At 41.3% G+C, this 126,655-nt stretch overlaps 8 protein-coding genes and 1 long non-coding RNA gene across 11 annotated transcripts; 7 read left to right on the top strand and 2 right to left on the bottom strand.

Annotated features, from left to right (window-relative positions):
• Nucleotides 1-806: 806 nt before the first annotated feature.
• Nucleotides 807-10,373, top strand: LOC122985557 (netrin-4-like). The gene is made up of 10 exons (XM_044356306.1): nucleotides 807-1,179; nucleotides 1,379-1,938; nucleotides 5,359-5,631; nucleotides 6,568-6,694; nucleotides 6,928-7,116; nucleotides 7,938-8,145; nucleotides 8,292-8,404; nucleotides 8,538-8,606; nucleotides 9,450-9,623; nucleotides 10,053-10,373. The coding sequence occupies exons 1-10, from the start codon at nucleotides 1,119-1,121 to the stop codon at nucleotides 10,193-10,195; spliced, it is 1,917 nt and encodes a 638-aa protein (XP_044212241.1). The 5' UTR covers nucleotides 807-1,118; the 3' UTR covers nucleotides 10,196-10,373.
• Nucleotides 10,374-10,760: 387 nt separating this feature from the next.
• Nucleotides 10,761-19,755, bottom strand: LOC122985558 (methionine aminopeptidase 2-like). Its single transcript, XM_044356308.1, has 11 exons — nucleotides 19,489-19,755; nucleotides 18,604-18,717; nucleotides 18,342-18,404; nucleotides 17,528-17,630; nucleotides 17,070-17,231; nucleotides 16,627-16,808; nucleotides 16,062-16,156; nucleotides 14,283-14,379; nucleotides 14,088-14,191; nucleotides 12,823-12,938; nucleotides 10,761-12,612 (listed from the first exon to the last, which is right to left on the bottom strand). Exons 1-11 carry the CDS (start codon nucleotides 19,661-19,663, stop codon nucleotides 12,360-12,362), a joined length of 1,464 nt encoding a protein of 487 aa, XP_044212243.1. The 5' UTR covers nucleotides 19,664-19,755; the 3' UTR covers nucleotides 10,761-12,359.
• A 518-nt stretch (nucleotides 19,756-20,273) lies between these two features.
• On the top strand, nucleotides 20,274-29,737 carry LOC122985556 (uncharacterized protein C3orf20-like). The gene is made up of 18 exons (XM_044356305.1): nucleotides 20,274-20,482; nucleotides 20,562-20,656; nucleotides 20,746-21,224; nucleotides 22,495-22,551; nucleotides 22,640-22,739; nucleotides 23,628-23,834; nucleotides 23,963-24,112; nucleotides 24,223-24,343; nucleotides 24,941-25,066; nucleotides 25,145-25,264; nucleotides 25,511-25,682; nucleotides 25,969-26,188; nucleotides 27,050-27,130; nucleotides 27,245-27,605; nucleotides 27,970-28,086; nucleotides 28,629-28,771; nucleotides 28,979-29,095; nucleotides 29,240-29,737. The coding sequence occupies exons 1-18, from the start codon at nucleotides 20,423-20,425 to the stop codon at nucleotides 29,343-29,345; spliced, it is 2,832 nt and encodes a 943-aa protein (XP_044212240.1). The 5' UTR covers nucleotides 20,274-20,422; the 3' UTR covers nucleotides 29,346-29,737.
• A 457-nt stretch (nucleotides 29,738-30,194) lies between these two features.
• Nucleotides 30,195-45,618, top strand: LOC122985555 (FYVE, RhoGEF and PH domain-containing protein 6-like). Its single transcript, XM_044356304.1, has 21 exons — nucleotides 30,195-30,528; nucleotides 31,579-33,610; nucleotides 35,785-35,926; nucleotides 36,227-36,294; nucleotides 36,807-36,837; nucleotides 39,539-39,690; nucleotides 40,299-40,455; nucleotides 40,598-40,685; nucleotides 41,243-41,293; nucleotides 41,393-41,451; nucleotides 41,538-41,609; nucleotides 42,387-42,455; nucleotides 42,847-42,930; nucleotides 43,031-43,110; nucleotides 43,246-43,348; nucleotides 43,477-43,623; nucleotides 43,847-43,952; nucleotides 44,133-44,227; nucleotides 44,311-44,439; nucleotides 44,538-44,677; nucleotides 44,767-45,618. Exons 1-21 carry the CDS (start codon nucleotides 30,519-30,521, stop codon nucleotides 44,801-44,803), a joined length of 3,852 nt encoding a protein of 1,283 aa, XP_044212239.1. The 5' UTR covers nucleotides 30,195-30,518; the 3' UTR covers nucleotides 44,804-45,618.
• A 1,475-nt stretch (nucleotides 45,619-47,093) lies between these two features.
• nr2c1 (nuclear receptor subfamily 2, group C, member 1) lies at nucleotides 47,094-54,263 on the top strand. 2 transcript variants are annotated; one of them, XM_044357298.1, is made up of 14 exons: nucleotides 47,094-47,460; nucleotides 48,949-49,083; nucleotides 49,580-49,813; nucleotides 49,972-50,050; nucleotides 50,149-50,328; nucleotides 50,446-50,596; nucleotides 50,986-51,082; nucleotides 51,391-51,578; nucleotides 51,942-52,095; nucleotides 52,227-52,348; nucleotides 52,489-52,631; nucleotides 52,899-53,036; nucleotides 53,186-53,291; nucleotides 53,385-54,263. In XM_044357298.1, the coding sequence occupies exons 2-14, from the start codon at nucleotides 49,012-49,014 to the stop codon at nucleotides 53,554-53,556; spliced, it is 1,836 nt and encodes a 611-aa protein (XP_044213233.1). In that variant the 5' UTR covers nucleotides 47,094-47,460; nucleotides 48,949-49,011; the 3' UTR covers nucleotides 53,557-54,263. The 2 variants fall into 2 exon arrangements, with proteins under 2 accessions (XP_044213233.1, XP_044213231.1); XM_044357296.1 differs by having other exon boundaries at nucleotides 47,094-47,648.
• Nucleotides 54,264-58,297: 4,034 nt separating this feature from the next.
• Nucleotides 58,298-72,313, top strand: LOC122986192 (transmembrane and coiled-coil domain protein 3-like). Its single transcript, XM_044357323.1, has 4 exons — nucleotides 58,298-58,625; nucleotides 68,064-69,037; nucleotides 69,298-69,433; nucleotides 69,922-72,313. Exons 1-4 carry the CDS (start codon nucleotides 58,560-58,562, stop codon nucleotides 70,225-70,227), a joined length of 1,482 nt encoding a protein of 493 aa, XP_044213258.1. The 5' UTR covers nucleotides 58,298-58,559; the 3' UTR covers nucleotides 70,228-72,313.
• Nucleotides 72,314-78,967: 6,654 nt separating this feature from the next.
• Nucleotides 78,968-100,510, top strand: LOC122985850 (coiled-coil domain-containing protein 136). Its single transcript, XM_044356819.1, has 10 exons — nucleotides 78,968-79,125; nucleotides 79,418-79,481; nucleotides 86,800-87,117; nucleotides 90,265-90,339; nucleotides 91,582-91,884; nucleotides 92,728-92,845; nucleotides 94,053-94,329; nucleotides 94,467-94,598; nucleotides 96,247-96,359; nucleotides 98,118-100,510. Exons 2-10 carry the CDS (start codon nucleotides 79,430-79,432, stop codon nucleotides 98,128-98,130), a joined length of 1,401 nt encoding a protein of 466 aa, XP_044212754.1. The 5' UTR covers nucleotides 78,968-79,125; nucleotides 79,418-79,429; the 3' UTR covers nucleotides 98,131-100,510.
• LOC122985851 lies at nucleotides 91,964-92,721 on the bottom strand. Its single transcript, XR_006404200.1, has 3 exons — nucleotides 92,623-92,721; nucleotides 92,440-92,526; nucleotides 91,964-92,280 (listed from the first exon to the last, which is right to left on the bottom strand). It is a non-coding gene; the product is annotated as an uncharacterized LOC122985851 (long non-coding RNA).
• Nucleotides 100,511-102,796: 2,286 nt separating the features above from the next.
• On the top strand, nucleotides 102,797-125,886 carry LOC122985459 (filamin-C-like). 2 transcript variants are annotated; one of them, XM_044356134.1, is made up of 47 exons: nucleotides 102,797-103,616; nucleotides 105,970-106,218; nucleotides 107,774-107,871; nucleotides 109,074-109,224; nucleotides 109,498-109,616; nucleotides 109,745-109,822; nucleotides 109,947-110,109; nucleotides 110,288-110,488; nucleotides 110,653-110,769; nucleotides 111,392-111,529; nucleotides 111,703-111,829; nucleotides 111,934-112,070; nucleotides 112,169-112,362; nucleotides 112,473-112,586; nucleotides 112,696-112,839; nucleotides 113,015-113,138; nucleotides 113,438-113,598; nucleotides 113,714-113,804; nucleotides 113,947-114,116; nucleotides 114,226-114,343; nucleotides 114,488-114,750; nucleotides 114,853-115,450; nucleotides 115,819-115,992; nucleotides 116,800-116,962; nucleotides 117,042-117,370; nucleotides 117,465-117,588; nucleotides 117,776-117,932; nucleotides 118,019-118,208; nucleotides 118,327-118,350; nucleotides 118,469-118,710; nucleotides 118,813-118,912; nucleotides 119,030-119,170; nucleotides 119,390-119,518; nucleotides 119,631-119,804; nucleotides 119,897-120,061; nucleotides 120,212-120,415; nucleotides 120,513-120,665; nucleotides 120,749-120,871; nucleotides 121,001-121,249; nucleotides 121,401-121,670; nucleotides 121,791-121,928; nucleotides 122,074-122,189; nucleotides 123,012-123,144; nucleotides 123,247-123,423; nucleotides 123,537-123,755; nucleotides 124,257-124,481; nucleotides 125,162-125,886. In XM_044356134.1, the coding sequence occupies exons 1-47, from the start codon at nucleotides 103,241-103,243 to the stop codon at nucleotides 125,347-125,349; spliced, it is 8,238 nt and encodes a 2,745-aa protein (XP_044212069.1). In that variant the 5' UTR covers nucleotides 102,797-103,240; the 3' UTR covers nucleotides 125,350-125,886. The 2 variants fall into 2 exon arrangements, with proteins under 2 accessions (XP_044212069.1, XP_044212070.1); XM_044356135.1 differs by lacking the exon at nucleotides 110,653-110,769 and having other exon boundaries at nucleotides 102,798-103,616.
• The last annotated feature ends 769 nt before the right edge of the window (nucleotides 125,887-126,655 follow it).

The raw sequence follows: 126,655 nt of genomic DNA, 5'->3' as shown, positions 1-126,655 counted from the left end.
TCATCTTCACTCATCAACCTGTCCTGTCTCTTGCTCTCTACTCCATTTTCTCACTCTGTCCACATGTTAAAGCTTTTACACGGTATCAAATGAGTACATTAAATCTTGTTAGCCACTGGCACAACAGCTGTGGTATCATATAGCCATTTTCTTTTCTTGAAATGTCTCTTTTGACTAAATGAGGTGATGTCACTGTTGAGGTAAAGCGGGGGGGGGGGGGGGGGGGGGGGGGGGCATGCAACTGGATGATTAGTGGGGTCAAGGGTTGTGCGATCCCTCAGGTCCAGGGCTGTTGTCTGTCTGACGAGGCAGGTAAAGCATGGTTAATGAGTGGCAGTTAGAAATAAGTGGTGATATGTGGCAGGAATGCAACCCAATGACACACTTGTCGGTCAGCGCTCGAGTGTCCGGGTGGTTTGTGGAAGTGATCTAAAAGTCTTATTTATTGTGTTAGACCATCAACAGTGCTATTTTCATTATCTGTGCTCATTTAGGAATGTGGAGTAAGAGGTTAAAGCTGCTCCAAGGTCAAATATCTATCTATTGGTTAACAAAATTGGTCCTATGTTTCCATTCATGATGAGAAAATATGAGAAACATGGAATCATTATTGTAATCATCTTAATCATCCTTTTCTGATAACATCCCTCCATAAACGCATGTCAAAATGTCCAGAAATGGTCTTGATATTATTGCTTATTTGGAAAAGTCTGATTTTAGGAATTGGAGTGGGAGGGGTCTGGGAAAAGACCAGAAGAGGGCGGTGCTAACCTCTTCATATTCCCAAATGTCAATGAACCCTCCACAACAAAGTTGAACCCTGAAGTGCATGGGATGGAATAATTTGAGGATAATGAGCGCATTCAGAGCTTCCATTTTATACAAATTAAGTCCAACGAGGCATTTCTACACCATGACAGACAGAAATCAGCTTAAATTCAATACTGTTGTGTTTCTTAATTTCTGCTTCGTAACAGTTTGTAAAGTAGTTTATTTTTAATCGGAAAAGGGACACGCTGGATTATTAACAATCATCCTTGGATCAAGCTGTTGAAGGCGCGTTCTTGTATTTAAAGAATTTACGACAGATGACTTAACTTTGAAGTAACAACCTCAGGATGAGACTCTGGACTTTACTTGTCATTATCCCGGTGTGCGCATCCTCTCCTCTTTTGACCGGTGAGTTTGAAACGGTGACTGAGACTTTTACGCACGCGTTTTGAAGATGTGAATACATTTTTTAAAAGCTTGCACTGGATATAGAGCTATTGGGAAACACGTATCTATCCTGCATTTATATGTAAATATTTTACATCTGTATGTCTTCTCTCACCTCTTAACATATTATACTATAATAAACGCACCCTTTTCCCACCAGAAACGTCTAAACCCAAAGGTCCAGCTGTGGATAACCGCTGCTCCGGACGAGCCTGCAACCCTCGCATGGGTAACCTGGCACAGGGCAGAGTGCTCACCACCCAGTCGGTCTGCGGTTCCAACGTCTCCGAGCCCTACTGCTCCTATAAGCAGACTTCAGCCCCCCGCAGCAGGGAGTCCTGCTCGGCAGCAAAATGCAGCAAGTGCAACGCTGCCATCCCCAGCCAGGCGCACCCTCCTTCTGCTATGAGCGACTCCTCTTTCCGCTACCCCGAGACGTGGTGGCAGTCTGCGGAGGGGGTGAAGGAGGAGACGCTCCAGCTGGACCTGGAATCTGAGTTCCTCTTCACCCATCTCATCCTGGTGTTCCGCTCCCCCCGGCCCGCTGCCATGGTGTTGGAGCGCTCTCAGGACCACGGACACACATGGAAGACCCTCAGGTATTTTGCCAGGGACTGTGAGGAGGCGTTTGGCCTGGCAGAGGGGTCACCACCAGCCGGGGAGAGTGGGGCAGCTTGCTCTTCCAAGTATTCCGGAGCTTTTCCTTGTACAAGAGGAGAGGTGAGTGTTTTGTGCAGCAGATCTGTGAGTGTGAAAATATGTTTGCTTGACAACTCTTCAGGCAAATTTAACCATTAATGAGCCTGCAGGATATTGTCCTATCTATACTGTGCACCACTGACATTCCCAGTACTACATTTTCAGCAAAAAGGTCTATCTTTTTTTTTTTTACATATTTTAACTCCCTCAACCCCCCAAAAATACCACAAAAGTTCCAATAACATTTCAAGCACAATTTTGACCACTTGCTCTGTAATCCTGACAGCTATGTGAAGCTTTGTGAGCTTAAAAATAATTGTTAAAAGAATAAACACCTTCTAACATTGGAAAATTGACTGCAAAAAGTTGTGCAAACAGAAAATCTATAGACACTGCACCTGATATGAACCTTTTAAAGGTGCACTCCATCACTTTCCACACATCAAAATTGGTTTACTCATCACACAGTCATACTCAGCCTGTGAAATACAGCGACAACAGTATTTTCATGTATTTCCAGCCTTGTTTTAAAAATTTGTCTCTCACAAGTGCTGCCACTCTATGAAAGTGAAATACAAAATCACTGGATTACTCCTTTAAACGCATCAGCAAAAAGGAATGAGGAGGATGCTGTAGCCAAGAGAAAGCTTTGAAGGACAGAGGCATATTTTCAATATTGGAGTGTTATTTTATTTCAGAGATCTGAGAGTGACCACATCAAAACATCCTGCCAGACATCCCCCAGCACTTCACAGCAATAACACACGCCATCTGCTTCTCTCTTGTTGTCTATTTATTGGCACGAGTATGCTGTCACTAAGCTGATATCACAGAAACCACTGAACAAACAGTTGACCAAGCTTTGTAAACTGATCTGTTCTGATGGGCTGTGGCAGACCTTTTTTGTTAGGCCAACCTTCTAAGCCACAAACTGCTTTGACACATACATATGGGTAGAATATCAATGTTCACTTTTCCCTCTGATAATCAGCTATGGTTTATTCATGAGCGGATCATTCATTCACACATATGGAGATAGAGAGAGAGAGAGAGACTCTCACTGGCCAGTTAAGGTTTGTTTTTCCTCCAAAGTGCCTCAGCCCACATTGGGAGGTTCTGGTTGAATGTTTGGATGAATATATGGCTTTGACTGATCTCATAATTGCAGTGTATCTGCAACAAGTATGTGTCTTCAGTGTGTCGGCTCTCTTGTGTAAGCCCCTCACTCTTCATAATCAGTGTCTCTGTTGCACAACAGTCAAAGAAGTCCCCTAAATGTGTGAAATTGTAGGAGGTTTCAATGATAATGTTACAGACATTATATACTTGTTTAAACCTTGCGCTTTCTGTAATGAGCTAAAGTATGTATATATTCACCACAGCTGAACTTTTTCTTATTGTAAAAGAGAATCATTATATGTGTCAATTATACAGTAAATCTTCTTGTTGTTGACATCTGTACGATACTTACTAAACACATGGTGTCACAGTACATGACGCATTAATATGACAGTAACAATTCTCACTTATGTAGACTAAAACAGACAACATAAGACATACTAAGCGTGGATTGTAGACCATAAAGTTAAAATGTAAGGTAAAAACCTTTTTTTGCTTCACGAAAAGTTAAATGTTCTTTTGGCTCTTAAATAAATATCGATTAATGTGGCAGTATAGTTGTTCACAAATCCATAAATAAAACACTTTACATTATGGCCTACAATTTACAGCCTAATTACTTTCAATTTGCAGTGTAATTTTTTGTACCAGTACAGTACGTACTAAAGTTGGGGAATAAGGGGGTCAAAATCTAGGAACTTACAAAGAATTTATACTGTAGGTATTTTTTGAATAATGGGTTCCTTTCCTAGAGAACTTATATGATTGTTCCCTTTTGCCTACATGTATGTATCGGTACATACTTTACTGGTACACCATAAAAAATTACACTGCAAATAGGGAAAAATTAGGCTGTATGTTGTGGCCTGTAATCTAAAGCGTTATAGGTGTAAAAAATATCAAAAATTTGCTCCAAGCAGAAACTGCAGGAGCTACTTAAGATATGCTGATGCATGTTACTCCTCTTGATGGTATTCCTTGGTAGCAGGGTGGTCAGAACATTCCCATTGTTGGGAACTCTTCTACATCTTCAGCAGGAATCTTAGGGTCACAAGCGTTTCCCCCCTTTAGCCTGTGTGCCTTGCCTGAGTGGGGCAGCGAAGACTAAATTAACTTTCACCTGCAGAAGGGTTCCAACTGCAAGCTGTCATCAACCACAACCATCTTGAGCTGGTCTCAGCTGCCTTGGCTATCTCCCCAGTGGCTTTCTTTAGTTGTTGGGTTCCAAACCGATCTTCTGTAAGAAATAGCGCACTGATGTTGCTGGGAAACTGCAGTAGACAAATTCAACGGGGAATAAGACTGCGTACCATCCTTTGACAAGAGCCTCATTGATCAAATCCTCGTACTTTCTTCAGTTGGTGAGAGACAGCTAGCCTGTCGGTGTGAGGTTACTGCCATCTCTTCTGGAAAGACAAGTCTCTTCATCAGGTCCATTTGCTTCTCCCAGTCAGAAGCCTAATGCAAAATAGAAAGCGGGTTTTTGACAGTTGTTCTTGCCCTAGGAGCCTTATCTCCTTCCCTTTGGAAATTGACAACTGTGTTTGATGGCTTTGACCCTCTGCAGGTCCGTCCTTTTGGCAATTTCTATAAGTACCTTGTTATGCATCCACCATGTGATTTAGGGTGCAAAGCGTTTAAGAAAAGGTTTACCCTTATATTTGCAACATTATAATGTTTTAAACCATTTATTAAATGTTATTGTACTGCTTATAAATGCTGAATAGGGGCCCTTAAAGTAAAGTGTTACCAGCAGTAAGACACAGAACTGCTGTAAGATTTTGATTGAAAATAAAGATAAAATGGTTTGGAATAATGTTTTGTCAAGTTTTTTTTGGTATCTAGAATTTATTAACTTCCTGCTTTCAATGGTATTTCTATAAAAATCCTTTCACATGCTTACTGTGTGTCCAACACTTTTTATTTCTGATGTTATGATAAAGAGTAATGAGAATTTTTTTTAACACCTGTGTACAGTTTCATAGACGGACAGTGAGATTTTGTCTGAAAGATCAACATTCAACTAAACTGCACAGTTGAAGAAAGTGAGAGCAAGAACCATTTGTCCACGTTTACATTGGAATGGTTCTAATTTTCCCAGAATAGCAGCTATTTGAAGAGCATGAAAGTCGAAACACATTGATGCCTGTCTTTTATTTGGCAGGCCAAGAAAAAAGAGAAACTGACATAATTTGTGTTTTCGTCATGCTGTCAGTGTCTCTAAAGATCACTTTTTTTTTCACCTATTACAGAAACTCTCAAGTGAAACTACACAGGTTTTGAGAGATTTTCTTATATGTTTCCTCTCCTTCAATCTTAAAGGTGATCTATCGAGCTTTATCGCCCTGGCACTCTGTGGATCCCTATGGACTGGCTGCTCAGGACCAGCTCATGATCACCAACTTGAGAGTCCGTCTTCTGCAGCGCCAGCCGTGTCCCTGCCAGGCCAAACATCCAGGTGCTGATGTTCTGCCCACAGACCATTATGCCATCTATGATTTTATTGTCAAAGGCAGTTGTCTTTGCAATGGACATGCTGACCACTGTGTACCAGCCAAGGGCTACAATCCCAGCCAGCAGAGGACCAGTAACATGGTGAGTGATTTGTATTTCGTGAGTGTACAGCTTGCAGATGCACGAAGGAAAACTGCTTGAACAATTTGTACTGTTCTAAAAATTTGTTTTGTCACACTAGATCAATACCTTCTGTTTGTCTCCAGTCTTTTCATGTGCATGTGTTGAGATTGAGAGCAGAGGGTTTGGGTTTGTGTTCCCACCACTCCCTTGTTACTCAGCTGTTTGCTGGTATGTGCTGCTGAAACTGAGGGCTGCAGTGAAGACTGGATATTAGGCCACAGCTTTACCTACCATTACAAGGATTTAAGGATGTGGAAACCTTAATTATGGTATTCAGCCTAATGCTTTAACAACCCATAGTCTCTGTCATGTTATTCTCTTTACTGTAAATGGAGAATAGAAGCACTGGTTTTATTCCAACATGGCCTCAGGGTGGTGTAGACGTGTTACACATGCTATAATACTGTAAGCTGCACAGTGTGTAACCACTGTAATTGTGCATATAGATGTTAGTATGTTGCAATACGTGGAGCACAGTTACATACACATCACATATAGTAGGTGCAAGGCTCCTGGAAATCAGCTTTGATGAAAAACGTCTGCATACTGACTTCAAACCACAAAATTATTTAAATAGACAAATTATTTGATCCCAGTTTTATCTTTGTCAAGTAACATTGGTTACCACAGTCATATATGTACCACTAGGCTTATGGGCTCTATGATGACAGGTGTTGTAACCATCCAACCCACCCACGGTGATGTATATCTCAAAACAATTCAAGTCAGTACAGCACAGTACAATATATAGTATGTTGCAGTGCTCGCTAACACTTTCTCACTTTTCTCTAAGCAGTGTTCCTGAAAAAATCAGTCAACAATTAAAAGATGCTTACAGATGCAATAAAATACCAAATAAAGGCCCTTTGTCTTCCTGTTTTATTTGCCTGGCAGGTCCATGGCAAGTGTGTTTGCAGACACAACACAGCTGGTGACCACTGCGAGCGCTGTGCACCACTCTACAACGACCAACCCTGGCAGGCTGCCAATGGCATCATAGGGACACCGCATGAGTGCCAGAGTGAGTGATGGGGCAGGAGAGTCAAATGCAGAGTAGGACACACAGCATGTAGCCCCTTCTCTAAAATGAATTTAGTGTCATAAATCACATGTAACCCTTGAGATGCTGATATGTGATGAATAACAGAACAGTTCCTTTTTTTGTGTGTCAGCTACTAAAAGCTATCATCAGAGCTTTGAATATTCAGATGAGCTGAGGAATACATTTCAACATTTCTTACATTGTCCAAACAGAGTGCAAGTGTAACGGTCATGCCAAGAGCTGTCACTTCAATCGTGGATTGTGGCTCGCATCAGGACGGCGGAGTGGAGGTGTGTGTGACGACTGCCGCCACAACACAGAGGGCCGTTACTGCCAGAACTGTAAGAAGGGCTTCTTCAGAGATCCCACTCGTCCAAAAACTGCACCCGACTCCTGCAAACGTAAGGCCCTAGATACTGTATTTCCTTTAGAGTGTAGCTTTTACCGTAAACCATAACACTGTCTGGATGAGAGCCAACTGAGAAGTCCAATTAATTCAATTCAATTCAAACTGTAGTTTGGATTCACAAGCATATAACAAGAGAAAAAAAGAGCTGCAGCCTTTGATATTTGAAGGGCAGTAATGCAGACTTTAGTTTGCTTTTGACCCTCCCTATTATGTAAATCAGATTGATCTCTTTGATAAGGGTATTTCCTCTGCACCTCTCTTAGTCACTTTTCTCCCTGTGATGAGATACTTAGATGACTCCTTAGCAGGAATGACGAAGACCTTACTGTGTTGGAATGTGACTGTAATTGCAAACAATGGAGGAATTTCCCATGGTCCATGCGAGCACATTTTTCCCATTCTTGCCCTTTCCCCCCACCAGGCACACTGCAGCATTTTTAAGAACAAACATGCCGTTTTTGGAAACAGATGAAACAAATCTGTAACAAAAATCAATCTGTCATCACAAGGGACCATCCGGCAGTGAGTCTGACAGCGTAGAAAGGGAGTGATTTACTGTTTGTTGTTGCTGCAGCTGCTAAAAACATGTTGAGTACATACTCCTGGCTTGTTTAACTTTCATGCTGCCATGGAAGTTCACTGTGTACACTCCAAATATATTTGTTTGTGCCTCTACAAGTGTATTTGTCCTTTGCGCACATGAATGCTCATAATGTATACTGAGTGCTTGTAGGTCTGTGCCAGGAAAGAAGACGTATCTTTTGACCTACAGACATGTTAACGCTCTTGTTGTGTCACTCCTCTCCTCCGCAGCCTGTTCTTGCCACCCTGTAGGCTCCGTTCTCTCAAGTGGTAGCTCTCTCTGTAACCCTAGCAGTGGGGAGTGCACTTGTAAGCCTGGTGTAGGAGGCCCCCGCTGTGACGGCTGCATGATGGGATACTGGGGACTTGGTGAATACGGCTGCCGTCCATGTGACTGTACAGGGGACTGTGACCCTTACACTGGTGACTGCATTTCTGGGTGAGAGCCAAGATTTATTACTATATCCATATGTAACTGTACCAGTGATCACCACAGTGATGTATGGTGTAAAGGTAGAGTGCATTCTGGATTGTTAACACTGAGTGGAGCCCTGCCTCTGACTGGTTTTTACCTCTGCGGCACAGCTCAGATGTGGAGGTCTTCTATACAGCCACTGGCCACATGGGACACAGCAGCAATAATAGTGAGACGGCACTCTTTAGGGCAGAGGAGCTTTTCTCTGCACTGCACCACTCTGGTGAGTCACAAGTCATATCACACTTTAATTCACAGCACACTCATCAACCCACATAGATAAAGTGTAGCTGTTTTAATCCAGAAATGTATACATCATGATTGTGTGATTTTTATAAATCTCATTATTTTCCCAGAGAAATGTGAATGTGTGGAAGGGACCCTTGGCAGCCCTAAACTCTTTTGTGCTGCAGAGTATGACTATGGTAAGTGCTATTTCTCATAGGGAATTAAATAGCAGTTAAAAGACAAATAGAAAAGAACAAACAGAAAGATAAAAATGGTCACATTGATAAAGCAGAGAGTGTCTTTCAAAGTCCACAATGTGAGTCTATTACACAGGCTTTCTGTTAAAAATCTAAAGTCTCAGGCCAAATCAGACAGAAAGTTTATATGTGACACAGCTTTTGTTAGATCACGGAACAGTGTCTGGAACCCCCTCCTCCCACAGTTTCCTGCAAGGATGTGTGTGACATTTTTATAACTTTATGAAGCTGACAATCCGACTAGCACACCCACTTCACACAGCGATTGGCCGTCTGTGCGGAGGTACAAATATAGGAAGGATTTAAACTTCTTTCTCAAGCTCTCTATTTTCATTCTTCACACAACTGCATCCATCAGAGAGCGCCTGAAAGTGTACACCATTATTCCAATCTCGCATCTCCCTCGGCCTTCAAATGTGGCTGTTCGTAATAGCTATAAAGACTTTTGCCCTCAGATGTGGTATGAACATACGAACTTGCTCATTTCAAACATAACCAAGCCTTAACCCAGATGACATCATTGGGTTTATTTTCTCAAACTTCAGAAAGCTCCCCTTCAGAACCACAGAAGGCATTATAAAATTGTTTCACAGGCTTGGTAGTCATCCTCATGATTAAACTGATTTTAACTTGTAAAATTGGTTCCTATTTAACCTTAAAAATGCGTTTAAAAAGGGTCTGTGGTGCAAAATATCAAAAGTCTGAGAAGTGGAAAATCAGCACTGTATTTTGTAGTTGAATTGTAACTGATTTGTTTAATCACTGTTTGTTTTGCTCTCTCAGTGCTGGTAGTGAGGGTGATGTCAGCTCATGATAAAGGCTCCCATGCAGAGGTGGAGGTCAAGGTCAAGAAGGTCTTGCACCAGAACCCTCAGATGAAGATCCATAGAGGAAGTGTCACCCTTTACCCCGAGTCCTGGACCATCAAAGGCTGTACCTGTCCCATCCTCAACCCAGGTCAGCTGCTGCCAGCTCCAATGAGAAACTTTATTGCTCACAATGCAGAAGCTTATAATTAGTCAACTCTTGAGTGGACAATCTGCCAGCTTTGTGCTGAATAGAAGATCTTTGTCGCTGCTCATGGAGGTTTTGAGTGGGCGCCAACATCCTAGCATCACTCATTTAGATTGGACTTTTACAGTATAAAGATTATAACCGCTGCTCTTTTATGAGACCATTTCACTTCTAACATTTCACAATAATAATTTCTGGCAACATTCATCCAAACCAGTCATAGCAGCACAGTAAGAGAGTTATATAATAGTGTCTTTTTACATAAGGTGCTTCCCACAGTGATTTTTCTCCTGTTCTGTGCATTTTAGTAAAATTCCCTGTAGAGTTTAAATGCAGTAAAGCTTATACTTTGCTCTCTCTTCTCCTCTCCAGGATCTGAATATATAGTGGCTGGACATGAGGACTGGAAGACTGGCCGACTAATGGTGAACACCAAAAGCCTTGTTAAACCATGGAAGTCGAGCCTGGGACGCAAAATCCTCCACATCCTCAGGAAAGAATGTGGCCACTGGTAGGGCAACGAACTGCAGAAGACAGAGGGATGGAAAGATGGATGATCATCTGTGACATACAGATGATTTGTTGGATGAACAGAGGGGACACTGAATTAGGGATTGCTCGGACACTAAAGTGAATGCAAAACCAGTGCCTACTACACGGATTTCACTGTTTCTTCTGTTTCCACAGTGGAGTCCTCGGCCCCAAAAACTACAAGGCTGTCGTTGTTGTTAACTTGTGGTAGAAATAAGCAGATACTGTAAGCAGATACCCTGCTAGACTACAGTCATTTAAGGATCAAAGAGAGCAAAGCATGCCATAAAGACTTTCATCCAGACAAAGACAAAGTTGATGATTCATTCCTGTGTTACGATACGCCTCACATCATAATTCTTTCCCGGTTATTTATAAGACAATAAGGTATGCAGGTAAATACTCCATAATACTTTATTCCCTGGCCAAAGTTGCTGTCAGTTGATGAGCCAAAACACAGACATGTCCTACTGTATCTATTTCATTGTAAGCTGTTTACTTTGAAGTCTTACAAAGACACAGCCCGAATCATCCTTTTTGTCTCACAGATATTGGTGATAAATCATGAATGAGTCAACATCAGAATGTGTCTGAATGTGCGTGTGTGTGCATATGCTTGATGTCCTTGGCAAGGGAGTCTGGGACTGTGCAGGTCAGAACAAGTAACTCCTCGATGAGGGGAGAGGATGAAAAAAACATTAAAGGAGGCGGCTTAATCTGAACAGCTCTGCTCTGCTCCTGCACACTCGCCCGCCTGCTGTCTGACAAGAGCAGAATTCACTCTGCTCCACCCTCTTTGGTCTGCAGTACACGCAACTGGCTAAAACAGTCGAGATTGAGTTTGCTCTTACAGCTGGTTCAGTTACATGAGTGGATCTTTGTCAGGTTCCTTAAGTCAGACTTGATTCTGTGAGGATTTTCTGCTGTCCCGGTAAGACCTTCTGCAGCTCCATATGAGGATGCACTTGATAAGGCCTCTCCGACCCTGTGGGAGCCAGTGTGTGTGTGTGTATGTGTGTGAGAGAAAGCAAGCACACACACTCCTAACACATGTCTCTTTTTGGCCTGTGACTCCTGCTGCCCTAAAATAAATATGTATTAAAAGCCTGGGTATTCATTGACATCACAGTATAGTCCACAGGCTGTTTTTGAGCCAGGTCCAGTTAAGAATAGGCCTGGTCTGCTGTCTCCAAGGAAAAGGATAAACTCTGCGAGGAGACATGATGCATTCCTCAGCCATGACATCACCGCCCATGTCCTTGTCACAAAGACTTTACCAAAATAAGAAAAAATGGGCTGGATTTTTTCTCATGAAGGACAAAATGGTGATTTAAGGTACATTAATGTACTCTGCCATCAATGTGATATTTGTAATGCTATTTCTGTGTACGATATGTTTTTCTTTTTTTGCATCTAAGCTGTATAAACCAAGCGTCAGTGTGCTTATTCTTCATGTTTCTGGGAAAAGTCTTATTTCATTCCATGGTCACATTATGCTGAAACACAAGGCTATGAATAGCCTGTCTCACTGTCTTCACTAGTAGAGCTGGCTGATGGATGTTTGACCCATGTTTTAGTGTCGCCCTCCTTTGGTGAAAACAGAGAAATACACTTTTACATTAGAGTATGCTGAACTGTTAGACCTGTATAAATATGGACACAGCCATCAATGCGAGATTTATAACAATTTATTTATTATAAAACTGCCTAAAATCAAAATAGAGCAAAGAAATATAGAAATATAAATATTTCATAGCAGTTGTTTTTCCTCACAAGGTCTTAACAAGGCAACAAAGCATAGCATTTTTAGGCGAGGTGTTCGCCAAAACCTTTTTTGCATATTCTTTTGCATATATTTCCTTTGCATATTTTCTAAAAGCAGCACATCAAAATATAACTAAAATGACAACACTACATTTTTTAAAGATATGCCCTTTATCTATTGGCTTGACCCTTTGGAAAATAAATAACTAGTAAGCTACTGCCATGACACAAGTCTCTTGCTCTTGCTAAAACGATTACCTAAAGGTACTCAAGCAGTGGAAATTTAGGTTGGAGAAATATTGCATAATTGCTATCAGTCTTAAGAGGTTTGTTGTCTCTGAGCTGTCATGCTCCTGCTGGTTCGACTTGAGTTTTCACGCATGCTTAGTAGTCGTCTCCACGGCTCACTACTTCCTTGTAGGTGGGCCTGAGTAGGATGGTGTGCTCGTACTGGGCGGTGTAGCTGCCCTTGATGTCGCAGAGAGGTGGGTACGGGTCCATGATGCCAAGGTCACACAGATTCTTCAATGCCATCAGGTACTTGCTCTCACCCAAGCGGTCCAGCCAGCGGCGGCAGAATGCCAAGGTGCCAAAGTTTTCATTGATCACATTGAGCAGATGTTTAGCCCTTGGAAGTCTGCGGCATAGTAACAACATACAGTCAAAAGTGAGACAAATTTGACAAACTGAATATGAATCTATGGATGTAAACTAATATGCAGATGCTTTGGTTAGGATGACGGATTGGAAGACAGACAATAAGGAGCAGAACAACATATGAATAGATTTTTGGAATCAGTATTTTGTATTTTGAACACTGGGATAAGATGATAACAGAAGAGCAGACCTTATTGGCACGTGTCCAACATTGAAGTTTTTCATGTAATGTGAGCACTCCATGTCATCGTGCACTGCACCTCTTCCTGTGCTGCCAAATGTCTCAATGGCATAAGCTTCACCTTCCTGAGAAGCAGTGGAAGAAAAGACAGATTTCAATTTATTTGTTTGCTGGGAAAAAATTACCCTGAAAGTCTTTTATAGATTAGAAAAAGTCTAAATTTATCTCACTGTATCTATGCACATTTATGGAAATGTGAGAAGGGCTGAGTGGGTGTGATGTTACGGAAAAGGACAAAATCACTTCAGGGAAACAGACAGTAAATTTAACGAAAACCTCAAGATGTCAGCGGCTGACATATGCATAAGTGGTCTATTAAAGACAGTGGTGTCGTCTCTGGAGCTGTGCCTCGTGCAGGTTGATTGGCTGAGTTTCATTGGCATTTTGTGTCTCTATCAGTGCGTGACTGTTGTCGGAGTCCCTGTGGTATTAGCTGATAACACTGCGACACCCTCTCTCACTGCACCGATAATCAGTCAAAGTGCTAGCGGCCCCGTGGCACGCCCAGCTGCCACTCCACCCGTGCACTCTCTGATCACAAAGAGGGTAATGGCCCTGTTACACCAACACACTTCAGCTAAAAATACAACACGCAAAGCTGCCACATCAGCAGCAGATCCCCAACCCCTCCACACTCCCCATCTGAAGCCATCAGGTAAAAAGCTTGACGCAGCAACTTGCCAATTAAAATGCTCAGTTCTGTCCAAATCCAGTCATGTACTGCAGCTGTGCGGGTGTGAGGCAAGCATGGACCTCAGTGTGGTTTCAGGAAATGGAAGATAGTGCAAAACCATGTTCCTCCTTGGTGAAGCACCAGCCTGTTAATGAACTGTGGATGCCCACAATTCATTGCTCTTACAGTGAAACGAGGGGCTGGAGTTTTAACACGTGTTGCTACTCGATGCGGCTGGTAATTCCATTAAAGTTGTAATTAAAGTGCTGACGAGGGTGACTAAGAAGCTGTTAGAGCAGTGAATTGGAACACTTCTCCACACCCCGTCGTAACCCTAACCAGCCTCATGTTCTTCCAATTACACTTAAGAATTAAAAAGGGTTTATTTATACGCAAGGTCAAGCAGCTAAGAACGGTTTTTATTTCAGACGCTCCAGTAAAAAGAGCTGCAGTGTTGTCTTCTGCTCCAGAATCTAGTAATATTTGGTTCATTTGAAATAACAATTTGAATCAGGTAAGCTGTGTACACTGCTGTACAAACCTCCATCCTCGTGGCCTCTCCGCCTTTTACAATAGGAACTGTCTTTCCTGAGTGTATCCTGTATTGTCCAATAGAGTGGCCATTGAGATTCCTGATTGGCTTCACTATAAAGAGAACAGCACACGGAGCTTTAATAAAAAGGAGGCATTACAGAGCCTGCGCATGAAGAGGAGGTGATAAACTACCTCATATTACCTTGATATGTTTTCCCATCTATCTCCACTTCATAGGACTCCATGACCTCCTGAATGGTCTCGCCAACATCACACAGGCGCACATCAATTCCTGCAAACTGGGACAGAAGACGTGTTTGCATTCCTAGCACACAGACATCCTGGATAGTAAGAAATATTTGGCACTCCCGTTTTGTGCAGCAGTGAAGAAACACGTCACAGTAAGATGCACAAACTCCAGAGTAGTTACCGAGGTATGAACAAGGTATAAATCAGGAGACAACTGCTGATAAATAGTTCCTGAATAGCAATAAATCAATGCCTATATAATAGATGTTGACAGGTTATTTGACAGGTTGATAAGGTAAGATATTTAATGGTTAGTTCCTATACGTAAATCTGTATACCGACCACCTTAATGAATCATTCCTGAACTCAGAATCAGCTGCTAAGAGGCACAAAACCAATAAATAATCAAGTGCAATTTTAGTTTTTTCATTATTTATTGCATTTCCTGTATCTCCTCACAATATTTGTCATTATTGGTTTCACTTCATAGTTACTATGTACATATGCTGTACTATATATAGTACTATATTACTATTATATTTGTTTTTCATGCTCCATATTGTAAACAGTAGATGCTCATAATGTGTATTAGTATGTATATTATTTTTATTTTTTAAGGTCACTTATCAGTACTTGGGGATCCACTGATATGTAAAGCATATAAACTATCTATGCATCTGTCCCTGAACTTCCTTTTACTGATGAGACACTTCAATAAAGTATATCTTATCTTAATCATTACTTCCTTATTATGCACATATTGTTATGATATGATTTATTTATGGATTACAGACATAAAACTAAATTCATGGGATAACATGATCAATTTAAAACACTTAGACATTACACCCAAGATGTTATAAGACAAAAAACACAGAAAAAAATCACACATAAAATTAAAAAATACATTTAAATCCAAAAACACATCACTACAATTTAAATAAAAAATAATAAAAACATACAGTTCCAGTAAAACGAGAATGATAAAGTTTGTCCAAACTGACTGGTACTGTACATCAAAACACCTAAGTACAACAAGGACAACTTTAATGGCTGAAGTAAAAATGTCATTGCAAATTTCATTACATGTCTGTGACCCTATTCTATAAATAAATTTCATAAATAAGTCCTAACTTTACTTCTATAAGCCCGTTTCGTTTTCTAACAACTGGATGTGTGACAGAAGGCTGCTCCACAACATGGCAGCAGTGTAAAAAATGAGTTTGTGGCTCCATTTTTTACACAAGGCACTTAATATGAACACATACTGGCCCTGATATTATAGTTACACTGAGTTTGTACCATTGTTATATGTGAACGCAAGTATTGAGGAGCAGACCCATTGATAATATTGTACATACAATAAGATGCATGTGCAATATTAGTTACTATATGTGTGTCTCCTCATGTAAAGAAGTACATCGTGTTATCATTACTTTCATTTTCGTGTCACATAAAGTGAAGAAAAAAATATCATCCTACATAAGTGACAAGTAATACTAAGTTTTGTCTGGGAATCTTTCATCAGTTATTGAATGACACAAGCCAGAGAGAGCTCAAAAACTTTTTAGTCACCATAATATGATTTTAGAGGTTATAGATATAAATATAAATATCATTGTAAATGTGCTCTGAATATGATCATTCTCGTTCCTTGGTAGCTACTCTGGATTTGTGTATCTTAATTTAAAGTACTACCAAATACAAAACATTGGTAGAAGAGCAGTGTTACCTTGATGCCAGTGTTAGTTGCATCTCTCACAGCCTCCAGCAGCCTGTCATACTTTGGATTGAAAGTGACGGTGAAGGCACAGTCGATTATCCGACCTGGAAGACCAAACATCTTAGTTATTCATAACAGGTGTTACAAGGTGATGAAGAAAACTGTCTAAAGTCGGCCTCCATTGCCTTAAAAATGTATTTTATTCTACTCGATCAAGGAGAAAGACATTGGTGACACTTTATGCCTTGTCTTATGGAATTGAGACATCTAAATTTGTGCATTAATACAACAATCAAAAAGGCTACAAGACCCCTTCAAGAATAGAGCAAATGATTCAGTACTTTATCATGTAAATTTCAGCAAATCCCACCACATTAGATGATCATTTTTCAGCCCTATTCAGCATACATTCATTCCAAAAAAGAGGAAGTTTATCAATTTATGAGAACAGTTTATTTTCAGGCATTGAGAATTATAATCTAATAATCATTTTACTGTGTCATAATAAATGCCAAGTGAGAACCAGTACAACACAACTCCAAAAGTACTTAAAAAGTTATTAGTGAGGTCTCACCGTTGATGTGTGTTCCAAAGTCAATTTTGCAGACGTCGTCATAGCGCAGCACGGTGGGGTCTCCTGCGTTTGGGGTGTAGTGAGCAGCGCAGTGGTTGATGGAGCAGCCGGTGGGGAAGGCCAGGCCTGCTTTTAGCCCGTTTTCTTTGATGAGCCTCCTGGAGCAGTCTTCCAGCTTCTCACTGTCAGAAACAGAAAGCACAAAGGGACAATGGATGACAGGAACAATGAGGCTGTTGTCAGGGCAGACAAAGCATCCAGAAAACGGTGAAACCCCAAAGCGATTCTCCTGCTTTCCCTGATCATTTTGAAAGTTTCTTGGAGACTAGGACAAAGATGCGCTGAAACCATATTAATATAAGTCTCCAGACTGAGTATGAGAGGGCATGATTAAAGTCCCATAAAAAAGGGGCTCAAGGACAATCCATTAGTGTATGTCTCACCAAATGTCAATCATAGTCATCCCTGGTTTGATCCAGCTCCTGACGTAGGAGCGGACCTGCCGGTGCGCCTCAGCCGCCTGCCTGAAATCGCTCCACATCTCCTCGTTGGCCATGTCCAACGCCCGCTTCTCCTCGCTGGTGGTCCGCCACGCTGCGCTGCGCCTGGTGGGAGGTAGACCAGGTAGGCATACCACTGAGAGGAGGCACTCATTATTTTTTCATTATAAAAATATTTGCAGAGAAGGTATGTTATCCAGCCACGCTCTTGCAGAAACTCTGCACAAGTGCAGGCGGTGTTGATACATAAACTGAGGTGAAATCTGACACAATTAATCCATCTACTCCTGAAACATTAATATATAAATAAGTACAAAGCAGAGAGACCTAAATAAAAACTAGGCATGTCACACAGTGGAAGACTACTGCTGAGTGTGAGGGACGATGTGGAGGTCACACACCCGTCTTTTGATGGGGGATATTCACACTCCTCTCCCTTTGGAAAGTCTCCGTTGGGATACAGCTCACAAATAGGGACTGAGGGAGGGTCAGTCTGTCCCTTCACTATGGCCCAGATAGAGAGAAGGAGAAGCAGAGGAAAGCAGCAGGAGAGAGCAAAGAAAACACAAGTTATCCTTACCTACATGTTATGACATTGATACTTTATCTTAGCTATAGAATAATTGTACAGTCCCTGGTTTACAGACCAATTAAGCCACCTTTGAGTAAAAGAAAACATGTTGAATTATATTGCTAGAAAGATCTGTGTCAATATGAAAACACTATCAAATAGTGGGTTATATTGATATATATGTAGGATTTTTTAGTGTCACTTACTTTCAGGTCACTGACACCTCTGCTGCTGTAACACTGACATTAATCGGCTTTCACTGGATTTGTGTAGCATCTTTATGTAGAAAGTGCTGTCATTAATTTTGTCCCGTCTGCTCGACATGTAAAGTCACATTTTGTCCTACACCTCCCGTGTCAGCTCTGCACTGTGTGTAAATCTCTTGACACCAATTAACCAAGTCACATTGTTTTTGTGCACTTGTTGTATTTATCTAATGATTTCAACTCATTCTGGGGCAGTCAATTCAGGATGTAGACAACGAAAACATTTCGCTGTAACAAGGTTCTTACAGAGTTATTGAAACGCTGTGATGTGAACTGCAGTTTCAATTTAAATTCTGAATCGACCAAATGTAAATTTAATTTTAAGAGCCTTTGACAAAACAGCATCTGTAGAAAGCTACACTGAGAAAAACTGCTTACATCCTTTCTTCTTTTTCTTCTTCTTCTTCTTCTTTCCAGCTGAGTTCTCTCCCTCTTCCCCATCTGTTGAAAGCATCATTAGTTTCAATACAGTTTGTACAGTGAGAAATATTGACAGGGGCTTGGGCACAACTCCCATTGTGCTACTGAAAATCAGATATCACATTGCAGATATGACCAGCTGGATTTCACTGTGTGCACTGAAAGTTCAGCACAATCACCACTGCAGATGATGATGATGATGATGGTAGTGAGGAGTTACCTTCTTCTCCATCCTCCTCCCTCTCCTTGTCCTCCAGTGTTTGCTGCTCCAACTGTTTTGTCACATCACCAACACCTCCGGCATCTCCATCCCCCTCAGCCTCATTTGTCCCTGCTGCAAAGTCACACACCCTCGTGCATGCATGTGCAGGTGAACACGCACGTGTACACCAGTCAGTGGCGTGCATGCCCATGCATGGACACACAGAGACACACACACATACACACACAGAGTGAGTAAATTATTTGTGGTTCAGAGTCGTTTCAAGAAAGTGCATCCACTATGTTCTGAACTTGGCAGGGACTGTGCATAATTTCTTTCTATACCTTGGGAGTCAATATCCTCAAGGGCATATGTACCTTGCAGCATTATGACATTTAGCCCTTCAAAGACAGTGCTGTGTGGACCACTTGACTTAGGCAAGGTTCAACAACTGGGGCATTTTGGGATTTTATATTTTCACAACATGAGGCAGTAAGGCTGCAATTATCAGCATGGGTTTTTTGCATAAGAGTGGTTGTCATCTTATTGCACTAAAACTGTGGATACTTCTATTGCATAATTTCATGCAGCTTAGAGGGATTTATAGGATAGAACATATTTAATCTGGAGTAAAATCAAATTTTATTCCACGCATATTTTCAAATGTCAGCTTTCAATCAGTTTTGATGTTAGATTCTGATATTCAGAGAATGTCCCGTTTCCAGATGAGCGCCCTCAGCTCCAGCAGGAGCCGCTCAGAGTTGGGACAGCTGGACAGGAATACCCTCTGACAGGTTGGCAAGTCTCCTGTCCCGCATATTTGATGCTCTTGCTCCATATCGAGCGGCACTAGAAGAGACAATTTAGCGCAACGATTTCTAACTGCAAAGTGATGCCTCTTACCTGGTGCGGATGCCTTATTCCTCTTCTTCTTTCTTCTCCTTTTCTTTAATGATTCTGAGGTGTCTGCATCTTCTCTTTCCTCGTTCAAGTCGTCCCCATTGAGAAGTTGAGGCTCCACTTCATGCTGTAGCTGTAGCTCCGCCATGATCAGCGACTGAGAGATGAAGTGACGCATAAGCTGCTGGGAGCCTCCAGCGGTCAAAGCAGAAAAGTGTGCTGGGGGCAGCTGAGCCAATAATGAGCTATTAGACTATCTCTGTGCAACAACTTGACCCGAATAGAGGAAGACGATCCTCCCCTGTTCACAGCCTCCGAGCAGAAACAAAAACTTTCATTTATCATCGTTTTTTTTTTCTGTGGGGAAATTGCATATTGGGACAAACTGTAATAGGACAGCAACACTATCCCTGTGTATTCTGTATGGAGGTTAAATGCTTGCTTATGTGACCATCGTGTCCTGCTACTGTAGTAAATGTTGCACTGCATGCCAGAAGCATCACTTTCTCTGACCATTCAATCGCTGAATCAAATGTTACCTGGCTGTGCGCACCTGTGACTGCAGCTCCTCAGTAGCCACTTGAGTGTCACTTCTGTATGTCCACATTGGCAAACGTTAGACACCTTATCTGTAATTGTGAGTGATGTTTTGTTGTTTGTATTGTCACAGACAGGCTTTGAATTTGATGCCCGGAGTCGATCATTAATGGTGCGTAACGCGAGTATATGGAGCGGGCGTAGAACAGACAGTGTATCCAAGCAACAAGCCAGCACACTGAGTGGACAGAGGTACATTTACACTAGTGAAAGGTGGATGATTTTAAGGCACTTCAGTTGTGTTGTGTTGCTGCAAGGACGTATAGCCTGCTGTGTTTTTTTTTTTTTGAAAGAGGGGAACCTTTAACAAATTCCTGTGAATTTTTTTTGGGGGGAAACAATGACTTCATTTGGTGCGCCGACAGAATGCAGCACCGGTCCTTTGTATTTCTTTGACCAGGTGGGCTAATGATTCATTTTGCTGACTGTGGGTTAAAAGCACCTGCAATACATTAACCATTTAATTTACCTCTTCCCAGCCAACGAGACGAAACCGAATTAAAGGGACAAGGAGCAACATTTTGCATTTTAATGTTGCAAATGAGGGAGCGCAGTTGGAACAAACAGTACAAAGGTAATTCACCTGCAACACATTCTTTTACACTTTTGTCTCTGATCCATCTGTCAATTCATCTTTCTATTGTTTTTTTTTTTCTAATTTAGTAATCCAGAGAATGACAACAAAGAAGGTAAAAGTGATGAGCTCACACAGGGGCTGCCAGGTGAAACATGTGGGGATGGTAAACCTGATACCTCCTCTGCTGTCAGTGGTGCACTGAACATGAAGGACCACGATCCGATGGACGCATACAAGCGAGCAGCCCCTCAGTTATTAAATGAGTTGGCTCGCATACTTTCCCAACATAAGTGGACCGAGGAGGAGTGTCTTCCACACGGGATTGTAAATATTCTGAATTACTCCTGGCAGGATCTGACTGCAGGGGCGGTGCACTTGAAAAGTCCGGAAAGGACTGACAAACGACGAAAGTCCAGAGGATCCCTGAAGTTGGACGAAACTCCCCGTCAGGTGTCCGCCAATGACAAGAAGGAGACTGGAGAAAGAAACGCATTTGTTGGAGGACATGTTGGTCCCCCTGAGAGAAAAACACGCATGAAAAAGCGCAAATCAAACTACAATAGAGGTAAATGAATCCTTGGGTCACAGGTATGGAAGCCCATTTCTGCCAGGAAAACAAAAAAAAACAAGATGAAACATGCTAGAAATGAATCATTGGTAAATCAAACTTATGAGATACTAGAATGTGAGAATTAGTCTCTTTACATTTTTATTATGCATAACTTCATCATTTCTTTTCGTTTTTTCCTTATGGAAAATGGTCTCATAGCCTACATCTCAAAAAACATACATTATAAAGTGTATAAATTGCCACCAATGGTTTCATTAATGGTTAATAAATAATATATTAATTCTTTAAACATAAAAAAATAAGCCACTGATAAGGGCAAATTTCGCCAGGTTGTGAAAAATTGATTTTGGTTGGTGTATGTCCTCCTCTAGTATAATTTGTCTTCTAGCTCTTTTAATTAATCAGGAAGATCCCACTCAAGGACAGTTTGAGAGCTTATCTTCTGGAAAAGGGCTGCAGAGTATCAGAACTAAAGTCAATGAATTAAAAAGTTATCAACAACTGCAGGCTAGGTGATGAGAAAATGATATGAATGTGTAATTGCAGATTTGTAAGGCATAAATAAAAGGTCACATATCTGTCGCTTTACAAATAATCAGATCTGTAGGTATAAATGTTAGTAAGTCATCAATACTGGGTTTTTCTTCCACTGCAATAATCAGACAAGTTGTACATTTTAATAAACTGTTGGCTAGATAAAAGCACCAGATGATAAACATCAACCAAAGGGCTTTTTCACAACCTGGCAACATAAAAGTTGTTTGTACAAATAAATAGCTTATTTCTAATCAAGAAATTATTGATAAAGTATTTGCTAATAATTAATTAAGCCAATTGTTATTACACACACCTTTAATATTTTATACATTGTATACGTTATAATTATTATTACATTATGCTAGTGTTATAGATTCAAATGGAAAGTTAGTGGAAGATTAGTAGTGAGTATGACTGAATTTTACAGTCTACCATTTTAAATGAAAATGCGTCTCTGTATGACTCAGTTAAGGAAGAAAATGACAATGAAAAGTAATTTTTTGGGACCTTTTAAGACTTGAACTTGAGAACTTGAGAGCAGCTAGTGGAAGTGAGAGGATTGGTTTACGGGATAGGAAATGGTAGCTGGTAGCTGCATGGGCACAGATGTACTCAGCCTGTTAATCGGTCACAGAGCTATTGAGTTACATTATTAAGTTCCCTGATGTCACTGATAGTGAGTGATATGTTGACTAAAAGTTCCATATTTCTCCTCACTTCCTAACAGCTCACACTTCCACAACCATCAGTTTCTCCATCTCATCCAGCAGCTATAAAGATCCAGGTATGGCATGGAGCTAAAGCATTGTGTTAATGACAGCTATTCACTGCTGTGCCTCTGCTGTTTTTCACTGAATGTGATTTGTGTCCAGGTTGGATCATTCAGCCAAAGCAGCCCTCATGTGACGCACCTCAGAGGATGAATTTGTGTCAGTGGGTGGTCGAGCGACTGCAGGCTGCAAGAAATCCAGTGTACGTTGTCGACCTGTGCTGCTGCATTTATTATAACAGTGTGGCAAATGAGGGGTTACATTCCAAAATTTAATATAATCAGACAGTTGGTCCATAACTTTAGTCCAGATTGAAATATCCCAATAACTAATTGATGGATTGCCATGAAATTTAGGACAGACATTCATGGTCGCCAGAGCATCCTACTGACTTTGGTGATGCCCTGACCTTTTCTTTAGTTCCAACAGTAGGTCCAAGTTTTCACTAATCCAGTGACATATCTCTACATTTACTAGATGGATTGGCACAACATTTGTGTAATCATGTTTCCAGATGATGAATCCTAATGACTTTGATGATCCTCCAACGCAACCATGAGTTTGATTTTTGTGATTTTAAGTTAAATGTCTCAACAACTGTCAGATGAATTGCCTTGAAATTTGGTACAGATATTCATGTCCCCCTCAGGACAAATAGCCTCATCATCACATCAACTTTCTGACCAAATACCAAATACTGCAAGACCCATCAACCTTCACGGTAATTTGTTTTTAGCTAATTGGCAAATGTTATCATGCTAACACACTAAACTAAGATGATAAACATGGTAAACATCATACCTGCTAAACATCAGCATGTTATCAATGTCATCCTGTGCATGTTAGCATGCTGAAAGTATAGCCTCAGTCACTAATGTGGCTGTAAACTTGTTTTAAATTTAATGCCTAATTTAAGTTTATCTCTCAGTTTTGCGATGGCTCTCAGTCAGTACACAAGAAATCCTTACTGAATTTTACATTTGCAAGTCTCATTTTGCAATGTAACCTCTCAAAAATGCTAACTGATGCTAATTCAGTTGCATGGGAAATCAGTTATTTAAGCATAAAAAATTACTTAATCTTCACACAGAAAACTGGAAACAGCTGAACAGGACCTGAACAAACCACTCATACTCCGTCACTATGGTGACGCAAAGGCAAAATTGAAAGACAAGAGAATGAGGAGTAAACCTGCCACTCTAGTTAACGGGATGCCCCAGATACCAGAGCTGAAGCAGCAGGATCCAGCATGCAAGAAACTACACTACAGAATCAACGACGGTTCTTCATTCATATAGTATCCTTCTCTTATCATGTTTATTCATAACTTCTACTTATGGTTGTCCAAGAAGCAAATGTAGTGTGGGGCATATGGGAAATGTGTCATTCCAGCTGACTTTTTGACCCTTGAGCCTGCTCTCTCAGCTACCCATCTGGTTATATGGCAGTGTGCCAGAGCCACTCAGGTCTACCCTGCGGAGGCTTATACACCAATGTGTTCAGTGACAGTGAATGTCCCGTTATTCTGGCTACTATCACAGCGTTTGGGCACGGGGCTGTAACGCACCCTCTGAGGTGAATTCATAGCTGATATGTGAGATCTTCTGTATAAATTAAACATTCTGTCTCTAATCGTTTATGTATGACAGCTTTACAATATAATCCTTCCTTGTCTGTTCCTGCAGCTCCGCCATTACAGCATTGTGGGACCAGGATGGTGGATTCATTTGTGACCATTATGGGAGCATAACTAAGGAGTGGAGCTGGCAGGCAGACCGTGCACTGAGGGAGAAGATTGTTATACACGTGAGAGAGCAGCCACACTGCTTTAACATTCGAGAATACTACATTTTTAATATATACACAGCTGGAAATTATGTCCGCTTTCTTTGTGTTATAAATAAATTAAGTCAAAGTTAAGACACAAAAGAAATTCTCTTCACTTGTTTTCGTGCAACGACAGTGTGTCAGTGTCTAAACTGCTGTGCATCAGCTCAGCAACATGTTGCATAGAAAAGAGGCCAGAGGTAATCTCCAGACAAGAAAGATATTCAGTGACAAGCCTAGTCAGTAGGACTAAAGATCCGAGGTTCACCTGTCATGTGAGATGTTTGTAAGATGTACGTATCGAAAATGTCACATTTAGAGGAAACAAAGCAGGAGACGTTGGGTATGACGCATGACCTTCTGATGGATGAACACTAAAAGTCTCTGACAGGACCGAGAGGTTCAACTTTCATCACGGCTGCTGGCTTTGTTTTCGAGTGGGTTCACTACATGCAGATCAGATGGCCATGGATGAATTCAGCACAGCTTATGAGTGCTCACGATACTGAAAACTGTTTTTTCGAGATTGTTGCCATTTTATAGTAACATGTAAATTTGTTTTTCTGTCTCGTACAGCTGTCAGATCTGATCACTGTGCAGTTGCTCAGTGGCACTTCTGCCATGCTCAGCTTTAGGTGTGACAATGAAAGTGTTCAACTCCCTCTCTCCGCTCTGTCTAACATGAATCCATCAAAGGAAACGGTGAGAATAAGACTATCTAGTACATGACAAAAACAAGCTAAAAGATTTATGATAAACAATTCTACTCTGCTTTGGCAGACTTGTTTGCAGACAGATGGGAGGTTCACCTCTGATACTGCTCAAGACCTTCTGCAGGCAAGGAAGGTGAAATCCCCTGTTGTGGTCATAGAAAGCAGGAAGAACCTGACACTAACACCTGTAAGAGACTTTTTATGACAATATAATGTTTGAGTGCATTAAAGATAAGGACTTAAATGACACCAGACCAGTTATTGACAGTTCTTTTGATAATCAGGTGTTTTGATGTGAAACAGGAAAAACATCTGGAGCCTCTAAAAGTTCTGCAGATGCCTTCGTTGAATCACTTTTCATAGAGCAGCTTGATAAATGTCTTATGCTGTGCTATATCATATAAGCTACCATGCGTATAATGATGTGTGGCAGGTGTCTGTGTGCTCCTGGGAGGTCCTCCAGATGGACAGAGAGCTGGAGGGGCTGGAGGGGCCGTCAGCACAGTGGAGAAGAGGAGGGCATGCTGGCAGGGAGCTGAAGAGACTTCAGCAGAGGGCAAGAAACGTCCTGGATGACTGGTTGGACTATTATCGCGTGGCTATTGGTACGTACCAGCTCTGAGTTTGTGAATGCAGCCTTTTGAGCTTTACTGAAATATGTGATCAAACTGATATACTTCATGATGAAATTTGTAGTGCAAATAAAAATAACACTGAGCCAATCTGACCTGCTAAGGTTGTTTCAAGTAGTTGAATGAAGCAAAAAGTTACAGTATCACCTCATCTTGCAAACTCAACATTATTGAATAGTTCTATCAGGATCTTGTTCACGGTCACTCGTGTCACTCAGTGTCTGTGTGCATTTCTGATTGACCTTTTTTTCTCCTTCAGGTATCAAGTGTCCTAACACGAAGCGGATGCCAGATGCCCCACTGAGGACCAGGCTGAGGAGGGAGGTACAGTCAGCTGCTCTGCCCTCTCTGAACCCACCTGAGCGTGCAGATGCTGAGCCAGTCCAGCCAGAGGAGAGCAGGAATGAGTTACAGGAGCTGCACAGACACCTGTCAGCACCAGCAGAGATACCACTGGACTCCTCAGTCAAGCTGCCAAGGTGCACACTGATAAATACTGTAGGACCAGGATGTTTCAGGAAAGTCCAGTGTCATCATGTGAGACCTTTACAGTTAAAACACTGTTTAAAAAGACAAAAATATTTAACTGTTAGAGGAATAGTTTCACATTTTGGGAAATATGCTTGATTTCTTTCTTTCTAAGACTCTCTAGATGAATTGATACTGTATCTCATATCTGTCTGTCAGATATGAAACTGGAGCCAGTAGACGATTAGTGTAGCTTAAAGACTGGAAATATGGGGGGAAACAACCAGCCTGGCTCTGTCCAGTGGTTAAAAAAATCTGCCTACCAGCAACTCTAAAAGTTTTATGGGGCTTTGTGAAAGAAATAGTTCAGCACATAATCCTGCTGCTGGATTTGTTACCTTTGGATAGAGCCAAACTGTTTCCCCCTGCTAACCGTCTCCTGGCTCCAGGCTCATATTTATCAGACATGAGAGATATGACAGTGGTATCAATTTTCTAACTTTCGACAAGCAACCTAATAAGTACGTTTCCCAAAATGTTGAACTATTCCTTTAAAGTGGTACTTTGCCAGGGATTGGGGACTTTAAACTTGTAACAGAAGCATTATAAACTTTGGGCATGGAGTTTGAAAGACATGGGCATTTACCAGGCAGAAAGGGTTAAACAAAAGAGTGGCATTATGGGAATTGTAGGATCTAGTGTATTTGTGTATTTATCTACCCTTAAACAGAAACCAGTGATTTTGTCAAGAACAGGCAGTTTCTTGATCAGTTTCATGTGTTTGTGCTTTTTATTGAGTTCTGTACAGCTGTATGCTGTATTGTATAAACCCTAATTAGGGGTAATTTCACTGTTTACCTTTTTGTTGCCAGGACACCTAAAAAGCAAACAAAGGAAGAGTCCCGTGTCACACAGATTGGACCACTTCAAATTCATGGCAACATCAAACTGGAGTAAGATCCACTTGTATCACTGAGAGGCGCCATAACTCATTCAAATGTTGTTTACTGCAGTTCATAAAAGCCCTATTTACAGTGACAGCTTCATAATCCACCTCATCCTCCCAGGTCAGTGATTATTCCAAACAATCCAGAGTTGTCTGGACTATCCGTTGTCACCTGCTGTCCAGCTCAGTCGTCGTTCACCCCCTCCATCCCCCTCACAGTGTGCCCTCCTCTGCTGAGAGCTGCTATACTGGGGGAGGGGGGGCGGAGGCGGTGCTGCTGCAGCACTACAGTGATGCCAGTGGTGACAGACCTGGAGTACGATGCTTTTGTTATGGGCCAGCCTCCACACAGTCAACAGATCCTGGTGGTGTGTGTGACTCCACCACGCCAGCCTATCAACACACACTCAGCGCCTGACCAAGATGCACTGGAGCAACTTTACAGGAGGAGGAACAAGCACAGAACCATGCCCTGCACTCAGGTGTAAATGCTGTCTTACATACAGGCATAGTAGACAAAATAACAAAAACACAAATGCTAAAAGAAGAAATTTTCTGCTATTTTGTTCACACACTGTAACACATGTAATCATATGTATGGTTACCCAGTTTGTGTGTGCATCACTTGTTCTTTGTATCAATGCAGTTAAAAATAACATCCGGATTAATAATGAAGTGGACTAAATGTGCAGGAATTTTCTGGAAACTGATGCACATTTTGCAAGGACAACAAAGCTTTGCAAAGGCTACAAAACAAAGAGCCAGTGAAAGACACCCTACAGTCAGCAGGATATTGTTTGCATTTCTGGTAATTTCTGGTTTCTGTTTTTTTTTTTTCAAATCCAGTGCCAGATGGACTCATTTCGCCTGGTGAGATATGAGATGTCAACAGGGAAGAGCAGCTGTGGAGTCGAGAACCTCCTGCTGCAGCATCGGCACAATGCTGCTCCTGGGATGATCCTGGTCAGTAAACCCACTGCAGTTTTGGCCAAAGGCTGCATCCTCTGCCCGCTGCATGTTTTCATGGATCCCACTGGGTGGCAGCAGTGCTTGCCTGAAGCACGGGAGGTGATAGCAGTTGGGGGATGGGCTGAGGAGGACTATAGTAAGGTGCTGTCCTTTCCAAGAAACCCAGACATTTATTATAAAGGTACTGTAGGCTGACAGGCAGTGAGGGATGACACTTCTTAATTACAAAAGGGAGCTTTAATTTTAAGCGCTGCCCAAAGTCATGACAGCTGCTCCACTGATTTTTGCAGTAAGATGAAAATCCCTCCTGCAGTCCATAAATCAAACTAAAATTACTAGAATCACAGTGACATGAAACTGTGTTCGCACTTGAAGGCCCAAAGGTGTTACTCAGAGATCAGAGAGCAGCCATTACCGTTGACAGGATACTGTGTACACATACTGTAGGTTCCTCTGTTATGAAATCAATCAGTATGTGAATGTGGTTCCTCAATTTTCCACACATATAATATAAATTCTCCTTGTTAATGTGACAGATGTACATCAGAGGGAAGTTGCTGTTTGTTGGCTACATATTCAGTAGTCAGAGCTGCTCAGTCAGGGACCTTCAAAAGCAAATCTCCAGAACCAGGGGAGACTACAGATTAGGTCTGAGCCTCCCTTCAGACTACAAGTTCAGGTACTACTGCACCATAACCAGTGTGAATCTGATTTACAATAGTAACCACGTGAATTGTGTGAATTGATACAGAATAAAGTTTAAACTGTTGTCAAGGGTCATCGTGGAACTTGTAACTACAAATAAAGCACAGGTTAATTGTTTTACTAAAAAATATTTAATTAAGTTTAACCTTTTGACTCATATTTTTCTGTCCTTTACTTGCAGTGATACAGTGAATAAACCTTCAGCCACAGATTCACACAACTCACAGGATGCAACACTAACCGGAGGTGATGACACAACATTGACTGCTTCAGTGGAAATAGAAAAGGCCAATGATATGTAGGTGAATTAAATACCTGCAAATTTTTTGCTTTGGGTGAATATTGGAAGTGAAAAACACCTTTTACCATCTTTAACACCTTTGACTTCCTGTTTTTAAGATATCTGACTGAATTACCTGTGTGATGTCTTTTTTATGAACAGAAGAAACAATCAAGTGCCTGAGGTATCACACCAACGACAGAGGGACTTTTGTGTCAAACCGAAAAAGACACCTGTATTTCCTCATGTTCCTGTTATCATGCACTGAATATGTTGTCGTGACTGGATTTTATCTGCATCAGTCCACTTGTGTTCATTAAAAAAAAAAACCAAAGTCTCCAAAGTGCATCAAATGTGGGTTAATACTCAGGTTAATGTGCAATAAAATTGCAGACACCTTGTTTGCTTACACTGCAGGTTGGCACCAGTTATTAGTCCAATAACTGAGATGGAAAATGCTTTTTAACTTCTGGCAGTAGGAAGCACTCTGGGCATCAGGTCAAAAGATCCATCATCAAAGATAATCAGTGACTGCTGATGTTTTGGTGTTCTCTGGACAATGGACTCTTACATGAATAAGAGAAACCCTGGGAAATATCTGTATTAATTGCAATATTTTACAGTAAATATAAGCAGATTTAATAAAAACACTAAACTATCCAATATGTTGTCTTCTTTTTTATGTAATGTACTCACAGCCTTGCCTGTTGATCTGATTAATCTGTCTTCCTTCCTGTCAGCAAGGGTTGTTTCCTGTAAAAAAAAAACAAAAAAACGACTGACCTGGTGACAAAGTTACAGAATGATGAAAGCGCCACAGATGATGTATTTTGAGTTTTACTTCCTCACTGATACCTCAAATATAGCTTACAAAACATCAGCTGGCTCCCACTCATGTTTCTGGTTCTTAGTAATAAGCTGTTAATATTAGAAATGATGATGTATGTGGAAAGATAGTGTGTGGCACTATGGAAAATTCCTGTAAAATAATGAGCAGTCACAAAGTTTTAATGCAGTTAGTTGGAAATGTTGATAATTGGGCGCAGATTGTAGTTTACACAGTGATAACTTAACATCGTATCATAGTATTTAGGATCTTAAACATTAACTTGGTTAATGTAGCACTTATTTAAAAAATACATTTACCTAAGTTTTGTTTTGATTCTGCCTGTTTGTGGCTCTTGAGGACCCCTAGTGGATTGTTTGTGGAAACAAAAAAGGAAGCTAAGTGGTGTATATCGCAGGCAGCCAGTGCGGCTTCAGAGAGAGGATGAGCTGTATGCAGCAGGATCGCAAAGTTTTGCTCCAACAAAAGCGAAGAAAATGTCGATTTTGACAGATAACTTGTGTTGAGTCGTTGGCTTGCTGTGAATCTGGACATAAAGGATGTTTTTTTTCCGCTGCACCGGTTTATAAAGAGTTGACCAAACAGAGTGAAGCAATGAACTCAGGTAAGCGACTTGACACTCGTTACTAGCAGATTTTTCTTGTTGAGGTTTCACAGCTGACTGTGTTTTCACTACTGACCCAATATCATGAATGCGCCAGTATAGTAGCTTATTTGGGAATCCAGGTAGAAAATCTTAAGTCATTTAACTTGTGTCATTCATTTATAGCAGTGGTTCTCAAACTTTTTCACGTCAAGGACCTCTAAACTGACACAAATTATACCATGGACCCCCATCTGAAAAGATAATTGCTTTTAGATGTGTTATTACAGAAAGCGTAATGAAACCCATGACCGAAGTAGTCATACATTCTGTAATTGTGTTACTCACGGATGAAATTATAGGGAAAATAAATCACTCCCCTTCTTGCTGGGAACCCCTGGAGCCTCTTTAAGGACCCCTGTGGTCCTTGAGGGTAAGTCTCGGAGACTTGTTTATTATTAAACTGTCTTGGAGATTTGTTTACTGTTAAACTGCGGTCACACTTGCTGAAGAGGGAAGTTTGAGATTTGCCAGTGAAAAACAACAACAGTCCTTCCTATCAGCATGTCAGCAAGTTACTTTTTTGTGCACCACAGAAAAATTTAGGGCACTAGTTCAGCCAGATGTACCAGTTTGCGTGACTTTTTTTCCAGTCCCTGCACCCCCTCATCCATTTATCTCCCACTCTTTCATTTCCCATCCCTCCTCCTCTGACTGTTGACACGGCCCATTAGCCGGATTACTGTGCTGTTGTGTGGAGTGGAAAACAAAAGCCATGTGATATTTGAACCCCCCTGAGAGGTGGTTTAGTGCTTGATGGCAGTTTTACACTAAGCTGTCACTAGGTTAGGATCAGTGGTGCAGAGCAGATTTTAAGAGTTAAAGAGTGAACTCCCATCAAGGCAACATCTGTCATATGTCTGAAAATTCACTGACTATGTCATGTGGCTATTTGGAACATACTTTTTATGGTGTCAAATTAGTCTTAAAGCTGACTTTTTTTTTGCCTTTTTAGATCTTTTAGATCTGATCTGAACTTCTACTGCCTGTCTTTTGTTTCTCTCTCCCCAGGCATGCACAAGCCACCACTGGCCCCTAAACCAAAGTTAGTCCATCCCCAGAGGCCAGGGCTTTCTCCCTCAACCCCCAGAAGAGATGGCCTCTCGCACCCATCACCTGGCACACAGAGGAGGGTTAAACCAGTACTGGCTCCGAAACCCTGCCTTTCCAAACTTACAGCTGTGGAGTCCAAATCCCTCGCCTCAAAGAGCCTGCACCAAACATCTGTAACAGAAACCCCACGGACCATAGGTCTCCTTAACTCCCAAAATGGAATACAGCAAGAGAACAAAAAGCCAGACTGGGATTATATTATTCCTATTTGTCTGTGTAGCCAGGAGAACTGCCTGTGCATCAGGAACACATCAGCACACATAGACAAAACTGAGAAAGACTTGAAAACGTTGCAAAGGGGTAAAACTGCAGAGAACAGAAAGACTATCCCGACATCTCGAGGTACTCTGGAAAACAGCGGAGAGAAGGTGGACAATGCTAAGTGCCAAGTGACGAATACTGCCTCCACCAATACCCACCTCACGAACCATAAACCCCTCCAACAGACACTTACTTTAGAAAAAAATCTCAACACAGACATAGATACCTCCAGTCATGAGGTAACTGTCAGGCTGTCTCTTCCTCGCCGAACTTGGAGCGATGAGGCAAATGGTAACATAATACCTCTGAGTGCACCTGGGCGAGGACCAGAGGAAGATGCTCTTGGCTCAGAGCAGAAGTCTCGTGTGCTCCAACCCAAACCAGTCCCAGCAGCCTCTAGGAAGCCCGTCCCTGTCCCGATACCACGGAAACCCAGGAAGGCTGTGCTGACCCGTCAGGAAAAGGTGGAGGAGGAGAGGGAAGAGATTTCAAGCCAGGAAGGGAGGGAAATGAATGTCAAAGAGTTGAAGGTGTCAACAGAGGGGAAGGGCAGCTCATCCTCGTCTGTCAGTGTACCTGTTAGTGAAAACAGGCAGCCACTGTTTCTGTCTGCAAGGAAACCCTGCGCCCCGCCAGCCCCTCCGCCCAGGAAAAAGCTGTATCTGTCGGCACCTGAGAGGCCGCCAACCTCTGCTACTCAGACACTGCCAAAGGATGTGGAGGAAGAAGACCTGGGTTGGGACAGCAGCATCTATGAGATGGAGATATCGGTTGACAAGGAGGATGAAGAGGTGGAGAGGGAAGGAAGGGATGATCAGGAGGCAGTTTACAGCGACCTCACACATTGTCTGCCTTCTAGCCGTTCGCTCAGTCAGCCAGAGATCAGACTGCCATCTGTGGCAGCAGAGAATGGGATGGTCAAGGTAGCTCCGAAAAAGCCTCAGAGACACAGCAGCCCGATGGCTCGGCTGCAGAAGAAGGAATCTTCTGACGAGAAAGAAGAGGAGAGATTAGCAGATAATGAGAAAAGACAGGCTCTTCCTATACAGGATTGTGTTTTGAAGGAGAGGGTGAGGAGGGAGCTCCCTTCGCCTCCAGATGACAAACCAAGAAACTTAAAAGCTGGAGCCAGCAAACCTTCTCGTTCCAGCCTGGGCAAACCGAGAGCCAAGTCGTTCTCTGGTGCTGACCTGATTCACTCTGAAAGACAGAAGAAGAACTCTTTCCGGAAACTGCTGGACTTGAAGCTCTCGGTGAAGATGTTGCCCAAGCTGATAGTAAAAGGAGTCCAGACATCAGAGCGAAATGCGAATGAAACAGAGCAGTGTGTGGACAGTGATCAAGACAGACCTCCGAGCTTCCTCGAGCATTTCAGGACTGAACGTAAATTCTCCTGCCCGCTGATTGGAGTAGAGCAAAACGTGGACGGAGACGAGTTTTCCCCTGGAATCGAACAAGCTGTCGACTATGAGAACATCCCTCATTATGAGGAGATCCCAGACTATGTGAATGCGCATGTGGGGACGGCAGTGACATCGCCTCGGGCCTCACAGCCATCAGCCTGGGAGAGTTTAATGTATAATGATGAGGGCATTTATGAGGAGCAGGAGCCATATATGTCCCTGGAGAAAAACTCTGGACACCAACTAAGACATGGAGACTTTGACAGGTAGATTATGGTGGCTTCATTACTGTCTCTCTCTGACTCTCTTGTTTCTCTCAGTGCATCATATCATGATCTCACCTTTTAATATGTTGTTGGTGCTTGCAGTTGTTTCCTTAATAAGATCGGGAAAACACCAGAGTCTTCTTACAACTATTAATCTGTAAAGTACCTACCTAATTACAGAGAGTGACTGAATCGTTTGTGGAGAAGCATGCAACATTATGTCTTTTGTTGGAGATTCCTGTTAGGGGAGTTCAACTTGTATGCCGGCACGCTTGCCTTCACAGCCTCGCAGGTGTTGATGGATTGTGGGTTGACCTCATAATTTAGGCTGCACATGAGTTTTTTTTAAACAAATAATTTATACTTATTAACAGAGGCAGCTCTGCTTGACAACCTTTGGCCTACAAGGCAAGAGTGTGTGTATGGGTAATTAGTTCAAAAATGTCTTTGTCAAGAAATTTGGAGCCTTGTGTTTGTGTAATGGCGTGTGTCACCAGGACATCGTAGCTCAGCAGTTTATCTTATCTGAGGCTGAGAGGGCACTTAAACAGCAAGTGTTTAAATTTTTAAAGGGTCAGTTTACCCAAATCACAGACAAACATAATTTGTCACTTACCTTTAGTGCTATCTAGCAGTAAGTAGTTTTATTTACTCAGTATGCTGCTAAAAGCATTAAGATTTTTGTTTAAATTTGAGAAGCAGTGTGTCTATTCAGAAGCAATGTCCAGTTTACTCAGAATATTCCACTAAGCTCACTGTCAACTGTTTTAATAGGAACTACTTTTTTATCAAAGAATTAGTTGTTATGAAAACTGTTACCAGCGAGATATGTTAATTAACCGGTGCAAAACTGGTGTCTACCTGCCCAGGGACTGCAGATGGAAATTAGTGAGTAGCCGGTACAATACATCTCTTCTTTAATGGTCTGTGTACACGGTCCCTTACAAATAAATATAATAAATGAACCTAAGCAGGTTCATTGTTGCTGAATCGACACACTGCCATTGAATTTTGCTGTGCTCAAAACCTAGAAACAAAAAACCTAAGAAAAAAAGCATGACTAAATACAGTTGCCTGAAGGGTAGTGAGTCAGAATTACATTTTTTACATTTTTATTTTATTTTTTGATTTTAGTGAACAGACTCTTTATATGTTTGGCTAGGGCACCCAGTTTGTGCTTAATTAACTCAATTAAACTAGTTGTGTTTGTATATTCTTGGGACTAATATCCTTTTATGCAAACAATCCATATGGTGAGTTATGAATGAGCAGTGAGCAGAAGTCAGTTGGCATTGGGCAAAATAGGATTACAGTTTGTGTAACTGTACACTCTGCCTCGCCGGCTTAGTGTGTCAGTCCTCTTTATTTCACACTGTTCAACAGTCACATGTTAAAAACACGTTAAGCAGCTCACAAACAGAGACCAGTTACAGTCAATAGCAACAGCTCCTGTAAACATGCCACAGTGTGTAAGACCTACAGAGTCTGGCTCATTTGGTTTGTTGCTTAGCCTCGGCCTATTTCTTTTGCTGCAGTTTTGTTCAGGGAGGTGCCGTTCTTCCACATGTAGTAATCCCACAGGGAGTTGTGGCATTTTAGATATGTAGTCTCTCTTCGGTGCAGTTTCAATTTGGTCTTTCATATGTAATAATTTTAGAGCTGCAAGGTAAAATGTACAAAATGTGTGATGATTAATGGTTTGTGTAGTAGTTTGGAGTTTGTTAATGTTGGACACGGATGAATTTAATGACCCAAAGCAGGCAGCAGGACTAAAGCTAGTGTTATATGACAGTGTTGATGGTTATCATTAAATTTTTTTCCGGCTGTGTCAAGCTCCCCCTTTCCTGTGTGTTCTTGCTCATGACTCTCACTTTATCAGATCAGGAAATGTTAGAAGGCTGCTGGACAAAAATACACTCTTATTCACACTATATGCTGACGCCGGTGTTTTTATTCCAAACTCCATCTCTTCCCCCCCTTCTATAAGTTACATCCTCATTTTCTTGCACATTTTACACTAATCATATGCCGTGTGCATGTTTAAAGGTGTGTCATCATGTGCTGCATGAACAGCGTTTTTATTAAATGCCGTCAGCTGCTTCTGTGTGTGCAAAATACTTGTATGGTTTGTCCATGCTCCTCTGATCCTAACATCCTGCCCTTTTTAACAAAAGTTCTGTGGATGAGGAGGTGGCACCCCTGGATGATGGGCACTCGGATGATGACGTCATGGCTCATACCTCAGATGAGGAGGACGAGGACGATAGCAGCTCCATCTCAAGTAAAGGGGACCCTGAGCAACCAGAGGAGAGTGCGGTGAGGAGAGACACTGTTAAATTTATTACTTAAATCCCTCGATGTGTTCAGAAACATTTCCTGGAATCACATAACAGGGTTTGTTCTTTGTGAGGTCTGATGGTTTTGTTTTGGTTCATTGGGGAACAATTTCTCTTCTTCTTTTTGACACTTTGTTCCCTCATTTTTATTGATCGTCATTAAATTAATCATGAAATTCTACATGATTATATTATACACAGCATGCATCTGCTGTGAGCAGTTTTGTCATGAGCCCTGCTTAGGAAGATTGTAATTCTGTGTTTTTTGTACCTGCGGTAGACGCCGAGTGGACCGAAAAAGAGCAAGATACACCACATCGCCACAGAGATTATGAGCTCTGAGAGTGTGTAAGAGTCTTCGTTTTTTTCTTAAAGCATAGGTTCACAGAAATCTCACTTACATTTAGTGGTATCCATGCAGGTCTGTTTATTTCTGCCTCCACCCCAGTACGTTGGAGATGAATGGGATTTCTTTTGTGGCCTCACAGCATTTAAAATTTACATTAAAAAAATTCAACAGAGCTTCTTGTTCTAGAAAGGGTCCCCATTAATCTGGATAATAGTTTTTAGAGACTGTTTCTTTATGAAATGAAAACACACAGCAATGTGCATATGTGCGTTATCTAAAGGACAATGTTTTTGGGAAGACATTTAGCTGTTTTTTGGGTGGGGGGTTTCTTGAATGAAATTTTCAATGCTGTAAGCACACAAAATTCCACTTACCCTCATTGTACTTGGGTTAAAATGATCAGCATGGCTAAAGTAGAGAGAAAATGTTTTTTTGTATTTTGGGTGAAGTGACTCTTCACTTCCTTTGTTACTTTACTCATCCATCATTTAACCTTTCTTTGTTTTCTTAGGTTTGTTGATGTTCTGAAGTTGCTTCATGTCGTAAGTACCCCCACACATAACCGTTTTAGTGCTACATTTAGATCACACAAAAACAAGCTCCATGTTTGCTTTGAGAGATGCAAGTGTTATTCTCTATGTTTTATCTAGTGCTAGTCTACTGTGTTAGCCCACATTCTCCATATGTGTTTGATTATGCTAGCCACTGGGGCACACCCCATGCAGGATAAAACTATGTGTACACCCTACTCCTCTCAGTCTCACCCGCATGGCTTACATTCCTCACGGTTTTCCCCAGACTTTGAGTTGTAGCGATCTAACATTACACTTGTCTGGATGTTTATGGATGGATGGTGTTGTGTTTTGAGAAGTTTAATCTGCAATAGATTGAAGCTATCAAAATTAAATGATAATGTGGTTTCTCTGTACTTTGCACAAAACATGGTAAACAACATCAAAAAACAGTTTTTAAAAAAAAATCTATTGTCAGACCAGTATTGTTCTAACCAACTTTTAACCATTGCTGTCAATTTCAGTCACTATGATATAAAAAGTAAGGTATATTAATAGTTAAAGGAGCACAATCCCACCTGTTAGTTATTAACTTCTTAGCTCTCTCAGAACAAAAAAAAACAGTTTATGAAAAAGGACTATAAGTAATTTTATCTCAACTACAAACACTGTCACAGTGGTGGTTTATATTGGCATGAAGGGAAATTAAACATAATAATAACATGACTACAAGTCTACAATCACGCTAGCAGCTTTCTGAGGCTGTGCTTAGCTTAGCTTGCTAACATGGTCACAGTGACAATGCTAACATGCTGATGTTTAGCAGATATAATGTTTATCAGGTTCACCATCTTAGTTTAGCATGTGAGGATAGTAACATTGGCTAAATTAGCACAACACAAAGTACAATTGAGGCTGATGGGAATGTAGTTTTGCAAGTATTTTGTCATAGTCAAAAGTAGTATAAAGTATTGGACAAAGTTTTGACCTGTTGATGGCGCAAAATGTCATGGGATCACCAGAGTTTTTACAATTAACCCCGGGGCGGACAATTAATGTCTGTTCAAAATATCATGGCAATCCATTCAATAGTCGACCTCATGGTAGCACTAGAGGAGAAGTCAGTTATCCCCAAAATCAGTAGGATTCATCCTTAAGGAATCATCACAATTTTGTGTAAATTAATTTGGTAGATGTTGAGATATTTCATTGAATAAATGAATACTGACCTGCTGGTGACAATAGAGGAAAAGTCAAAAAGCCAACAGGATTCATCCTCTATCAACTATGACTCTAAAAATTTCATGGTAATTCATTCAATAGTTGTTTAGATATTTCAGTCTGAATCAAAGTGGTGGACAGATCGACAAAAATGTAATCACAGCTACAAACACAAACAAGCACAAAGAGGTACAGGGGTCACAAGTTGAAAGTAACCAACAGGGATGATTGGACATATAAAATATATACAAGATTAAAATTTACTGTAATGCAACCTATGTTTACAGTTAATTTACCTCAAAGTTAAAGTGCTTTACTTTAAATATTAAGTTAATTATTTAATGAACTGTTTTCTACCCCTGATTTTTTTCTTACTGCTGTTTTCATAAGAAGATGAGTACAGTCATATGAGCAGGAGGATTATGACGAAGATCATAAAATTAGTATATAGTAGGACTGAGTCATTAGCGATGACTCAGAGCACAGACAGGAAGTGTTCAGATCTCTGTAGACTGTAGATGAATCAAGTTCAGTAATGAGGAACAGTCATACTAAGTTCAAAAGAATGTAGAGGTGACTTGGTATTTGTCCATTCTCCATCTCCACCAGGCACTCAGCAAGCTTTCCACAAACTGATTAATGATAATACAACATGCCATTTTGTTGTGTGTTTTTATCAGAGTTAGTGGCTGAGCCCTTTTTTTTAGCATAAAGGTTATGTTTTGTCTATTGTCACTGTTAGGTAAAAACCCCATTGTCTCCAAAATGTCAACTTTTTGTCAAAAACAGAAGTTTAATAACAATGTTGATGTTAAGCTTGATGAAATGAGGAAAAGAGTTTAAAAAAAAAAAAAAAAAAAATTTCAATACACAAAACATGAAAATCAACCTATCTGAAGATTCACAGCTTCTTGTCAGCCCTGAGGCTAATTGTGTCCACTTAATTCTCATCAAAAGAAGATTCACTTAGTGCTGATTCTATCAGTCCTTTTCTCATCTCATGAAACTCCATATTTTTTCTAATTCCCTGCCAAATCCTTTCCCTGTGACCCACCCCCTCACTGTCAGCTGTCGTAGCAGGAGGAGATCAAACATGTTAACCACAGGAGCTCTCTACTGGGTACTCAGTCTGTAAGCAGTTTTATTTGCCTCGTGCCCCCATAAACCACCAAAAAAGCTCCACATCATCAGAAAAAGAAGCAGAAACATCACCCTCAGGCTCTGATTCATGGTTTACTGGAAATGACCAAAGGTTACACGTGACTTATGCGTAGGTCATGTGACAACATTGTTTCTCTTTTTTTTATCTTTTATACATCTGGTTTCTTGACGTAACCAATTTGTTATTTTAAGCTTTTTGGGACCATGTTACACAATATGCAAGATGCAAAGAAAACCAGTTCCGAAAATACTATATTTGGCACACGCCAGGTTTTTGCTGTCAGTCAGACTTGCTGTCTTCCTATATTTGACCATCTCTCTCCAATCTGTCTGACTATCTGGTGCGCAGGACTTCCGAGAGGCGGTATCCAAAGCATCTCGTCAGAGTGGGAAACCTGTGATTGAGGAGCGTCTGCTCAACCAGATCCTGTACTACCTCCCCCAGCTCTATGAACTCAATCAAGACCTGCTCCGAGAGCTGCAGTTCAGAGTGGCCAAATGGTAACAGCAAAATCAAGTGTTTTTACATTGATTACAGTCACTGACTTAAACAGCAGTGTATACAGCTGCACTACAAAAGGATGTGGACCCAGCTGTCTCCACACTATTGTATACTGTTAGTATGAGACCTTTTTTTCATGGTTTACTGACAATGATGTTTTAGAAAACAATGGGCTTCCAACTGTGTGGCAGCAGTTTTAACCTGACCAGCCCCCTTGTGCACAAAGTGAGGTCCATAATAAAATGATTTTCTGAGTTTTCTGAGACCTCAACCCCACTGGGATGAACTGGACCACCAACTATCCAGCCTTAAAAAATCACTAATGCACTTGTGGCTGAATGTATTCACATTCCTGCAGCCAGTTTCCAAAATCTTGTAGAATGCTGTTAAAACAGTATATTAATGCCTGTATTTTTCAAATTAGATGTTCAGGAATCACCTATGGGTGTTATGTTCTGGTGTCTACATAGTTTTGGCCCTCTAACATACTGACACCACAATCCTGAAAACATCTGGTTTACCAGAGGCATTACATGTAGTGTGCACACATCCTCAACGAGGTGACACAGTTTCTAGTTTATCCCATTTTACTTTCTTTTGTTGACAGGGATGAGAATGCACAGCTAGCAGACATATTCCTGAAGAAAGGGCCCTATCTGAAGATGTACTCTACATACATCCGTGAGTTTGACAAGAATGTGGCTCTTCTGGAAGAGCAGAGTAAGAAGAACCCGGCATTCGGCGCAGTGGTACGGGAGTTTGAGGTAATGAAGCTTGTCCAACCTGTTTTCTCTGTCTGAGGGGGTGTGTTTTTGGGTCAATGAGCATTCAATTGTTTACGCACGTGAAGAAGATGTGTATGTAAGTTTGTTTCTAAAAATGGTGTATGTAAATTCTTTGTCTTAGGCCAGTCCACGCTGCGCCAACTTGGCTCTGAAGCACTACCTACTAAAGCCTGTTCAAAGGATACCTCAGTATCAGCTGCTGCTCACAGGTACATCTGAAGAAGAGTCGAATTCACAACATTAAATTTAGTCACTAAGGGAAATCACCGTCATATTCAACAAAAAAACTCAAGAAGTTTTAGTTCCAAAAGCACCTTCTTAATATAGAAGTGGTGACCTAAACCCACAGAGTTTGACAAAGCTGTTATGTGTCATTACAGGCATCATGCTGCCCTCTGCTGTCCATAACAACAAAAATACATTGGAATTTCTGTCTTGCCTCCTCAATCCTCATATAATAAGATTTTTGAAGTGCAGCCCAAATCAGATTTGGTGATATAACATGAGCTCTAACATGAGTGAGCTTAGCGTTTCATGAATCTAATGGATCAGGGTCGGTCGCTCAGTGCCAAAATGTGAAGAATGTTCCTCACGTCACTCTTGTATAATTGTATTATGTAAGCACCTGCAGACCTTTTATCCTGGATTTTAATTCCAAGAATTTACTACCCAACACTGAGCACTTGTTACACAGTGCACTAGCAGTTTTCACTTTTTTGATTGGACTGTTGACCCTGATTCTGAAATGTCTGTAATTGTGTTTCAGACTATCTAAAAAACCTGTCTGAAGATGGTGATGATTACAAGGACACACAAGGTAAACAAAGAGTCATTTTACATCTGTATACTGTAATAGAAATATTATGTCACGCATGTATCATGTATGTGACACCTTTATATATGTTGTTCCACTTAGCTGCTCTTGGTATAGTGAAAGAAGTGGCCAATCATGCCAATGATATCATGAAACAAGGGGTAAGAGCCAATTAAGATTTAACAATCAGGCAAATTATTTTAACATGTTGATGTTGCTTCATACATGTCTACTTTTTTTCTATCAGGATAACTTCCAGAAGCTGATTCAGGTGCAGTGCAGTCTGAACGGCCACCATGAGATAGTCCAGCCTGGGAGGGTGAGGCCTTTTTAGATGTTGCTTGTTATTATATTGACTTTATATTAAAGCCACTATGTGAAGATTTTTTAAAATATTTTTGGATATTACCACAAGGCAGTGCCAAAGTAGGATATTTTCATAATCTATACATAATGGCCTTAATTTTACTGAGCATTGCTCTTTGAAATAGAGCTGCAATGATTAGTTGATTTATCTATTAGTCAATAGACTAAAAAAATAATCACCTACAACTATTTTGATAATCAAATAATTTTTTTAGTCATTTTGTTAAGAAAAAATGCTAAAATTTTCTGGTTCCAGCTTCTTAAATGTGAATATTTTCTTGTTTCTTTAGTCCTCTGTGATAGTAAACTGAATATCTTTGGGCTGTGGACAAAACATATTTTAGGTTCCATCTTGGCCTTTCGGAAACATTGATCGACATTTTTCACCATTTTCTGACATTTAATAGTCCAAACAAATACTCAATTGATCGAGAAAATAATTAACAGATTAACTGATAATGAAAGTCATTGTTAGTTGCAGCCCTACTTTGAAACATAAATTATTTCAACATGTACCTACATTACATTTTATCACATGCACTTTTCAAAATGTAATTTATTTACAGTTATTATCTTTAGCAGGTGTTATATGATGCTTTACTTTAACATTTTATTCTTTTACAATCAGCAAACAGCCATCACGCTCATAAAAATTGTAAAAGGCGAAAGTGAAATAACAAACTTGATTGATTAATGATTAAATTGTTCTTGTGACATTTTTGTGGTCCAGATCTTCCTGAAAGAGGGCATCCTGAAGAAGCTGTCCAGGAAGGTTATGCAGCCCAGAATGTTCTTCCTGGTAAAGTTACACTGTTAACACTTATTCCTCTTATTTCACATGTTTATAACATGATCATGGTGATACTGTAATGATACTGTGTCATCTGCCTCACTCAAAAGTAGCCACGTTCCCATCTGCAGTTAGTTGAAAATGCTTCTGTCAGGATTTTAACTGTAATAAGATGCCGGCCCCAAGAGAGGGTGAATCTGGCTTCTTTTCTTCCGATTGATCGAGCCTTTGTTGACATTACCCAAACTTTGGGATGGCTTGTATCAAAGTAATATGGAGATGAATCTATCCAAAAAATAGGTTAAAATATATGTATTTTTACCTTAATCGCTCACTGAGCTCTTCTCTGAGTTTATGAAAAATGAATGAAAAGTATTTATTTTTGTCATTTCGCCTATAGTTTAACGACACGTTGCTGTACACCACTCCTGTTCAGTCAGGCCAGTACAAGTTGAACAACATGCTGTCTCTGGCTGGGATGAAGGTGAGAAGTTGTGTTCTTTTGTTCCATCATTTCACATACATATTATCACAAGGTGGGTTATATACGCTGCCATCACTGCTAATAATGAAAATAATTACAGGTTAGCAAACCAAGCCAAGAGGCCTATCAGAATGAGCTGAACATTGAGAGTGTGGAGCGCTCCTTCATTCTCTCTGCAAGGTAAGGGTCACAGACAAAAGATATCTCTTGGTAATTTAAGAAAAATTAGTTATTTCATAATTAATTTCATAATAGTCACACTGTGTTTTGAATACTGTGTAGGAGTGTAGACAAACTTTGTTTCTCTTACTGCAGTTCGGCCACAGAGAGAGATGAATGGCTTGAGGCCATTTCCACAGCAATCAATGACTACACCAGGAAGAAGATCAGTTTTATATCTGGCAAGAGTCTAGAGGAGGTAAGATTGCAACCTCAAAAAGCACAGGTCATAATGTTTCCTGTTTCCTGCATTACACAAACAAGTCTATTTTATAGTGTATGTGTGTGAGCAATGAGAGTTAACACCTGTGTTTTTCTTATATTCAGGTAGAACTGGGGGAAAATGGTGATGGTGCTCCTTTGGGATCCAAAGCCCCTATATGGATCCCTGACCCACGGACCACCATGTGCATGATCTGCACCTGTGAGTTCACCCTGACATGGAGGCGACACCACTGCCGAGCATGTGGAAAGGTGAGGTGATGAAAAGTGGATTTGATTCTCTCCTTTTTTTAAAACAAATATAATTTCTGAAACATTGATCATCAAAAAATGAGTTGCAATTGAAGATGGCTTATTAAAAACAGACAAGCTATAAGAATAGCTGAGGTTAAAAACCCCCAACTATAACATTATATACAGCAAAGCAGATTTAACAGAAACAATTGATTTATTTTATGCTTTATCATCCAACCAGGTGGTGTGCCAGTCTTGTTCCTCAAACAAACACTGCCTTGAATACCTTAAGAACCAGTTGGCACGAGTGTGTGACCAGTGTTTCCTTGTTCTCCTGCAGCAGAAAAGTAAGTCTGTTGGAACTCTTCCTTCCATTGTGTGCAGTCTGATCCAAACATACCCTCGTCCTCACATTTTGATGTCGCCTAAGGCGGGAACATCCGTGTGGATTAGACATAGACGAGCCTTGTGTGATCTGAGTTTTGCGTGTATTAAACTATTGCATGTTACACATTTCTGTTCACCAGGTGAACAAGCCGTGTCAGCAGCTGTTTCCCCTGGCAGCAGAGCTACATTTGCTTTCTCCAGGAAGCATAAGAAGATACCTGCCGCCCTCAAAGAGGTGACTGATGCTTTTGTCCTGATCAGGATGCACTGTCGATGACAATGACTAGATATCTGATCAAACGGGTTTTGCTTCTTCAGGTGTCAGCAAACACAGACAACTCCTCCATGAGTGGGTATTTGCAGAGGTCAAAGGGCAATAAGAAGCAGGGGAAGAGGTTGTGGTTTGTGATCAAAGACAAGGTCCTGTACACCTACGCTGCAAGTGAGGTAAGGCCTCCAACTTGTATCACTATAAGCCTGATGTCATGTTATAATTAGGACATTTATCTTATCTAACATTTGTCTTTTATTTTGTCTTCATGCAGGATGTTGCAGCTTTAGAGAGCCAGCCCCTTTTAGGATTTATGTTGAAAGTAGATTCATCTCAGAAGTTACAGTTCAAGCTTTACCACAAAAACACACTTTACTACATTTTTAAAGCTGATGACATCCAAACCACCCAGAGGTACAGTATAAAGAGGCATGCCGCTTATTATTGCATGTGGTGACAGCAGTAATAATGCAAATAATTAATAATGTTTTCTTCTTTAACAGATGGATTGACTCATTCAAAGAATCTACGGTGCTTTAATATCTGTTGATGGTGTGTGAAGTTGTTCAACATGCAACTTTTTTGTTCTTGTCTGAAAATGTTGTACCTCAGTGCTCTCTGAATTCTGCAGAAAATGTCTGGAGACACCATTAAAATGAAACTGAAATATATTTTATTTTAGTAGTTACCTTTTACAGTGCTTTGAGAGCACTCCTGTGGAGGTGGGAATCTTTTCCACAGGGATTTATGCCACAATCACCTGTAGGTTTTTTAGACTTTCACACTTTGATTTCGTCACAACTTTGTAATTTATTTTTTTAGTAACTTTAGTAACTGTTTTTCTGTAGCACAGTTTTCATGATAAAGCCTGTTGTCTTTAGATTGGTAATGAATATTGTCATAAAACTTTGATTCACATTTACCAAATATTTTACTAAATTTTTTGAAGTCAAAACAAATAATTTTTAAATGTTTCTATTTTTTTTTTGAATAAGTACTTTATTTCACACTCAAATGTTCTGGTTTGTAAAGTTGGCTGTAAAACACACAATATGCACTTTTAATGTTTCTGTTATGAACTTTCACCTCAACATTATTAAGACTTTCTGTAACTTTATGTCATAGATAGCCCGAGAGTCTAAATGGTATATCTGGGGAATATTCACTGATATAACTGTACTGGACCATAACCTGTGTTGCACTTAAGTCACTCAAATGTCTGTAAATAGAGTAGATGATAGCTGTGCATACATCTGTAAATATAGATGATTGTAAATTAAATGTAATTAAAGCAAATTTTCATGAATCTCATTTTCTAAATTCTGTGTTGCTTTAATAAAGACTGTTTTAACATGCTTTTTCGTCATGATCAACTGTACAAAATAGAAACAAGATAATTCGGCTGCATATTGCTGTTCCACCATTTGTCAACAGTTTAGTTACCGAAAAAGGAAATAACTTCTAATTATGTTTGTGCCTCTGTAACTTAAAGCTTTTTTGTGTAGTTCATATTTTACTTAAGTAATTTTTTATTGAACCAGTCCTGAAATTTTTGCACCTTTATTTCCAATTTTATACCTTAAACTGAATACATTTAAATTAATATCTGTCTTCTGTAAAATATAGTGGTACCAGTACTAATTTCTGGATTAACCTGCTCAGGGGCCCCATAGCAAAAACAAACTGCTGGGCTCCTATTAACCCTGCGTCCTCCCTGCTCTCTGTGCAATATGTAGTTTTTCTATGCTGGAATACGACCTGGCCTCAGGTATGTTGTGTTGTAATTTGATTTAAAAATAAGTGTATGATTATGAATCATGTCAGCCCAAAACAGAAATATTGAGGTCTTGAGACAAGATCAGGTCCCTTATCATGTCAGTTGATATTGTACTTTAGTGGTGCATATTCACAAACTTTCTATTAAATTACCACAGACCAGTTGACACGGAGTACACATGGATCCGGCCTTGCCAGTAATTCTAATCGAGCTCAACACAAGTTCTGAACAGCACAATGCATCTCAGAAGTTTTCAAACTTTTTTGACCCCTTTAGAACAAAGCAACTAGAGCTGCAATGATTAGTTGTTATGTTGTTAATTCTTAAATTAATCGCCAACTATTTTGATAATCTATTAATTGTTTGGAATTTTATAAGAAATAATGTCCAAATTTTCTGATTCCAGCCTCTAAAATTGGAATGTTTTTTGGTGTCTTTTGTCCTCAATGACAGTAAACTCAGTATCTTTGGGTTGTGGACTGTCGGTCAGGACAACACAAGACATTTGAGTACGTCACATTGGGCTTTGAGAAACTGTGATCTACATGTTACACAATTTATAGACCAAACAACTAATTGATTAATCGACAAATTAATTGACAGATTAATCTGTAATGAACATAAGTTATTTGCAGCCCTAAAAGCAATGTGTGACCCCTTGTTAAAGGGCAACTAATGTCTTTGTGTGAACTTGAGTTTTAAGCAGTTCATTTTTTCCTTGAGATTTTTAGAGTCCTAAAATGTTTCCAGTATTTTACAAGAAAAAAATGAAATTGGATAAAAGTCAGAAAGAATACAGTTTTGTGTACTTTTTTCTTATTCCTTTATTCATGACCCCTCAGCTGTATCTTGACATATATTGCTGACAGTTCATATTTGGTGGTTATGGTTACAAAAATGGATATAAAGGGGTTTCACCTTTTCAAACTTGCATTAAAGTCGAAAGTATTTGCCAGGACGGATAGCTGGGTTGAATACACATTGCAGTTTTGCATCTGCCTTAGTGTAAAATACTTGGTGAAAACCAAAAGTCAAATTTTCACCGCAAAGTTGCGTTGACTGATGGTTACGTTGCAGCAGCTGGACTAGATGTGACAGTGGCCGGTGAATTCAGCTCATAATCGAAAATACACACAATTATATACTGCGTGATCTAAATGTGCCTACCACAGAAATATCATTAGTTCTGTCCCAAAAATCTGAATGAAGCCAAGTGAGACCATTATGACATTTTTGATATTTTCTCTTAACACAAGCCAAAGATGCTGAGCCACGGCTTCCTTACTGCGCATGTGCAAGAGTCGTTTACTGATGGAAAAAAAAGGTCACGAACTCTGACCCTCCTACTAACTGCAGCAAACAGTTAAAATATTAATTTATTGGAGTCAATTCATTACTTGACTTAACATCTTCTTGACAGGTAAGACATATTTACTGAAGTGGACGCATGGGAGCTTGGTGTAGGAGAGAGGACTGAGCAGTAAAGGCAGGAAGAGAGGGAGTGTTCAGTCTACAGCCGGGAAGCTGCCTTTAGCTACCAGCTAGCACACAGCTAACCTAGCTCGTTAGCACTGTCGTCCGGAGCTCAGCGTTTAAACATCACATTTGGCAAGTAACGTTATATGATGATGTTGGTATCACTGGTAGTTCACTAGCTACATACTTACGTGTAGTTATTAGTAGGGATTCGGCCGCCGCTATATTGTTAACCCGCATGCTACTTAGCTACCAAGCTTAGCCGCGCCAGCTAACCATGATAACGTTAGCTGGTGTTAGCTGCTATGCTAGCGGTGGCTAAATAAATCTCCATAAAATAAGAAACTACAACATCGATCCAAGTGTGAATGTAACAGTGGCATGATGTAGTGTTAGATTATCAGCTGTCTTGCTAAATTGTCGATCTAATCGGAGCTCCAGTTGAAGAAAAAATACAATTTTAGCCCATCTGTCAAACACCGAAGTCCCGCCGTTGACTCCGCGTTTCTGCATCATTGGGCCTTGAACCCTATAGCATGCTTTAACCCTTCAATGTTGACCTTTCACCCACAGGAAAAGAAATACCTTTATCTTCCGTATCGATTTTAAATAGCTGGCTGTCAAGAGCTTGTCTGTGTTGCAGCTGTAACCACGCTGCTCATTTGTTGTCATTTTACGGTGATATAAAGCTGTATTTTATAACAAGGCCATCAATAGTGCAGTTTCGAGCTAGCGCCGGCTAGCTCAGGCCACAAGCAAACATTAGTTAATGACACGCAATGTAATACATCAAATGCTTTATTTTCCCGGCGATTCAGTACAAGATAATATCAAGATAATTTCGACTAAGATGACTATTAATATTGTTTAGTAACATTGGTAGAGGTTTCGCCGGAATTATCATCTACCTAAAGGGAGGGTAAAGAGAAAGGATGAGTTGTAACGTAGCGTGTTTTTAAGTCTTATTCGCTTAGTTGTGGTACAGTATATTTGATTGAAAATAATCACTGTTGTACACACTTGTACACATTAGTATATCTAAACTAAATACTTAACACATTGACTGTTTGCACATATGCTTTTAATAGTTTCTCCTGTCCAGACACCATCAAAAACATGCTGTTGCCACTTTCTTTTGATTACAAGGAACAAGTGGAATGAGCACTGTAGTTTATTTGAGTGGATCCTACATCCCTTGGTTCTGTTCACTTGTGCAACTAATGTGTTTTAATCTGCAGCTGAAAAAGTTTGAGGAAATGAAAAAAAATTGAACTATACTTGTGTATTTAAAGATATGTATGTCTTTACTAGGAACTTATGGCGTTGGGATGAAAAGTATCGTGATATGGACTTTTATTGGATTTGATGTTCTCACTGACTGACCCCATATGTGGTTTAATACGATGTAAAGTAAAACATGCTTTCTTGACAGGTGTACATGCCTCATGGGGTACTGACGTGAAAAGCAGTGTAAGTAGATGTGTGCAGTATCGGTATGGATGGGCAGACTCAAAGGATTCAACTTGTGTCGGCAGACAGCAACATGGCTTTGGGACACAGAATCCAGGTAATATGACAACCCCCAAACAGTATTTATGATTTGTTAGTGTATAAGTAATTACCCATGCACAATTTGCAGATAATTGTTGCAAGATAAAAAATAGTTGACAGCATAACCCAGTGTTGTCTCTTATTTGTACAACGTCTCGTTAGGAAAAGTATCCCTATGGCATGTGCAGTTTTTGTATTTTTTTAGTCATGCTATCGGCATGGCTCTAGCGATGGCAGTTTTTGTTTGCTAGTGAAATATCTCTGCAACTATTGGTTAGATTGGCATGAAATGTGGTGCAGACATTCATGATGCCCAGATAATGAATCCTGGTGACTTTGGTGATTCCCTGGCTTTTTCTCCAGTGACACCATGAGGTTCATATTTATGGTTTTGAGTAAAATGTCTAGTAGACTCTTTGCCTTGTTATTATTTCATTTGCTTAATTTGTCTACTACTCTGTCTGCATTTACAGTCTGCACTCACTCATGTTTTGATCTTTTATTTCCTATAGATTGTGACTGATCAGCAGACTGGTCAGAAGATTCAGATCGTCACAGCACTTGAGCCATCTTCTCCTGGAAAGCAACAGTTTATTCTAGCAAATGCTGACTATTCTACTGGTGGGAAGGTGATTCTTGCCAAGCAAGAAGTCTCACCGAACAAGGTCATCCTCGCTACTCCAGACGGTTCTGGGGTTAACCAGCTGTTGTTTGCCTCCCCTGAACTGGCTGGGCAGCAGATTCAGGTATTGCCTGAGGATGTCAATGACTTTTTTCAGCCAGTTTTGATAAACAAGTAACTGAAAGGTCTTGTGACTGAAGCATGGACATGTTTAGTCAATCTTGACTTGTTCCAATGTTTGCCACCTGTTGAATGGTTCTATTGTCTCTGGTTATTTGTCAGTTTGTAACTGAAGGCTCAGACCCGTCTATTGTCAAGCCGGTTGTGGAGTACTGCGTTGTCTGTGGGGATAAGGCTTCAGGTTGGTATTCAGTTTAATTTGCTTTAACTTTATTATTTTTCAGTGACACTCATAAGCAAGCATTCTCCAACATGACCCTGTTTCAATTTCTCTCTCAGGGCGTCATTACGGAGCTGTCAGCTGTGAGGGCTGTAAGGGCTTCTTCAAACGCAGCATTAGGAAGAACCTGGTGTACACATGCAGGGGCTCAGGAGAGTGTGCCATCAACAAGCTTCACCGAAACCGCTGCCAGTACTGTCGACTGCAGCGCTGCATAGCTCTCGGCATGAAACAGGACTGTAAGAGATTGAAATAAACAGGATTGTAAAAGATTGAAATATACAGTATAAACAGTTGTGAATATGCTATTTAGAACTCGCATTGATAAGATCTGAACACTTTGTTTTGTCTTTTAGCTGTGCAGTGTGAGAGGAAGCCTGTTGAAGTGACCACCAGAGAGAAATCTGTCAACTGTGCAGCCTCCACTGAAAAGATCTACATCCGCAAGAACCTGTGTAGCCCTCTGGCTGCTACACCCACTTTTGTATCTGACAAGGAAACTGCCAGGTACAGCCACTGAACAAAACTCAATAAAATAATGAGTTTATAGATACACCTGTACAGTCTAATACAACCTTAATTCAGATCCTATTTGTGTGAACTTAATAATTGTTCACCTCTCTGACACAACGTCAACATATGAACATTACTGTATAAGGTGAAGAAAGATGGGATTTTTTTGCAGAATTGGTTTGACCTGAATTAGATTTGACACGTGTAACTAATTAACTGGTAAGAGTCTGACTAATTCATAACTTTTATTACCTCACATTAAACATGATGCTCAATTGTTCTGTACACTACACATCTGTACATCTAGTGATCTTTATCATATTGCATGGTTCCATATTAGATAATACAATGTGATATGTGAGATGTTAAATCTCTAACTACAGGTCTACAAGTTTGCTTGAGTCAAGCATGTTGCTCAACATCCAACAACCCTTCTCCAAGCTGGAAAACACCATCTTGATCCCAACATCTCCTGATAAGGTAACACTGATTACTGACTGTTACATTATAGAACATTTAACAAAAATCTGATATGTAATTCTAACCTTTAAATATAAAAGAAACTGAGATAATTCGGATTTACATCATACATCATACGTCAGATTGATAACTCATTATTAACAAAGCAATAATTGCTTGTTAATGAATAATGCAAGTGTCCTAAGATCTGTGTTTTGTGGACCAGTTTTCAGTGATAAACACTAATTTTTGTTAAATGGGTCAGGGCAGCAGAAATAAATTCAAGCATTGTGTTTATGAAGCATGCTTGTAAATTGTCCCCTTTTCAGGAGGATGACCCATCTCAAGGTGACCTTGGTACGCTGGCAAATGTAGTGACGTCCCTCGCTCACCTCAACAAGGCCAGGGAGGCAAGTGACAGCGGCAATGATCTGATGGGAGTTGAAACGCTTAGCAACGGTGACGGCTCGATGACAGACATCCAAGGAGATGAGCAAACCCCAAGTGATATCACTCGGTGAGGGAGATGTCATGAGGAATCATCAAGTTTTTGAAACTGACCAGTAGCTGCTTGTGAATAAGATGATAAATGTACTGGAGATCTGCAGGAGCATCAGGAAAGAACCCAGGGGCTGTTTTTCCTGTTTGTCACAAAGCTTTAATAGAATTTCCTGTAGGGCCATGTGGTTTCTGACTATGCACTTAGGGGCTTAATCAAATTGGCCTTGGTCAATCAAAAGTACCATCTTGGACTATGTCAGGGGTGCACTGCAGTGCTTTGAGTTGTATCTATATTTCTATGTGAGCTACACCATATTAAATGTAAATGTGTATATTCATTAATATAAGCATTATGTGTTCACATTTTGTGTATTGTTAGAGCGTTTGACACTCTGGCCAAAGTCCTGCACTCTGGTGACGGCTCAGCAGGAGAGTCCTTGGAGGCCACAATGCAGCTGATGTCAGGGGACCAGTCGGGTCCCGTGGTGGAGTTGGAGGGACCTCTACTCTCTGACAGCCATATTCCCTTCAAGGTAAATGAACAGCTGCTGACCTTGACCCTCAGGATGAAATCCAACCGAGACCAAAAATCCCTGCTCATGTTTTACTGAATTACACATATTTCCAATTGACACTGTGGTCATGTTTTCTCCATGTCCTACAGCTTATGATGCCTTTGCCTGTGCCAGAGTACCTCAATGTCAACTACATCTGTGAGTCAGCTTCCCGGTTACTTTTTCTCTCTATGCACTGGGCACGCTCCATACCTGCCTTTCAAGCCTTAGGGTAAGCCTTTCTGATAAGATTTTTCATTGATTCATAAATACACTTTTTCCCATATTGCAGCGTTGGACCGTGTCATACACATCAATTAGAAAATGTCAGTTCTCTGCAGTAAATAAAACTAACTTCATTTTATTTTGCAGTGGTCAAGACAATGACATTAACTTGATGAAAGCCTGCTGGAATGAGCTGTTTGCCTTGGGTCTGGCACAGTGTTCCAACGTCATGAATGTTGGTACCATCTTAAGTGCCATTATCAACCATCTGCAGACCAGCTTACAGGAAGGTAGGAGGGCTCTTCTGTTGGCTGCCTGCAAGGTTTAACACTTGAATTCGACAAGTGAAGCCCAAACAAGGTTTTTCAGTGTCATGCTTCTCCACTAAGCAGTTAAACAATTCAGCCATGCAGACCTGGAGTATATACCAATAAGTCAAGATTTGTAACTTGTCTTTCTAATTTATGTGGCACAATTTTTCTTGAATTTTCTAAAAAACTATGTTGTTGTCTGGCCCCTTATGTCTTCTATAAACTTGTTGTTTTTGTGTCCTACAGACAAGTTATCCCCAGAACGAGTAAAACTCGTAATGGAGCACATCTGGAGGATGCAGGAGTTCTGCAACAGCATGACCAAACTGTCCCCGGACGCTTATGAATATGCCTTCCTCAAAGCCATCGTTCTCTTTAGCCCTGGTATGTGAGCAACAGTTGGAGAATTACAAAATAAAAATGACATTTTCAATTTCTTCTCTTCTTGTTAGGACAGAACCCTTATTGTTTTTGAAATCCTGCACAAAAGCATAGACTCATATCTGTCTGGTTGCATGTTGTTTTTGCATCAGATCACCCCGGCATTGATAATACCCCACAAATAGAGAGGTTCCAGGAGAAGGCGTACATGGAGCTGCAGGACTATGTAACTAGGACCTACCCAGAAGACTCCTATCGGTTAGTAGGCTTTACTAGAGTATTTTAAGATATACATATAAAGACATATAAATATGATAATTTTATGTCTCCTTTCCCTCTCATTGCTCTCAGGTTATCCAAGCTGTTGCTGCGTCTTCCTGCCCTCAGGCTGATAAGTGCAGCTGTCACTGAGGAGCTGTTCTTCGCTGGGCTCATTGGCAACGTGCAGATTGACAGCATCATACCGTACATCCTCAAAATGGAGTCGACTGATTATAACAGCCAGGCGGTCTCTGGGGTCTGACACACCGTGCCATTTGTAATAAAAAACATTGGACTGTGAACACTCAACAGCCAATCAGAGCACTCCTTAGACTGGTCACTGAGGTGTCATAACATACTGTATTTATGACACAGCATCCTATGTGAATTCTCTTTTCACTATGACTTTGCTCCTTCTCCTGACTCCTCAGTAACCAGTCAGCAGAGTGTGGCTCACAAAGACAACGAGTAAAATCAACTCCAGTGGCAAGTGAGTCTGCCAATATCTGCCCATTCAGGAATTAACCCTTGAAACCTGCATAGTAGATTGTGCTTTTTATTGTACATAGTATTTTATGCTTCATCGCCTCCAAGCCTTTCCCTTTTTCTGCAGATCTTGTACTTGAAGGAATCAGGATGGTTTCTTTTTCACTGCTTTCCTACACATGGTCATGCTTTTTTTATTTTCTAAAAATTATGAGGAAAAAAAAACTTGTCATAATGTGAATTGATTTGTGAAATGCTGTTATTGCTAAAGGTTATAACCTTTATTTTGTATTTGTTTGCCAATCCAAAGGATAGGGCCAGCATCACTTGTCTGAAGTAACTGTGTATATAGATTTGTATATAGAATGCACCAAGAAGGCTATAATGGGCAGCACTTGCTTGGTAATGAACTGATCCCATCTTTTGGACAAAGATGGAAAATGGAAAATGGTTAAGCCATTTGAAAATAAAAACTTCTTTCAATCATGTTTCCCTATTATTTACAGATTTTCATTTTGAATGACAGTATCATTAAGAATTGGAAATATTCACCAGATTCTTCACTATGCAAATATATAGTTTTTCAGGCTCTGCGTCCTACAATTTTGTTCTTGTTTCAGTGTTGTGGACAGCAGCTGTTGACTACAAAATAAGCAGCCTAAAATATAATGTCAGACCTCAGCAATCTACATTGTAATAGGCTTTCTGTGTGGATGAAGGGATGGGTGTGTATTTTATGTTAAAAGGCACTCTTCATCAAAAAATAATGGAAGTTTTTATGCCTCCACACCTGCGACAGCCATGGCTGGAGGCGTTATGTTTTTGGGTTGTTTGTCCATCCCATCTGTGTGAATGCAATATCTTAATGATGCTTTGAGGGAATTTCTTCAAATTTGGCTCAAAGGATGAACTGATTAGAATTTGGTGGTCAGAGGTCAAGGTCACTGTGATTTCATGTCCGTCCCATTCTTGTAAACGAGATATCTCAGGAATGCCTGGATGGGATTTCATTATATCTGGCAAAAACATCCACTTGGACTGAAGGATGAACTGATTAGAATTTGGTGGTCAAAGGTCACTTTGACCTCACAAAATATGTTTTTGGCCGTTACTCAAGAATTCATACACCAATTATGACAAAGTTTTACACAAATGTCTAATTGGATAAAATGATCAAAGGATGACATTTTATATCCAAAAGCTCAAAGGTCACTGTGACCTCATAATGTTCTGCAAAACACTTTTCTGGCTGTTATTCAACACCATAACTCAGAAACAGACGGGGAGATTGTGACCATATTTCACATTTGGTCAAATACTGAATTGGTGACACTTATCTTGGTTCTCACCTTAAAACTGTGATGATTGTTTAGATCTTCTGTGCTGCCGGGTTGAAGATATGTGTGAAGCATCCAAGTTTTATAATTTGTAGCGTCTTTGCAGCAACATCCATATCTGAAGCATTGTCTACTGTCATGGCTACAAGTTTGTGATCTATTGAAATCAGCTTTATTGGACAAATGTGAACACATACAAGGAAAATACACTTAAATACTTTTCATTAAATTCCTTAAAAGTCTTCACAACAAATATGATTCTGGACAGACATGGATGTAAACTGCAACTTGACTGGTTGGCGGAGGCACACAACTGTGAGGTGATAAGTATCAGACATTCAGACAGAGACATCAATAGTGTATTCATAGTAGTAAAAGGGATGAACAGTCTTTAGTTGACAAATGCACCAAGTGAATCACCAAGTGAACCTTTGTTAGTCTAGAGACTCCATGAATACTCTTTTGATTTTGTCAGTGAGTCAGTCAACATGTTGTTTCTTGCCTCACCAAATACAATTCGACTGTGATTATGTTTATTTGTCCACTTCGTACCTGCTCCAAGAGGCAGGTTTACTGACTTATCTGAATAAATTTACAGCGTAAAACCTGGAACAGCTTTAATAAGTAAACGTATCAATCATGCTTCTTGGAACTTGCACCTGCTTCAATAAACAGCAGATTGTTTACATGCTCCTGTTGAATTAATAATGCAAAATCTGTATCCTAACCCAGTGCCTTATTGTTGTGTTTCGTGTCAAGTGACTTGAAGGTGGAAGATGTTGCAGGGCGTTGTGTGAGAGACTAGACTTTCAGTGTGTGTTATTAGCCAATCAATTTTTCATTAGGTCTCTGCAGAAATGGGTGAACAGAGGACAGTGCCTGTAAGCTTTCTTTTGCTGTAGTTACGCAGTGAATGTCCAGCTAATTAAAGGCACTGATATGAGCATTAAAACTTGATGAGCAGATGAACGATATTGTCTGCTGCTACTTTTAGACTTCCATTGTCCAGTATGTCCAGTAACTTCTTTATGTGACTCACCACAGCCCTATCATATCACTGCATCACTTGACTCACCCTCTTTGAAACAAAGAGCTTAACGCATGTCAGTATATGGTGCATTCACTGTGTCTTACGTACAAACAAAAGGCGTTTCTTATCACATATCTGTGTACAAACTGCCAAAACAACTTGCAATTGCAAATACTGACTGTCTGTAACTATAAAGGTTAAGCAATTTGTGATGCAACATGGCTCTTTGTGTTTACGACTGGGTGGATTAGCTCATTCCAAGCTGAATGAATGTGAATGGACTGTTCCCGTGGCCTCTTGGGGCTTTGGGTTTGACTGCTTGAGGGGAATGGGTGGAGGTGTTGCAAAACAAGGTGACAGAGCTGGTTTTAGGAGAAAAGCTAAAATCTCTTACATTGAAGAGCTTTAATAATTCTGAAGATATCATAAAAACAACATCACCATTTTGTTATTAGTCTTATTATAGAAGATTATCAAACAAGCAATAAAGTGAGGAAATTAAAATTAAAATGGATTTATTCAGTCTACAAATAATCACACAAACAATTAAGCAATGGAAAAACAAACATGGCATTACATATATTTTGTGTTTGTGTTACACATTTTCATCACCTCATAACTGCAATACATTGATTTTTACATGAGTTTGTTTTTTAAACACACAAATTCCTCTCAAGTCATATTTATTTTATCTTATTTTAAACACCTTTTGGATCATTCAGGTATTTATTTACTTATATCTGATTTTATTCATGATTTGTATAGTTTAAAATATACTGAGTACCTGTTTTTAGTCTCTTTTTAGAGCCTGTATAGCCTTTAATAAACAGTGGATTAGTTGGTTCTTGTTAAGTAGTTCTGTGTAACTCTTTCTTTTAAAATATAAAAATTGGATTTGTCTTTGTTTTATATAGAGGGCTGTAGCTATCATTGTCACTGAGGTTAAGTTGTCAGTATTTTGAGAATTTGAAAGAGTTTACATTCTATAGTTGCACACAAATTACACATGAAGGTTGTTTCTTATATATTTTTAAAACATGAATCCTTGAATTGGACTATTTGTAGGTTAAAAATTAAAAAAAAAAGGAAATATAATTAAGGGATTATAATTATAACCTGGGAGTTTGGAGAAGCCTTTGAAACTGCACTACAGAAAATATAACAAGATAATTAATAACTATTAATCAATTAATAAAATTAGAGAAAAACGTTATTATTTATTTATTGATAATCAGACAGGCTTCTTCAAGTAGGAAATCAAATTTTCAGTGGTGGCAATGGCTGAATTTGGTGACTTCATGACTACATGACTTCAGTATCAGTTTCTAAAATCCTGGCACAGTTACACCACTGATACATGTATGTATACACTCAGTCGCACAATATAAATAATATGCTACGGAAGATGATTAGGGCCACATGTGAAAAATGTATTTGAGTTCTGAGATTAAAGTCAGAATTCAGACCATATTCTCAGAACTCAAATACATTTTTCACATGTGGCCCTAATCCTCTTTCAGTAAGTATAAAGTGTATTAAGCCTAATTAAAGACATCCTTTTTTCTTTGACTGGTTTCCAGAATAATTTATCATCTACTTATCACTCCCAAAAATTCCAGATATTCCTTAAAGGATCAGTGTGCAGAATTTAGTGGCATCTAGTGATGAGGTTGCGGATTGCAGACAACTCAATACATCTCCCCTCCCCTTCCAACATGTAGAACCTATGGTGGCTGTGAAACTCACGAAAAACACAAAAGGCCCTCTTTAGAGCCAGTGTTTGTTTTGTCCGTTCTGGGCTACTGTACAAACATGTCGGCCTCCATTTAAGAGGACCCGCTCCCTATGTAGATACAAAAGGCTCATTCTAAGGCAACAAAAACACAACAATTCTTAATTCCAGGTGATTATACGCTAATTAAAACATACTTAAGAATATTATATTCCATTTCTGCCAAGTCTGTTCCACTAGATGCCACGAAATCTTACACACAGACCCTTTAAATTTGAATATAAGACACTAAAAACTGAGTAAAGGGTAGACAGCATTGTGAGCAGAGGATTATTTTGATGATTTTTAGTAGCTGTCTTTTATCATAGACCTGCACAGCTGCTGATAGGGCAGTTTTATCTGCCACCGACGGACACATATGTGCTGAAAGAGTTAACCCCTCCTCCCTCAGCCTCCCTGCAGAGAGAAATAGGCGGAGTTTGGGTTCACACATAGTTTTTGTAAGAAGAGGGCAGCGAGTGTGTGTGTGTCATAATGTGTGTGTGTCAGGGAGAAAGAGAGAGAGACAGAGAGAGAGAGAGAGAGGGAGCCAGACATGGATACGAGACCAGGCTTGAGTTGTAAACTGCCCCTGAATTGAAGAAGTGCAGCTTCAAATTGACCACAAACACGGGATTATTATGCCCAGCGCCAACGTGTCCGTGCGAAGTTTATCTGAAGTGGAGAAATACCTCAGCAGCCGGATGGTGAGTGGGTCATGTGAGTGTGTTTTGCGGTATTGTGTCATAAAACGGCAGGTCCCGTACTGTACCAGCGTTACATTGTTGTCTGTTGATCTCCACGTCATGTGAAACCAGCAGCAGCTGCGCCGCCTGAAAGCTGCATATTTCTCCTGACAAAGAGCTTCAGTAAGCCTGTGAAACATTTGGGCAAACAACATCGAAACTGTGCGTTTCTGAAAGGAGATGTAGCACTGGTACACAGGTGTCTATAAGTATGTCTATAAACTCAGCACTGTACTGAGTGCCGCAGGCAAAATCCTAGTCTGGACAGTTTTTTTGGGACATATTTCACGATATCCAAGCGGGACAGATATATGGGATGAATATTATGTTATAGTTTGAAATTGAAAGAAAGCTTGGGAAGGTTGAAATACAGTGTTTGAAAGCTTGAAATCTATATAAAAAAGGTTTTGCAAGATTGTAAGCTAAGTTTTCAAGGCTTGGATAATGTTTTGATAGGCTGAAAAAATTCAAATGTCTGCAAACATCATTTTGTATTTGAGTTTTCCTTCTTCACAAATGCAGCATTTTTAAAAAAAATTTTTGCACTGGTGCACATATAATGGGGAAAAAAGTTTTGAAATGTTGAAACTTGGGTTTCAAACAGGTAAATCTTTATTTTGAAACTTTATTGCAGACTGTTCTTTCAGAGCTGAGTTTACAACACCCACTTTTCACAGTTCTGCCCGCACAGTTGCAAGCTTGTGAATCACGTGATTTCTGGCAGCGTTGTCTTGCAGCTCTGGTCTGAAATAGTGGTTTGATACCATTGATGTATGAAGAAAACTAGGTACAGCTTTGGAGGCCGGGCTCTGTTCATTCCTTTGAAAGTTGCTCAGTAGCTCATGAAGCCAAAAAAAGCCACTTCCCGCTGTAAAGAAATTTTCCGGATTTCTGCATACTGCGTATTTTAGATGGGCCCAGTGCACTAAAAGAACATGCTCAGTAGAGAGTCCCGCTGGCTGAGCTGGCTAACTTCCAGTTTAGCCCTCCAGCTAACTTGAATGGGGATAAAACAAGTAAATTGTGTGGCTCTTCTAGACTTTCCACATGTTATCGGTTTGAATGGATCAAATTCTGAAAGTGAAACAAGTCATTTTGCAGGGGTCGTAACGCTCAAAAAAATATATCCACCATTTTACAGTTGCTCCTTTTCCCACGCTTATGTGCGGGAAAAATGCTTTTCGGACCAGTGTGCTTCCCGTGATGGATCTGAAAGTTGTAATTACATGGTTTGGCCACTAGGTCAAATTAGCTTCAAAGCCCGGCGCCATCCTGGTGGCTTGGTGGATACCTGACCTGAGCCCGATGGACGGGTCCTGACAGGTCGGGCCAGATTTGGACAAAAATTTGGAAACGATGTTTGGGTTTGGGTCAGGTTTGGTCACATCGGTTGGGCTAGCCTACTTGACGTGGTGCTAAATTCATTTTAGTGAAAATATGGCGTAAAAATGGGCTACTTCTTGTTCAGTGCTGGGGTTTGTTACAGTATTTATGTGACAACACATGAGTGCAACACATAGGCTGTAACCATGGTAACAACAATTGCGTGACAGGGTAACAGAAACTCAGTGCTTCAGTTTAAATTAACTGTGTCGGGCTTGGGTCGGGTTCAGACATAAATAATAGAACGCCTGTCAGGTTCGGTTCGGGTTTGGACAGAAATATGTGGCTCGAGCTGCACTCCAGTCCTGTTCGTGTATCCTGTGCGCATCAGTCATTGGCGGAGCAATCTGTCAATCCCACTTAACCCGGTAAACACAACATGTGATTGGACGGCACTTCAGCAGAGAGCAAACAATAGGTTAAGAGCAAATGTTTCAAGCTATTTCAAGCTTTCAAAGTTTTTTTTTTTCAGTTTCGAAATATGACATGATATTCATCCAACACAATTGCCTTTCTGTGCAGCGTTAAATTGAAACACACCATTATCTTCATGATTATCTAAAGGTTGTTTCATGTTGTTTCAGCTCTAATCGAAATTAGATGAGCATGCATTTTTGTCTCTTGTTGGGCCAACTCACACTTATTTGGTGTCACTGTTATACAGATATAGACCAGTGACCAAGACAAATAAAAAGCCTGTAATAGAGTCACGTAATAAATACTAAGACTTCTGAATTGAATCTGGTGATATAGATGAGTATTGATTCAACTGTAAGGTGTTTTTCATGCTGTAGCTTGTTGTGGTGTTGTTTTGGATTTGCAGGTTTTCCTAATATTTTTCCTCCTCCAACCACTTTACTTTCAATATAGTACAGCCCAATACAACAACAGTACAAAGTACAGATTGATAATGAGTCACAGAGGTGAGGTCATGTAAAAACAACTAAAGTCTAAACAGAAACTGAAAATCTTGAGTAAGCTATTTACATCAGAGCTGTTGTGTTGCTTTCCATCTTACAGGTGTTTCTGTTTTTCTGGTCACTCAATGACTCAATACCTGACCCAGTTTTCCAAGAGTAAATTTAAACGCTTACTTGACTCCACCTTATCTGAGATGTAGTGGAGGTTACACACTTAACCAAACACTGACTGAGAAGGATATACAGTATCATAGCATGCAGTGTTACATTTACTGTACATAAATAAAAAATAATTGTTATTGTTGTTATTTTCTGGGCAAAAAAGCCAAAACATTTCCTGGTACCAGCTTTTCCAGGGTTGGCATTTGCAGGATTTCTTATAATTTCTGTCATATATGATAGTTTACTGAATATCTTTGGGTTTTGGACTGTTTGTTGGACAAAACAAGACATTTGAAGATGTCCCCTTGGGCTTTTAACAATTTTGGGCATTTTATTGACCAAGCGACTAATCAATCAAGCGAATAATTGGCACAATAATCAATAATACTTCACAATTGCAGCCCTACATAATATATTGAACATAATATTCAAATGCATTGCACATATCCCTTTCAGAATAATGTACCTCACAATCAAGTAATAAATAATGTAAATGTAAATAAATGTAGTAATTATGTAGTCAATTCAAGTTGGTCAGTTCGAATCATAAAGCCCAGAAGGACAAATTGGCCTCAAAGGGCTGTAACACCCTTTATCCTTTCAATTCAAAAAAACTAAAAAAAGCTTTAGCTTATCGCAGTTGTAGTCATTGCCCGAACAGATGGTACTAACAATTTCGGGGAAAACCATTCAACTGTCTAATGTTAATGAATGATATGTTCAGAAATCCCCGCATGTTTGTGACAGATCAGCCCGAGTATGCATTTAAAGCCAGGTGCTTTCACACAGTGACACTGAGGAGAGGAATGCGCTCTCTCGAGTGTGAGTCTTGTGCAACCAGAAAGTCAGTTGAGTATCATGCAGCAGCAAGTTTCTCTTGTATATTTATGAGTCTTCAGACCTACCAGTCAGTCAACTTTAGAAACGATTACAGCGAGGAAAACCTCTTTCAGTGTTCATATGGGGGCACCTGACTGTTGTTTTAAGACAGATTTGAAAAATTGTGAACCTATCCTGTAACATTTATATTCACCCACTAATGGCGTCATGCATCTTTAAGGGAACTGCTGCCCTGTGAACAACAATACTAACACTTATAAATTTATGAAATGAAACTTCAATTAAACTTCCCTCTAGAGCAGAGCTTTGATTTGAGGCAGCTTCTCAAATAAGCAATTAGTCGGTTGTGGTATAACCACCAACGTAATATAATGGAACAACATATCTGACTATTTTGCTGGTTTATTATCACGGGGCGGCACGATTACGCATTTCCTCCTTTTGTTTTCTGCAAATGGCATTCCAATTTTGTTCCTCAAAAAGTCCTTGTGCAGCAAATGTAGTGGGTTAGAGGCCATAGATGATGCAACACTTCAGTTTGAGTGGCTAGTTTCCGCAACCCTTACTGGATGGTGGCTCTGTAGAGATCTGCGTGTTTGTCCTTACATGAACCCTTACACAACAAGGCAAACATGTTCGCTGTCACATCAGTATAATTAGCAGCCTTTTAATTATGTTATGTTATGAATCATTAAATGGCAATTTTCTCGTTCTCTCTCTTTTTTGGGGTCTATTATGTTTTTCATGGTTAATGAGCTGCTTGACTCTTTACCTACCCTGCTACATCACCGCCTCTATTCACTCCCTCGCTTTGAATCAGTATGTTGAATATAGCAGCATATTTATCTTAATTGAATCCCATTCAATACGCTCTCAGTCCACGGGGGCAAGAAAACGCTGGGAGTGTTAATGGGCTATTGATTTAGTCTTGGACCAGCTTGTCTATGAGATAATAGCGATTACGTCTTAAGCAATTCATTCCACTGACCTCCCGGGGATTAGTCATTCAGGAAACTTAAGACTTCAAACTCTTTTGCTAGTTTTTCTTTCTGCTTTATGCTGATGAGCTGTACTGTTTGGCCTCTATAGAAAGGCTTTGCAATCAAACTGTGGCCAGCTGTGGGATGCAGTTGAGAAAAGGAGGAGGAGATGTTGGGTCAGCTTTCTGACCACAATCAAAGATGTGCTCCCTGTCGCTCTCTCTCTTTCTCTCTCTCTCTCTCTCTCTGATTTTCTTCCCGTTTCCCTGTGTGAGCCCTGAGCGGGAGAGTGTCTGTATCCATGAGGATCAGTTGGAGGGAATACCAATAAGCACTGCAGGCTTCTTCCCCTCTGTGGTTCTGTTCTCTGCTGAAGGGACGGTTTTGTTCCATCTCAATGAGTGTGCCAGCAATGTTGCCCTGTGTGTGTTTATTTGGGGGTGCACAGAGGCAAAAACACGCCCCACCCCCCACAACAGACACACACACACACACACACATAGCCTCATCGTTTTGATCCGATTTCTTCAGATCACTGCAGACACCTGTGCTTGTATTTGCATATGTCTCTGCCCCTGTTTTCAACCTGACCCTACATCATGAACTGATGTTAATCAGCAGATTACAGCTGCATTTGTGTGCACTTACAAACATTACCTCCTCGCAACGGGGACAGTGCCTTCCTGTTTGCGTAAGTAAATGTCTTTGGTTTTTGTAATGTCCCCCTAATAGGGTGGGACAGTGAGTTTTTGTGCTTCCTGCTAATCTGAACCAATATTTATTCCACTAATACTGCTCAGTATTTAGTTCACACCCTGTGCACACACACACAATTTTAAATAATTTGTGTTTTTTTTTTCACCTCACTCCAGTTCAGGACATTCATGCTGAATTGCTGCTTTGCCTGTTTTCTTTTGGTGCTGCAGTGGGCATATAAGCGGAGGGTCTTTTTTTGCATGGAAAAAGTGAATCACTAACTAAGATCATTGATCCAAGAATGAGCACACTGCAGTGCAAGATGAGCAGCATCTGCAGTTTCTGTCGGCTCCCCTAACTTTGCCTCTAAAATGTAGCTACAATTTTGGACGGATTTCTCAAACATAACAAACACAGAGCTCTCCCTTGTTGGGTTAAGATTGAGGCTAATGCCGTTGGATCTTGATATTATGCTGTCTCGGCAGGGTCAGATCATATTAAATGGGTCACGGTGTTGGACAGACGCTGTGTGCTATGTAGGGCGGCGTGGGGGACAGGGGGCTCTTACAGCGATGAGGTGTGAGGGAGGCACTCTTGGGCCACAAAGGCGTCCTGTAGATCCTGTCAGTGGAGATGACAATGTGTGCCGAACTGTGTTTGGGAGCATCCTCCCTTTGTTCTTTTCTTATCCTCTTATCTGTTTCAGTTTCACTAGCACGCTCAGTTTTGTCTCCCACTTTCTGTCTGTCTCCCTTCTTCTGCTCTACTGACACACTAACATCAATGAGTGAGTCAAACAACAGTGGGCGTATGACTGCGTGATATCCTGGCTTGTTAATTTCAAAGATAACAGTTTGAGTAGTTAAATGTGAGAAGACTCTCAAGAGGGTTTTCTCACATTGATAGACCAGATTTTTATTTTATGGTTAGAAAGATATGGGCCACACACAGCCCGACTTTTAAATCCCAAAGTATTACAGCGAGTGAACACAGTTAGCAGTGCTCAAGGACACCCAGACAGGTCACCTGGCTGTTGATGGAAACACCATCTCATCAAACTCTCGCCTTGTCTGGCTTTTCAGTTAGAAACAGTCCACCTAACCGTCAGACTTTCCTGCTGCCATCTGCTGTGTTGTAGCCGCCTTTTTAGTTACTTGATTTTCACTCCCTCTGACATCTCCAGTATCCCCAAAGACCTTCAATCCTTGCCCTGTTTCACCCCACCTACCTCAACAACCCCTGGAGAGTGCCCACTTAAGTGTTTGGGAGAAATGGAGTGAAAAGTAGGGCAGCTCCTTAGCAGATTTTCATCATCATGAGGCTAATTCATTTAGTGGAGCCACTCATCCAGAGAGACCCTCAGATTGTTCCAGCAGTTAATCAGCGTGGGTAGAAATCTTGAGTAGCAGCAGCGGTGGAAACAGGCTTATTAAAATTGAAATGGTCCAATTTTTCGGAGAATTTCTTATCAGGGAATAGCCAGATTTCATACTTGTTTTTGGGGTTCTATAGAGTGTGTAAGACATCTGTGTCGTGTTATAGTGTTATTTGAGCTGCTCTCATGAATCAGGGCCCATCCTTCCAAAAGACGTCTTGTTTTTAGACGAGGAAGTTTACGCCTTTTTCCAGCTGTGTAATACAATTCTTGGCTGGACATCTACTACTCCAGGTGCATCAGTGCGAATATGGAAGTTACATCGATACTCTTTCAAACATCCCCCACTCCTGTGAAGGTCTTGTTTTTGCTGCAGGCCTCAACAGAGATGGATCAATAGAAGCAAAATCAGTATTTGATCTATTTTACGCTCATCTGTATCTGTGATATCACAGCACCTTGAAGCAATAAACTTAAACACCACTGTGCTCCATGTTTGACCTCTAATGCTTCAGAGGAGAATACTGAGCATTTCAAAGTTGAGGCCGGTGGTGGGAGAGTGCCTGAGGAGCTAGCTTAGTTCCAGTACTTCAGAAATAGCATGCAGTCTTGCTGAACAGGCAGCTCTTTGTGCTTGTTGTTTGAAAACTAAAAAGACTGAGTAATATGAGCAACCTACACTCCAGCCTGCCCTATGCTTCCTCTTGAACAATGAGGATATTAGTCTCTTTTGTATGACAAACAGGTTTGACAAAGGAGCAGCTTATGTCTGATCTCGATTGTCTTGACAAAAGATATTGCCGACACTCTGGAAGGAGCAGGGTTGCGATTGGGCGCAGGGCTCCTCAGCTTATACGTCAGGCCAGTGAATCCATATGCAGCAGCTTGGCCGTTAGAGCGCAGTCCTGGACAGAGCAGAGGTAGGACATGACAAAGTGCGCTTTTTTCTCTGCAGAGAAAGAGTCCTTGTTCAAGAAGGACAGATGCCAGAGAGGGGGAGAGAGTGGGATGAGGACAGAGGCTGAAATACCCCAGGCATGCTTGTAGAAAGAAGCGTGGAGTTATCTGGTAACATGCAACACATAACTAAGCATATATTATGTATGTAAAGCATAATTATAGTCACATGGGGATTAGACGCCACAGTTTTTCTTCACAGTACGGAGCAGTTTCTGTGGTGCACATTATGGTGAAACCAGGTTGTAGTCACACTGTAAATGGAGATGTCAGAGATTATATGCCAAGTTCTTGCTCACCGTGTCACTCTCAAAAACAAGTTTTGCTGGTTGATTGAGTGTGAGGTTATAGTATTGACAGCAAGTAAATGGGAAGGTTTATGTGTAATGGATTACTTAAACTCAATTGAACTGAGAGAGCAATATTCCTGATGAATGTGTGCCTTTTTTGTTTCAGTCAGAGCATCTGCTAAGTTGCTTAGTGTGTGTTTTGTCTAGCCACATTTAATCACCTATTGGTAAACCCTCTCTCGTGTTCCACCTGACAGTCATGTGTCACAGAGTGTCATTGTGTGGTGAGCTCTAGATGTATTAGTCAGTTTTAAAGGTACTTAGCTTGCAATATGTAACCACTCTGTGGTGTTGTGGCAATGCTAAGCAGCACTGAGCGCTTAAGTCTTCTTGAGTTAGTCATGATCAGTTTATTTTGCTTGAAACTAGCAGTGTTACGTTTGTTAAGGATTAGTGCAGCTTTGTACAGCCCTCAGTGCTTGTTGTACAACACTTTGTATTAGGCTTTATCAGCTTACACCTCCTGTCATTATACGGGTGTGCTGTGATCAACTTGCAAGATTCCGTGGCTTGTTGGGTCACTGTTAGATACAGCGCCCTATCACACGAAGTGACACTTTGATTCTAAAAATGCTGATCGAAAATTAATTAAATCATGTCTTAGGTGCTTTTCTCAGTTTCCTCTTCAGGTTTCGAGTCAATTATATATATTCAGTTTCGCTTCCTCAAATCTTCAGCAGAGAAGAAGTTCTGTGCTCGACAGTGAGCTATTGACACATCAGACAAAAACTGACCGTAATGTTGAGCTTTTATGAGGAAAATGGTAATTTACTGTAAAACAGGGGACAGTGTCTGGCAAAGGGATTTCCTGAGCCTTGTGGCCTTGTGTGACATCATCACTGACCTACATTAGATGTGCACGCTCCATTTATTTCACACACATTAATAGCTGTTATCTGAATTTTGTCATCTGTGTGCTATACTGTAGATAAACAGGATTATATTCTGGCTGATAAAACCTAACAGATGTGCCAAATGAGAGCATTGCACACACACCCAGATGGTCTCACAGTGTCAATAACAGAAAAGCAGAATAGAGCAGAGGCTGGAACTCATTACAAGGAGATACAGTATATGAAGAGCAAATTAGGCATAAATAAAAATGAAAGCAAATATATATTTTTTCACAATCTGCATATTAGGTCATCACCTAACATTTTACCCAGCAGCCGCTTTCTAGATACATGAGGAAGCACTGATACCAGTAGACACAACTACAGTCCAAGGGGGGCTTAACAACACCAGTGGATCAAGTTTAAAAAAAACAAATTTTAACCCAATTATCAAAACTAATGGTTTGAAAATGAAAGCAAACGGTTTGTTGTAAATGTCCATGGTACTGCAGAGTTACTTACTTTGCCCAAATGTCTGTAGTTGTGCAAATATGCAGTTTTGCAGTGCAATTGATTGGAATAGAGAGTTAAGGGTTCTCACTTTCATTTTACCTTCAATGAAGTGGTTTAGATTGGCCATCCTGTTTTTCTATAAAGAAACTAGTGAATAAAATACTGTATTAGCCTTGAGAAATGATATTCAAAACAAGAAAATTAGGCCCAGTGTGAAAAAGGATCAAAATTCCCTTTTAAGCTCATATTTGTAATGCATGGATTTGGCATTGTAGGTGATTTTTTTTCTTTTCTGGATGACCAGTTCTGCTGATCAGACAAATAAAAGATAATCCTTGCAAAAGCTCCATATTGAATGGTCTATCTGATCTGTGTTTATCTTCCTTGTAGGACCGGAGTACCGAGGGCATTGGTGTGTCGATGCGCCGGGGTTCTTCAGAGAACAATCTGGATCTGGACCTGAGTGATGGAGGTCCTGGTCCTACTCCGGGCTTTGAGGTCCAGCGTAGCCGTTCTTGCTTGGACAACCTCCAGCAGAAGATACTGAAAGTCACAGAGCAGCTGAAGATTGAGCAAACTGCGCGGGACGAGAATGTAGCAGAGTACCTGAAGCTGGTGAACAGTGCGGACAAGCAGCAGGTGGGGCGCATCAAGCAGGTGTTTGAGAAGAAGAACCAGAAGTCAGCTCAAAACATCGCCCAAATGCAGAAGAAGTTGGAGCAGTATCATCGTAAGATGAAAGACAGTGAAATCCATCACAGCCCATCCCCTCACTCGTCCCATAGCAAACACAGCACCATACCCAGGGAGTCGCCCAGAGAGCTGCTGAGGGACATGACAGGCAGTGGCCGACATCCAACCATGGACAAGATCAAGACTATTGGACCAGGTGTTTCCCTCTCCCCTCCTTTCTTCTTCAGCAAGCCCAGAGAGTTTGCGAACCTCATCAGGAACAAGTTCGGCAGTGCTGACAACATCGCCCACCTCAAGACCACTCTGGACCCTTCCTCTCCGCTGCCAACTGACAGTGCAGGAAAGGGGTTGAGTAGCAGTACCTCCATGGTGGGCAAACCCAAGTATCCCAGTGATGATGAGTGCTCCTCAGGGAGTGCTTCAATTTCAGCAGACAGTAATGGGAACCCAGTGGGGGGTGGAGTGTCAGCAGGGCAGGTGCAGACTCAGGGCCAGGGCCAAGGTAAGCAGGCAGGGGGAGACGGCCAGAGCAGACTGGCTTTGAGCCTGGAGGAGGTGAGAGAGATCAAAGATGCCCAGAGCCAGCTGGAGGAGGATATGGAGGAGATGAAGGCTCAGTTCAAGAGAGACTATGGCATCATCAGCCAATCACTGCAGGAGGAGCGATACAGGTCTGTTTACAGTCTGGTTTAGAAAACATAATTTTGCTTTGTCCTCACACAATAAAGCACTGATTTCTAACATTAATATGGATTACTAATCATCTAAAATATTAAGACAACCACATTACTTACAGAGAATTAAGAGGAAAATGGTAGATGGCATGTAATTCATCACATTAGTTTCTGCCGCAGCACTTCGTCATGAACAGTACTTTCAAATCCGCCTATAAATAACAATGGCTAACTAATATTTCTGCATCACCGGCCAGGTATGAACGTTTGGAAGACCAACTGAACGACCTGACGGAGCTTCACCAAAATGAGATGACTAATCTGAAGCAGGAACTGGCCAGCATCGAGGAGAGAGTAGCCTACCAGGCTCAAGAAAGAGCCAGGGACATACAGGTATGTAGTGAATATATTATGTAGTGATGCGAGGGTTGAGTTGTACACTTTGGTTTGGCCTTGTGGTTTACATGTTGCGTCATTTGGTTGGGGTCATAAAAATGGTGGCATAACAGCATCTGGTTAAGATAGATGCGAGTAAATTTAAATGCATTATTTTAGATTTTAAAACATTTTAAGTTATTGGAAGCTAACTTTTTGTGTGACTTGCTTTAAAAGGCCGATTGATGAGAGCATTCACATACAGACGCATTAATCATCTACCTGTAGAATCACACTGACAAGGAAATAAAGGCCTCTAAATGAAAGTCTGTTCTCGTTTGACATTTATAACCATACAAATTCTTCTCTGTCCTCACATTTCTCAACTGATACATAATTAATCTTTCGGGCGAGTGTAGGTAATTGAGGATTAAAAAGTCAGCAAGTTGACCTTTAGGCACTTGGGAATCATTTAGACCCAGAAAATCTCTTCTCGTCTTTTCCAGGAAGCTCTTGAGTCGTGTCAGACGCGAGTGTCCAAGCTGGAACTCCAACAGCAGCAGCAGCAGCAGACGGTCCAGCTCGAGACCCACGACGCTCGAGTCTTGCTGGGGAAGAGCATCAACATAATGTTGGCCATCATCACCGTCATCCTGGTGTGCGTCTCTACCGCTGCCAAGTTTGCTGCTCCACTGATGAGGAGCCGGTACCATGTGGTGGCTACCTTCTTGGGAGTTTGCTTTTTGACCATATTCTGGAAGAACTGGGACCGTTTACAATATGCCATAGACAGAGTGCTGGTGCCTGCCTGAGGGTACAGAGCAGTACACACTGAAAACAACATTAACATGGACGCTGGCAGTTGTCAGGATAGGACTGTCCCAGAGGATTGGTTGTACAATCGTCTGAAGACACGATTACCATGCATTTACAGAGGTCAATGTTTTTTTTTAGAGTCAGACTGAAATGAAATTTTTTGATGATTTTTTTTTCTCTTGTCTTGAACTTGAATGTGTGTAGCTAACAATTTCATTTAACCTTAAAAATAATATTTACATAACAGTATCTTTTGTTACTTTGTCCCCAATGATTGCTATGAAATCATCACACGACATGAATAGTTAATGTACCCTTCTTAACGAGAATGAGGAAGGGTGAAAAGAAGTGCATTTTCACTGTCGACACCATGGGACTCAGCCTTTTCCACAGCTTTCGGGAAAATAATCCGTTGATGAAGTAAAATTTGGCGTTTCCTCATTTTGCTTCAGCCTGACTTTAACATCTCTCAAACTGTTGCGAGCATGCATACGCAAACAAAACCTCAAACTTGGTATCTTGTTGGCCACAGCTATGAAGTGCTAATGTCAGCCTTGAAGGAATAGTTTGACATTTTGGGAAATACACCTATTTGCTTAATTGCTAACAGTTAGATGAAAATATCAATTCTGCTCTTACGTCTTTATGGTAAATATGAAGCCTACTGCCAGCAGCCAGTTAGCATATCTTATCATGAAGACTGGAAAGAGCCTGACTCTGTCCAAACCTCTGAAGTTCATTAATTAACATGTTTTTTCTTGCTTGTTTACTCTGTAGAAAAACCAAAGTGTATTAACTCCCTTGTAAATCCACAACCTGTCTTTTTTTTTTTTTTTTTTAGAGCTTTAGAGGTGCTTGTGGGCAAATTTTGTTTACCTTTTAACAGAACCAAGCTAGCTGTTTCTTCCTGTTCCCATTCTATATGCTAAGCTAAGCTAACCGGCTGCGGGCAGAAGCTTCATCTTTACTTTACAGACATGAGTTATCTCAATCTTCTGTAATTCTCAGCAAGAAAGTAAATAAGTGTATTTCCAAAAAAACTCTTCTTCCAAACTCTTCCTTTTTAAATGAAGAATCTACAGACTAGAGCACAGAGGCATCCTGTTTTTTTATGTTTAGTTTCTTTATTCCTTATGCCTTGTCTGCCCTGTGTGGTCAGTCATCTCTTAAAGTTGCTTTGTTTACTGTTCCTGATGTTTAAAGTGCAATATATTTGATTTCTAAGAGCACTGTTTTTAAAATGATTCTTTTAGGAGTGAGCGTTTTGTGTCAGTGTTTTTGGAGGAGTGACAGGGTGTTGGTGCTGGGGGGCGGGTAAGGAAGTGTCATTAATGTTGGCATGAGAGATCCATAACCACTGAAGCCACTGCTGGGCTCTGATAAGACCAGCTGTCTCCTCTCTCAAGGGCCAAAAATCAATCCGACTGCATTACCGTGCTGGTAGTGTGGTAATATCAACACGAGCCACTCTCCAGAGCAGGCACACATGCGCACACGCCGAAAAAACACAAAAACAGAGTCAGTAACTTGGCTCTCGTCATGTCTTACGGGGTTTGCCCAGTTTGATGTTTGCGTTTTACTAATAATGTGATTGAGAGGCGATGGTTTATACTGTGATACAAGGCCTTTTTCTGAGGAAAAATGCAATTCCTTTTATTTTTTATTTTTAGGAAGCAACAAACAGCCTTCAGTACTCCTATGAAGACAGGAGCACATGACAGGCTCTAAATGATGAACTACGAGCCTATTTTTTGGACTGACTAATGTGTTATTTTATGTTTGTCTTGCGAACAATGCCCGTGAGCATATCATGTGAAGATATGGACCACTTTTAATGTTTGTCTGCCATAATAACATGTCTGTGTTGATGTTTGTTGTCGTCTGTCTGTTGTTCTACTGACTATCATATTTTTTTTGTTCCTGGTTTGACATATTTGAGGAAGTTTTACCTTCAGAACTACAAATCTGGTTTACATTCTCTTTTCACCTCTGATGCACTATGTGATCAATCAGTTATATTTTCATGCATTACGTGCCTTTGTCTGACAATTTCTGTTAAATTAAACAAATCTTTTTAATCAACTTGTGACTCATGCTTGGACTTGGAGGGAATTGAGTAGATGGGAGGTTATTGTTTTAAAAAAATAACCTACTTACATTCATGGATGTACCAGCACACTCTTCATTAAAAAAACTTTAAGGCATTATTCTCTCCATTTCTGTTTGGGCCCTCTGCACCATAAATAGATCCATAGACATACCTAATAATAACAATAATGATGATGATGATAACAATAACAACAACAATAATAATAATAATAATGCTTCTAATAAATTACACTCTTGAATACAGCATTTTTCTCATCACTCCCTCACCACCACTAGGGGGTGCAGGTGCTGCACTCATGCCATGACAAAGATCAAGAAAACATATTGGGATGCTGCAGCATCTTACTCAATCCTTGTGTTATCTACCAGATGTTACGTATGTTTTATATCTAAATGATTCATTCCCACTGTGTCATAATCAATACAACCACTTCCTTCAAACAGTAAGACTACTACATGACAAAAGACAGAGAAGCAAATTAATAATCAGAATCACTGTGGAAGAGTAGCGCCCTCTGCTGTTGTGTGGAATTAAGCTTTTCTCTATATTTCCATACATTACTTGAATACATAGTCCCATTGCAGCATTTTTTCTGTGCATTTCAGGAAAACGTCAAATCTGGGTCATATACTTCATACTGTAAACATGAATGTTTTCTGAAGACTGATCTATGCCTGTAACTGTGTGATGCAGCTCACATCCTGGTAGAGATGGACTCCCAGGATGCTGACCAGATGTATTCAGTTCAATTAAATTTGCTCAGCCATGCCGGCACAGTATGTGGCAGTGCAGTTCCAACAATATCAAACAGCCACAGTAATCAATAATGACACATCATGTAGCTATAATACATGTGAAGTGTCACCTTCAACATGCCACATATAGTCAACAATACAAGGGCATCAACATTACTGCTGCGAGTCACTGTAGGGAGGCAGTGGATGCACATGAGCACACATATACACACAGAAAATGGAGCTCATGCACGGTTAAACTCAGCCGCACTGCAATATGGGTCACCTGGCACAGCGGTGTGCATGGTTTAGGCTGCGTGACTAGTGCCTGCCTGCATGCCAAGCAGAGGCACAAACGCACAGTAAGATACAGGGACAGCGATGGGGATGATAGACAGATAGCTTAACTGGGGATCTCTGGCACTCACACGCTGTTCCTGTACTTTATGTGAGCTTAAATTTAAGAGTTGTGCGCACATTATTTCGATGTGTGTGTAGGAGGACCCGGTTTCATGCATTTGTGGAGCAACTAGGGCCTCTGGGGGAGAAAGAAATACTCAGATTGGTGTGAGGCAGAGACTGACTAACACACACATACACACAGCCACCCACACACACACACACACATAGGCTTAAAAATGGGGATTATGAGCTATATTTGTAGGTGTGAACAGAGAGCAATATTTTCTTTCCCAATCTCTCTCTCCTCTGTATTATGTGATCTAAAAAGTGAGTGCTTCCCTTTGATGTGAGCTCCGATCCTGTGTTTTCCATTGCGCTCTCCCTTGTGGCTCCTGGAGCTCGCTGGCCTATTCACTGGGCTCCATAATGAGCTGCTAATTATCCCAGGACCTCATCAAGTCTCTTTGGGCCTGCAGCTAAGCCTCCTCCTCACACAGGTTGGCATGGTGACCGTAGGGGATGGGACCTGCATGGAGGAGGCCACCAAAAGGACCGCCGCAGCTTCACTTCTGCTCTCTTTTGATGAGGGGGAGTGAGAGGGACACTTTTTTTCACTCCCAGAAAGACAAAGGAGAGTGGGAAGTGTGTAGATAGAATTAGCTTTAAGCATTGCATGGTCTACATATTGTGATCTTATTTTGTATGTGTATACAATTATAAATATAGGTGTGTGTGTTTATGTGTTTCAGTCACTCAGACTTCATGACCTTATATTATGGGAAAGTTCTGACCTCTCTGGCGACTTCCACACTGATTTAGACTCCTCTGGCAGAACTGGGCCCTTCCCATTTCCTGTTTATGATGTCATAACAACAGGCCATGTTCCCTTCCTCTGCTTTAGCACTATAACATAAAAATGTACTCTGCATTCAGCAGAGAGCCAATAGCCTTATACCTCAGCAGGCACAAGATCTGCAGCCCTGTGACGCTGCAGTATCTGTGACCAGAATTAGAACTTCCAGTGACGAACACAGGAACGGCCGGTAGAAAATTTCAGATTTATGGATACATTTATCATCAAGGTCTTCACATAAATCACCTCTTAAAATGCCCTAATTCAAAGGCACCTCCAATTTCCTTTAGTTGCTAAGCAACCACAGAGCGCCACAGAGATGGTTGGAGTTAAAGGCTGGCAGCTCGGTGGTGTAAAGCGGATTGTGGGGTGAATCACTATCTTTTATAGCTCTGAGGTTCTATTACATGGCCAGCTGACAATGACAATGATACACTGTCACCGGAGAGTAATTATACAGCCTGTTGATCCACAAGCAAATTATGGTAACTGAATGGCTGTAGTGGGGCTTGTGCTATTTGACCAGTGCAAATTGACCAATATAATCACTGGAGCTGATTTTTAAGATATTTAACAACCACTGGCACTTTTTACTAAGATGCTGACATTTTTGTTATTGGAGAAACAACAGTACAAACATGATGTTTAATAACATCTTAATAACAATAACATTTGACTGTCCATCAATGTCTATAAGGTGTATTTAAAGTCTACATGCCATATGTGATGTGTAATATTGGTTGGTTGGTTTATTGCTCTTTGCATGTTGTGTATGTTAACACCTACAAGTGACCATTTAGTGCACACTGCAAACAACATTTGAAAACATTATGTCTTACATACATATCCAACAACCAGTGTTACAGGTTTGCTCACAATTTATTTTAGGAATATGCATCATTTTCACCTATGAATAAAATTCTTAAAACTGCATTGAAGTAATTAAAGACAGTCCCAGCATGAATTCATGATACAGGACTTGTCATGAAGCATTATCGTTTCCGTTGATATACAGTATAGTGGGCCTTTTTCACAGCAGACATTATGACACTGGTGTGTAATAACATTAACGATGGCTCTGTATTAAAGTGTCCCAGTGAGCCAGCCTGCACAGTACCAGGACAACAAGTTTTATAGAATTCAGCCACCATTAATTATATTATTTGAACCTGTACTTTTTCTTTTTTCTGTTGTGACGTTAAGCCTGTTGTGGTTAAGTGGTGCATATTCCACAATCTGGAGAATAAATCTTTTAAGTAATTAAATCACTGTATACCAAATGACACACGGGGAACGACAGGCTACAGCTCTCAGGCCTCTGGGGCCTAGGGGCATTTGCCCACTTTCACTTTGTTCAGTTTGTAATCCAGCCTTGATCCAGCCTCCATTATGTCAGCTTTGATGTTGTTTGCCTGCTTTTTGTCTTCCTTGTTTGTTTGTTTTAATTCTTAACATCATCCTGTCTAGGAACTTTAGCCAAAAAATTGTCTTTTGGCTAAATCTGTCACATGATGGTAAGCCTGTATTAACTGATTGTTTGGCCACTTGGGTGCAGCTGTAAGCTGTAAACTGTAAATGCAACACTGACATACTGTCACCTTTACCTGAGTTAGCAAACATTTGGATATTTACACATCCAGCAGACACAGAGCAACAGATTCATTTGAAGAAGTGTTTCTGGCCACCTGATGAATGTCACTCTGCTTTTAGCTCTATTTTGGTCTCCACCAACTCCTGAGCAAACTATTCAGCTCTGTAGCTGCTAAATACTTGACTATGTTAACAAGCTAGTTGCTAACTTTGTCTGTCTGTTGTTTGATGCGGGTAGTGTACAGTGGCTTTATCAGAGCTTTTTGGCTTAAACAGCTGCTTGCTACATCTGGATGAGAGCTGTGAGAGTAAACCAAAGCAGTAAAATTCAGGCCGTAAAACCAAAACCATCAGCGGAAAGACACTAAAATGCTCCTTCGAGCTGTGGTGAACTGCAGAGTGAGGTGATAATTCTCTGTGGGTCTGCCACTATGAATAACCCCTTTCACATACACATAGTCATTTGATCCACTAAAAATATTCATTGTAGGAGCTTTAATTAATGTGTTCTTTGTGTGCTAAATAAACAGATAAGCAGTGTAATAATCAGACATTGCATGAATTCCACCCATAATCACACGAATGGTGCACATTTTTCTGCAAATCATTTTTAAACACTGCCATTCAAACTATCATCCCACTCAAGATAACATGAATGGAGGATGTTGAATGTTAAACTATAAGATACGGATTGCAAATACTTTAACTAACTGTTGGTCCTTTGTGTGTTTATGTATGAATGTGACCGTTTGTGTTACATGCCAATTACAGGCTAACATTCCTGAGGTCTATGCTGTGTCTGTGGGCGCCATGCGTATGACTTTTTGAATCTGGACAAAACAAAGACCGCAGTATGATTCCCTGCGTATGACCCCACACTCTGTGGGACTGATCTCTGTTACAGAACAAACAGCTCATCTCTAACACTGCTGCTGGGCGCTCAGACCTTGGTCAAATGGCACTGGTAGGTATTTTTTTGTGGTTTTATTTTCCTTTTTTTATCATTGCTTTACTTAACTTCAGTACGGGTGGGGTTTTCCACTGAGAAAAAATGGAATGATTGTCAAAAAGTGTTGCTCTTAACAGCACAGCGTTCAACAACAAACTCAGTGTATCTTGGCAAATAGCTTTACAGCTGCATCTATGTGAGATGTCCCAAGACAGTTACATCCCACCCATCTGTTTCAGCAAGCAGTTTTAAACAAGCGCTGAGAATGATTTTAGTGTTTGACCAAGGTTTGATGGTATCTGCATTCACTCTGTGCCCAGTCTGCTCTGCAACCAGACTCCTGCCACACTAGAGTGACACGGGTGGATTGAAGCCAGACATTGTCAGCTCATTATCAACACCTTGTCAGCCAACTCTCCCCACAGCTCTCACTGCTCTGTGTGTGTCTCCGTGTGAGTCTGTTACTGTGTTTGGTGAAGAGTTTGTGGGATGACTTCAAACTGAAAGACGCCTCCATGCTCACTCTCGATGTCTGGGGATTACAGCTGCCTGAGGAAGTGAAGGAAACGCTTATAACCAGGCATCAATCTTTTCAATCTGGTACCTTTTATCCCTTGTTACTTGTTGCTTGTTTCTGACAAATCACTCGCTTTTTATCTCAGGCACAAACAAGCACACGTTGAGCCTCAGACACCACATTCTGCTTTCTATTTATGTTACACAAACTTCTGCTTTTGATTTTTTTTTTTATTTTTACATTTCCTCTTTCGGATGTTGCCAGGTTCCATACTACTGCATGTGTGACTATATGGTCTGTGTACGTGTATGTCTACAAAGCATTTCCTGCTCTCTGACAGCGCTGTGATAGGAATATCCTCTTACTGGGCCAGCGAACGGTTAAGGCCTGGCCCTCCTTTCCTCTCTCTCTACGCTGACATATTTTCAGACTGTTTCACGACACACCTCACATTTCTGGTTTCTTACGTGCTTCAGAGAGGTGGCCAGATGTGATAGCGGCTGAAATGGTGGGAGGGAAACAGAGAAAGAGAGAGAGAGAAAGAGGTGAGAAAAAGACACGCACAGAGAGAAAGAGTTTGTGTGTATATGTAGAGAGTAGTTATGAAAATAGGGGGTGGGGGAGTGTTTCAGATGCTGTTCATAGCATAAGAGTTACTGTTCATTAGCAGTAAACAGAGAGAGAAAGAGTCAGCATGGGGAGGGGAGGAAATGAACAATGGAGGGGAAATGATCAGTAATCTGCAGTGCTAGCTGTCAGCCTCCACTGCAACAGCTTGTCTGGATCTCATTATAGGTAAATTCATTTAGCTTAGGGGCTCAATGTGCACAAGTGTGAGGAAGCATGTGCATGTGTTCAGGAAAGCACAGATGAATGGTGAACACCGCAAGAAGCAAAGATGTTGTTTATCGCCTATGTTTTGGTCATGTGGTCTTCTAAACTCGTTTTAGAAATCTGTTATCTGACATTTTGTGCCTTTGTACCCATCAGGATAGATGGCTTTTTAATTAGGAACTACTTGACATGACAGTTGGAATTCACCCCACAAACATATACAGATTTAGCAGTTTTGGCAGACAAATGCACTGACATTCACTGGAGATCTGCTGTTTTGCTAGCATTTTCACATCGGTGGATTGAGCTCTTACATTATGCTTACTTATTATAATATCAAACGGAAATTACTTTCAAAAATACAAAAAAAAGGGAGAAATGATCTAAATTTTAATATTTAGACTTCATGATGATTATTCTTTCCTCTTTTTTAGATGTATATATTTATACTGTAGTATGTTGTTTTTCAGTTCCACTCTGTACATTGCAGCTCATTTTATGTGTGCTTTTGTTTGGACGGCTCACTGTAGATGTAATTCCCTCAGAAGTTTAATGATGGGTAGATATTAAGTATAATATTGTTTGTATGCATGACAAGAAGTGGGAAAAAACAGGAAAAGAGTAAGAAGATGCACTGAAACGAGGGAAGAAGTTGAAGGAAGGGTGCAAAAATAGTAAACAGTGTAAACTAAGCAGGGAGGGAGGGAGAGAGAGAGAGAGTGTGTGTGTGTGAGAGGAAGAGAGGAAGGGAGAGAGGGAGGAGGTCTGTGCAGGGAGACGGAGCTTGCCGTCTGGAAAACAGCATCTTTCCCTCCACTCTGCTCCTCCCCTCTTCCCTCTCGGCATCTCTCCCACGCTCCGGAGCTCAGCCTTCAGCTCCCCGGATCCTCCCAAATTCTCCCGAGGTACAGCCTGTTTGTCTGTGTGTGTGTGTGTGTATGTGTGTGTGTGTGTGTGTGTGTGTGTGTGTGTGTGTGTGTGTGTGTGTGTGTGCACTGAAGCCTGTGTGTGTGTGTGTTTGTGCGAGTACTTGACGCTGTGCTCAGTACTTTCCGTGTGTTTGTCCCTCTCTCTCTCTCTCTCTCTCCCTCCCTCTCTCCCTCTCTCTCTCTCTCTCCCTGCAGCTGAGGTGGGCGTGTGGAGCCTCTGACCCTCTCTCGCCCACTCTCTTTCTCTGTCTCTCCCTCTTTGCTGCAGCTACAGGGGGCTATGGATGGACTGCGTTTACCTCCACTCATCGAGGAGGCTTTGGACTCTACAGGTCTGTGCAGCTGTTTTGTCAGTGTGTGTTTATCTGCGACGCTGCTTCTGTGCAGTCGGATGCCGTGCGGCTATTTTTAGCCCACACTACAGATCAGATATGAAAAGGTAGAGGGGTCGATGTTTATCTCTACTGAGGACGAGTGTTTACTCCCAAAGTGAGGGATGGGGTGGTGACCTGAGGAGGCGGAGGAGGAGAGAGGTGGTCAGGTGGTAGGAGGAGGGGAGATTATTATGGGAGCTTGTCTTTATTAGGAGCTGTAGTATAGCTGACAGGCAGACTGACGAGTGGGCATTGCTGTCAGCTATGGCATCTGTGGACATTTGATGGAGGCTACACACTGCCAGGTAATGGATGGCTGGCAGCCAGAGGCAGGAAATAATATTTTCATTAGTGCAGGCTGTGTTAGATATCTGATGTTCTGCATATGTTATTCTGAGGCTGATTGAAAATTGATGCAATGTGGAGTCATGCAGTGTTGGATGTTATTTTAGTTCAGCTATGATTTTTTTTTATTTTTATACTTTGTGGTTGGATTGTTTTCAGCTCACAAATGAATTCTTGTGAAATATTCACTTTGCATATCATGGTTGTGTTGAACTGTTGAGCTGTCGCAGCAAAACAAGCTGTTAATCTTGTTTAGTAACTTCATACCACTGATAGTTGCAGACATTTGGCATCTTTGCATGTTAATTTTTTTCCCTCACTGTACTGTGTAACTTTGTGCAACGATTCAGTCAAGAATGCGCGGAATGTTATTTTGTGTCTGTGTGACAAAATGAGGAGGAAGCTTTAACTGTATGTTTTCTGTGTGTTTTGAATGGGTGTACAGACAGAGAAGCTCTGTGTGGGACACTGTTAGGAGGATGTTTATCGGTGTGGAGGGGCTCAGTGAAAACTACAGGTCAACAGCCTTTTGACCAGCGGCCAGATTGCCAGGATCTGACTTCCTTTTCCTGTGTGGTACTGTCCTAAAATTAAACTTTCAATAACATACCCCTTGCTTTGCAAAGTTAGCGGCAGAATTAATAAACCACTTTGTTCTAAATGTTCAGTGACTAATATCCTTTATTACATTTACTACCCCAAAGCCTCAGCACTGACCATCATAACATGGATGCTGTCTCAGGAGAAAAGCCTCCTTCCTAACAAGCTTATTCCTGTTTTTATATCCCTGCTTTTAAAGCAGGAAATTCAGCGTCTAGTGATGGCAAGTGTCTGGCTTAATGTAGCGTGAATCCTGACTGATTGACCATAATAAGGATAGACATGCGTTAAACCAAAAGTGGATTGAGCGACGGCTAGTATTAACTCTCGTTTTTTAAAAATTGCACACACTCAGGGATCTAAATGGATTAAATTGCATTTATTCTGTCCTGGCTGAGGTCAATTCTGGCTAAACTTGATTCTTAGAAAAAGGTGACTTTATTCAGGATGGTGGTTATTTTCTAGGCTTTTATTTTCAACACTTTCTCAGTCTTTCTCGGGGGGATTTTATGCTACGCTTGAAGAACAGTGACTAAAATTACTTGCCACATCTACCAACTTGGGAATACAGATACACTTACATAAACACATCTTCCCACTGTTCAATACAACACCATCGAAGGCTGATTTGACATTTGAAAGCTGTCTGTGGATCTTATAACCTTCGGCCACCATATTGTTCCTCCTACATTCACGAGTCGACCATCTCTCTCCATGCTTCTCTCTGCTTTCCCACTCAGTTTCTCTTCCCCCTCTTCCAGTCGCAATCCTCTGCTCTCTTCAGCACCCACACACACTCCAACACAAACACACACACACACACACACGTGCATGCGCATGTATAGACAAGGAAACCTTTGCACCTGCCAGTGCCTCAGCCCACACAGAATTTTCTCTCCTGTCCTCTCCTCCTTTCCCTCCACTCCAGTGTTGTGCCCTCACACTGTGAAATTCACATCAGCAGTGATACTCCCCGAGGGTGCACAAACAGGATTTCTCTCAGCTCACTGGAACTAATAAACAGCAAAGTTGCTGCCTTAGACAAACTTTGTAGATTTGGGGAACTGCAGAAATCTCTGAGAAAAACAACAATGTGAGATTCTCATACCAGTGTTTAACATGGCCAGTCATGGGGCTAAATGAAAACAAATCTTGCATGCTTTTCCAGCCTCGGGCGTCTCAGCTCTTTCTCTTTCAGTGCTGAAGCTCTACAGTGTGACATGTTTCCCTGTACCACTCTATCCCCATTTGTGCCCCACCGGACTTCAGTGCTTCATTTTAAAACAGGCTTTCAAGGCACTCTGCAGGTCTCTGACAAAATTGAGCGTGCCATATGTTTTTTTTCCTCTTGGTTGCATAATGGAAAAATTCTTAAAACTTAAAATGAGTAGAGAAACTTTGTGAACTCATTGGTCTTCTTGCAGCTTATTCTATGGATTTTTCCTAACTTGTAGAACTGTTCAGCGTTGTCAACCTATCATTAGCGCACCCTTTCTCTCCCTCTATGTCCTTATCCTTGTTGGATTTGGCAGCTACATGGTTAGCTGTGGTATCCCCTCTTTCCTCTGTGATTTAAGTGATGTGAAACCTTCCAGAGAGATTTGCTTTCAGGTGGGAGGCACTGATTTGTGATCAAATGGATTATTACTGCATCACTTGTTTTTATGCTTTGTTCTTTGTCGCTATTCAAATCCCTTAATAGAATAGCTATACAACAGACACATGCATGCACGCACACTGCACTGCCACACACGTTCCCATAAAAAAACCTATTACCTGAATCAATCACCTACAGTATGTACCCAATGACACAGTTTTTGTGCATGATCATCTAATGAGGCCAAATTATTGCACAATCTGCATCTCTATTTCATTGACCCACTTCCTCTTATTTCCCTTTGAAAGCGCAAACATGGATTTTCCATTTAAACAACAGAGCGGCTCATTAAGTCAGTCCAACTCTTTGGTACTTGTGGTTCCTGTTTCTTTTCTTGTCTTCTCCTGCTGCTGTTGTTCCTCATGCTCCCTAGAGTTGTCAGGCTCAAAGTACAAAGAGAGAAGATAAATTCACATAACCTCATGAGACCTTCCTGTAGCTCGCTGCTCATCTCAAGCTGTTGGGTATCAAATCTCATATGATAGTGATGTCATTATGTGGGCTTTATGAGGGGGCATCTGATAAGATTGCTCGGGTTTCTCTGTGGGGAAAAGCAAATGACAGACAGAAAGGTTTCCATGATAGGCAAAGCCGTGGACAACAACAAAACCTTACTGCCAAGGTGACTTTCCATATGGTGAACACCTGGGTTGTTGGTGTGCAGAGGTCACCATGGAGATGAACTAGCGTATGGCTTCATCTGACTCCTCCTTAGTTTTTACAAGGAAGGGAGCAGCAGAAGTAGCTTGAGTGCCCTCTGGCTATATCATAACTCCTTCTCCTTTCTTGCATCTCTGTTATTGTCTTCTCCTCCTTTCCTCTTTTGCTCTCAAACAGTCTCTCCATCTTTTTTTCAACTCCCCCCTCCCAACCCGCCCTGCTCTTTATGATGTGTTGCTGAGGAAGTGTGCAAGTGCAGGGGAAAAGCTACAACATCAGTACTGGGCTGGCTTCAAAGCTGGAGTAGGAGGGGGTGGTGTGCATTATGCACGGCCTCCTACACACCCGCAGAGATCCATGGCATACATATATACACTGAACAAATGCAGTTTAAACGTGGCAGACGCGTGTGATAATATATATTTATATAGGCTCACTAAGAGTGGGGATCAGGGATACACAAGCCTGCATGCCCACATAGTGTATATAGACTGTATATACACACACCGGTACAAGTAGCATAGACAGGTAGTCACACACAGTACACCCATATGCACACGTTGATACACATTATACACATAAGACAGACAAACACATGCTGCACACAAACCACTATCACCACCACTGCCAACCAATGTCACCACCTGTCTGCTCGATCTTGTTTTCATGCACAGTTCAGCACAAGGCATACATCACACTACAGCTGTAGACAGCCTCCAGCTCCTGTTTCAGTCAGCTGTCATTTCCTTTCACAGCTGATTTGACTTCAGATGTTCCTCTCAATACAGTAAAATCAGATATTTTTAACAGCAGTCACAGGGAGACAATAGTAGAAAAGTTGACATGTGGAAAGCCTTGTATCACATTTTAATCATATAGCAACATGAAAAATGTAGACTAAAATTGGAAATGAAAGACTTTAAAGCAAAATGACAATTCTTTATGCAGTCATGTCTTGCTCAGTACACTGCTATCTACTGTATTACGTTGTGAGATTGAGTTTCGGTTTTTGCTGCATATTTTATATACAGAACTACAACTCTAACCGCAGAGTCACACTGGTTGTTTTATGGAGAAAGAGACTTCCCTGTGGTGCCACGCTGAAGCAAGTCTATGCCCTACATCCAGGCCTCTCCCAGCACACTTCTGTTTGCTAAAATCCTCACTCTGCACCTCAGTCTTGCAAAGTGCAAGTTTCATTACACTCCTCGCTCCATCACCAAACATCGAAACACCGAATGAAAACCAAATTGAAAGCAAAACAAAGGGCTTGTGTCTCAACACTAATGTTTAAATTTAATCTCAGACAGTTCTTCCGAGATACTGACAAAGAACACTCGGCCTGCTTGTTGACTCTTTTCTAGAGTGGCACAATGTTTGCACTGACATACTCAATGTGTTTTGCTGCAATGTGATTACGAAGGAATGTGCTGTGGCTAGATAAAGCCATCCTCTCCCTGGAGCTGTAACACTGCTCCTGAGATGACTCGGATGCCCGTCCCTACTCTTGTATGCAAGCAGTGACCATGTCTAATGCAATCCCGGCATGACTAAAGACCAGCACTGTGGCAAGTATGCAGTGGAGTGATCGCAGGTGTCACTGCAGCTGATTCTGCTGCACAATGTGTTTGACATTCACTCACAAGGTGAGGTGATAAAGCTTCTTTAAAGAGGGAAATGATTAACAAGCTGTCGGGAAAAGCAAAGGAGACTTAAGGGAACATTGGAGCAGTGTTAGGGGGGTTTGTATATTTCATGGGTGAGGATGAGATATACAGCCAAAGGGAGTTAAAGAGTTTTCTTCCAAACTACATCTGTCCAGTATTAGAGGATTTTCAAAACAGTGTCTCTTTGGCATGGAGCAAATGTCCCGCAGCAGTACATCAAGTGTGCAAAAAGTTTTGTACAATACTTAACTCTTGTCGTGTTTTCATTGCGATCTGACTGTTAGTTACTGATCCGTTGTAGTTTGTGTCCATCGGGCACAGTCCGGATTGTGCATTTACAAAAACAAAGAACTAAAACGCAGCACAAATCCACTTCAGCCAAAGCTTTCCGAGTTATTGCACCCTGAGCTAGTCATCCTGAAGGATTTGGATGAGAGTGATATCCAGTGGGAAGCCTTTTGTCTCTTGATGGCCTTTAGCTGCCGCTGGCTATACAAGCATCTCCGGCTCTCTCCCTGCCACACAGCTCCAGCTCTCTTCTTTATGACTAACTCATTACTCTAGCATCAAAGTTTAATGACAAAATAGCCCAGTGCTCATGAAACCTCTCACACGCCTCTCAGGGGACGCATTATTTAAATTAACATTATTATGCGACAGGGAGGAATAAAGCTCCAGCCTGCTGCTATTGTCACATTGATAATAATAATAATAAACTTCATTTATATAGCACCTTTCATGCAGAGAATGCAGCTCAAAGTGCTTTACAATAAATAAATTACACGCATCGAGTGCTTCACATAAACATAGACAAAATGAACAGAAAAACAGGGATAGAATGCTATAATTAATGTGACATAAGATAGCATGAAAATATGTTGCGTGTGCTTAACTGTGATGGAAATAGTTACATCTAGCAAAGGGGGAACAACAAGGAAGAGAAATAATTACCACAAGAAATGGAAGCATCCCCAGAGACAAGATTACACCGGTGAGCATCACTCTTAATTAGATAGATCTTTAGTTAATGCTTTACTCTGTCCCCTGCCGCACCTTTTTTCTCTTGTCACATCACTCTGTTCTCATCTCTCAGCAAACACCATTACCCTCAACCCATCTTCACTCTCCTTTCTGAGTACAAACAGCAATTTTGAGCCACTCGGAGACCACTTCAACATGAATGTCTGATGCTACATATCAATTTATTTCTGAGATGGACTTGACCCTGAGGGGCATGTTATTGAGAAATAGTGTGAAGTGACAGCAGGCCAGTGTGTGTGATGTAAGCAGCATTTCTCGGGATGACACAGTAACTGAAGTGATCTTTTACCTTTTTTACTGCTCCTGAGAACAAACCAACACTTTCTCCATTTAGCTCTGGTCTTTGTTGCCTTAAAGCAAATCTCATCTGACTCCAGTCAAATTGATCTACTGCCATGTTGTTGTGCTTCTAGTTTTGGCCTGCATTTGTCTTCACAGTTCCAGCAGGCAACAGCTGTAGCTCATGTCAAGTTAAGTTTATTTGTATAGCCTTAGATCGTATACAGTGTCACATTAGGCTTTACAGGCCTGCATTTTCAACAACACTCATCCCAGCCCAAGCTGTCTGTAAACAAGAAATGAGACAAGGAAAACCTCCATAAAAAGCAAAGAAATGGCAGACAATGTGAGACAATGTAATACAAGGGAGACAAATGTTTGTCACATCTTTCTTACTATGACTGGTAGCATGTGTTGTTATGGACTTTGAGGTGCATTGCTGGGTGGTGAGTCATAGTGATTGCTTCAGCATACAGGCCCACTTCCCCCCCTTCTTTCTCTGCATTGTGTCAGCTAACTCACTCCACCTACTGGTTAGAAATTCAAATCCACAGCACGGAGAGATGAATGTTAAACAAAGTCTTCAAATTTTCCATCAGTTGGCTTCAACGTGTGAAACATATTAATGCTGTCTCACTTAACATCTACATAGCATTTAAACATTTTGACATGTTTTTGGCAAACAATCGGATGCATTTTTCCCCCCAAGTGAATGGTTTTTGTATGTCTTTTCTATCATAATCTTATCAAAAGGTTGTCAATTGTTTTGTACATTTAAAGTGAGTAGTGTGTTAAATTATGGTAGATGAGTGAAATAGAGGTTGGTGTGAAATGGACTCAATGCCACTTTAATCACAAGATGGTGCTGTTGATTCAAAATAAAAAGCAATCTGTGGCGAGTTTAAATCATGACTGAACAGAGGTGATGACAGAGGGCTTTGTCACCTGTAAATCTCCCTTTCTGTCTCCCTCTCTCTCTCTCTTAACCGGGCATCCCTTTCTAATTTCGCTGTCATCTTTCCATCAGATGACCCTTGCGATCTGAAAACAGACAGCAGCCCTACCATGGACAACGAGATAACAGCGAAGGAGAGAGGTGTCCTGGAAGAGAACAACGAGAAGGAGGAGATGGACCAGGAGAGAGCTCAAGAGGAGGAGGAGGGGGAAGAGAAGCTGAAGGAAGAAGGCGATGAGGGGGAGGAGAAGAGGAGGAAGGAGCAGGAGCCGCTGACAGAGGAGCAGGAGCTGGAGGAGCTGAGGGCCCAGGTGCTGCAGCTGCTGCTGGAGCTGGAAGATGCCAGAGAGACCTCCAACAAACACCAGGAGAGCTTCCACGAGCTGCAAGGTGAGACCTCCAACCTTGGATATGAATGTCACTGCTGACAATGTTTTCTTATGCTATTCTTTTATTTTCTGATGCCTTGAATGATTTATCTTCCTTTATCCAAATCTTTTATCCAATATTTACAGACATCTGACCTGAAATCAAGATCTAATCATATGCAACCTAAAGCAAACATCTTCCACCATCCAACCACTTGCTCAAAATACCCTGGGCAAATTTTCTGCTTTCTAAATGGATTTTGTGGCATTGGTCCATTAAGACTATTAGTCATGATAATATTTTACTCACCGCCTCCACTATAGAGATACGTGTAAAACAGATTCTGGCAAGAACTACAGTGATTGGGGCAAGGAAATGGCACAGAAATAATCTCCAATACTTAATTTGGAGACTGAAAGTAGATTCCTGGAAATCCCTGTAGTTGTTTAGGCACAATTAGCTATAATTGGAGTCTTTATTGTGGCAGCCAATAAAAGTCAATGCAATCTGTGCAGTGTGGAGCATCTTGTTGTGTGTGTGCAGACACCAATCATTGAAAGTGAGCCATAAACTGGTGTGTGTGTGTGTGCATTAATACAGCAGGTAAGTTAGCAGCAAGTTGATCAAGGAATGGATACACCATACCTGTTTCATCAAACATGCTAGCTTCAATTTGTAACACAATATAATTTCCAATATAATTTCACTAATCAAAACAAACACTATACTTGTGACACGTGAGCATGCAAAAACCCAAGAGAGCTTATTTATTTAACATGAAGCTGGAGCCATTCTGTGTGTAAGCACTGCTCACCAATTGCTTTTGTGAAATGGGCCTTAGTTCACCTCAACTATTTGACTTTTCCCAAATCTCTAAAATGGAGGTGGTGAGTAAAATGGTATCTAGTAGAGGTGTTCCTGAATACAAACACATTATTTGGCAAAGCACAAATAGTATTTTTTTTTTTAAACGAATATTTGTTTCATACAAATATTTTAAAAATTATTTGTTATCAGGTCTCAACTATGGGAGTCACATCCACCTGCTACATGATGCACATTTCTTAATTTGGACATCGCTCCCGAATGAAATCACTCAATAAATGAAAAGTGCAAAGCAATAATCACCTTTGAAGTTCCTCCCTACATGTTACACGGTGTTCTGTCTCTGTGTTATGGGTGTATAAATAGGTAGAGGTCTGTCTGCAATGAGGCGATGAGTAAAGTTTTAGCTCAGTAGTCAGTGCAGCCGTCTATGATCTGGGAGACTCCAGTTCTAGACCTGGTGTGGGGACCTCCTTCGTAAGGTAGTTTATTCATGAACACTTATTGTAACGCTTTAATTTTCTAAAATTAAAATCGTAATAAAAACAAAAACAAAAACAGGATTTTTAAGCCTCTTTCTACGTTTATTCAAATACAAATACAAATCCTGGGCCCTCTGCGCATCTCTAGTATCTAGACTAACAAACAAAGTGTACAAAAATATGAGAATAATATTTATTGGCAAATAATGGAATTTCCTTTAAGCTCAAATTAATTATCAATAAACAAAATAAACTTTAAAAACTTTACAACCCAGATGGACACATCTACAGCCCCGCAGCAATCTGCTGTCTCCTCTTTCTATGAATCCACTTAATTTATGTTGTAAGACGTCATGAATACGGACTCCTGTTTGAAAGCTATTAATAACTCATCAGCCACTATTATAACAGTTCAGTCAGATAAACATTTCCACCTCGCATCTAAGTGACCGTACCCATACAGCTTAACTTTCATTCTGAGACGTCTCCTGTTTATCACAATCTGCTTGAGCACGTAGAAGTATAAATGTTTATATACGGTCACTGACACCATCAATTGCTCACAGCCGCCAAATGGAGCATCACATCATACCTTAGAAATGATGAGCTTAGCGTTCAGGGACACTAGCAGTTGAGTAAGACCTTGGGTATGGAGCTGCAGTGAGCTCAGTGTGTGCATTTATGAGTGTGTGTATATGAGTGTGTGTACTAAAAGACATGGCGTTGTGAGCTCAGTTGTTTGTCTGGCAGCGATGGAGGCATTCCTCAGACAACTGCATGAGGGAAGCTTCCAGACTGGGTGTCCTAGACCACAACGAGAAGTCACTATTGGTCCACTCCCACTGGACACAGTCAGCTGTTCAGTCTGTTGGCAGCTGTAGATGATTATTATTACAAACTGCCAATCATGCCACACTCACCAGTTATATACTGCTGGTAAGGTCTGAGCCAGCAAGAATAGTCGAGAAAAATCTGGAGAAAGAAAATGAGAAATAGTTTGAATGACATTATGGCCCATACAAGAAGAATCTGAAACCGAAGAAACGTTATGGTTTTGTTTGATCTGGGTTTGAGATATCCATCTTTGAGATTTCTGCCTGTCAGTGTCTCTTTCACTCTAGATAATTCAGTTTTTACTTGGACTACTTTCCACTGAAGAAGTAGTCCATCTGAAAACTGCTGACAGTGTTATTTGTATTATGGAAAGCTGATTAAAGATGTCGATGTAGAATTTTTAAATGTATTTTTTATGCTTTGAACACCAAAAGAAAATGTGGATTCATTTCCATTTTATTGGGCTGGAGGCAGACATTTCAGAGATGGATATAAAACCAAACCTATCAGAACAAAACCACTGAAGTAAGAAATAAGAAAATATGTATTTTTTCATTTGTATGAATTGATCCTTGAGTGTGCAGGCTCAAGTGATCTCCTCTGTAACCAAGCTAGAGAAACTGTGCAAATAATACTACACAAATTACTTTGCATAAAACATACCAATAGGGACCAAAAGGAAGTAGAAAGTCAAAAGCTGTGAAAAAGTAGCCAAAATTGTCTGCAGTGCTTTAGATTTATAAAAAGAAGACTGTCTATTAAAATGGGCATTTACAGTAGGAATTATGGTAATGAAATATACAGATAAATCTAATACTATTGAAGGTCTTGCTTACAATGTATTTAACGCACAAACACAGACAGACACACAAAAATGCTTGTGTCATTCAGTCATGCTTCAAGGTTGAACAGCTTATCAAGTTGTCATCTTTCTATCAGCCTGCTGAACTGACATTTTCCTCTTATCTCTCTACCCACTCTCCCCACCTCTCCTCCTCCTCCTCTCCTCTCCTCACCTCCTCACCAGGTCTGCTGGAGGATGAGCGTCTGGCCAGTGCCCATCAGGCGGAAGCCTTCACACGCCAGATCCAGAATATACAAGGTATCAACATAATAAAACCGTCAGCAGTAAGGCTCTGTTCCCTGATAAAACTGGACAACGATGATTAGCATTTCATCTGGTTTAACAGCAATGGCAAGAGGCTCGAAATATCAGGATCAATCAAACATATTTGCGTGATATATTTTCTTATGTTCTCAGTAAACAGGGTCCCTGCTGATTTTTCCCTCTGAGCTGCGGTGAGGAGCAATTTATTAGCATTAATGAGCAAGTCCTCCTTGTATGTCACTGTATGGATTTCTATTGTCGTACAAGCTCTGTACTGAATAGTCTCCGAGAGAAAAAGCTGCATATATTGAGATGTAATTGACTAGAATGTGATACTTGCAGTCGGTTAGCGTATTGATTTGGCAGCATTGTCTTTTTTGTGAGCAATTTTTTTGATTAAATTTTGGTGGATATAAAACCATTTGGGAAACCATACGCATAGAGAAATAATAAAGGTCAAATTAGATATTTGTTCAATTTTATGGAGGTGAAAACACACCTCAGTACAAATACAAAGCCTCTACAAAACATGGATAATGGTTCTGAGCACAGGGAGGAGAAAAATAATAGGGAAAAAAGACAAAAGAGCTAAGAATGATGAAAACAAGAAAAAAAGGAGTTTATACAAACATGAAAAATTATATAAAATACAGGAATTCTTAGACCCGTAATGCCTCCCAACCCCTCCCGAAAACAGAAGAAAAAAGGAGTAGGGGTGTTGCAATTTAAGGCTGCAAGATGTTTTTCAGTCAGAGAGTCAGAGAATGCCAAAATGATTTCATGACATCTGCACTTAGGCAAGAATTATGTCTGAACTGTTAAAATAGAAAGTAATGGCAATAAAAACAGTAATAACTTATTTCATGTCTCTTATCGATGATGTTATCGCTCAAAGTGGAAAAGATTTTCTTTTCTTGAAAATGCTAAACTAATAATCTGAACCTGGCCCTGAAGAAAAAACATGTCTATTACCATCAGTTACATCAGCTCCTCTTTCAAACTCTACCCACACACACACACACACACACACACACAGGCACACACAAGAACACACCGCCCACACACACAAACATATGCAGGCCCACTGTTGCAAAACCACAGGTGAGATCATACACACACACACACACACACACACACACACACACACACACACACATATATATTGCAGCCTCACCCACACATTCAACATAAAGAAAACCTTACATCCTCCTCTTCCTCCTCCTCCTCTCCCCACAGCCCAGCTGCGCTCTGTGCAGGAGGAGATGGACAGCCTGGAGGAGGAGAAGGAGAGCGAGCTGGCCGAGGCCCAGGAGGAGTTGCGTGCCGCTCAGGAGGAAGTACTCCTGCTCCAACAGGCCGCGGAGGAGGCAGCGGCAGAGAGGGAGAATGACATCGCCTCCCTTCAGGAGGAGCTGTGTCGCCGGCGGGCTGAGCTGCAGCGCCTCAGCGAGGAGACCCAGGAGTACGAGCTGGAGATCACCACGCTGAGGGCCGAGATCAGCATGAAGAGCCAGCGCAGGGAGGCCGAGAGGAGAGAGGGTGAGGGGCATGGAGGGCGGAGATCAGTGTAGAAATAGAAAAGAAAATATGAAGACGGATGTTACAGAACAACCTAACAAAAGCGAAGGATGAGAGACAGAATAGATCAGTCAGCGAACTGCAAACATACTTCCTCCTCCTTTGTTTTACTTACAGCACATCAAAGTTAAAACACAATAAGTCTTGGTTTTACACTTCATCTTCACACCTTGTGTAAATAGCAATAAGTGAGAAGAGCGCAGCAAGAACACAAAGACATACTGTCTCAGTTTGTACTATGGAGTTCATGCAGTTTACCACACAAACAGAATTAGCCCACGATCAGTCTTTGTGGCTGAAAACACAGCAGCGTGATGTTATGGATGTTCTTACTGCACGGTCACATCATGTTAGCATCTAGAAGTCAAGCACATAAATCATTTGTGGGTTTTAATAAATATTACAGATTACAAATGAGATTCCTGAGTGTGACAGGGGGAGTGGTGTATGTGTGTGTGTGTGTGTGTGTGTGTGTGCGTGTGTGTTTGTGTGGATGTGTGTGTGTATTTAGCATACCCGGGACATGAAGTCATGAGGAGGAGGAACACACAATTCCAAGACATGATATCACCGTTGGGCTCTGCAGCTGAGTCTAGGGAGGGACTGAGGGAGGGGAGAACACAGAGTCTTCATATATTTCATTATTGTTCACTTTCATGACCCAAAATGTATTTTATATGTAAGTGTAACTTGACTCACACTCATTTTAATGTCCTCTATTAGTGCTGTTAGAGTGCTGAAGCCTTAAACAGTCAGATGATGAGCTACACTTCATCACATCTTTGTCCTTCCTTCTTCTGTCAGGTGACATCGACCTGCTGAAGGAGGAGTGCCGTATGCTGAAGGAGGAGTGTCAGACCCTGAAGGAGGACAACAGACGTCTCTCCGAGAGGCTGCAGCTGCTTCAGAGACAGAGGACATGGTGAGAGGTCAATGACTGCTCACTCATCAGCTGCGCTTACTGGATCAGCTGGAGGGGATACCCTCTGGAATAATAACCCTCGTCACAGTCATTCACATCATGTCGCATTTAGAAAACACTGGCCACCTGTTTAATCACTGCAGTAAAACTGTAATATCATATGAGGGATTACACATGAGTGCTGAAACCATTATATGATTAATTGATTAGTAAATCGCCAGAAAAATGGGATTGAAGGTTAATTCCAGACCTTGGAACCAGTAGTTGACAAAATAAGGTCCATTTAGCAGCTGTTCTGGAGTTTTCTAACACATCACACAGTCTTCCTCAGCAGGATGGAGAACTGGGCAAACTTCATCCGCTGAGGAAGACTGTGTGACACCATCAAAAACAAGCACATTTCCTTTTAATAGAGCACTTTTCAAAACAGAAGTTACAATGTGCTTCACAGGAAGGAGAAAGGGGATAGAGGGAGATAGAAGAGACAAAGAAGACAATATATAAAACATGTATAACTCACAAAGTAAAAGGTATAAAATCAAGAAAAAGCCAAAGAAGAAAAATCGGTTTTAAGATGCTTCTTAAAAACTGTGCATTGATTTGGCTTCTCTCAGACTCCGCTGCGGGCTGTTTCAGAGTCGAGAAACACCACCATTAGCATGATCACCAGAACAGCTACTAAATGGACCTTGTGGTTATATTGTTGTTTCAATAACAACAACTTTCATCATCGATTAATTGACTTTCATATATTTATCAAGACACTATGCCAATTCTCTCGATCTCGCTTTTTAAATATGAGGATTTGCTGCTTTTCTGTCATTTTTGAATTTTATATGTTTGGGTTTTGGATTGTTGGGAGGACAAAACAAGCCATCACATTGGGCTCTGGGAAATTGTGATGGACATTTTCCACTATTTTGTAAAATGAAAATAATCCTCAATTGCAGCCATAATAACGTCTCCATCAGTTATCAGACTTTGTGTACACTGTATGTAACAACACAATGCAAATAATGTTAGATAGCTCACTGGTTATCACATAAAATGGCATGGCAACCAATTCCAGTTTTCATAAAGCCCCTCTGGCCTTTGATCATAGAAATTATCCGCACATTTGGAGCCCATTTCTGAGCTTTCAGACATTACAGATGAAACTACCCACAGTGTATTGTATTCTTCACCACTCCTTTCGTCCACCTCGCAGCTCCAGCGTCTACCTGTCACTGAAAGAGGAAGATGTAGTGGAGGGCACAGAGGGGAAGGACATGGAGACCGGCCCCGATGAGGTCATGACAGAGAGCTACATGACCATGGCCCAGTCCGAGAACTGTCGCTTGGTGGATGCCTCCATACAGAAGAATATTTCATTTGATGGGAAGCCTATGACACCAACCAGCTGGAACGGAGGCGTCGGGGAGATCTTCTCCCTGAGGGACCAGCTCAAACAGGCGGAGGAGAAGGCCTCACAGGTTCAGAGAGAGGTAAAATATTGTATTATTAGAACATTTTTGTATAGGTTTTGGTTACAGTTAATTCCATAAAATACAACGAATCTTGTTATCAATCACTGCAATAAGCCAAATACTGTAAGTGAGTGTTTGACCTCTGTGTCCTCCAGTGTGACGGTCTGAAGATGGAGCTGCAGGAGCTGCAGGTACTGTATGACAGCAGTCAGAGGGAGAGAGCAGAGCTGGAGGAGGAGCTGCAGCGCTGCAAGGCGGAGCTGGAGAAGCTGTCTGGGGGGGCTCAGGTGAGGGATCAGAGGCCTGGAAGTAGGATGAAGTAATTTTAATGATATATATATAGCTTTGAGAGATAAATTACGACAATCTTTTGGACCTTTAAATTGTATAGTTACCTTTAAATTCTGGACTGGAGGTTCCTAAAATATCTGTGCTGAAGGTTGTGTTATTTCTCTTCTTTATTTTTAAATTAATGTGAACTTTCTCAATATAGTTTGGAGAATTTCCAGCTCTGATTTCTACTTGATTAAAAGCTTTTTCTTTGCACCCACACTGTCAACTAACACATAACACCTCGCATCACACCTATTGTATTCTCTGTCTGTTGAGCCCACTTTTTGTGTGTCTCATACTGTAGCAATTATGTTTTGATATGAACTGACTTGGCCTGTCAGCCCATATCAGTATTTATTTTGTGCTTTGGGCTGGGGAACTTCTCCCCCCACTGTGTCTGTGTCCTAATCTCTTTGTGACAGCAATGCTTTAATACTGTTGTTGGACAAAAACACACAATCTGCAAAAAGGCATTCAGGCATCAAGGAAAGAATGTCTGAAGTCTATGTAGTCTTTACATATTGTTCAATAGAAACAAAGTAATTGAAGTACATTTGCAGCGTACCATCATGTTTTAGAATTATCAGAGCTTTTTTCTTCCCTTCAGGCTGGTTTCTGTTCATTTTAGTGAGTGAGACTTGTCTGAAATAAGTAATTCATACAATTAACATCATGCTCGCTTTTAATTTTACATAATACAAGTTGAAAGCATGAATTATTTTTAAGGAGTTCGAGTTGACTATTGAACAGCAATGGTTTTACTACACAAAGTTTCAAATTCACTGCCATTTTCATGATGTCTATATTTCCTTATAGCGTTTAGGGTTTTACTTTCTGATAACAAAGTTTGCTGTGTGGCATTTGAATGCACCATTCAAGTACATTAGGACACTTATGCTCATTGTGATTACCTACAGTGTCTCAAGTAAGTATCAAAACTCTGTAAATTGATTTTGGAAACCAATATCTGCCTGTAAGGGAAGAAAAAATGCATTCAAAAATCAAAACAACAGTGGTATCTTTTGGAAAACGGTTTGCAGCAAAGTTGTACACACGTGTTTTGTCTACAACAGCCGTGATGAGATGTCTCTGCGTTGTGTCAAACTGTCTACCCGTACCTGTCTCTGATGCTGTCCTTGTTCTCTGAATGTCCATGACCTCTCAGCCTGTATGATGACAAATTTTGCAAACATAATTACAAATGATCTATAAAACGAGGATAGAGAGACAAAAACACCACTGACTGCTCGTCACAACATTCATGCTTTATGTCTTTCTTTTTGTGTCACCATAACATCACACACAGCCAGTAAACGACACACAGGATTGCTCACATACACTCACGTTGAGTTGATGTGCATGTCACCATAGAGTTATGCCTTTTGTGAACAGAAAATGGAAATCACTCCATCACAACCCCTCCCCTTTTCTCACAGCCATAGACCATGTCATGCTTTTACGTTATTGATGTAGTGTTGGTGGTCCATTTGTGTTGTTGTCACACCTACATCTATCTGTGTGTTTATTATTTGGATCAATCCATCCGTTCATTCATTCCCTTCATCCCCATGGTCCTTGTGTTTGTTTTTATTCCCTCCTCAGAGATTCATCCATCCGTCTGAGCACCCTGTTCTCTCCATCCCCTTCATAGGAATGATTGTAATAGTGGCTGTGGTCTGGTGCTGGTTGTCGGAGCTGGCGTCCCAGAGAGTAAGGTATGGGAGGAGCTTATCTCTACTTGAACCGTAATTCTACACAAAGATGAAAGGGTTTAGTTCAACCAAAAAAGACAAAAAATATATTCTTCACTTACTTCTAGTGGTACAAAGCCATGCAGATAATGCGGTTTGGGTTTTATTTGCCCTAAGTTTTAAGATATCCGTCTGTAAGATGAGATTCTGCTCAGAACCTAAACAGAAGTGAAAAGGAATTTGTTCCACAGATACTGCTAAGATGCTGTCAGCAGTTTCATAGGGACTGTTTATTTACTGAAAAGTTGTTCAGTCAGAGACATTGACCATTTATAGCAAGTGGTGATACAGTTCAGTTGGCAGAAAAGCACCCGAGCAGCGATGATGATTCCTCTGCAAGAACTAATCGCCTTTTAATAAACACATAAATGGAAATCTTTCTTAAATCAAAAGTGTCAAAAGGAGGAGGCAGAGGGAGCTGCAGCAGCAAACAGCGTTGGCAGTAACTAATCAATAGATCAATAGTGAGAGGTTGTAATGGCCTTGCTGAACACCTGCATGAATATGATTGGGCTTTACTATTCAGCTTGTAGCCAAACAGGTGATGTATGAGACAGTGATGGTGAAGCATGAATGCAACAGCTGATAACAATCAGATAATGTAAGCACGACTTCAGTGCTCTGTTGACAGTGTATTCTGCGGATTATCCTGGGACACCGTTTCTGGGGAGACACGTTATTTTTCACAGAAACACAAAACTTCACTCACCTCCATTATCTAAAGCTGAGCAAATAAAACAAAAATGATCTGTATGGCTGGATACCACTTGAGGTAAGTTAGAAAATATGTGTTATTTGGATGAAATGACCCTTTAAAATAGATTGTTGCTCAGGATTCATTAAGATTGGCGGTTATGATGGGAGGGTCTAAAATGAAGAAATTTTGGTAGGTGGACATGGGACGGGTGGGCAGTTTGGCAAATCATAACAAAATAATTTGAACATGGCAATGAATTACATAATTTAAAGGAATTTTTGGACATTTTGGTAAATGTGCTGATTCACTTCCTTGTTAATAGTTACCCAAGATAAGAAGACTGATACCGCTCTCGTATCTGTGCGTCAAGTATGGAGCTAGGGCCAGGAAGATATTAGCTAAGCTTGGCCTTGCAGGGCAAACAGCTAGCAAAGTGTCCAAGTTAAAGAAATACACTTACTAGCACATCTGAAGCACACTTATTAACATGTTGTTTGTTTAATCCATACACAGATTAGAATATAAAAACAACAATTTGTGGTTTTAGGGGGAGTTATGTGCTGTCACTATTTATTGGCCAAGCACTGTAACTTTTCTTTTTTTTTTTGTTTTCATTGTGAGGATGCCAACCAACCAGCAGGCACACTGAACCAAAACACTGGACGGACAGATAAAATAAACAGCACATACTGTAACTCCCCCAAAACAATAAATTGTTGCTTTGTCATTCTATTTGTGAATGGTAAAAATAAACACGATACAATGTGTTAATTATAGTGAGCTTGGTGAGCTAGCCGCTTCCCTCTGCTTCAGTTTTTATGCTAAGCTAAGCTAACTGCCTATTTACGTACAGATATGTGGGTGGTAACAATCTTCTTATGTCACTCTCTGTTAGAAAGCAAACAAACATATTTCCTAAAATGTCAAACTACATTCCTTTAGAGGTCCAAAATGGTTTATCGATTAATGGAAAAGTGGTAGCCGATACTGACACTTAACACTACTCTTTTCCTGTCTTCCCTCAGGGGAGTGAGATAGGTTGGAACTCCATTTTGACTGTCACTGCAGCCACAGCAGTGCTACTAATGATGACTAGCTTGTTGAGAGCTCTCGTCCGATGCTGATTGGATGGGTAACAACTGCACAGGGACAGACGTCTGCTTCAGACCAGCCCTCGTTCTCTCTCCTGCCATGTCTATAGACTGAACTGGAATTCTCTAAATGTGATTGAACTGACAACTGTCTAGTAGATGATGTATGGGAAAAAAAATTAGTCTCTCATGAGAAGGTACTACATGCACACAGACTGAGACTGCTCAGTCTCATTTGAGATTGCAGACGGCTGTGACGATGAGTTGCCCTGCAGAGCTCCACACGAGGACTGATCTCACTCCACTAAATGTATGCTAGTGCTGTGTCATTCCTTCTCTGTCTGTGAATATTATTTCTCTCTCCTTTAGCTAACAATGTGATAAAATGAAGGTTTTGATTGTTAATGTGCACAAAAATGTTTTCAATTTATTTAACCATTATTTATTTATTTGTTTGTTTGAATATTGTTCATACTTGTCTCTGATAATAATGACAAACATGGAGTCTGCATTAAATGCACTGAAATCCCTGAAATGTATATAATTGTGCCCTTAAAACACTTACAGAAAGAGCAGTTTGCATTTTTTGTTCATGAGCTGTTAACTATTACTTGTTGCTCAACCCCTCCCCCCAAATATTAACACTGTTAATCTGCCCTTCTCAATAGTACAATATTAGTTATTTCTATTTCAAACACCTGATATCCTCAAAAAAGGAGCACAGGTTTTAGCTAGTTAAGCATCTGTCCATCCAAGCTCAGTTTGTAAGGATAATGTTAAACCCAACATCTCCCACAGTGTCTTTTCAGTTATGTGCTTTGCTCCAGGCTCTGTCACTTCCGCCTGCCTCTCGCCATTGTCTTGTGTCTGACTTTGAAATCAGACAACTCCCACCTTCCCCTTTAATCATCAGTTAACCAACATGCCAGAAAGTCAACGCCGTATTTCTGATTCATCTTGCCTGCTCTCAGTTCACTTTGAAACCTTACACCCACAGCTGCATTGTTATACTTACAGTATGGTAGTTTTTTTATGTGCTAGTAGAGATATCTCTGCAACTTTGGGAGCAAATTCTGGGATGATCCAGCATTGTTGTTGTGAGGCACCGACTATCAAAGCTTTTCTTACTTTTGACTCTTGATATTTCTGTCCAGCTTGTTTTTCAGAGTGTATTCTTTTTAAGAATTATGATGATTGCAGGTTGTTCCAGGTACACGATGTGAGAATGTTGACTGTCAGCATTCACTTGTTTACTGGCAGCACACTAAATGTAAAAAGATTTGACAAATGCTGCTTTCGGCAACACCTAAATGAAACCATCGATGCAGCTGAAGTGAACGATCAGGGTTAGTCGTCTGCTGAGGGCATTTTAGACATTGATATGGTTACAAAATATGTAAATAGGACAGTGTCACAAATGATTTTGTCTAAGCATTAGTTACAAAAAAATAGATATGTATATGTGGAAGGACTCTGATTATTGTTTACATTTGTGAAATGTTTTTTTTTTGTGAAAATCTTTTAGAACTGAATAAGCATGCTAGAAAACATATAGAAGCACAATATATAATTTATGTTACGTTATACTGATTCTGTTACTTTGTATTTCATGTAAATAGATGTGACATAAAGTACTATGGGAGAGATATTTCTTAAATCCATTTGTACTAGCTTTGTAGAAAGTTTATTCTATTTTGAAAGAGCATCGTATATTTGATAGCCAGATTATATGCTATATGTAAATGTTTATTTATGGTGACGTTATTCAGAAGAACTGCAAGCATTGCTAATAATTTTCAGTACCTCTATGTTCAAAGGTTGTGTAGTCATTGCATGCCTTTAGATTACATTTGACCTTAGTTGCCAGAACGAGCAATATGACTTTTGACATTCCCTTAAATTTCAGAACTGTAATGAAATCTGATTCTGAACATTTGCCATTAAACAAACCTTGATAAGCAATTTTTGACCAATGTTATTTCTGCATATGAAAAAAAATTTAGTGAGGAAATAATGTGCCGCTGGACTGCAAATGTTGTCACTGTCTATTTAAAATGATCAGTTTGCAATACAAATTTAATTTCCATTGACTGCAATAGCACATATGAATGTTGTCTGATTCAGGAAATTATTTATCATTATTTCTGAGCTTATTTCATGAACAGTAACTTTACCACAGTCTCACAAGCTTCAATATTACACTGTGTTTCTCAGCTTGCTGCTTTACATATTGATATTGTTGTTTTCAGCATAGTTGTGGCTATTTTGTTACATGGAGGTCTATTTTGTACTGTAAATGACTTGAGAAAATAAATATACCCACCCCACATGATGTCTGAGTGCTTTCTTTTCTGGGTAGTTGGCCTCACCGGCTATCATGGTCCCAGGGTTTAGGGTATCATAAAATCCCATTCATGAAATCACCAGTGGACAACCTGAGCGAGAACTGTCTCTCTGCTGGCTTCGCATTACAAGGGTTGTATGTGTATTAATAACCTTCACTCCAGAGATGTGACATAAGCTCACAGACACGGACTCTTTACAGATGGCAGGAACTGGTGTGTCAACGTTGTAGATGAGGGCTTCTCAAATACACTCATTAGTACATTGCCAAGACTCACGGATAGTACGTTTTAAGCGCAGCTAATCATCTAAAAGTAGCCTTGATGTGACGTTCTATGAGGAACTTGTCATAGGATATAGTTAGCATAAACCTCTATCTAGGGTTGAAGTTAAATTAATTTCCTGAACCTGCACGTATTCCCTTTGGATTCTGAATCAGGTTTCTGTCTCATTCAATTTCAGAGTTATGGCTAAAGAAATGAAAAGTATCTTCATGGCAGAAATGTCAGATTCAAATCACCTGTGAAACCTAATCAACTGGCCCTTGGCCCCGGGCCTATCTATCCAGCAAATCCCCATCCCCCCCATGCCCCAAATCCCTTCTTAAATATTTAATATATTCAACTGACAGGCTAACGGGGAAAAAGCTAATTAAAAAAGGTGTGAAGCTGACTGTGAGAGCAGACAAGGGTGTTCTCTGGGGATATATTGTTGAGTGAACCATGTCCAGGTCAACAGATGTAGTTCCATGATTTGGTTTTTGCTTTAGTTATTCGCACATACTTCATGTTTCCTATCAAGGGTAGGTAATATGGACATAACACATTATAATATATACCAAGTATGTATTAAAAATCACATATTAAAATGTTGAACTCGTTAACCTCACTGTCAAATATTTTGTTCTCCTAAAAAAATCTGTTATTAAGGGGAAATTATACACTTTCATGTATTATGTAGCACCCTAAGGGAACCATGATGTGTCAATATGAGTTTTGTGATGATATACAATGATTTTATAGAGAGAGACAATAAAAATAATATTCAATTCTTACCATCCTTACTTCCTACTGACTGATTGACTGAGGATTATTACAGTTTTATTCCCCTTTTTAATGACTATTATTATATGAGAATAATATCCTGCAATACCAAAGTCAAACTCTCCAGATCGTTCTGTAGGAAATAGCTAAAAAAAACAGACAGACAAAGTCCTTTGAGTGTCATATTTCATGCTGTGAGATCAACATGGTGTGACCCCTGGCTCTGTCCAGACTGAGAGTATCCTGAGAATGCTTTCTGCATGTGTCACAGTTATTCTTACCTCTCACTATTTCATCGAGGATGCTGCTGGCTGCTCTGCCGTGTCACTGACTGCTGAGTCACAACACCACGACAGTCCCTGAACCTGCAGCAAACACAATATTCACTGTCACTGACTCATTTTCATATATAGATTATTGATTTTTATATGTGCTGACAACTGGCTGAGTGTATTTTATGGTTTAAAGACTCATCTTCAATTAATGCAAGTGTCACTTACCAAAGTTGTAGATGACACTCGAGAAGTCAATTTCTGTACTTTCTTTTTTCTCTTATGTGGCCTGAAAAGACATTTAAAATAAAGAGGCTGAGTTTAGGGAATTGAAATGGATTAACTGAAGAACTTCTCTACAATATGCTTAATATGTCATTACTTGATGGTTCAGAAAAGAATACTTGCTGTACATCAAAATCTAAGCACACTGCCTCCCTTCAATACCAAGCATCAATCTATAAAACCTCTTGAGCTTATATTGACCTTTGCTTGTCTACATGGAAATGTATTTCACCCAGAGGTGGCAGATTATTGTGAAACACACGTAATGCAGTTGCTTCATCTTCACCAGTGTGACCTCATCCTTTAAAATATTTCCCTCCCAAGGCCTCAGTGAGACAATTTTGTCCTACTTTTTTTGACAATTATCCTCTGTAAAATGATAAATTTGGTGAAGATTGAGGAACTCCGTCCTCTCCTCACTTTCTTTTCTTAGCTCAATTGTTCAGCCATTTGGACCCTGAGCATGACACACACACACACACACACACACTCACAACAATCGGTAAGTCCCAGCCCCCAGCTGCCCAAATAGGAGCGCCTAAAAATAAGGAGCATGCCGCAACTGTTGCGCTGCCTGGGGTCTGACCAATCACTGCCCCATCCTCCCCGTAAACCGACCCCGACTCCTGTTATCCTTATGGATCACCAAATAGACTATGATCACAGAGGCTGAGTGACGTGGCCCGGGTCCTTTATATACCCATCTCTTTCCGCTCTCAGCATTCAAGTTAAACACGCTTATAGACAACTTCAACAGTGCTGCTCCAGCTCACCTGCCACGAAACTCCAAACTTTCAAACAGCGACATCCTTCAGAGGGTCATACTAGAGAGGAACGGTTTGTCAAGAGGGTGCCAATTAAAAAAAAGCGGACGATCAGCTGCCTTGCACGTTGTACATCGGATCATTTAATCCATCACTGTCCTGACATAAGTGGTTTCTTCGCAAGTACTTTCGAAAAATCTCTAGGCTGCTTTTAAAACTCCTCCAAGTTTGAACTTTCCTCCGCGAGAGCGCGCTTGCCATCGACCTGCTAAAGTTTTCAGCGCTGCCGAGCGCACAATTCAACACATAAGTGTCACCGAGGTATAAAAGTGGACACGGAAAAGGCCACCATGATGAGCAATAACTACAGCGAGGACCAGCTGCCTCCACAGTATTACCAGGGCACTGACTTTGGGGAAGAGGAGGACGACGAGATGCCAGCCACGGAAAAGGACTTGGCCGAAGACGCGCCATGGAAGAAGATCCAGCAGAACACCTTCACCAGGTGGTGCAACGAGCATCTCAAGTGCGTCAACAAGACCATCACCGATCTGCAGAGGGATTTTAGTGATGGGCTAAAGCTCATTTCACTCCTGGAGGTTTTGAGCCAGAAGAAAATGTACAGAAAGCACCACACCAGACCCAACTTCCGTCAGATGAAACTGGAAAATGTTTCTGTGGCACTAGAGTTCCTGGACAGAGAACGTATCAAGCTGGTTTCAATCGGTAAGTCACAACAGTTCAGTTGTAAGATGCAAACATGGTTAAATTAAACAAGTAATAAGATAATTAATTCATAATAGTTGACAGTGTGTGTTGATCCACATATAATGATAACAGGTGCCATGCTTTAATATTTAAGATTTGAGATATGACAATAACATCATTTCATACCTTTTATGGGTTTTTTTAGACTGTCATATCTTCACAAACACATACACATACTGTAGCTGCCCTGTTGATATGTTATCAATCCAGGTGACAGCCAGCAGCGAGATATGGCTTTCACAAGCCTCTGGGAATCTGCATTGAGCCAGGGGTCAACAGCTCATTGGAAAGTTGCTGCAGAGGTGCCACTGAGGTCATTAATTTGTGTCAGGACCAATAAGACCTAGTGTCTCTATAGTGTGCTTTAGTATAGCTTACTCCAACTGTTTTTTAAGCTAAGGGCTGGAAATTCACTAGGACTGTGCTAATGAGAATGACACAGTTTATACATGTGGACAGGGGTCACACACACGCAGGCGCAAACTCTTGTCAGGTCAGGGGTCAGAGTGACCTGCTGGGGCTCTTTGTTGACAGGCAAGTTGCTGTCTGGGGATTGGTCTATCTACAATAGCTGAGCTCAGAGTCACAAGAAAGGGGTCAACATGTCTAAATAATGCCGCCCCCCCCCCCTCCCTCCACCAGAGTGAACCGAGTGCCTTAAAACTTAATAACTGAGGAGAAACTAGTACCCTAATATGAAAAGCACAGAAGTGGTAAGATGAAGAATTATGGCTTAATTATACACCTGTAGACAACCCCATAATTCACACAGGAGAATAGTTATTAAATGTTTGACAGAGTATTTTTCTGTTTTGGTGACTAATGATCCTGCCACACACTTGAGTGAAATTCCCGGCATGACTGAGGCTTTGGCCGGTGGGCTGTGAAGGCCATAGTGTATCTGTGTGGACATGAGTGTGTTTGTTTGAGTGTGTGTGTGTGGGATGACACTGAGGGAAACTCTCAATGGCAAACTCAATCCTCAGGAGTCCTGCTGATCACAGGAGGGCAAAGGTCACAATCACAGATCTTACCTCAAGGGCGGCAGACTGTGTGTCCTCGGGATAGTGTGTCTTAATATGTAAATGTGTGTCTGGCACAGTTATCCCAGCCGTGCGGAGACACTCTAGGTCAGACTGCTTTGACAGAAACAGGGCGTGATAACAGAAGTCCTGGCATTTTACGTTCTAGCACCTTCTCCCTCAATGCAGCTCTGGTGGGTGAATACAGCCCTCTTAAGATAATGACTCAGTCTCATTACAGTGACCCAGTGATAATAAAAAAGTCACCACAAGCTTAGTTGCACATGTGTCACACTGTGTAACTGGAGACCATCTGATGGATGTTTCTTTGACCACACATTTGCCTTTAAAGCTGGACACGGTGGGATCAAAACCACACTGTGCCATTTTGTACCACCTGTCTTTGCCAGTCAAATGGTGACTTGTCAAAAGTTACCCTCTGATAGGGGCTACAGATCTATGAAAACATAAATAATCTCAATAAAATAGTATTGTGATAAACAACTGACATCAATGTTCCTCCCCTATTAAAGTCTTACTGAATTAACTGGAATGTAACACACCGGATTAGCTGATGAAACATTAAAGTCTAGCACTCCTCAGAGGTTATCTGGCTTAAATGGCTGAATTTCTAAATGAGAGTGGGTTTAAATGGCTTATTTGAAAACTTTTCCTCTGAGAACTTCAGGAAATGAGATGCATGCACGCTGTCAATGAATCTAATCTCCATCTATTTGATTTATCACATTCTGGCACTACAAGTTTTGGAGGTAATTGAAATCCAAGTGATATTTATGCAGAGAGGGATCCACTTCCACATATCCTCAGCTGTCACTGTCTTCAGAGTACCATTGTGACTGGATGACAGATTGTCAGGGGTCCTCAGCCAGACAGCTGTCTAGGAGAAAGGGGCTCGGGGGAAGCAGTGAGGAGCATTAGATTCCTGTCTCCTCAGCAGTCAATCATCATTGTTTATATTTCTACTCAGAATAGGCTGGTCAACTCTGCAGAGCAGCAAGGAAGGACTTTTTTGATATAATACACTTCTGTATCAATCTTAGTTCTCCATTTCTTATTTCTTAGCTTTGGAGTGTGATCAGGGACAGCAATATACATAATTTAAACCATTTCACTAGTAGGTTGCACAAATCACAGAAGGATCCATAAACAATTACCTATGAAATACAGCTGGAAGATGCAGGATACTTCCAAACACTGTATGACATTATGTGAACTTCTGTAAATTGTAAATCCTCATGAACTTTGTTGTCTCTACTGTCCAACTACAGATAGCAAAGCCATTGTGGATGGAAATCTAAAGCTGATTCTGGGTCTTATCTGGACTCTCATCCTCCACTACTCTATCTCCATGCCCATGTGGGATGATGAGGATGATGAGGAGACTAAGAAGCTGACACCCAAACAGCGCCTGCTTGGTTGGATACAGAACAAGGTGCCACAGCTGCCCATCAACAACTTCAACCGGGACTGGAGGGATGGCAAAGCCCTGGGAGCTCTGGTGGACAACTGTGCCCCAGGTAAGAAGCTTGTAGAGGCATCAGCTGAGTCTACAGGCCGGGCAGTGTAAGAGCTGAGTCAGAATACGTGCAATGCCTGTTGAGAGGCTTGTTGTATATGGAAGTTTTCCTTGGTTGCTATGGGGGTAGGGGTCAAGCATGTGTCAGTCAGTGTATTTGAAACAGTATCAACTTCTCAAGAGAATTTGTCTCCTTTGCTCCTCATCTCCTCTCACATACTGAAACACATATTCACACACACACACACACACATCCAGATTCAGATTCAGACGTCAGCCAGTGTAATCTGTCTCTGGAGACCAGGTAGTGTCAGTGGGTTGTAGAGGGGCTACGGATGGCTGAAAGGACGTCCCTGCCAGCTGTCCCACAATGACTGAAGCTTTCATTCTCACTGTTTCGGGCCCTGAGGCCCAAGCCTGGCTTTAGTGTTTATAGCCTCGCAGCTACACAACACCCCCAAATTTGGGCACCATTCCTCCTCTTCTGTCAAGGGGGATGCTTGGCTATGCATCAAAATACGGAGTGATCTGTCACAGGGAGGTGCCTAAGCCACAGATCCACGGACTACAAGGCCGCAATTTGAGTCACTGCCAGTTTAAGCTTCCAGTACCGAACATTAGAGAATCCTCTCTTAGCTGTGCTTCGCTGAGTGAAAGGTGGAGGAGTAGCCAGAGGAGCTTAGAACGCCGTGTTTAACTGTGTTTATATGAGCCATGGATCTGAGGAGACGCATCTTTCAAACACTGTGCTTCAGCACTGACCATACAAGGTTCTGTTGTTTCATCAGCTAGTACCAAACAGCAGAGTAACTGATGAAACTAGCTCTGCTCTGAAACTCAGATGCTTTGCTTTTGATTCAGACACAAAGATGCAAAACAAGTTAAGTTGGCCAGACTTGGAAGAAACCAATGTTCTAAATAAAAGCCATATCTGGTACAATCTCTGTTAGTATATCCAGTATGTTCTTATACAACTATTTATGTATGTACTATGCATCTACTAGCTATGGTTTTACTCCAAAGCTGACGTCACTTTGAAGAGCAGTGATTTCCCAGAGTAGCATGCTGTAAGGCCCACCCAGTTGACAGCTTTATAAAGGCAAATCTTTATTTCTATACTGTCACTGTACACTCCCTCCTAGCCAATGCAAGTAAACTCAACACTCTTAATACTGTGGTCCTGTGTCTATATTAATTAGATAATAGTATTCTGTGATGTGCCTGTATGGGCCTTTGAGTGAGTGGCTCACTCCATTGCCAGCACTAATCCAATTTAGGCATTAGCAGCACGGACGAGGCTAGCTTTAGCCCCATTGAAAGTGCCAGAGTGTCTGTCGAGGTTGTTTCTTTTGAACAGTCAAGAGAGACCGTAATAGTCACACATACTGAATTCACAGGAGCGAAGCAGTGTGGGTAAGGTCATGTGATGTTGTAGTTGGAGGTGTTCTAGAGATAGTAGTGACAGCCCAAGTGGACTTATTATCGCAACCACATTGTAACTGAACTTGTGCTAGTCTGTGTAGAATTTTCTAATCGTCCTGTTTGCATTCTGTTAGGTTTGTGTCCTGATTGGGCGGATTGGGACCCAAACAAGCCTGTGCAGAATGCCAGAGAAGCTATGCAACAGGCTGATGACTGGTTGGGTGTGCCTCAGGTAAGATGCATGATAGATGTCAGTAAAAAAGTGCCTTTTTTTTGCTTTAATTAAGCTGTGTGACAGGTGGGTGGGACTGGTCTCTTCGGATGATACAACAAGAAAAGGGAATGTCTTTCGTGTGTTTTCTAATTGGTAACATAGTTTATACTCAGCGGATAGACATTCAGTAAGCACCAATCATCTCCAAGCAGTTTAAAGCAAGTACCAAGACACATTTTCAAATGCAAACATGCCTTACTACATGCACATACGCCTGTGAGGCAACGCTGAACTGAAAAAAAGGAAAGACTGTGTACGGAGCCCAGTGTTTTTCCAGGGACATCATGCTGGAGGGTGTCATGAAATATTAATTACCCAGCTCACTTCTAATATTTCCATTTACTTTATTGTAGCTCTCAGTAACTGAGTGTGTAGGAGTTTTATTTGGTAGATTCGTGGATTTGTGGAGGTGTGAGATTTCTTAACACCTTCCGAGCCCGCCACTGAAACAGAGGTGTAAATATGCCAACGCTCAACAGAATAACAATGTGAACAGAGCAAGAGTGCAATATTTCCAGTCCCATTTGTAAGACTCAGAGTCTCCTTATTGTAATGTGCACTATGCAGGTTGTTTACTTGTTTGTCTAAGACACAGGGCTAGCTATTCTCCATGAGGCTTAGCATTGGCGAGATAGCCGGGGGTGTATGTCATGGCTCTGCAGACCTGGGGGCTGGATTCCAGTGTGGTGGTGTTAAGGAGATGTGGGAGAGGTCTGGCTCAGGATAAATCCCCCCTGGCTGGCTTATTGAGGGCAACAATCCTTAACCCTGCTGTCCTGGGGTTAAATATAACTAGCGTGGCGCATGGCTTTGTGCCACTGTGTGATAGACAGGCAAACAAGTGCTGGAAAGGAGAGAGGAGTCAGAGGTGGAGGGAATAAATAAATTTAATCCTTGTTAAATCCCATTGCACTATGCTTAACATGGGAAAGTTGAATAAAGACTTAACTATACAACTGTTAAAAATGACACTTTGACAATTAGACATTAGACATTAGCGTTTTATGAATATGATTGTTGCAGAAAGTTGCACAAAAACTAACCTTTAATCTTTGTGTTTACTATATTTTCAATTCAAACCCAGACAGATGTTCATTCAGAAACCTCAGCCATGTTGGATGACTAATCCTTGTTATACTGGTTGTCTGACTCCACTTTAGGTGATTGCACCTGAGGAGATTGTGGACCCAGATGTGGATGAGCACTCAGTGATGACCTACCTGTCTCAGTTCCCGAAGGCAAAGCTGAAGCCTGGAGCTCCTCTCAAGCCCAAACAGCTTTTCCCAGACAAGGCCAAAGCCTATGGACCTGGTGGGTAGCCCAACAGTGTCAATGCACCTGCACGGTTCACAACAGTTCCTATTAACTGTATGAATGCATAATCAATATTGTTCGCCCTCATGGGATTTAATGCAAAAGCAGTGACACACATAACTTTATGGGGAGCTTTGTGCCTTGTAGATGTCTTGGTACTGTCAAACAACTTTATTATACATAATCTGTGTGTCATTTTCTGGCCTGTTGCTAATAATGTGGCATTGCCCTAAACACACCTCAACCCATGTCTCTGTATTTATATTACAGGTATTGAGCCTCATGGCAACAAGGTGCTGCAACCAGCTGTATTCACTGTGGATACTCAGGAAGCCGGCAGTGGTGAGGTCCTGGTCTATGTGGAGGATCCTGAGGGACACAAAGAGGAGGCAAGTTATAACTGAAACAAGAGAACTAGCCAACTCAGATAAATCCTAGTACTAAATGTAGAAATGTTTAAGTTTAACATCTTATCTTTGATCCAACCCTCTCTTTACTTTGCCTTCTTATTTTCCAGGCTAAAGTTAAACCCAACAAAGACCCAAAAAGAACCTACACTGTCACCTACGTTCCTAAAGTTGAAGGTGTCCACAAAGTAAGCCCAAACAGCCTTTATTGCATTATTGCTAACTTATTGATATACATTATGTCTGTACATGAACACGGACAAACTCTCTATTTAAACATGTTTTAAATATGTCTCTTTCCTTTACCAACAGGTCAAAGTGCTATTTGCTGGTCAGGACATTGACAAAAGCCCCTATACAGTGAATGTGGCCAAGGATATGGGTGACCCCAGCAAAGTCCATGCCAGAGGACCAGGTCTGGATCCTACAGGGAATGTGGCCAACAAAGACACCTACTTTGACATCTACACAGCTGGTAAGAGCGGAAAATACAACCACTCTACATACTGACATGTAGACATTTGACCCACAGGAATGTGATCTGATGAAAGACTTGCATCCAAAAGAATCACAGCCACTTCCTCAGAGAGCCTAAAGCTACAACTGCGGCTACTTTGTCCTGTGATAACTTATGTTTTTTCTGTCAAACTCAGGTGCTGGTAATGGCGACATCAGTGTGATCATCATTGATCCTCAGGGCAAAAAGGACACAGTGGAGCTCACCCTGGTGAATAAGGGTGACAGTGTTTTCCGTTGCACCTATCATCCCATGCTGGAGGGACCTCACACCATCCATGTGCTGTTTGCGGGCCAGGAGATCCCCAAGAGCCCTTTCACTGTCAACATCGCAGAGGGTGAGCCATCTGTCTGTGTTGTAAATTACTGTCAGACAAATCAGATTTCTTAGCATGCTGTTAGTGTCAGGGTGACCTATCCATCACAATCCACAGTCATCTTTATTTTCCCTGGGAACAACCACCCAGTACAGACCATAACCCTTCCTATTTGTCATTTCTAGCTTTACCCGTTGCTCCTCCCATGGCAGCTCCGCTGCAGATAGTCCCTCAGTCAGTGCGCACTCCTGCTGGAGCGAAGGGTGGAAAGGGGGCTCCCCCCCCAAAACCTGGCCGCCCAAGTTAGTATGGTCTGCTGGGAGGAGCTGGTGCCTTTTGCTCAGGCGGAGCCCCCAAACTCCTCTCTATGTTGCGCCCTGTACATGCCTTTCTGTGCTTCCTTTCTAAGATTAGGGTGCCCGGGCTACATGCCATGCTTGGTCGCCTGTGCCATCTTCATGCGGCCTGCAGCTTGATGGTTCAATTTCAGAGAGAGATGAAATGCAATGTTGTTCAGACTGTCCCAGTTTGCATTTCCTGTCTATTTTGTTCAACTCAGTTAAATATCTTTGCTTGTGCCGTTGACATGTTTGTTTTTATTGCATCTACATTTGCATCAGCCAGCATTCAGTTTAAGCCTGCAATCAACATTTCTGAGTGACTGACTGAAATGTTGCCAGATGCTCCCTCGATGCTCTCAAATGTGTCAATATCCCATTCAATATACTCTGTACTTTGTGTTATATGTGCTGCAAATAGCTTCACTCTCATTTACAGGTTCTGCCTGTCAACTTTTAAGGAATCCCATTTGAATTGAATGTTTTAATGTCTGCTACTAACATTGCTGTCAACTGCTGGCTTCTCTTAGTTGCCTTTTGCTGTGCTAAATATTCTCCCTTTCACATTTGTTGGTATTCCTTTCAGCCATGAACCCAAATGCCTGCAGAGCTACAGGCAGAGGCCTTCAGCCTAAAGGCGTGAGAGTGAAGGAGGTTGCAGACTTCAAAGTTTTCACCAAGGGAGCTGGCAGCGGAGCACTGAACGTCTCAGTCAAAGGACCAAGTGAGTCAGACAGCTCTCTCTTCTCTGCAGCACTTCTCACTCCTCCTCTTACATTTTTGGAATTATAGATCGGAAGAGTTGCATTCAGATAGGCATATGACAAAGCACCAAACAAAATGCATAAAATGTCTGTTCAACTTGATAAGAATCCATATTTATTTATTAATCCTCAGCTGGAGCAGAGGAGCAAGTGAAAGTGCGAGATGCAGGAAATGGTGTGTATGAATGTGAATATTACCCCCTGAAGCCTGGCAAATACACAGTCAGCATCACCTGGGGAGGCCAGCCCATCCCACGCAGGTAGAGTCCTGTTGATGCCTTCAGATATTCATTAACAATGCACATTCACTTTTACGATAGGTAATATTGTGTGTTATGTACTTTGGTATTATTGTTTGCTGCAGCCCCTTTGAAGTGGAGGTGAGTGATGAGGCAGGATTTCAGAAGGTGAGGGCCTGGGGTCCTGGTCTGAAGACTGGCATGGTTGGAAAATCGGCTGACTTTGTAGTAGAAGCCATCGGCACCGACGTTGGAACTCTGGGTAAGTCATGGACCAGTTATGTGCACTCAGGAAACGAAAAGTGAAATCTTTTTACTTTAAATCTGAAATCTGAATATATCAATATCCCCTTTGCTCAGGCTTCTCAATTGAAGGCCCATCTCAGGCTAAAATTGAGTGTGATGATAAGGGTGACGGCTCCTGTGATGTACGCTATTGGCCCACTGAGCCTGGCGACTACGCTGTCCATGTCATTTGTGATGACGAGGACATCAAGGACAGCCCCTTCATGGCCCACATCCTCCCCGCAGCCAATGACGTCTTCCCTGAGAAGGTAATTCCCACTAATAACAGAATTACAGAGCATATATATAAGAATAAAGCATCACGATGCTCTGTTTTTACTATTTTCTTAATAAAATACATTAAAATGTGTTTTTGCAGGTGAAAGCTTATGGTCCAGGTCTGCAGCCAACTGGCGTCACTGTGAACAAACCAACTGAATTCACTATCGATGCCCGGATGGCTGGGAATGGTCAACTCAAGATCTATGCACAGGTATGGAGAGCACCAATTTGTGAAACCTTCATTTTTTATTCATAGGAACACATCATTTATATTGCATGTGAGTGCAGACCAGAGCTGACATGCTTTTGTATCCACTAAGGACGCTGAAGGATGCACCATCAACATCAAGATCACTGACAAGGGAGACGGCACATTTCTGTGTGTGTACACTCCTGTCAAGCCCATTAAACACACCATCATTATCACCTGGGGTGAGGTCAACGTGCCCAATAGCCCCTTTAGGGTAAGACACATGCAGATGTACACACACACACACACATGCACAGAAAATATGTCCATTTAGTCGCTTTCAGAATTAAATCTAATGATACTTCATCAAATATAGACAAAGCATGAAGACTGCAGCAGTTACACTTGAACAAATTGCTTCTGCCTCAAGTACATTGTGAATTCATTAGGTGCTGGTTGGAGAGGGTTCTCATCCAGACAAAGTCAAGGTCTATGGGCCTGGAGTGGAGAAGACGGGGCTCAAGGCTAACGAGCCAACATACTTCACTGTGGACTGCAGTGAAGCTGGCCAAGGTGAGCATGTATGAGGAGATGATGTGGGTGGTTACACTTGAGCACACTTGAACAATCGAGAGTTCAGTTGATGCTTAATGAAATTAATGCTATATTATGTGAATGTTGAAAAATATAAAGCACAGAAGAACAGTAGTAAAGTAAGTAAATCTGTGCAGTCGGGCTGCCAAAGCTGAGCTAAGTTATTTGAAATGTATAAAATGTGCTTAAAAGAGAGCTCAAGGCAGTGCTTCTATTTATTCTGATCATCTACTTTTGAATGACCTTTGTGAACTATGCTCATTGCTATGCACCATTAGGGGACATCAGTATTGGAATCAAGTGCGCCCCAGGGGTGGTTGGCCCTGCTGAGGCAGACATCGACTTTGACATCATCAAAAATGACAATGACACCTTCACTGTCAAGTACACTCCCCCTGGTGCAGGACGCTATACCATCATGGTGCTGTTTGCTGACCAGGTAAGAATACAGTTTCCAGTGCAAGAAGGACTGATATGTTATGTTACATCACTTCTGGGATGATTTTTTTTTGTTTTCATCATTAATGAATTTTTTTTATGATTGGCTTTGTCAGGAAATTCCCATCAGTCCATTCAAAGTCAAAGTGGATCCTTCCCATGATGCTGGCAAGGTGAGAGCAGAGGGTCCTGGACTCAACAAGACAGGTGAGATTCTTTAAGAACCAGAATTGGTTGCACACTAAATTTATAGATATTTGTATTTGTAACAAACACCCACTTCAATACTTAATGTCATAAAAATGATTTGACTAGGATTGGTAGCGCTGACAAAAGATGTGTGTTTCAGGAGTGGAGGTGGGCACTCCAACCCACTTCACCATCTACACAAAGGGAGCAGGCAAGGCCAAGCCTGAGGTGCATTTCGCAGCATCAGGCCCGGGAGAGGCAGTTCGTGACTTTGAGATCATCGATAACCACGATTACTCCTACACTGTCAAGTATACCGCTCTTCAACAGGTATAGTAGGCCTCTGTTTGAAGTCCATTAACATTAGAATAGGATGCAGAAATTATTCACAATAACACCCCCAAATCAATTTATATTCATTCCTCTTGTGTTTTTTCAGGGTAACATGGTGATTTCAGTGACTCATGGTGGAGATCCCATTCCCAAGAGTCCCTTCCACATCACAGTGGCTCCACCTCTGGATCTTGCAAAGGTGAAAGTGGAGGGATTAGACACCAGTAAGTTAAAAACATTGTACTAAATTATTGCGTTTATTATATAAAGTTGTTTGGGAAATGTTGTGGTAATGATTGTAACTAATGCATGAAATGAAAACTGAAAAATGCAACAGTTTAAATGTTTCATGTGAATTTTTCTTGCAGAAGTTGAGGTTGGAAAGGATCAGGAGTTCACAGTTAACACAAAGGGCGCTGGTGGGCAGGGTGATGTAGGTGTAAAAATGACCTCACCCTCTGGCAGACCAATCCCATGCAAGCTGGAATCAGACAAAGCCAAAGGCACTCACAGTGTGAAGTATATTCCCCCAGAGGAGGGGCAGTACAAGGTTGATGTCAGCTATGATGGCAACCCGGTGATGGGAAGCCCCTTTGGGGTGGAGGCAGTGATGCCTGCTGATCCTTCAAAGGTAAAAGTTCATGAAACTTCATGTAGTACTTCATTTTCTACATATCTGTTTGGTTATTATTAAGTTATAAGTTATTAAGTTAACCTGACTGTTGCATCACAGGTTCGAGCCTTTGGCCCAGGCCTGAAGGGAGGCATTGTGGGTAAACCAGCTCCGTTCACTATTGACACAAAGGGAGCTGGTGCAGGTGGGTTGGGCCTGACTGTAGAGGGTCCCTGCGAGGCGAAGATTGAGTGCCAGGACAATGGTGACGGCACATGCTCAGTGTCCTACCTGCCCACAGAGGCTGGAGAGTATGCCATCAACATCCTGTTTGCAGAAAAGCACATCCCCGGCTCTCCCTTCAAGGCTGCAGTGCGCCCAGCTTTCGACCCCAGCAAGGTGACGGCTAGCGGCCCTGGTTTAGAGAAGGCCAAGGCAGGCGAACCAGCAACCTTCACTGTGGACTGCACCCAAGCAGGCGATGCTGAACTCACCATCGAGATTGTGTCAGAGACCGGTGCTAAGGCTGAAGTGCACATCCAGAAAACTGCAGAGGGAACCTTCTCTGTTACGTACATCCCACCTTTCCATGGCACACATACCATTACCATCAAGTATGGTGGCCATATGATTCCCCAGTTTCCAAAGGTCCTGCAGGTGGATCCGTCTTTGGACACCAGTGGAGTACACGTCTATGGGCCAGGAGTGGAGCCCAGAGGTAACAGAACACAAGACAAATAACCTATCCTTAAAATTAGTTAGCACATTATATTATTTTTTTTAAATGAATCTACAGAATGCACTAGCGCTAGGATTAGTTAGTGAAATGATCGCTTTTTGTTTTTCATCATTGTAATTTAAATATATATGGGTTTTGAACTATTTTTCAGACAAATCGATCTATTTTAAGAAAATTATAACGGACATTTGGACCATTTTCATTACTCAATTTCTAGTTGAAGCACTGTTTTGTACTATTTAAAGTAGTTTATAAATAGCTCATGATCAGTTTTACAGATTAATAATATCAAGACTTAAGTGATTCTTTTTGGCAACAAATCATTTCGAGGCCTTTTCTGTCTCCAGGGGTCCTTAGAGAAGTCACAACCCACTTCATTGTTGATGCCCGCGCCCTCAAAAAAGTTGGAGGAAATCATGTGAAGGTTCACATTATCAACCCCTCCGGCACCAACACGGAGAACTTCATCACTGACAAGGGAGATGGCACCTACAGAGTGGAATACACAGCATTCGAAGATGGTAGGAGCACAGACAAAAGGATTACATTATTTCATTAAACACTATTAATTAATGCACTTAAAGGATCAAGGGGTGGAGAGACATTAAGTGATGAAACAGAGATCTGTATCAAAATAGTGTAACATTTACAAACCTCACCTGCTGCAGATAAAAAGAGGTTTTGTACATAGACAGGCTGTCTGAAAGAGCACATACAGGCAGACGGAGAAATCACTAACATGTGCTTGTGTTGGGCGCCATTTGGGAATAAAGCAGAAGAGTGGGAAAAGTCAGAGCGAGAGAGAGAAGGAGAGAGGTATAAATACAGAATGATGCAGTGGAGCAATGATGTGAGGGGCAGAGAGCAGAGAGGCAGACAGGCTCTGATTTATAAATAGTGTGTTCTGGAACAGAAGCTCTTAACCAGGCAGGTATGTGTGCTGAAGACTGGCTGCGCAGAGCAATACAGCGAGGGAATGACAGGGGATATTAATAGAGACCACAAAGCAAAGAGATCACAGAGCATTTCTCCACCACCAGACATGCTCTAATATCATAGCAGTGGGGCTGGGAATCTGGCATATAGGCCTACTGAGAAGGCTCTGTCAGAAAAATGTTGTAACAGAATAATGAATAGGGAACAGATGTAATGCCTTGTACATTCACCAGAGCGTCTGCACTCTAGATGGCGTCTTTTATAAATAAACAGATGTTTATCTCCCTAAAAGGGAATTTGTCTGGCCCATAATTAAAAGCAAGTGGCAATGACAGAAAATATTTGCTTGCTTTGCAAGAACTCAGGCAACTGATGTACCTGTTTGTGCGCAGGAATGCACCTTATTGAGGTGATGTATGATGACGTGCCTGTACCCAAGAGCCCCTTCAGAGTGTCAGTGGTGGAGGGATGTGATCCGACCCGGGTCCGTGCCTATGGACCGGGTCTGGAGGGAGGAATAACCAACAAGTCTAACTGCTTCACTGTGGAGACCAGGTACTGTTGGATCACACAGTTACACAGTATGTGCACGTTTAGGTTGACAAGCTATATAATAATTTGTCTTGTGTCTCAGGGGCGCTGGCACAGGAGGCCTTGGCCTGACCATTGAGGGAGCCTCAGAGGCAAAAATATCCTGCAAAGACAATAAAGATGGTAGCTGCAGTGTGGAGTATGTCCCCTTCACTCCTGGAGACTACGATGTCAACATTAACTACGGGGGTCACCCAATCCCTGGCAGTCCATTCCGTGTGCCAGTGAAGGACCCAGTGGACCCCAGCAAGGTGAAGTGCTCTGGTCCCGGCCTGGGCACTGGAGTGAGGGCACATGTGCCTCAAACCTTCACAGTGGACTGTACGAAGGCTGGACAGGCCCCACTGGATGTCAAACTCTATGGCCCAACAGGTAAGGACACAAGCACAACTACACAAAGCTCACTCTAAACAGTAAATCAGGTAGTTGGTGATATGTCATTATTCCCATAATGTTTTATTTCCAGGTACTGTGGAGCCAGTTGGTGTTAAAAACAATGGTGATGGAACCCACACAGTTCACTACACTCCAGCCCAGGATGGACCTTACACTGTAGCTGTCAAATATGCAGATCAGGAAGTCCCACACAGGTAAAATATGAATATAGAAACCCAGAAAGCATGGCAGTATATGCAGATATTTCTTGATTAAAGTTCTGCTCTGTCTGGCTAAATGTAAGAAAGGAAAGTGTAGATCAGCAATATTCCCTCTCCAGTTCCTGTCTTTTGTAGGCTTGGGTTTAGTAATTATTCTTGATATTCTCTCCTTCATCCACAGTCCATTCAAGGTAATGTCTCAGCCTGGGCATGACGCCAGTAAGGTACGCGCCAGTGGGCCTGGTCTAGACACCAAAGGTGTGTCTGCCAGCCTGCCTGTTGAGTTCACCATTGATGCCCGTGATGCTGGAGAGGGACTGCTCACTGTGCAGATTCTGGTCAGTTAAGCTACAGTTACTCATAGATTTCCAGCATTTCAACCATAAGTCGCTATCTGAGATAACATGATATCCTCTACTGACAGGACCCAGAGGGCAAGCCAAAGAATGCAACCATTCAAGACAACAGGGACGGCACCTACACTGTTTCCTATGTACCTGACTCTACAGGCCCCTACACTATCACCATTAAATATGGAGGAGATGAAATTCCTTACTCTCCATACCGCATCCAGTCCCTGCCGACAGGAGATGCCAGCAAATGTCGAGTCACAGGTAAGGAAGCCACTGTGGACTCAAAATAGTTCTAATAAATCTAAATATTGTTATAGATTGTAGTTGTATCATCTTTTATATGTACTATATATTAATATCATGCTCTTTTTCTTTCCAGTGTCTATTGGAGGACATGGCGTGTGTAAGTAGCCAAGACTTCACTTTTATTTCTGTTTTATTTCTAGAAAATCTTCCAAGAATCACTGCATTTATGTAGCACTTATTACTCTTTGCCCTTCTTCCTCCTCTGGACTTAACAGCGAGCCTTCAGAAGCTGCAGACCTCCGAGGATACAGTCATCACTGTGGATGCCAAGGCTGCTGGAAAAGGCAAGGTGACCTGTAAGGTGCTGACTCCACAGGGGATGGAGGTGGACATGGATGTGGTCGAGAATCATGATGGGACCTTTGACATCTACTACACAGCCCCTGAACCTGGGAAATATGTTATTACCATCAGATTTGGGGGGCAGAACATCCCTAAGAGCCCCTTCCATGTGATGGTGAGTAGATGAGTATAACATCAAGGTGTACACACCTCTATGTGTGTTATATTTGTTGTGACAGCTAGTTCCATGAAACCAACTATTTTTCTGCTTTGACAGGCCACAAATGAGCCAGTTGCTTCCCCCGATACTGTGGATCCTCTCTTCCGTCCTGTTAACTTCCTCGTCCCCTTCATGCCACAGCAAGGAGAAATCACAGGTGTGACAAACACCATTCATACAGAAACAAAAGCACGGGCACACACACCTCTCAACAAAACCTCAAAAACCTGTTTTTTGGGTCACTTATATTTAACCACACTGTTGTCATTTCTAGGTGAGGTGCGGATGCCTTCAGGCAAGACTGCTCGCCCACATATCACTGACAACAAGGATGGCACCATCACAATCAAGTACCAGCCCACGGAGAGAGGCCTGCATGAGATGGACATCAAATATGAAGGCAACCACATTCCAGGTCAGCAACACACCACTTTATACGGATGGGGAATTGTTGAAAAACATGTCGTCACCTGAAATATTCCTAGATGTTAGTGATGCGGTCTGAAAAATGGTTACCATTCTCTGTCAATTTTACCCACTATTCTTTAAAAATAACCGTAAATGACTGAATCAAAATTACATATACATGTAGTTCTGAGTCTCATTACTGTTTGCCAATGATTATCTCCTACAGGAAGCCCACTGCAGTTCTTTGTGGATGCTGTGAACAGTGGACTGGTGACTGCTTATGGTCCAGGTCTGAGTTACGGCATGGTGAACAAGGCTGCCACTTTCACTGTTGTCACCAAGAACGCAGGAGAAGGTACAATAGCTCACATTTTTCAGGGATATTTGCAGCTGCACAGTGGATTTGTTGCAATACAGTTAATCTTTAGCAGAAAAGTAAGAAGCTTGGCCTTTTTTCTCCTTCTCAGGCGGTCTATCACTGGCAGTGGAGGGTCCATCTAAGGCAGAGATCACCTGTAAGGACAACAAAGATGGTACCTGCACTGTGTCCTACCTGCCCACAGCTCCTGGAGACTACAACGTCATTGTGAAGTTTGACAACAAGCACATTCCTGGCAGTCCCTTTACTGCTAAGATCACTGGTGAGGAAATCAATCACTTCTCCCATAGACTGACACCATAAATCAGGTTTTAAGGGTTAACAAACATCTAAACCACCTTTTTCAATGTTAAGGGGATGACGCCATAACCAGGACATCCCAGCTGAATGTTGGTACAGCGGCTGATGTGTCCTTGAAGATTGCAGAGACTGATCTGAGCTCTCTGACTGCCAGTATCAGAGCTCCATCAGGCAATGAAGAACCCTGCCTGCTCAAGAGACTGCCCAACAGACACATTGGTGAGATTTCACTCTCCAAGAAAAGAAAAAAAACCCACAGGAATTCAGTAATGAAGATAAAACATTGTTGGATTCATCTAATGCATTTCAATGTTATTTTCTCTGCTTGGTTCTTTTTCTTGAGTATTTTTCCCTCTTATTTTTTCTCAGGTATCTCTTTCACCCCTAAGGAGGTTGGTGAGCATGAAGTGAGTGTGAGGAAGAATGGCGTGCACGTGGCAAACAGTCCTTTCAAAATAATGGTTGGCCAGTCAGAGATCGGTGAGGCCAGCAGAGTCAAGGCGTTCGGTAAAGGCCTGGTGGAGGCACGCACTTTTGAAATGGCTGAATTCTTTGTGGATACAAGGAATGCAGGTAAGCTTTGGAAAAATGTTTCACGATTCATGGCTAGAACAGTCGAAAAAGCTACAAATATTTTTCCAACTTTTATCTGCTTCTCTCTTCCCTTTAGGTTATGGAGGTCTAGCATTGTCAATTGAGGGTCCGAGCAAAGTGGATATCAACTGTGAAGATGTGGAGGATGGGACGTGCAGAGTGACCTACTGTCCAACAGAACCCGGAAGTTACACTGTTAACATCAAGTTTGCTGAAAAGCACATCCCAGGTTAGAATCTTTTGCTTGGAAAATGTTTGAAGCCTTAAAATAAATTACTTTATGTTTACTGTATATGCATTGGTGCCCTGCAGGAAGTCCTTTCACAGTGAAGGTGACCGGAGAAGGAAGGATCAAAGAGAGCATTACCAGGAAGAGGCAGGCATCTTCTATTGCTTCAGTGGGCAGCACATGTGGCCTTAACCTTAAGATCCCAGGTGAGTAGTAGCCAGTCAGAAGTAGTTACAGGATGGTCAACCATCTTTGCTTACCTGTAACGTTAAAAAAAATGAATCGAGACTCAGCCAGACCTGTAATCTCACTTGTATTCTCCTTCCTCTCTGTAGGAAACTGGTTTCAGATGGTTTCTGCTCAGGAGAGGCTGACCAGGACATTCACCCGCAGCAGCCACACCTACACCCGCACTGAGCGCACAGAGATCAGCAAAACCCGTGGTGGAGAGACAAAGAGGGAGGTACGAGTGGAGGAGAGCACCCAGGTGGGCGGAGGAGGAAGCCCCTTCAGAGACGTTTTTGGAGACTTTCTGGGTAGAGAGAGCCTCAGCAACTTCGCCGGCATCACTGCCAGACCTGAAGGTAAACAACCCTTTTAGACTGTAAAAACCTGTACATTTAAATCTTACAGTGTCATTGCAGTATTTCTTTGTTTTAACCAACAATATCTGCTATGTATCTTGCAAAAATGTCTTAATTGTATCTAACCTGCTGTGCCGCTCTGCCTCACCAGTTGAGAGTGGCTCTCAGGCCATGACAGCTCAGGTGACCAGCCCCAGTGGGAAAACGGTGGATGCTGACATAGTGGATGGAGGAAGCAGCACCTACAGTGTGCGCTTCATCCCCCATGAAATTGGACCCCACACTGTCAACGTCAAGTACAGAGGTCAACATGTACCTGGAAGTCCCTTCCAGTTTACTGTGGGGCCCATGGGAGAGGGAGGAGCACACAAGGTCCGTGCAGGAGGTCCTGGCCTGGAGAGAGGCGTGGCTGGAGCACCAAGTAAGTTCACCCTGTGGACATATGATCATGTAAATACTTAAAAAAGTGTTTCATGAAATGTCAATTCTTGAGATGAACCCTCTGTATCCTTCTTGCTAATCTTTGTTTCACCTTCTCTAGCTGAATTTAGTATCTGGACCAGAGAGGCAGGTGCTGGTGGTCTGTCCATCGCTGTAGAGGGGCCAAGCAAGGCTGAAATCTCCTTTGAGGACAGGAAGGATGGTTCCTGTGGTGTCTCCTACGTAGTGAAAGAACCAGGTAAAACTTTTCCTCATTTGTATGTTTTAGCAGAGTGTGTCGATGCAGTTTATTTGTCTCTTATCTGTTCAATGTTTTTGTGATTCTTCCACACTTCTTGCAGTTCATTTTATGGTGAAATTAAATAACATGTCTGCTTATCCAGGTGACTATGAGGTGTCAATCAAGTTCAACAACGAGCACATCCCTGACAGCCCATTCATCGTTCCGATTGCTACACTGTCAGACGAGGCCCGCAGGCTCACTGTCACAAGCCTTCAGGTAAGATAAGACACACACATGCAGAGAGTTGACAAAAGCCACATAAATTTGTCACACCTAAGAAAATGGGCTATGAAAATACTTAAGAAACAACACATTCACAGCCACAAAGTATCAGAGTTAAATAATAATCTTCATGTAACATACTGTATGAGTGGTTGTAGATGGTTCTCTCTAATATCACTTTGCCCTTGAAGTGTAATTGAATGCCAGTGTTGGAGCAGTGTCCAGAACTATAATACTGTGATGCTGGCCAGTGATGAAGGGCTGGATTAACTGTCCCTTGCTAATGTGGGGCAACACAAGCTGTGCTATGTGTGGGCTGTGTCAGTTACTCTATGTGATTGTGTTTCTGTCTGAGAGGAAGAAAGAGAGAAAAGAGTGAGCAGAAGATAAAGACTTTAAAAGATACCTTTGACAGCTCACAATATTGGCATCCTCACTTCACAGATGCTTGTTTTATTTGCTTTCACAGTTTCCATTACAACTGCCAACAATGCTTAAAACATGCATTTTTAGTTAAATGAAACACCACTTCAGGGTGCTTTTCTACCAATTGAAGCCAGGTGAAGTGCAATATCAGACCAACATTTCAAATGTCACGCTATCTCTTATGTCTGGTAGGACTGCTCATCCGCCTGTAGGGCAAAAACACTAAACGCCTCGCTATAAACTCTGACCTTTTCTGCCTCTCACACCCAACCGCTCAGTCTATTCTCGTTCAGGCATGATGAGTCACACACTTTGTGTCCCTCGAGGTGCAGTCACACACACACAATGCACGTACTCACACATATTCATATGTTTCCCTGTCTTTTTTAGGAAAAGGATTTGAAGGTAAACCAAGAAGCCTCCTTCATGGTGCAGCGAAATGGGGCTCGAGGTGTGGTAGATGCCAAAGTCCACACTCCAGCAGGCTCTTCTGAGGAATGCTATGTCACTGAGCTGGACAGCGGTATGCACCAACCTCAACTTTGTAGCACAAAGTGGAGTTCAGAAGACAGAGTAATATTCAGAAAATAACAAAAGAAAGTAACATATCTATGTATGTTTTCAGACAAGAGTGCAATTCGCTTCATTCCACGGGAGAATGGAGTTCACTCCATAGATGTCAAGTTCAATGGATGCCACATTCCTGGAAGCCCCTTTAATGTGAGAGTTGGAGACCCAGGGCTGATTGGAGACCCAGGCATGGTGACTGCACACGGCCCTGGACTGCAAGGAGGAATCACAGGTACATATCACCCCACTGAATATTATTATTACTGTTTTCCTTAACTTGAATTCAATATTCACATGTATGAGGAGTCCTTTCATCATCTCTATCCATTTCTGCATTTCTTCCAGGTGTAGCCTCAGAGTTTGTGGTCAACACCTGTAACGCAGGCTCTGGTACCTTATCAGTCAACATCGACGGGCCATCCAAGGTCAAGATGGATTGCTGCGAGTGTCCCGAAGGCTACAAAATCATCTACACACCCATGGCACCCGGCAACTATCTCATCACCATCAAATATGGCGGGCCACAGCACATCGTGGGCAGCCCTTTCAAAGCTAAAGTGACAGGTCTGCTTGACAGTCATTCTCCCATCTGATCTGTGTATCTTAGATCACAAGTGTCTCGATTATGAAACAAATGTTCCTCAGAAAAAAAGTGTGGAAGTCAAGAAAATGTTATGTCACTCTCACTCATGCTGCTCAGTGTACATCTTACATAAAACTGTCTTTCTCTGGCAGTACAGTAATATATTCACATCACCACTTGCTGCATACAAATGCCTTTTTTTTTATTAACGTAACATAAAAATACTTTCAAGATTGAAAAGAACTCCCATGAGTCCTGGAAGTTCACTTTATTTGAAAGTAGCATGAAATATGTTTGCATTTGAGCTCAGGCACTAGTCCACTTCCTTGCACTTTTTCGAGGAGTGAAACTCTCCCCACAAGCAGCAGCATCTTTGCCTCTCTCATATCTTTGTCAATACTGAGTGTGTTATGTAATGTCTGAAATGAGCCATGATGACATTAGATAACCTTCCTCTCCTCCTGTCTCTCTCTCTGCTGCAGGCACCCGGCTGTCAGGGGGACACAGCCTCCATGAGACATCTTCTGTCTTGGTTGAAACGGTTACCAAATCCTCCAAAGTGGGCGGTGCCTACAGCTCGTCCTCCTCCTCCACCACCTCGACCAAACTGACATCCGATGCCAGCAAGGTGGTTTGTCGTGGAACGGGGCTGTCCAAGGCTTTGGTGGGACAGAAAAACAATTTTACAGTTGACTGCGGCAAAGCAGGTGAGACCATACGGAGCAGGTTACATTCATATGGTGAATATAACATGTACGAGTAAAAGCATAAATCACACACACATAGTTTCCACAGACACTGTAGTTAAAGCACTATTACATTGATATGTTTGATTTGTTGCTTGGGGGCAGTGGAACATGCTGTAAATACAACATTGACATATTATCACCTTATAAAGTTTTTGTGGCAAATGTGTTCGCATTATAGCTATCCAGCAGCCACTGAGAAAATGTAGCATTAACTTGAGGTATTTCTGGCCATCTGGCAGATGTGAGTCTAATATTCTCCTTTTAGTTCTATTTGGACTCCACAAACTACTGAGGGAAATATCAGGCAATTTGCATGCTAAATACTCCACTGTGTTGACCAGCTAATCACTAACTAATGCCAAACATTAAGTAACCATTAAAGTTGCAACCTGTATAACCAAAACAATGAGCTAAAAGATGCAAAAAGGTTTTGCAGAGCTGAGGTGAACCAGAGGTGAAAATTCTTTGTGGGTTTGTCACTATGAGTGACCCCTATCACATCACATGTAGTCCTTTAATCCTTTGTTAACTCAATGTGAACATTTTGATTAGTGCAGCTTTAAGCCTACAAAGCCACACACCTGTACAACCTTTGTACACCATAATCATCAAATCCCCCTCTCACTGCTCTCGTCCAGGTACCAACATGCTGATGGTGGGCGTGCACGGACCACAAACTCCCTGCGAGGAGGTGTATGTGAAGCACATGGGTAACAAGCTCTATAACGTCACCTACACCGTCAAGGACAAGGGCAGCTACACTGTCATTGTTAAATGGGGAGATGACAATGTCCCCGGGAGCCCCTACAAAGTGGTTGTACCCTAAAATAAACTGCACCACTGTCCCATTCTCCTCCACTGACCCACCACCTTTTTCTCATCATGTTCACGCGTCAACCAAACTCCCCTGTCCTTCCTTTTTGCCGCTGCTCTTCGCTCTTCAATGGATATACTCAACATGCACTAAAACCTGCAAAGACATTTGCTTTCAGTTTTCTTGATGACTGACGTCTTCATGACAGATTATGTATTGTGCCAAAGTTTTGTATTAACTCCAGAAATGACATTTACAAGAATGCATTCACTTTCAAAGTGATGTAAAGGCAACAGCGTGGTTTACGAGTCTTTGAGTGATGATGGTTAAATGTTTTGCTCAGTAAAATTTCCCTTCTCCTCTCTGTTGTGTAGTAGTCAAACGATGTAATATGTGAATGTTAGACATTGGAGTAATCAACAGTATTAAACAGTGTTAAAGTGTGATACAACATGGTTTTGTATGGAATGAGAAACTGACTTTTTTGTTATATTAACCTATTTTTGGTAAGTCTTTGCAGACCTAATAAAGATTTTATTGCTAACTTTCCAGATGAAAGTGATTGAATTTTTTCTGTGATAGATTTCTCGCAGTGCTGGCAGAATCGTGACTAGTTCAGCAGCAGGCATTTCTTACTTTTTAGATTTTTATAGTTTCATCATGCTGCTATTTATCGACCACTGCTGGGTCTTCCATTTGAGCAGCATCACAGATGGTCTCAGCTGAGTATCTGATCAGTATCAAATAGTTAGTTAGATTTCAAGGCTTGCAATAGTTTGGTTTAAAGGTTCAGATTTTGAATCTCCTATTGCCCTTTATTGAAATATATAAGACATTTACATTTGACATCAATTTAACATTACTGCATTGATAAAATAGTCTAGGATACTCTCTGTGTTCTCATTTACATCCTGTACTTGTCTAGATGCAATCACAAGATGGCAGCATAGTCAAGCTCTCCTCTATATCTATGTCTCAAGCAAATATACCAGAACAAAATCTCCATTGTTCCCAGTGAAGATTAACTACACCGTCCTCAACACAAGGGAGCCTGTGGAGCGTAGAATCCAGAGGCATCAACTTCCATTGTATGTGTAATTAATCCTGTTGGGTCATAGATGGAACACAAGTGGTTTCCGTTGTGGCATCCTTATGGGGGGGCGGGCAGACCCTGCTGAGGCACAAATCAACCAGAAAGAGGGGATGTTCGGCCTTTTGCTTGTGTGTGTTCTCCTGCACACACAAACGGTCCCATAGTGAGTCAACCACCCTGCCTCCACACACTGACACACACTACCAGCACCAATACCATTCTTCA

The sequence above is a fragment of the Thunnus albacares genome, chromosome 7 (assembly GCF_914725855.1).
Source record: "Thunnus albacares chromosome 7, fThuAlb1.1, whole genome shotgun sequence".
In the NCBI taxonomy this organism is placed as follows: Eukaryota; Metazoa; Chordata; class Actinopteri; order Scombriformes; family Scombridae; genus Thunnus; species Thunnus albacares.
The sequence above is the reverse complement of the archived record's forward strand: the minus strand, read 5'-3'. Positions and strand labels throughout refer to the sequence as shown.

Excerpts from the sequence above, each read along its gene's own strand:
- LOC122985557 (XM_044356306.1), top strand. The coding sequence starts at position 1,119 with ATGAGACTCTGGACTTTACTTGTCATTATCCCGGTGTGCGCATCCTCT. Across the intron at positions 1,939-5,358 it reads TTCCTTGTACAAGAGGAGAG|GTGATCTATCGAGCTTTATC; the intron begins GTGAGTGTTTTG and ends TCAATCTTAAAG. Across the intron at positions 8,405-8,537 it reads CTCTGCACTGCACCACTCTG|AGAAATGTGAATGTGTGGAA; the intron begins GTGAGTCACAAG and ends TTATTTTCCCAG.
- LOC122985558 (XM_044356308.1), bottom strand. The coding sequence starts at position 19,663 with ATGCGTCACTTCATCTCTCAGTCGCTGATCATGGCGGAGCTACAGCTA. Across the intron at positions 18,405-18,603 it reads GGAGGAGGATGGAGAAGAAG|ATGGGGAAGAGGGAGAGAAC; the intron begins GTAACTCCTCAC and ends TGCTTTCAACAG. Across the intron at positions 14,192-14,282 it reads AGATGGGAAAACATATCAAG|TGAAGCCAATCAGGAATCTC; the intron begins GTAATATGAGGT and ends TTCTCTTTATAG.
- LOC122985556 (XM_044356305.1), top strand. The coding sequence starts at position 20,423 with ATGACTTCATTTGGTGCGCCGACAGAATGCAGCACCGGTCCTTTGTAT. Across the intron at positions 21,225-22,494 it reads CAAATCAAACTACAATAGAG|CTCACACTTCCACAACCATC; the intron begins GTAAATGAATCC and ends ACTTCCTAACAG. Across the intron at positions 28,087-28,628 it reads CTGCTCCTGGGATGATCCTG|ATGTACATCAGAGGGAAGTT; the intron begins GTCAGTAAACCC and ends TTAATGTGACAG.
- LOC122985555 (XM_044356304.1), top strand. Across the intron at positions 41,294-41,392 it reads TGATTACAAGGACACACAAG|CTGCTCTTGGTATAGTGAAA; the intron begins GTAAACAAAGAG and ends TGTTCCACTTAG. Across the intron at positions 43,953-44,132 it reads TGTTCTCCTGCAGCAGAAAA|GTGAACAAGCCGTGTCAGCA; the intron begins GTAAGTCTGTTG and ends TCTGTTCACCAG.
- nr2c1 (XM_044357298.1), top strand. The coding sequence starts at position 49,012 with ATGGATGGGCAGACTCAAAGGATTCAACTTGTGTCGGCAGACAGCAAC. Across the intron at positions 51,083-51,390 it reads TCCCAACATCTCCTGATAAG|GAGGATGACCCATCTCAAGG; the intron begins GTAACACTGATT and ends TCCCCTTTTCAG. Across the intron at positions 52,632-52,898 it reads GCAGACCAGCTTACAGGAAG|ACAAGTTATCCCCAGAACGA; the intron begins GTAGGAGGGCTC and ends TGTGTCCTACAG.
- LOC122986192 (XM_044357323.1), top strand. The coding sequence starts at position 58,560 with ATGCCCAGCGCCAACGTGTCCGTGCGAAGTTTATCTGAAGTGGAGAAA. Across the intron at positions 58,626-68,063 it reads AATACCTCAGCAGCCGGATG|GACCGGAGTACCGAGGGCAT; the intron begins GTGAGTGGGTCA and ends TCTTCCTTGTAG. Across the intron at positions 69,434-69,921 it reads AAAGAGCCAGGGACATACAG|GAAGCTCTTGAGTCGTGTCA; the intron begins GTATGTAGTGAA and ends CGTCTTTTCCAG.
- LOC122985850 (XM_044356819.1), top strand. The coding sequence starts at position 79,430 with ATGGATGGACTGCGTTTACCTCCACTCATCGAGGAGGCTTTGGACTCT. Across the intron at positions 90,340-91,581 it reads CCAGATCCAGAATATACAAG|CCCAGCTGCGCTCTGTGCAG; the intron begins GTATCAACATAA and ends CTCTCCCCACAG. Across the intron at positions 94,599-96,246 it reads AGCTGTCTGGGGGGGCTCAG|AGATTCATCCATCCGTCTGA; the intron begins GTGAGGGATCAG and ends TTCCCTCCTCAG.
- LOC122985459 (XM_044356134.1), top strand. The coding sequence starts at position 103,241 with ATGATGAGCAATAACTACAGCGAGGACCAGCTGCCTCCACAGTATTAC. Across the intron at positions 106,219-107,773 it reads GGTGGACAACTGTGCCCCAG|GTTTGTGTCCTGATTGGGCG; the intron begins GTAAGAAGCTTG and ends GCATTCTGTTAG. Across the intron at positions 113,139-113,437 it reads CTGCAGTGAAGCTGGCCAAG|GGGACATCAGTATTGGAATC; the intron begins GTGAGCATGTAT and ends ATGCACCATTAG.